This window comes from Myotis nattereri (assembly GCF_964212035.1).
Source record: "Myotis nattereri genome assembly, chromosome: 2".
NCBI classification, from domain to species: Eukaryota; Metazoa; Chordata; class Mammalia; order Chiroptera; family Vespertilionidae; genus Myotis; species Myotis nattereri.
Genome location: NC_138076.1, coordinates 124027768 through 124158520, shown reverse-complemented (window position 1 = coordinate 124158520; position 130753 = coordinate 124027768). Strand labels below are relative to the sequence as shown.

The 130753-nt window shown below is 43.0% G+C and overlaps 2 protein-coding genes across 2 annotated transcripts; both read left to right on the top strand.

The window, feature by feature from the left end:
* Positions 1-9094: 9094 nt before the first annotated feature.
* LOC308513854 (maestro heat-like repeat-containing protein family member 1) lies at positions 9095-26347 on the top strand (the record flags this gene model as incomplete). Its single annotated transcript, XM_081083954.1, has 9 exons — positions 9095-9193; positions 9539-9661; positions 10687-10849; positions 12183-12275; positions 12722-12870; positions 13224-13370; positions 24537-24635; positions 25189-25267; positions 25813-26347. The coding sequence occupies 9 exons, from the start codon at positions 9095-9097 to the stop codon at positions 25929-25931; spliced, it is 1071 nt and encodes a 356-aa protein (XP_080940080.1). The 3' UTR covers positions 25932-26347.
* A 720-nt stretch (positions 26348-27067) lies between these two features.
* LOC308513853 (maestro heat-like repeat-containing protein family member 1) lies at positions 27068-79629 on the top strand (the record flags this gene model as incomplete). Its single annotated transcript, XM_081083953.1, has 31 exons — positions 27068-27160; positions 29928-30044; positions 30272-30316; positions 31149-31293; positions 31973-32016; positions 34609-34768; positions 35258-35310; positions 36133-36240; positions 39697-39813; positions 42868-42990; positions 43301-43453; positions 44171-44296; positions 44668-44747; positions 45338-45473; positions 46958-47047; positions 50415-50519; positions 51491-51626; positions 52085-52182; positions 52745-52894; positions 53961-54115; positions 54370-54502; positions 55144-55328; positions 56143-56280; positions 56489-56606; positions 57255-57395; positions 57724-57897; positions 68936-69094; positions 69673-69795; positions 70672-70777; positions 72959-73024; positions 79006-79629. The coding sequence occupies 31 exons, from the start codon at positions 27068-27070 to the stop codon at positions 79275-79277; spliced, it is 3849 nt and encodes a 1282-aa protein (XP_080940079.1). The 3' UTR covers positions 79278-79629.
* Positions 79630-130753: the final 51124 nt, after the last annotated feature.

Genomic DNA, 130753 nt, shown 5'->3' with positions numbered 1-130753 from the left:
CTTGCGCATTGGTGTTGGTGAGAGAATAGAAATAGGCTTAGGCCTAGAGTGGAGGTGAGTTCGAACATGAGAAATAAAGTTGGACAGTGGCTGTGTCAGAATAGCAAAGGGATGGATTCAAGGGGTATTTCCTAAGTACAATTTTCTGTTCTTGAAGGGCTGTGGGTGGTTTGAGAGAGAAGGAGTAAGACTCAAGCACTGCCTAGCCACAGAAATTAAGTTTGAATGGAGAGCAGATACTAAGTTCAATGTGAGATGTACTCAGTTTGAAGAACTGTAACAAATAAGGAATTCTAAAATATAGAGAGAAGGGTTTGCAACTCAAATAAGACTGGAGATATATATATTTTGTAACTCTAAAAAATTTTTAAACATTCATTCTGACTATATTTTTCTAGCAAAGGTTAAATTTCACTAATTCTCTATATTCATTCTGAACAAGCTAAGGGTCTCCAACCCCTTAATTGCCCTGTAATTCACCTTTCTCATCTTTTCTGTTGTGTTGGCTAATGTTTTAGTTCTATCACGACTTAAATTCTCTCAAATTAGGTGATTATTACTACATCATAATAGTTAATAACTTATTTAAATTTGCCAGCTTCTTAGTCAGTGTCCTAATAGAAAACAGATTACATACTCAAATTAGGACAATTCCAGGAGAGTTTAACAAAGAAATTAATTAAAGCAGCTTTATCTAATGGGTATGTATGGGTAGAGAAGAAGAAACCCACAAGAGGCAGTTTAATGTGCCAGAGCTTGTAACAACCAGAGTTTTAGCACTGCTAGGCCTGAAGGGATTTGGGAAAGGAGCAGTTGTAGAAACCTGAAAGAAGAGATGTATGTACGGGGTTATCTTGAGAGAAGCAGTGGCCTCAGAGAATTAACATAGTGCATTTCATCAACATCATGAAATCGTAGTGATATAATAACTCAGGGAAGGTTCCTCATATGTTTCTCTTTCAGATATTTTCAGCAATTTATATGCATTTATGGGGGCATCAGTGTTACTCCATCTGTCGTCCTCTTTGTTTCTTTTTCCCAAGCCAAGGATCATCATGCCAGGAGGAACCATGAGACCATACTCTCTGACATGACCATCCTCCCTTTCTGCAGTGTCCTATTGGGGCTACTCATTGGCAAAACTCAATTGCAAGCAAGAGAATAAGGGAACTTAGTTGATGTAGTCCATACTGGGCAGCCTCCACGACACTTAGAGTGGAGCAGGGTGTAGGGAAGATTTGGAGAGCCAACAGAAGATATTCAGGGTGCCATGTGTTTTTACTAATTCCTAGTACATAATTTCTCACATCCCACTACTCCTTTCCAGGTTTATTTTATTTCTTGGTGAAGAAAATATATTAGAATTTTTTCAGTGAGGGCTTATGAGTAATACATGTCTTCGTATATCTGAAAATGTATTCATTTTGCCTTTCACTCTTGAATGTTATAGCTGAGGATAAGTTTCTAGATTGACAGATATTTTCCTTCAAAACTTGGAGGCTATTATTGCATTGTCTCATCTACTATTGCTGACAAGAAGTCTGCCGTTGGTCTGTTATCTCCTCTGTAGTTCATCTTTTTTCTCTGAACTTTTTATGATTCTCTCACTTTCCTTGATCTTTTATCTTATTCCAATGTATCTAGGTATGAATTTATTTTTATCCTGTGAAATTCTTGGTGTGCTTTTTCAATCTGAGGATTCATATCTTTAATTCTGAAAGATTCTCAGCCGTTATTACTATTACCTTCTGCCCATTCACTCTATTATTTTTGAATTCCCATTAAGCATCTATTGGAGTTTTTCATGCTATCTTTCATCTCTCTCAACATTTTTCTTCATCTCTCTCTCTATCTGTACCATGTTCTGAGTCACTTTAGTCTACTTTCCAATTCACGAATTCACTTTCAGCTGTGTCTAGTCTACTATGAAATCTTTCTACTGAGGTGTTTAATTCATCTCGATGTTTTTCTTTTCTGTATCTGTCATGTAAAAAAGTAACTGCTGCCCTGGCTGGGTGGCTCAGTTGGTTGGAGCATCATCCTGTACACCAGAAGGTGTGGGTTTGATTCCCATTTAGGGCACATACCTAGGTTGGGGATTCACTCCTAGGTTGGGGTTTATATACAGGAGGCACCTGATGGATGTTTCTCTCTCACATTGATGTTTCTATCGCTCCCTTCTTTTTCTCTAAATAAACATATATTCAGAGGAGGATAAAAATTAAAAATATATATTTTTGTTGTTAAATAAACATTGAAAAACATACATGAGCCAATTGTGTAGACCTCAATGATTTATCACAAAGAAGGTATCAGTGTTACCACCATCTAGGTCAGGGGTCCTCAAACTACGGCCCGCGGGCCACATGCGGCCCACCGAAAACATTTATCCGGCCCGCCGGGTGTTTTTGCCGCCGCTGTGTGCATAGGAATTTGTCCATAGTTTTTTTTAAAACTATAGTCCGGCCCTCCAACGGTCTGAGGGACAGTGAACTGGCCCCCTGTTTAAAAAGTTTGAGGACCCCTGATCTAGGTAAAAAATTGACATCACCAGAACCCTGGAATTCCCTATTGTGATCCTTCCTAGTCACAATTCCCTCCCAGCATAGCCCATGAAAACTTTATAACAATCACTCCCTTGCCTTTCTTGAAAGTTTTACTACCTAAGTTTACATCCCTAAACACAGTAGTCTATATATGCCTGCTGTGAGCTTTTTATAGATGCAGTAATGAAGTTTGTGTTATTTTGTGTATGGCTTTTTTTTCATTCATTTTACATTTGTTAGATTTATACATATTATTACATAAGATTGTCATTTGTTCATTTTCATTGCTGTAGACGATTCCATCAGATGAATGATATATAAATATATCACAACTTATTTATCTGTTATGATGATGATGGAAATTTGACTCACAGTTTGGGGCTATTATGATAATGGCACTATGAACAGGCATGTGTGTCTGCTGCTGCAAGTGAACATGCATTTTTGGTAGGCGCATAGCTAGGAAAGGATCATAAAGTAGATAATACCAAATTGTTTTCCAAAGTGGCTGTTTTGTTTTACACTCCCACTAGTAGTATAAGAAAACTTCTATTGTTCCACACCCTTGCCACATTTTTCATTGTAAACCTTTTAAATTTCAGCCATTATGGTGAGTGTAGGATACATTTTTGTGGCTCTCATTTCCACTTCCCTAATCCCTAGTGAGGCTGAGCCACACTTTTTAAGTGTTTATGCACCATTAGTATATCCTCTTTTATGAATTCTTCACAAGTGTCTTATCCAATTTTTCTATTTGTCTTTTTTCTTGATATGCAGGAAAGTGTTATATATTTTAGATGTGAAGCCTTTGTTGATTTTATGGTGACATTGCCCTTTTTTCATGCTGTAGTTTACCAGTTTTTACTCACCTATTGATGTCTTTTGATGACTAGTAGATTTTAATTTCTCTCCCAAATTTGATTTGAGAAAATGCCAAACCTATAGAAAAGTTGAAAGAACGGTACAATGAGCACCTATTATTCTTCAACTTACATTCACCAAATTGCTAAAGTATTTTGCCATATTGGTGTTCTCTAGTTCTTTTCCAGTCTCTCTCTCTCTCTCTCTCTCTCTCTCTCTCTCTCTCTCTCTCTCTCTCTCACACACACACACACACACACACAGGTCTGAATCATTTTGGAGTAAACTCAGATTTATATTATGATACTATTAGTATTCTGGCATGCATCCCCTTTGAAAAAAGCAAATTCTAATAAAATTATTATACTCCAGGAACTTACTGATACAATAACATTGTCAATATAATATAGCCTATGGTCAAATTTCCCAAATCTCCTCAAAATTTTCTTTATAGCTGTGTTTCCCCCACATAAGTTCCAACGAAGATCATGGATTACATTCCCCTTTTAGCAAAACATTCCACCAATAATTTGTATCTTTAGTTGCCTTGTAGACTGTCCCATAATCTGGATTTCAGTGATTGTTTCCTCATTAGAGATTCAGGTTAAATGTATTGAGCCAAAATGCTGCATAGGTGATGTCATCAATTTTCTTTTGCATCATCAGAAGGCACATGATATCAGCTAGTTCCATTATTGGTGATGCCTAGTTTGATCCCTTCGTGAAAGTGGTTTCCATCAGGTCTTCCCATTGTAAAGTACCTTTTGTCCTTTTGCAGTTTGTAAGTAATATGAATGGTGATACCTTGAGGCCATGGTTATCTCTTGTTTCATTGATGCTTCTTGTCTGCATCAACTATTTCATCTGTAGTTGCAATTCTGTCATTTCTTCTATATTTATTAGCTGGCATATTTTGGAATGGAACCCCCTCTTCCAGCCATCGTGCATTTTTGGTTCCAATTTGGACTCATGGGTTGGTATTTCTTTTAATATATTTTATTGATTTTATACAGAGAGGAACGGAGAGGGATAGAGCATTAGAAATATCAATGAGAGAGAAAAACATCAATCAGGTGCCTCCTGCATACCCCCTATTGGGGATGTGCCCGCAATCAAGGTTCATGACCTTGACTGGAGTTGAATGCTCTGTCCACTGAGCCAAACCAGTTAGGGCCATGAGTTGGTATTTTATTCAATGGGCTTTAATCTATTCCCATCATTATTTGTTTTGATGTTCAAATTGTTTCTCATTTCGCCAATGGGAGAACCCTTTAATCGGAAACTTCTGTCCTTTTCATGTGTACCCATTAGTTGTTGAGCACTTCCTTAGTTCTGGCATAAAAAGATACTCAGATTGCACTTTTCCTCCTCCCAACCAGTAGTCAGCTCCTTCTCCAAGGAGCCGTTCTTGTTACAGAGTGCTGTGGGGACGACGTGTGGGAAGCAGCATTTGGGCAGTAGATGTGCTTTTGCTGCTGGAGTGTCATTGCTTCTAGGCTTTTCCAGTGAACAGCGATAACGATGAGTGGTGGATGTTTATTCACACTTCCAATTACAACGGGAACATCGTAAGGCTCTCATTACACATTACATCTCACATTTTCCATGGCAAGAATCCTGTTTCCTGAAAAGCATCACTACCTTTAGCACAATATGCACAATAGGTGCAGCATTCCCACCATAATAACACTACCAATAACAAACTCATTAAGCTGGTTTCAGGGCTTCTTTGCAAGTATTTTTATCCTTAGATTATATCACACTAAGGATGTCCAGTTAGAGCAGTGTTTAAAGTTACTTGAATTATTTTTTTTCTGCATTGCTATTTAATCAGTTTTGTATGCAGTTAGATTCATTTTTTTCTGTTGTATTGAGTTTTTGATCCAACTGGATTTAGTTTATTTTTGAATATGTACAGCATTTACATGGTTTAAAAGTAAAAACTTTATGGAAAGGTAAAGCCAGAGGAGTTTCTTTTTTTTTAAAATTAAATCTTTATTGTTCAGATTATTACATTTGTTCCTCTTTTCTTCCCCCCCATAACTCCCCTCCTCCCAGTTCCCGCCCCACCCGCTGCCCTCACTCCCCACCCACTGTCCTTATCCATAGGTGCACGATTTTTGTCCAGTCTCTTCCCGAATCTCCCACAACCCTCTCCCCCCCCCCAAGAATAGTCAGTCCATTCCCTTTCTATGTCCCTGATTCTATTATAATCACCAGTTCATTCTGTTCATCAGATTATTTATTCACTTGATTTCATGATTCACTTGTTGATAGATGCATATTTGTTGTTCATAATTTGTATCTTTACCTTTTTCTTCCTCTTCCTCTTCTTAAAGGATACCTTTCAGCATTTCATATAATCCTGGTTTGGTGGTGATGAACTCCTTTAGCTTTTCCTTATCTGTGAAGCTCTTTATCTGACCTTCAATTCTGAATGATAGCTTTGCTGGATAAAGTAATCTTGGTTGTAGGTTCTTGGTATTCATCACTTTGAATATTTCTTGCCACTCCCTTCTGGCCTGCAAAGTTTCTGTTGAGAAATCAGCTGACAGTCGTATGGGTATTCCCTTGTAGTTAACTGAGTTTCTTTCTCTTGCTGTTTTTAAGATTCTCTCTTTATCTTTTGCTCTTGGCATTTTAATTATGATGTGTCTTGGTGTGGTCCTCTTTGGATTCCTTTTGTTTGGGGTTCTCCGCGCTTCTTGGACCTGTAAGTCCATTTCTTTCACCAGGTGGGGGAAGTTTTCTGTCATTATTTCTTCAAATAGGTTTTCAATATCTTGCTCTCTCTCATCTTCTGGCACCCCTATAATTCTGATGTTGGTACGCCTGAAGCTGTTCCAGAGGCTCCTTACACTATCCTCGCATTTTTGGATTCTTTTTTCATTTTGTTTTTCCGGTTGGGTGTTTTTTGCTTCCTCGCATTTCAAATCATTGACTTGATTCTTGCGCTCCTCTTGTCTGCTGTCGGGAGTCTGTATAATATTCGTTATTTCAGTCCGTGTATGCTTAATTTCTAGTTGGTTCCCCAATATAACATCGAGGGTCTCATTAGTTTTCTTGTAGATCTCATTAAGTTTATCGGCGGCTTCTAAACAGTTCTTGAGGGACCTTAAAAGTGTGGTTCTGAACTCTATATCTTCCATTGACAATTTTGTCCTGTTTCTTTGTCTCCGCATTTTGTTATGCTTCCTTGGTGCACCCCCTAGTGGTCTTTGTGCGCAGTCTTATAGTTAAACCTTGATTGTTGTAGTTAATACCAGGGAGGGTTTGACCTCCAGGCCAAGTGGCTATGAGAATCAGCTGTGTCTGCAGTGAGAGAACTTCTGTCCTCTAGGGAGGTGCTAATCTAGCCTTTGCCTGAGGCTATCCGGCAAATGCCTCTGTGCAGGGCTTGGGCGGGGCGGGTCACACAGGATCAATAGGGTGGGCCAGAGAGAGCAGTTATGGCGGCTCTCAGTCCTGTCCCCAGGGGCTCTGCCTCTCTGAGTCCCAGCAATGGCTGCAATCCTCGGAGAGAAAGCTGCACTCGCTCTGACCAAAGCCAGACAGTTCCGCTTCTCCCGTTTGAGTCTGGGTCCCTAAAGACTCGCCTGTATCTGGAGCTCAGAGTCTGCGACTCCCTCCCGATTGAAAACGCCAACCGCGCCCTCCGCCGCCAGCCGGCTCCTCGCACTCCGCACCTCAGATATTGACTTCAGCACTGCGCCTCCTCTGAGTGTCCGTATGCGTTTCTCTTTCCTCCTATTTGTAGGACTTCCACTCAGCCAGCGTTCCTGTGGTTCTGGGTGACGTCCCTTCCGTTTTTTGGTCTCACTTTTGAAGTAGTTGTTCAAAGCAGCAAACTCCGGCGTTAACCTATGCCGCCATCTTGGTTTTCCCCCCCAGAGGAGTTTTAATGCCATCCTTAGCCCTTCCGTTCTCCTCTTACGCACCCCAATAGTAATCATTTTCATTAATTTCTGGGTTTTATTTCTCTGTGGTCCTCTCCCCTCCTAATAAATAAAACTATACACATTAATAGGAATATATATGTGCACACAAATGTACACTTATCCTTATTTTTTTTATTACTCTAAAGGTAGCATAATTGCACATTGTTCCATAGAGATCTTACTTACACTTTGATTGCATAATACCCCACTGGGGAATATGCCGTAGTATATTCCTCCAGTCTCCAACTCATAGGCAGTTACATTGTTTTCAATATTTTGCTGTTACAAATATGAAACGATATGTGGACAAAGTTACTCATTATAGTGACATAATATAGTTTCATATTAATGGCAGGGGATTTTTCAGGGTAAATTCTACAAGTGAGAGTTTGCTGAGGGGAGAGTGAATAAAATGTGATGTTAGATGTTATGATACTTCACTCCAGGGGGTCGTGCTGGTGTGGGTTCTCACCAGTCCTGTGTGGCAGAGCTTGTTTCCCAGCATTGCATGCTTTAAAAATTGTGTCAATCTGATATGAGAGGAAATGGAACCTTGGTGTGGTTTCAGTTGTTTCTTTTTTATAGAACTTGTAATGAATTCTTTCTCCTGCCCCCATTGATTTTCAGAGAGAATGGAAGGGAGGGAGGAGTGGACGAGTGAGTGAGAGAGAGAGAGAGAGAGAGAGAGAGAGAGAGAGAGAGAGACATTGTTGTGAGAGAGACACATAGATGGTTGCCTCCCACACGTGCCCTGACCAGGACCAGGGAAGAACCTGCAACTGAGGTATCTGGCCTTGACTGGAAATCGAAGCTGAGATACTTTGGTCTGAGGGCCAATGCTCAAATTGGCCAGCGAGATTATAATTCTTTAAATAGATGTTTCTTGATCTGCAGGCCAATGCTCTTACCACTGATCCAAACCCGCCAGGTGTGGCTCAAGTGTTGAGTGTTGACCCAGGAACCAAGAGGTTACTGGTTCAATTCCCAGTCAGGGTACATGCCTGGGTTTTATGCTCAATTCCAAGTAGGGGGTGTGCAGGATGTCTGAGAGGCATCTCAGACATTCATCTCAGACCGATGAATGATTCTCTCTCTCTTTTTTTAAAAAAAATATATTTTATTGCTTTTTTACAGAGAGAAAGGCAGAGGGATAGAGAGTTAGAAACATCGATGAGAGAGAAACATCGATCAGCTGCCTCCTGCACACTCCCTACAGGGTATGTGCCGCAACCAAGGTACATGCCCCTGACCGGAGTCTAACCTGGCACCCTTCAGTCCGCAGGTCGACGCTCTATCCACTGAGCCAAACGGCTTAGGGCTGAATGATTCTCTCTTATCATTGATGCTTCTAGCTCTCTCTCCCTCTCCCTTCATCTCTGAACTCAATAAAATATATATTTAAATTTAAAAAAAGATGTGATCCAAAGGGCAGGCTGAGATCCTAAAAGTTGGTACCTAATAACACATATCCAATCTCTTAGGATTCTCATATTGATTTTTATTACAGTAAGTTTTCACATGATGAATAGAGTCTCCAGGATTTAATGAATTGCCAAAGGATATATTGCTAGTGAAGGGCAAAGTCATAATCAGCAACCACACTGGTCTCTTCTGGTTTTTCATTATTTTTTGTATGATTTCATCATACTATGTTACCCACTTTTGAAGAAAAACATACCCAATTCCAGCAAGAGAGAAACAGTTCCCCTCTACCAACCCTCTTTATTCCTTACAGAGATATTTAGAGCTATGGCAGCTTCCTCAGCTAACTCGAAAGGGGAGTTGAGCCAGTATATCTCAAAAGAAGACATCGAGAAATTTATGATGGCACTCAAAGTTGGAGGTCAGGTGAGGACATCTCAGACATCTTCCTGGCACTGGCCCCAGGGTGGAACCACCTCCATAAAGGTAGCTGGTTGGATGCATACCCATTCTGTCAGGAGGGGGGCAAGTATTTCCAGTCAGCAGAGCACTACTCGGCTCAGTCCCTTCACAGCTCCAGGTCAGGTTCCCATGTCCCTAGGTTAACCCATAAACTTCTCCACCTACTTCCCCCCAAACCTGGGTCCAGCTTTAATCTTCTCTCTAGACCCAGTCCTCCTCTTCCTTTCTCTACCATGGATCATTATTCTCTTTCTTTTAACCCTCCATCCTTCAACCTTCCTTTCTTCTTGAATCCCTTCTCTCCTCTAGATGTCAGAAGATGATATCATAAAGACCCTCAAATTACTGGAAGTCAAAATTCTAAATACTAAGATGCCTAATACATTCTGCCGGAAAATTACAGGTGTCCTTATCAACTACCTGAGGAGAATGGTGAGGAGCTCATGCCTGTGGGTTGGGGGCTATGGGGAAAGAAAGGATTCCAGATCTAAAGCCAGGAGTTCCTTTCTGGTGGGTGATGACATTTTGAAGTTAAGTAGTATTTGGGAGATGAGTACCTCAAGTTTCTAAAAAATTTCCTAGAGCCTATGTCTTATACCCTGAACATGTCTCAAGAACTGTGACCTAAAAGTTAAAGTAATGAAGTAAGGCGGTAAGGTGAAAGAAGTGAGATGGAAAGAGGGAAACGGATTTAGGCTTTGGGCCTCAAAATCTAAGCTGTCCTAATCCTCCTCCTGGGATATTTTAGGCAGTCACACCTTTGCTGTTGCAACTCAGCTAATCACCTCAATTTATTTATTTATTTATTTATTTATTTATTTATTTATTGCTTAAAGTATTACAAAGGGTATTACATATGTGTCCCTTTTTTCCCCACGCCCTAGACATCCCCTATCAATTTATTTACTAACCTATTTAAATCCACCCACTTGCCTGCTAGCCCAACTTTGGACTGAACATTCATGACCACTACCTATCATCTATCCAGATACTTTTATACTTAATTTTCCTGGTACTGGGTAAATCTGGTTTCTGATTTTCTTGGTTAACTATCTACATACAAGGTGTCTTCCAGTTTACCTGCCTTCTTTGGCACACCTGTTTACTGATCAAGACCTGACCCTTCAAGAAATTTTCAAAGTTACCTCCATAATGTACCCACACCTGTGATGACGGTTCAGGGAAAGCTCTGTGCTCTGGAAATGCCAAGCCCCATTCCCACCCCAACACAAGCCCGGAGACTTTGCAGTTTTTCATTTCCTGCCCTCTTGCATACTCTAGGAAGCTCTTGCCCTCTATCATGGGAAAGGTGTATGTTGAGTGTGGTTGTAGGATGAGATAGGATAGTTACTGCCCTCTAGATAGAGGAGAACACTTACTGAGCAAAGCCAATTCTCAGAAGCTGAGGGACTCATCTTGGAGATTAGTCTTGGAACACTGAGTCTTTCTTTTTCCAGGAGACAAAGGGAGAACTGGAAAAGGCCTTCACTGTGGTCCTAATGGCTCTGGGGTCACATTTTCCAGAAGTGATCATTGTCAAGCTATGGGACAGACCAAATATATACTGTCTGCCCCCAAGGAGCCTCATGGTTGCAGTGGGGAAGATCATCCTTTCCCAAGGTATTGGTCCCCGTGGTGGAAGAGTTTGTCTGAGAAAGGAACAGGGGCTACAGGCCGTGGGGGTGCTGTATGGAATTTAGAATATAGCTTTATTCTCCTGACTCCTTTCACTGTACTAGTATATCTCCACTTAGTTTAGTCAAGGGTGTGTGTGTAGGGGTGAGGGGGGAAAACTAGCATCCCTGTGGGACCAATGGGAACTCAGGAGGGAGTTCCTGGAGACTAGGAGTGGCACAGGAGAGCATATTAAAGCTCAGGAAACTGTGGGGCTGGAGGTAAGACTAGGAGAACTAGAGGGAAGGCTGAATAGAAAGCCCCCATTCAACAGAGGTGGGGAGGGGCAAAAGAGAAGTGAGGAGTGCTTTGCTTAGGGCAGGGGTGGGCAAACTTTTTGACTGGAGGGCCACAATGGGTTCTTAAACTGGACCGGAGGGCTGGAAAAAAAGCATGGATGGAGTGTTTGTGTGAACTAATATAAATTCAAAGTAAACATCATTACATAAAAGGATACGGTCTTTTTTTTTTTTAGTTTTATTCATTTCAAACTGGTGGGATCCGGCCCATGGGCCGTAGTTTGCCCACGGCTGGCTTAGGAGAACCTGACGTTTTGAATTTGATTAGAGGTTTGGAAGGTAATAGTGTAGTAGGATGAGGCAGAGAATCACCATACAATCTCCATCTTGGTGGCTGTTGGTGACAACATTAGTTCTCTTACCCATTGTATTCCCCTCCCTCAATCAAAAAGTGTTAAGGAAAAAATCAGGTCATCAGGCAAATGCCAGACCCTGCCCTTTCTTTGCCACTTGGACCTTGGGCCAGAGAGATATTGGGGGAAGTCAGCTGGCCTTCTGGGCATTAGGTTCAAAATGACAAGGCTTATGGTTTGGGCTGCATAGCAAACTCAGAGGACACAGCACAGAAGCTGGAAATGTGTCTCTTGATCTAATCAGGGCAAATGTTCTCACTTTAGAAGAGTGAGAGAGCCTCAGGCTGCACAGATCTTTGCTCCATAAGGGTCCTTGGAAGGGAGTGTGCATGTGTAGGGTGTGGCGGTACCATGCATCTGCATGCTATGCTAGAATCCATTATGGAGCTTCATTATCCCAACAGCCCTGTGAGGTGGGCACATTAGGAACTGTAGTCCTATTTAACAGCTCAGGACATGGAAACTAGCATAAATTAAGTATCTTACTCTGGGTTGCCCAGACTCTTTGGAGGCAGAGCTAGGAGCAGAACCCAAACCTCCTGGTCCCTAATCATAAGATTTTGTACACTAAGGCGGGAGGCTCCTTTCCTTGGGATAGGGATGTTTTTCTTTTACTCTCCCTCCCAGATACAGTTTCCTATGTTGGTTCTATATGGAGATCTATCCAGCCTCTTCTGAAGTTGGCCCAAGAGGAGAATGACATGTTGGCGATATGTCATGGTAAGGGTCAGGAGGGTCTGGGGAAAGGCTTAATTGGAATCCGGGAGGGAGGAAAGAAGGTCAGGAAGAGACTGGGTCCCTCTGAATTTGGATCTCTTCAGTCTATGGAAGGGGAAGATGATGGCTGAGAGCAGGCCAGGTATGAGTAGATGCTGTTCTCCATCTGACCTTTCTTGGCCTGGTTTGGGGCAAGGAGCAAACTTGATAGGGAGGCTGTAGGTGTTGACCGCCTTTCTCTTTCACTTTCCCTGCCTATCCTGGAACTAGGTGAGGTCAGAAAGGAACGATAGTTGGGGAGGTGGTGGGCAGGTGGGTCCTTCCCAGAACAGGACCCCCAAAGCCCTTTTTGGGTTGGGGAGGAGAGGACTGTACATATAGGTGTGCATGCTTTACTTTGTGGAATGGGAAAGGTGATGGGCAGCTCTAACTCCCTTCCCTCCGTACAGTATTCTATGGATTGGCCATCAGTGCCCAGAAACACCTGGATTCCTGGGATGATAAGGTGACGGGCTTTAGTCAAAGGGAAATGTCCATGAAGGCCTACATCACCTTCCGCATCTTCCTCAACCGTTGGTCTTTGAAGAGCAAGGACAAGGTGGGAGTGGGAGATAACAGGGGTTGGGTGGATGGGCTGAAGGGGTAAGGCTTGAGCCACAGGTGGGCTCAAGTTTGTCCACTTGCTGGTAGAAGGCTGACTCACGAGGGTCTTCTGGGAGAGCAGGTGTTCCTCCTCAGGCTCCTCTTACCATGCTCCAGAAAAACATAGAGTAAAAAAACACCGCACTGTCCATTCACTTATTTGTTAAGTGTTCAATTTACATTTATTGATTAGTCTCATTTGCCAGGTATGATGCTGGACCCTGGTCATACAAATATGAATAAAGCACAACCCCTGAGGACTTTTCTTCCTTCATTCTATTGCTGATGCAAGTTTCTATATCTCCGTAGGCACAGGTGACAGTGCAGGTTCTGCAGATAATGGGCCACCTTTTCTTCCTTATGCCATCATCCAAACTCAAGAACCAAGTAAACCGGTTAACACGATGGTTAATGATTTTGATGTCCACGAAAGTGACACCTTTCTACATTTCCCAGGTGATTGGGTTGTGCGTGAGAGGGAAATTTGACTCGTTCATGTATTTCATATTTATTGAGTAGTTAATGTTGGAGTGGGCAAAGCTTGGCCCATAGGTCAAATCCATTCTGAAGCTTATTTTTGTAAGGAATGTTTTACTGGAACTCAGCCATGTCCATTTGTTGAATTCACCTCATGCTTTGAAACTCTCTGACTTCCTTGTCTCTGACCTTTAGACCCAGCTTTAAAGGGCCTATGAGATAAGATCAAGCCTACCTGGAATACCTCCCTATGTTAAAGTCAACTGGTATGGTACCTTACTTATAAATGGTGTCCCAAAATTGATGCAAGAAGTAATTTTGATAGAAAACACAGGTTTATAATTAAAAATTGTAATCTTTTTATTGCTTCATGAAGTATACAGTATAGGGTTATGTATAGAATAGCATATTGGGTAAATGGCTTCTCGAAATGTCCAATTCTTGACCACAGTGCCGAATTCATGTCCTTGGACTCTCAGCTACACTCTCATGAACTGCTTTGATGTTTTGTGTTGAACGACTTGTTGAAGGACGGCCAGAGTGTTTAAGATCACTAATTGATCCAGTCTGTCTAAATTTTTTAATTAATCTCTTCACAGTTGATGAAGTAAAATCACTATTCCGACCATATTTTGCATGAAAATTGCTAACTGTAGCTGCGAAAGCTTCATTATTTTTAAAATATTGCTCAACAATGAAAACGTGTTGTTCTTTCTTGCAGTTTCTCCATTTTTAATAACCCTGAACTGTCAGCTGTCACGCTATCTTTTTTCTTTTTCCATTGGCAACACTTGACGGCACCAATGGTGTAAAATTCAAATCTCGGGTGAATTTTGGGACACCCTTTATCTGCAAAATCCTTTCACATCAACACCAAGCTTAGTGCTTGATTGAAAAACCAGTAGAAGGTGTGTGTACACCAGGGACCTGGGATTTTAAGGCCATTTCAGAATTATGCCTGTGATAGAAATGTTATACACATATTAGGTATTTTTATGAACAGAGTTTCAAGAACCAGAACACAAATGTTCTGATTGTTGTTTCAGTTTTCCTTCTAATTCAATGGCATTTCTCAAACCGAGTTCACCCAACTTCTCATGAGTATTCCACAAAAAGAAGGCGTGTTATTTAGTAAACTGGGTGAGAAATGTTGAGTTTAAAATTAAACAAATTTCTTACCTGTAGGACTTCTCTGAGTGTTCAATATGTGGGTTAGTCTGGTCCTCTAAGAAGCAGATACAAACCTGGACTAGAGGTGCAAGAGAGTTATTGGAGGGACACCTGTGAGGAAAAAACAGGGAAGGAGCCAGAGGAGGCTGGGAGAGCCATCAGACTGAGTAGTAGTTCTGACCATTGATAAGGAGAAGGAGAAGGGGGGAAGAAGGGGGAGAAGGGAAGAAGGAAGGAAAGTTTTACATTAGAGTGTCGTTCTAAGAAAGCTCAATGCCAACAGGGAGTCAATGCCAACAGAGTCATCAAGCCAATGTCCTACATCTTGCATATGTAGGCCTGCTTTAGTGGGCCTGCCATACTCAGTCATTGGCTGGAAGAAACCTTTGGGAATCTAGCCGCACTTTTAAACAGTGACGGATTTTAAAGTAAAGAAGTTGGAGATGTCGTTCAATTATGCCCTCCAGAATAGGCATCTGAGAGGCACATTTTTCATGGTTGCTCAACATGTTAGTATGCACTTGTAAATTTCCAACAGGAGATTTTTTTTCTTTTTAGTGCAACCCCCATTAGCATCAAGTTTTCAGGGATCACCATTTGTGGTCTACCATTGCACTACCACCTCACATGCACTTTCTTTGGTGTGGGAAGATTTACCTTCCTCATGTATGTGCTCTGAGCTTTCTCCTTTAGTGGAGCAGCCAGTCTCTCATTTACTAGTACCTACCCTCCTGTCATGTGTCTGCATGTTGCCTCAGGTAAGGTCTGTGAACCTGGAGCAGAGGTTTGCTCTTTGAGGTCAGTTAGCCAGTTAGAGGATGAAATTTGTAACCTACCCGCTAGTCTGCAGATTGTGCAGGTAGAGATTGTACCCTACATTTTACGGACAGTGGAAATGTTTTGGCTACTTCCTCCTTCTCTCTCCTTCTCTATCACTCCAGGGGATAGTGATTAAGAATCGAGATATTTGTCAATCTGTAGTACAATTTGTTTGGAAATTAACTAGCACTAGCCAGCTCTACTTAGGGAGGCAGGCCCAATGTGGGGGTCTATCGGCAAACCAAAGGGGAAGAAATGTTAAATATTTAAAATCCAGTGGAGGGATTTCTGCTCTGGCAAAGATGGAGTAACCGAGGCCACAAATACTCTCCTCTCTGAAACAACTAAAACACTACGCAAATATATGAAGTAATGGTTCTCAAACTATTGAACAGCAGGCAACAAAGAACAGTGTCCCTGAGAGACAGTGGAGACATTGCATAAGCTCTATTGTTGCCCCTATTTACTTCTCTGTGAAAATTTCCAGTCAGTGGCAGAGGAAAAGAAACCCCAGGAAGAGTTGATGGACTTTCTGAGTTGAGAAGATAGGACTGAGAGGCCAGGGAGACCAGCATAGCTAGAGTTTACAGGGTGGAGTACTAAATAGTCCGTGTGTGAGGAAATGGTTCCAGGTGAGGAAAACGCCCAAGCCTGAAAGAACAGTAGCCAGAACTCACACAGGGCCAATTCTTATACCTGTTCCCATGAACCAGTCTTAAAACCTTATAATTCATAGGTCGTTAGGTAGATGGGTGCGTTGGGGACCAAAATTAATGGTAGGCTGAATGCTTTTCTGTTCCTGCCTAACTAATTTTAAAAGCAAGACCCAAAGGATCAAATTATTTTCAAGTGACTTTAACTGTGTTCCAGGGAAAACTCAAGAATATTTATAGGAATACTAAAATGTCCAATACCCAATAAGGGAAGTTTACAATGAGTCACATTAATTTTTTTAAAAATAACCAGGCATGCTTAGCAGCAGGACAATATGACCTATAATAAGGAGAAAAATATATAAAAAACTGACCCAGATCTCACACAGATGTTAGAAGTAGCACACAAGGACATTTAAACATGTTTTATAACTGGTTCTATTGGATTAAAAACTAGAAGAAAGTTTAAGTAAATAAGTAAAAACCAGGAAAATATATTTTAAAAGTACCCAAGTTGAACTTCTAGAGTTAAAGACTAGAATATCTGTGATGAAAAACACTGGATACTATTAATGACAGATTAGACATTGCAAAAGACAGTACTTGTTTATTGAAGACTGCAATTGAAATTACACAAAATGAAACAGAAAAAATGAAAAAAATAAATAAAGAAGAAAGCATGAGCCTGGCCAGAGTGGCTCACTGGTTGAGCGTCGACCTATAAGGCAGGAGGTCATGGTTTGATTCCGGGTCAGGGCATATGAGCACGTTACAGGCTTGAACCCCAGTGGGGGGCATGCAGGAGCCAGCCAATCAATGATTCTCTCTCATGGTTGATGTTTCTATCTCTCCCCCTCCTTTTCTTTCTAAAATCAATAACACAATAAATTAGGAAAAAAAGCATCAGTGAGGCATGCAACAACATTAAGCAGCTTAATTTATGTGCAATGTGAGTCCCCTCATAAAGGAAGAGACAGAAAATGTATTTGAAGAAATAGTGGTTGAACAATTCCCAAATCTGAAGAATAGAATAAACCTTCAGATCCAACACAGTCAATGAACCCAACACAAGAAATAAAAAAAAGTACTCCAAATCATGTTACAATCAAATTTCTCAAAACCAGTGGTAACGAAAAAAGGATTTTTAAAAATTAACTTTATTGGAGTGACATTAGTTAGCATGAACATGGAGGTTTCAGGTGTGGGCTTCTGTATTATAAGATCTGTATATTGCTCCATGTGTTCACTACCCAGTTAGATCTTCTCATGTCACCATATATTAGTTCCCTCTGCTCTCCCCACCCCTATTGATCCAGTTTGAATTCATTTTTGTACGTGGGACCAAACTGTAACCCACTTTCATTCATTTACATGTGACTTTCCAGTTTTCTCAGCACCATTTATTAAAGAGACTATCTTTATGGTGTGTTTCTGGCTCCTTTGTTGACAATTATCTGTCCATATACATGTGGTTTTATAGCCTGGCTCTCTATTCTGTTCCATTGACCTGTATGTCTGTTTCTATGTCCGTACCATGCAGTTCTGATGATCATAGCTCTGTCGTATAATTTGAAGTCAGATAGTTTGATACCTCCAACTTCATTCTTTTTTGTCAGTATTGTCTTGGCTATTTGGGGTCTTCTGTGGTTCCATACAAATCTGACGATTTCTGATTCTATTTCTTTAAAAAATGACATTGGAATCTGTATATTGCTTTGGGTAATATGGCCATTTTAACTCTTTTGATTCTTCCAATCAATGAACATGAAATATTTTTCCATTTTGTTGTGTCTTTTTCAATCTTTTTAAATATTTCTTGATAATTTTCAGTAGATAGATCTTCCACATTCTTTGTGAAGTTTCTTCCTAGGTACTTTATTCTTTTGATTGCAATTGCAAAAGGAATTATTTTTTTCATTTCCTTTTCTGAAGTTTTGTTGTTAGTATTCAGAAAGGCAATGGATTTATTTTTTCTTGGTGCATGGGGGGAGGCTCCACCAATTGCGCCACAGCCTCCAGGCAGTTTATTAATGAGATATTGTACATTCTTTTTTAAAAGTGTTTTTAAGTCCTCAGAACCTGTTGTGTATTTTGCACTTATGGCATGTCTCAGCTCACACTGGCTGTTTTCAGTGCTCAGTGGCCACACATGGGTAGTGGCTGCCTGATTGGCTGGTGCACATGGTCATCCCCATGTCATTGGCTGTGAGGCAGTGGATTTTTGCACATTGATTTTTGTATCCTGCAACTTTACAGTATTTGTTTATTGTTCCTAATAGTTTTGCTTTTTTGGTGGAGTCTTTAGTGTTTTCTATATACACTAGGAAAATGTCAACTGCAAAAACTAATAGTTTTATTTCTTCCTTCCCTATTTGGATGTCTTTTCTTTCTTTCTCTTGCCTTTTTGCTCTGGTTAAGATTTCTAGTACTATGTTGAATAAGAGGTGTGAAAGTGGACATCCTTGTTTTGTTCCTGTTCTTAGAGGAAAAGTTTCAGGTTTTCACCATTGAGTACGATATTAGCTGAGGATTTATCATAGATGGCCTTTATTATGTTGAGGTACTTTGCTTCTATTCCTATTTTATTGAGTGTTTTAATCCTACATGGATGTTGTATCTTATCCAATGCTTTTTCTGCATCTATTGATAAGATCATAGGATTTTTATCTTTTCTTTTGCTGATGTGGTGTATTACATTGATTGATTGGTGTATGTTGAACCATACTTGTGACTCTGGAATGAACCCCACTTGACCGTGATGTATTTTTTTTTTTTTTTGGATATACTGTAGTATTTGATTTGCTAGTATTTTGTTTAGGACTTTTCATCAGAGATATTGAACACAATATCTCTGTGTTCATCAGAGATATTGGTCTGTAATGTTCTTTCTTGGTGTTATTTTTGCCAGGTTTTGGTATCAGGGTTATATTAGCGTCATAGAATGTGTTAGGAAGTATTGCCTTTTCTTCAATGTTTTGGTAGAATTTGAGAAGGATATGTTTTGAAAAAGAGAAAATCTTAAATACACAAAAGGATGTTTCATATGGAGGAATAATGATAACAATAATAGATTTCTCAATGGAAACAATGGAACTGAGAAGATCTATAATAAAAGAGTAATATGCTAATTAGACTGGACATCCTTCAGGACATCATTCTGGACATCCTTCCGGACAAAGCGAGGGCCAGAAGGAAGCCAGCTCACATCCGGGGTGCCTACAGGCGGCCAGAGGGAAGCCAGCCTGGCCTGTAGAAAAACACTGTCAATGATAAAAAAGAATGAAATCTTAACATCTGCAACAACATGGATGTGCCTAGAGCAGTGATGGCAAACCTATGACATGCGTGTCAGAGGTGACACGCCAACTCATTTTTTTAGTTGATTTTTCTTTGCTAAATGGCATTTAAATATAAAAAAAATATATCAAAAATATAAATCTTGGAGAAACTAAGATGGCGGCATAGATAAACACCGGGAAATAGTCGCCTCACACAACAATTGAAAAATATCCCAAAGGACAGAGCAAACATCGTCCAGAACAACAGGAAGGCTGGCTGAGTGTAATTTCTACAACTAGAAGAAAAGAAAAGCACGCTGAGAACCAGAGGAGCTGCGGAGGCTGAGTGCAGAGGTACGGCGGCGGCTCACACGCGCGCGCGCGCGGAAAGGGGGTGGCACCTGAGGACGCGGCTGTCTTTTTGAATCACAAGCTCCCGACTGCTCTGAACTCCGGTTCCGGGAAGTCTCTGGGGACCCAGGACTCATACAGGGAGAGGCTGGTCTGTCAGGCGGCAGCGGGCGAACTTGAGGGCAGATTTCCCTCAGAGGTGCTTGCAGCCGTTACAGGGACACTGAGATGCGCGACTCCGGCACAGAGAATCACCATAGCTGCTTTCTCCGTCCTTTTGACTCCCTGAGACCCCGCCCCACCCAGGCTGTGGCAGAGGCTTTTGCATGTGAATGTGCCTAACTACAGCCCAGCCAGGCAGACCTGGAACTTCCAAGAGAAGGCCCAAGGCCCCGCAGCGGCTTGCATTGCTTCACAGCTGAGCCTCTTCGTGGCTCCGGCTGTGTGGCCTCAGGCAGGGGCTGAATTAGCACCTCCTTAGATCCAGGAGCCACTGTACCCAGTGGTCAGAGGGGGACCATTCTCCCACTTCAGACACAGCTGCTTCCCACAGCCAATTGGCCTGGAGGTCAATTCCTCCCAGTGATCCTACAACAACCAAGGCACCAAGAGTGCACCAAGAGTGTCCACCCCAGGTAACTGGGGAGGCTGAGCCACTGGGCCCTACAGGACACCTGGCGTGCAGGGCCACTCTGTCAACACAGGGAAGCAGCCAAAATGCGGAGACAAAGAAACAGGTCACAATTGGCAGAAACGGAGGAGGGCAGACGACTGGATATAGAGTTCAAGGCCACGTTTATAAGGTTTGTCAAGAATTTTATGGAAACCGCCGATAAATTTAATGAATCCCTCAAGGAGTATAGTGAGACCATGGAGGACATGAAAAAGGACCAACTAGAAATTAAGCATACACTGACTGAAATAAAGAATAATTTACAGAGATCCAACAGCAGACAAGAGGATCCCAAGAATCAAGTCAAAGATTTGAAATACAAAGAAACAAAAAATACCCAACCGAAAAAGAAAAAAGAAAAGAGATTCAAAAAATATGAAGATAGTGTAAGGAACCTCTGGGACAACTTCAAGCGTACCAACATCAGAATTATAGGGGTACCAGAAGGAGAGAGAGGGCAAGATATTGAAAACCTTTTTGAAGAAATAATGACAGAAAACTTCCCCCACCTGGTGAAAGAAATGGACTTACAAGTCCAGGAAGCGCAGAGAACCCCAAACAAAAGGAATCCAAAGAGGACCACACCAAGACACATCATCATTAAAATGCCAAGAGCAAAAGATAAAGAGAGAATCTTAAAAGCAGCAAGAGAAAGAAACTCAGTTACCTACAAGGGAGTACCCATCCGACTGTCAGCTGATTTCTCAACAGAAACCATGCAGGCCAGAAGAGAGTGGCAAGAAATATTCAAAGAGATGAATAGCAAGAACCTGCAACCAAGATTACTTTATCCAGCAAAGCTATCATTCAGAATGGAAGGTCAGATAAAGAGCTTCACGGATAAGAAAAAGCTAAAGGAGTTCATCTCCACCAAACCAGCATTATATGAAATGCTGAAAGGTATTCTTTAAGAAGAGGAAGAAGAAAAAGGAACTCTTACCATTTGCCACAGCATGGATGGAACTGGAGAGCGGATAAATACCACAAGATCTCACTTATTTGTGGAATATAATGAACAACATAAACTGATGAACAAGGACTGATCCAGAGACGGAGAGGTTTTGATTGGACTGTCGGGCCTTGGAGGGAAGGTAGGGGAGGGTGGGGCCAAGGGGGAAAGATCAACGAAAGGATTTATATGCAAGCATATAGGCCTAACCAATGGACACGGACAACGGGGGGGTGAGGGGATGAGCGGGGGGGGGGGGGGGGGGCGGGGGTAGAGGGTACACATATGTAATATCTTAATCAATAAAAAATATTTAAAAAAAATATAAATCTTTGTTTTACTATGGTTGCAAAAATCAAAAAATTTCTATATGTGACACGGCACCAGAGTTAAGTTAGGGTTTTTCAAAATGCTGATACGCTGAGCTCAAAAGGTTCTCCATCACTGGTCTAGAGGGTGTTGTGCTGAGTGAAATAAGTCAGTCACAGAAAGACAAATGCCATATGATTTCACTTATTTGTGGAATCTAAGAAACAAAATAAACAATCAGAATTGTAACAGACTCATAGATACAGAGAACATTTTGATGATTGCTAGATAGGAGGCAGGTGAATGATGGGTGAAAAAGATGAAGGCATTAAGAAGTACAAATTGGCAGTTACAGAATAGACATGGGATGTAAAGTACAGTATAGGGAATATAGTCAGTAATACTGTGACAACTCTGTAGGGTGTCAGATGGCTACTAGATTTATCGAGGTGACCACTTTGTAAGTTATTAAATGTCTGGTGACTGGGTTGTGAATTGTAAATGAAAAATAAAACATGATTTTATTTATTTATTTTAAAAAGATTTAAAATAATAAATAGGAAGGGAGAGGGAGAAAGAGAAACATCAATGGGAGCAAAGCATTGATCCTTTGATGGGCTGCCTCATGCAACCCCCATCAGGATACAAGACCGAAACCTGGGTATGTGCCTGACCAGGAATCAAACCTGCAACCTTTCAGTGCCTGGGACAATGCCACATTGGCCAGGGTGAAAAATAAAACATGATTTTTAAAACCTGGATTAATAAATTGGACTTCATCAAAGTGAATACTTTATTTTTAAATTTTATTTTAAATTTTTTCCATTTTTATTGAATGTATGGGATGACATTGGGTAACAAAATTATACAGGTTTCAGGTGCACAATTCTACAACACATCACCTGTACACTGTATTGTGTGTTCACCATCCCAAGTCAAGTCTCCATCCATCACCACTTATCATCTCTATACCCTCCTCAACTTTTCTGTCCCACATCCCTCAGCAATCCTCACACTGCTGTCCCTGTCCATGAGTTTTTTTTCTCGTTTTAAAATATTTTGCTCAATTCCTCCACCCCCTTCACTCTCTCCACCCTCCAAAAGTGAGTAAATTCTGTTCTTTGAAAGTTGTTAAGAGAATGAAAAGACAAGTCTCAGACTGGAATAAAACATTTGCAAATCATATATATATGTATCCAGAAAATATAAAGAACTCTCAAAATGCAATTTAAAAAATTAAAAAACTGCCTAGGCCAGTGTGGCTCAATTGGTTGGAGCGCTGTCCTGTACACCAAAAGGTTGTGGGTTTGATTTCCATTCAGGGTACATATCCAGGTTTTGGTTTGATCCTAGGTTCGGTCAGAGCACATGTGGAAGACAACTGATTGATATTTCTCTCACATTGATGTCTGTCTCTCTCTCTCTCTCTCTCTCTCTCTCTCTCTCTCTCTCTCCCCCTTTCCCCCTCCCACCCGCCATCCTCTCTAAAATAAATTTAAAAGTGTTTTAAAAATTGGCACAAAAATTGAATGGATATGGGGATAGCAAATTAGCACAGGAGAAGTTGCTAAACATCATTTAGGAAATTAAAAATTACAATGAGATGCCACTATACATCTGATAGAATGTAAATTGGCACAATCATTTAGGAAAACAGTTTGGCAATTTTTTAAAAAGTAAGTGAGAGATTTATAATGACAGAGAACAGATCAGTGGTTGTCTGAGGAAAGAACGGTGTTGGGAGGGCAGGGCAAGAGGAGTTAGAAAGTGACCAGAGGAAACTTTTGGGGATGATGAGTATGCTTATTATCTTAATTGTGGAGATGGTTTCAAGGGTGTTAACATTTATTAAATAGTATATTTTCAATATGTGCAGTGTATTATATATCAACTATAGGCCCAGTGCAGGAGATTCATGCCCTCGGTGGGGGAGAGGTGTGGTCCGTCAGCCTGGCATTCACCCTATTGCAGTCCAGGAGCCCTTGGGGGATGTCCCGTGCCATGGAGGCAAGAGAGGCTCCTGCAAATACAGCTGCAACTGCATGAGCCCTGCCTCTGGCTGAGCAGCACTTCCCCTGTGGAAGCGCACTGACTTCCAGGGAGCAGCTCCTGCATTGAGCGGCTGCCCCTGGTGGTCAGTGCACATCATAGTGACCAGATGTTCTTCCATTCAATCAATTTGCATATTCCCCTTTTATTATATAGGATTAGACATCAATACAGCCTGTTTTAAAAAAAATAAAATGGCCCTAGCCGGTTTGGCTCAGTGGATAGAGCATCGGCCTGCGGACTGAAGGGTCCCGGGTTCGATTCCGCTCAAGGGCATGTACCTTGGTTGCGGGCATGTCCCCGGTAGGGGGTGTGCAGGAGGAAGCTGATAGATGTTTCTTTCTCATCGATGTTTCTGGCTCTCTATCCCTCTCCCTTCCTCTCTGTAAGAAATCAATAAAATATTAAAAAAATAAAATGGACTGCTTACACATGTGAAAAGTAAGGCTATTTGTAGCCTCTCATACAAGTGAGAAGAATAACCCATAAAACAGTACAGTTCACTAGGTGAAGGGTAGATATTTAGGCTTTAAAACGTGGTTTTCTGAATTTTGAAAGTCGGAAAATAGAAGCAGTTCTTTCTTTGACCATGATTTCTTTATCCTATTTCTTTGAAATCAGCCAACACCTGCCATGTTGAGTTGCTCTAAAAGTTACCGTGAAATAATGAGGTTATTTGAAAGTAAGTGTAGCTTCTTGGGTGAGGTGAAAGAACAGGTCATGGCTGTATTTGTCTGTGGAAAAACTAGCCCCTGGGCCTCCTTGCAAAGGTCCCAGAGGGCATGTGAACTGTGATACTGGGCCACCTCTAAGAGGAGATCTGAGGACAGAGGCTCTCCGTTGAGGCCGTGGCAAGGGCTGGCTGAGTGGCTGACTCTGGCCTTACACACACAGTGTATCTACCAACTCGTGGAGGCTCTGGCGCTCAGCGGCTGTGGAGGTGTAAACTTGGAATCCCAGCTGGAAAACATTACAGGCATGCTGTTCCAGCAGGTGAGTGCTGGAGGCTGCAGGTATCCTGGGCTTGGTCTTCCCCTCTTGTTTGGAGGTGATGGTTCCCCCAGGGCAGGTCACTACCTCCACACGGCCCTGGGCTTTTTTCACGGTGACTGTAACTGCACACACCTCAGGCTTCCCTCCCGGGATTCTAGTCACAGAGTGGATATTCTCTATGAGGTAAATTGGATACAGTTCTGTATGTTTCTGGGGGTGGAGGCCATTGTTGCTCCCTCTAAACTGGTTAAGGGCAGAGAGTCCAAACCGACCCATTATGCCTGTGGGAAATGGCAGGCCTTCTGTGTTGTAGCCTAGAGGAGGAAGAGGACAATTGAACATTTTGCTAAAAGGTGTTACCGTCCATATATTTGCTGGCCACTGTCTTCTTTTCTTTGGGGCTGTGTAGGTGTATTCCTGGGTCCTATTTTCACGTTCTCCTTATGGGCAAATGCCGCACTTTTTCTGGCTGCATACCTCAGTTTCTCCATCCATGCCCAGAGCCCCAGATTTTTCAGTGCTCCCAGGTCTGATGCCCTTGGTCTCCCCACAGCTCTGTGAGCGAGTGAACCCAGCAGACCCTCACTCTGTGGAGAACCGCAGCCTCGCCCTGAGGGCTATCTTCATCCTGGGTAAGTCCACACATTTTCCTAACCCCAGGTATGGGCCCGGGGACCTTGTACTCCATGGGAGGCTAGGTTCCCAAGACAGCCTTCTTTCCTTCAGACAAGATGCAAAGTAATCCATGTAAAGTTATCCTGAAATTCAATGAATCTCCAAGGGCACAGACATTCTCCCTTCTCTATCCCTTTTGTTACCACTCCCTTCCCCTATGGTTGGCTTCCCGTTCTCCTTTGGTGATCCTGAGCTCAGAAAGGTGATACTGTGTAGAGAGCACTGATGGTCGCGAAGGAGGTTCTGACCTAATTGGTGTGCACATGGCGGGGCAGGGGAAGGACAGGCCTAGGTTAGGAAAAGCATCTGCCCCCAAGCCTGGCACATGGTAAATGCTGGACAAACCCTGGCTCTCTTTCTTCCTGCTTCTTTTCTCCAGCCTAATAGACCCTAATTTATCCAGCCCATGGCATCAGTGGTTTGCTGTGAGCATGATTTACTTCTACATACCACCTCCCACTTAAACATACCCCTGACTCCCTTTATTCATGCCCTCTAATAGCCAAGTTATACCAGGATCAGATGGTATCCCTATTACTAACCGCCATGGAATCCAGTGATCCAGCCAAGATGGAATCAGCCCTTCAGGCGTTCACAGATGTGTTCCAGGATTGTGAGTAGGAAACAAGCCTGGTCCTAGGGATCTTCTTGCGCAGGAAATCTCCTTGCTCTGGCAGATAGTCCCATTGAGTAGTTAAACGTGCAGCTTTAAACTCAACATAAACTCAATGGGTTCAAATCCTGATTTTGACTCTTAATAGCTGTGCAAACTGGGGCAGATTACTTTTAGTCTGAAGCTCTATTTCCTCATTTGAAAAATGGAGTTGCCTTGGCTGGGTGGCTCAGTTTGGTGGAGTGTCATCCTATACACCCCAAGACTGTCAGATCAATTCCCCGTCAGGGCACATACCTATGTCACTGGTGTGTTTCCTGATCAGGGGCATATGGGAGGTGATTAATCAATGTTTCTCTCTCTCTCTCTCTCTCTCTCTCTCTCTCTCTCTCTCTCTCTCTCTCTTCCCCCCCCCAACCCATTCAATAAAATAAAAAAAAAAACATATCCTTTGGGTGAGGATTATAAAAACTAAAAATGTAGGTAACAAATCCTACCTTTAGCCATTTTTAGTGAGAATTAAAAGACAAAACATATCTTGGATTGTAGGTTTTAACTTCAATCAAGTGTCCATCAAAACATTGCTGTGTGACTTACAGTACGAAGCACAGAAAGTACACACTTAAATAAGATATGGTCCTTGTTCTGAGGAACTCAGTCAAGGAGGGAAGATGAGACTGTTCACACAGCAAAAGGATACAGGATAATATGTGATAAATTACTTAAATGCGATGGCAATGGGCAACAGGAATGCAGAGAAGGCGTCAGTCAGGAGATAGGGTAGACTCTGTGTAGGAGCAGAAAGGAGACTGTGAGTGAGTAGAAGGAATTCACACAGAAGAGCAGTGCTGGCAGTTCTAAAGGTTGAGATAGGCAAAGGGTGAGCAGAAGAGCTCCGCCAATGAGGTAGACTTGTGTGGTCAGCTGTGGGAGCCTGGCAAGCGCTGAGGCGCAAGCGCTAGCTTGCTGAAATACTGTTTTAGGTCACTTTCTAGTCTGGTTTGAAGCAGGGGGTGGGGGAGATAGCCTTTCGGGTTTGATCTGGCCTTGAAGAGCAGGACTGTATCTAAAATTTCTCCTGCCTCTCTGTCTTCTCATGCCTCCCAAAGCAACAAAGGGAGAGGGAGGAGACTGACCCCTCTGCATGTCTGTCTTTCCTCTAGTGCCTCAGACCAAGAAGCTGCAGCGTATGGTACTGAATTCTACCATTCTGGTGATTCAGGAGGACCTCAAACCAGTGAGCAGAATGGCAGAATGTTGGGGCTGGGAGGGCAATTGCTGTTTTGAGAACTTGAGGTGTGGTAAGATGGAGAGGGGAAGGTTTGGGTGAATGAAGAGAGAGGTAAGGCCCCCTTGCCAAACTAGTTCTGGCCTCAGACTTCTGCCCTTGGGTTACATTTGGGCTTGTCAAAACCTGAGAAAGGTTTGAGAAGTGGAAAGGTGGTTGCTTCCTATTTTCTGAGCTTTTTCTGTGGGCAATACTGTGGTGAGCCCAGTAGGGACATGGAGCTCTGAAAGATATTAATTTTGCTCCCAGAGAATCCACAGTTTGGTTAGGGAGAGAAGTCCTGAAACATCACATCTTGCATGAGAAGATATATATATATTATCAATATATGCCTATCTTTTCTTTATATACATATATATGTAAATTCTTTAAAATTTTTATTCAATTACAGTTGATATACAATATTATATTAGTTTCATGTGTACATCCTAGGGATTAGACATTTATTTATATAACTTATGAAGTGATCACCCCAATAAATCTAGTGTACACCCAGCACAGTTATTACAAAATTATTGACTATGTTCCCTGTGCTGTACTTTACATCCCATGACTATTGTATAATTGCCAATTTGTACTTCTTAATTCCTTCACCTTTTCATCCATCCACCCACTCCCCTCCCATCTGCCAACTATCAAAATGTTTTCTCATTCTGTGAGTCTGGCTCAGTTCTGCTTGTTCATTTATTTTGTTTTTTAGATTCCACAACTAAGTGAAATCATATTGCATTTGTCTTTCTCTGTTTGACTTATTTCACTCAGTACAACACCCTCTAGCTCTATCCATGCTGCCAATGGCCAGATTTCATTCTTTTTAAGGGTTGAGTCATATTCCATTGTATATATGCACCACTTCTTCTTTACCCATTCCTCTATTGATGGACACGTAGGTTGCTTCCAGATCTTGGCTATTATAAATAATGCTGCAAGAAACATGTGGATGTATATGTCTTTTCAATTTAGCGTTTTGGGTTTCTTGAGATAAATATCCAAAAGTGAAATTGCTGGGTCCTCCTTTGGCTCTCCGTATAGTCTTTGTTTTAAAGTCTATTTAGTCTGATGTGAGTATTGGTACTCCAGCTATTTTTGTTTTGTTACCATTTTCATGAAATACCTTTGCCATCGCTTTATTTTCAGTCCGTGTATGTGTCTTTTGACCTGAAGTGACTCTTGCAAATGGAAGCATCTTGTGTTCTTATCCATTCAATCATTCTATGTCTTTTGATTGGAGCACTTTATTTTTTTTTTAAAATATATTTTATTGATTTTTTACAGAGAGAAAGGGAGAGAGATAGAGAGTTAGAAACATCGATGAGAGAGAAACATCGATCAGCTGCCTCCTGCACACCCCCACTGGGGATGTGCCCGCAACCCAGGTACATGCCCTTGACCGGAATCGAACCTGGGACCTTTCAGTCCGCAGGCCGACGCTCTATCCACTGAGCCAAACCGGTTTCGGCTGATTGGAGCACTTTATTCATTTGCATTTAAAGTACTTGTTGATAGATATGTACTTATTGCCATTTAATGATTCATATTTTTGATATTCCTTTCTTCTTCTCCTTAAAGAAGTCCCTTTAACATTTCTTGTAATATTGGTTTGGTGTTGATGAACTCCTTTAGCTTTTTCTTGTCTTGGAAGCCTTATCTCTCCTTGAATTCTAAAGGACAGCCTTGCAGGTTAGAGTGATTTTGGCTGTAGGTCTTTGCTTTTCATCACTTTGAATATATCTAGCCAGCAAAGTTCCTGTTGAGAAATCAGCTGGGAGCTCCCTTGTAGGTAACGAACTGTTTTTCTCTTGCTGCCTTTAAAATTCTTTCTTTGTCTTGAACTTTCTGCATTTAATTATGATGTGTTTTAGTGTGGGCCTCTTTGGGTTCATCGTGTTTGGGACTCTGCACTTCCTAAACTTGTATGTCTATTTCCTTTACCAGGTGAAGGAAGATTTCTGTCATTATTTTTTCAAATAAGTTTTCAATTCCTTCCTATTTCTCTTATCCTTCTGGCATCTGATGATACGAATATTTGTATGTGTGCTATTGTCCCAGATGCCCCCAAACTATCCTCATTTTTTTTTTGCTGTTCTAATTAGGTGTTTTCTGCTACCTTACCTTTCAAATTGATGACTCAATATTTTTTGAGAAACCTTATTTTTTAAAAAGCTCTTCAGACAGGGCTGGAGACAGCAGAGACTGTTTCAGTTCTGGATCACACAGAATAGGGGAACAGAAGAGGAGGGGAGCAGTGGTTTGGGGTACCAAATGCATGACAATAGCATCATCCCTAAAAATACATTCCAGAAGGTCCATGGAAAGCTTGGAATCTTGAGGGATTTGTTCCTGGCTTTCACTAGAAAGGCCAGACCATGGGACTTTCCTGGACTCAGATTCTCCCCCAATCCCACACTCCTGCTAATTTTCATATCTCTGGGGAAATAAGGTGAGGGCAAGGTAAGTACTTAGAGTTCTCCAGGGAGGTGGTGGGAGGGGAAGCAGTTAGAACTTCAGGGCAAAGTACAGAAGTGGTCAGGGTTAGTGGCTTGTGGTCTGTCATTATTGAGAGCCCACTGTAGAGTCTCACTGGGTTTAGTGTCAGGAGATCTGATCCCCTCACCTGCCTTGGTCCTCTGTGTCCTCACCTGGATTATGAAGGGTCACACTGGTAGTCCCTGACATTCCTTTCTGTCTTGTCATGTGATGGTCTGTGACTCCACAGGTGCCGAAGGTCCTTGTGCACTTCATTGAGATGCTGGGTCAGCATAACTACTTGGCTTTGCCCCAGGGGAACACTCTAATCAGCTTTGTCATCAAGCTTGTGGAGTCGGAGTCATCAGTGAGCAAGGGGCTGGGCAGGGAGGGGACCGAGGATGGGAGCACACCTCAGGGGATGGAACAAGAGGAAGGCAGGGTTGGGAGCAGGAGGGAAACAAGAGGGTATGCCTGGCACATGTGAAGGGTCTTTGGCCTGTAAAACCCTAAGCAGTGAGCCAGGGAAGGCCCTGAACCCAAGACTTAGGTAGCATTGGTTTTAGATTTAAATCTTTCCCTTTCTCATTCTAGAATGAAGAGGACATCCGAATAATGTGTTCCAGAATCCTGCAGATGGTATAAACAGCTAGGGCCAAACAGACCTCTCGTTTACTCCTCCCCTGGCTCCCCAGATCACTACCCTGACCCCGGCCCCACCCCCAACTACCTCACACCTTCCCCCTGCATCAGATGCCTTGTGGTGTCTCTGTCACCTCAGCCCACCTACATTTCATTCCATACAAGTGCCTGGGGTTCCACTGAGAAGTGCTCAGTGCAGCAAAGGAGGGTCACGGGGTGTGGATCTGGAAGCCAGAGTCTGAGTCCTGATCAGCCAGTTTTCTAGCTGTAAAATCTTGAATAACTTGTTCTCCCAGCCGCAGTGTCTTCTTTTATAAAAAAGGGGGTGATTATATTTCCTGACTGTTCTCAGCAACCTCCAGGGATTCTGGGAGGCTCATATGAACTGATTTGCATCAGCACTGAGGAAAGGGCTGTGTTGTGGGAGGAAAAGGACTTTAGATTTATTCTCCCTCCCTGTGAGCTCTGCCTCCTGACCTTCAGCATGTCTCTGACTCTGGAAGGTTCCTCAATGAAGGTGATTACAAGTCACACATTCCAAATTTCAAGAAGTCCTCATCTATCAAGTCAACTTATGCCTGCTATAATTTTAATCAGGACCTTGGTTATACTTTTCCAACCTGAAGTGAGGGGTTGGGGGTGGGGGTGGTGGGGAGAGAGAGAAAGAAGAGGAAGAGGAGGGAGAGAATGAATATGAATGGGTTAAGGGGGCTCTGTATACAGGCCTCAAATACTCAGTCTGGAAAGGGAGACAAGGTCTTGGGGTTGGAGACTGATGACGGGCTGACTTGGGGCTTGGCATTGAAATTCTTGCCACCTCTCCTGCCAGGTATCTTTGCCCAAACTGGTCACATTGGTGTGTGAGCCCAACAACATCTTGGCCTTTGTGCCTCTGTGTAAGGCAGCCACACAAATGGCTCTGAAGGTCCGTTCCCTGGGCCAGGTTCCTTTCCTCAGCACCTTTCACCAGGATCGTAAGTACAAGGGTGGGCAGCCTGTGGAGAGGTGCTCACTGTGAAATTAAGTCTGTTTGTGGGCATGGAGTGTTGGAGTTGGGGGCTGACTGAGACACTGTAGGGGTGATGGGTGTGGGGAAGAGGATGAAGAGGATGCTGGAGGTGGGGTTGTAGGTCCCATGCTTGGGCCATGATGGGAAGAGTAAGGCAACTACTTAAGGCCATTTGGCCTCATGAATGTAAAGGGGGTGCCTCTCAAAGTCACAGTTCCTTCTTGCCTTCACTCCTCATTATAAAACACTTGATTCAAGATGTACAAACATTGTTAATTACAAAGTAATGAATACACACACTCCTGACCCTTAGTTCTTCCTTTGCCCTAATTCTGAGCCTCACTCTGTGCTCACCCCATCCCTGACCTCTAACCCCAGTGGGACTTAGGGTTAGAGTTAGGATGTCTGTTCAGCATATCATTGATGTGTGTGTGTTTTTTAAAGGCTGAAGTTGTAATGGTTTGTGTTTTAGTCTGAATCAAAATGTCACAGCCCCCGTGGCATTGACACTGATGTTCCCTCTCCTCTTTGCTCTTTCTCCTCCTCTGAAGTACTGATGGGGAGCTGCCAGTGGAGGCTGGGGGTTGAGCATCCTGAAGTGTGCACTGACTCTGCCCTCTTCTTTTATCCTCTCTCTAACTTAGCTACCGAGTACGTTTCCCCTCAGAGACTCCTGACCCATCTTGTGGTAAGTGATGCCAGAATGAGTTCCACAGTCATATATTCTTCCATCCACTCATCAACCCACCCATCCATCCACTTATTTCACAAAGAGCTGGTTACTACTTTGTCTCAGGCATTATGCTGGGTATGGAATAATGAGATAGGGGCCAAAGAGCGTGGAGGAGGGACCTGGGAGTATAGTGGTGAGGCCTCGAGATGAGGATGTGGGCAATGGGAAAGGCCTGCCTTTCTCCTATGTGGCCTTATTGTAAGCTGCTCTCTGTTGACAGTGGACAAGCCCACATACCTTTCTGGATCTCTGTGTTGAGTTTCTCTGTTAGCCCAGACATTATGTGCTAGACATTATGCACACTTGGAATGACAGAGGTAGACCTCCCCTTGAGGTGTTCACAGACTTAGTGGGGAAGACAAGTGTGGGAATAGCTATCTATAGTCTAGTGTGACAGATGTACTAATAGATGAATACATAAGGTGCAACGGGACTTAGAAGAGCACCAGGCTGACATGGTCAGCAGGAGGCAGGAAGGCATCACAGAAGAGGTGATGTTTCCAGAGCATCTGGGAGGATGTAGGAGTTCAACAGGTGGCAAAGAATGGGCAGGGCCTAAGCTCCAGCTCTACCATTCTATGGATTTGCTTTCATTTTCTTTGTTCTCTTCTTTTTTTTTTTTTTAATTAAATCTTTATTGTTCAGATTATTACATTTGTTCCTCTTTTCTTCCCCCCCATAACTCCCCTCCTCCCAGTTCCCGCCCCACCCTCCGCCCTCACTCCCCACCCACTGTCCTCATCCATAGGTGCACGATTTTTGTCCAGTCTCTTCCCGCATCTCCCACACCCCTTTCCCTCCCAAGAATAGTCAGTCCATTCCCTTTCTATGTCCCTGATTCTATTATAATCAACAGTTCATTCTGTTCATCGGATTATTTATTCACTTGATTCTTAGATTCACTTGTTGGTAGATGCATATTTGTTGTTCATAATTTGTATCTTTACCTTTTTCTTCCTCTTCCTCTTCTTAAAGGATACCTTTCAGCATTTCATATAATCCTGGTTTGGTGGTGATGAACTCCTTTAGCTTTTCCTTATCTGTGAAGCTCTTTATCTGACCTTCAATTCTGAATGATAGCTTTGCTGGATAAAGTAATCTTGGTTGTAGGTTCTTGGTATTCATCACTTTGAATATTTCTTGCCACTCCCTTCTGGCCTGCAAAGTTTCTGTTGAGAAATCAGCTGACAGTCGTATGGGTATTCCCTTGTAGGTAACTGAGTTTCTTTCTCTTGCTGTTTTTAAGATTCTCTCTTTGTCTTTTGCTCTTGGCATTTTAATTATGATGTGTCTTGGTGTGGTCCTCTTTGGATTCCTTTTGTTTGGGGTTCTCCGCGCTTCTTGGACCTGTAAGTCCATTTCTTTCACCAGGTGAGGGAAGTTTTCTGTCATTATTTCTTCAAATAGGTTTTCAATATCTTGCTCTCTCTCATCTTCTGGCACCCCTATAATTCTGATGTTGGTACGCTTGAAGCTGTCCCAGAGGCTCCTTACACTATCCTCGCATTTTTGGATTCTTTTTTCATTTTGCTTTTCCGGTTGGGTGTTTTTTGCTTCCTCGCATTTCAAATCATTGACTTGATTCTTGCGCTCCTCTGTTCTGCTGCCGGGAGTCTGTATAATATTCTTTATTTCAGTCAGTGTATGCTTAATTTCTAGTTGGTTCCCCAATATAACATCGAGGGTCTCATTAGTTTTCTTGTAGATCTCATTAAGTTTATCAGCGGCTTCTAAACAGTTCTTGAGAGACCTTAAAAGTGTGGTTCTGAACTCTAGATCTTCCATTGACAATTTTGTCCTGTTTCTTTGTCTCTGCATTTTGTTATGCTTCCTTGGTGCACCCCCTAGTGGCCTTTGTGTGCAGTCTTGTAGCTAATTCCAGGGAGGGTTTGCCCTCCAGGCCAAGTGGCTATGAGAATCAGCTGTGTCTGCAGTGAGAGAACTTCTGTCCTCTAGGGAAGTGCTAATCTAGCCTTTGCCTGAGGCTATCCTGCAAATGCCTCTGTGCAGGGCTTGGGCGGGGCTGGTCGCACAGGATCAACAGGGTGGGCCAGAGAGAGCAGTTATGGCCGCTCTCAGTCCTGTCCCCAGGGGCTCTGCCTCTCTGAGTCCCAGCAATGGCTGCAAAGCTCGGAGGGAAAGCTGCACTCGCTCTGACCAAAGCCAGGCAGTCCCGCTTCTCCCGTTTGAGTCTGGGTCCCTAAAGACTCGCCCGGATCTGGAGCTCAGAGTCTGCGACTCCCTCCCGATTGAAAACGCCAACCGCACCCTCCGCCGCCAGCCCGCTCCGCGCACTCCGCACCTCAGAATTTGACTTCAGCACTGCGCCTCCTCTGAGTGTCCGTGTGCGTTTCTCTTTACTCCTAGTTGTAGGACTTCCACTCAGCCAGCGTTCCAGTGGTTCTGGGTGATGTCCCTCTGTCTTTTAGTTTCACTTTTGAAGTAGTTGTTCAAAGCAGCAAACTCCAGCGTTAACCTATGCCGCCATCTTGGTTCTCTCTGTTCTCTTCTTTTAAATATTTTCTCTGCCTTCTGCTTGCTTCTCAGATGTGCTCCCGGAAGCCCTACAGGGAAAAGGAGTTTGGTAGAAGCTCTCTGAGGCTATTATCTGCCCTGCATCCTATCACTTCTCTGCATCCTGTTAGAAACCATAGTGTTGGCCAGCTGTGGAGGAAGGAGATCCCACAGATGTTGGAGATACTAGATGGTAAGGGCTTGGTTAGCAGGGAGAGGAATGAAGCTGGGACAGTGGCCAGACTCAAAAAGAGATGGCGTCCCGAGGTGCAGGATGGACCTTCCTTGGGGTGAGGAGAACTGGAACCAGTCTCTCTGTCCCTTTGAGGTGCTATTGGATGGGTCTGCTTTTGGGGGCAATGTTGTGAACTGTGCAGAAACACAGTCCAAAGTTCTGTGGCTCCAGGGTTCCCAGAATGACTCATGCACTTTCTTATGGGATGGGCAGAAGATCAACGAAGAGTGTGGGCTTTGGAAACAGACAGACCAGTTTTGTATCCTTGCTCTGACACTGGTCAGCTGTGTGTTTTTGACCTTTGGAAAGTCATTCATCTTCTGGAGCCTCTGTAAAGTGGGAGAGCAGTTTCCTTGTAGGCTGAGAGCCGCATAGTACTTAAATGTTTTCTTCTCCCTGGCTGGGACCTTCCGGTTGAGTCGGTACCCATGCTCTCTCCTTTCCTAGATCATACTGAGAAGAGCCTGAATCAGGAGGAGTGGGAGGACAGGCTGTTTTGCGTAAGCACTCCCCAAGACCTTTCTCCCTCCACACTTGCCTTCTTTCCCATCTTCAGGAACCTGAGGGAGGATAGCCCCAAGCCCCCCAGAGACTGAGGCCATGATGAAGGGCCTAACTGCTCAAGCAAACCTCTTTCTGTGGTCCCCTTGCCGCCTGGCCTCTGCCTCAGAGTATCTGACTCTGTGCTAAGTCTTGAGCCCCCTTCCATAACCTTACGACCCTATATCAAGAGGGAGTAAGGGAAAGGGCCCTAGCTGTATGTCCTTGGGCAAGGTATTTAACCTTTGCATGTCTCAGGGTCTTCATAGGTTAAATGGAAGTAACTCCTGCCTTCTAGAATTAAAAATGATGATATCGGAGAAAACGTTGTAAATTGGAAAGGGCTTCACACATGTAATTGGCATTACCATCATTGTCACTGTATTATCATTCTTCAGTCCTAACTCCCACCATGTGTTTCACTTCTTTATCCATATTTACAAGCCATAACCCCTGTCTCTTGCTTCTTCTTCTTTTTTTAACAAAAAATATATTTTATTGATTTTTTACAGAGAGGAAGGGATAGAGATAGAGAGTTAGAAACATCGATGAGAGAGAAACATCTATCAGCTGCCTCCTGCACACCCGCACTGGGGATGTGCCTGCAACCAACGTACATGCCCTTGTCTGGAATCGAACCTGGGACCCTTCAGTCCGCAGGCTGACGCTCCATTCACTGAGCCAACGGGCTACGGCTCTTGCTCCTTCCTGACCCCACTTTTGTGGGGCAGAACAGCCTACCACTGACCTTTGTGGTCCTCTTCTCCCTTCTTCTTCCTCAGTTTTTGAGTCACTCTTTAGTGGCTATTGATGATGACCGCTGGCAGGAGCAACTCATCAGAGCCATCTTGGAGAGGATGTGTTATTTCGGCGATGATGGTGATGAGAAGGTTTGTCTGAGTTTGTGGTGGTTGCAATCGGGGGGGGCGGAGGGGTGCGTTGAAGGTGGAGGATGGTGCTGAAGAAACCTGGTGCTCACACAGGTGGCTGAGGAAATGTGAATGAGTACAGGCCTTGGGGAAAGAACAAACCAGTGTTCCTGCATCCTGGGAATCAAGGGGTGGAGAGGACCACAAACTGGTCGTCACACTGGCATGACAAAAATATCAAAGTGTCTTACTTTTGCTTAGCCTTTTAGGCTTTATCAAGAAGTTTGCCATCGATTGTCTTCATTGAAATCTCCTAATATTCTTAATAGAATGGAGCTTGTACTTGGTGCAGTGGAAAGATTGTTGATTTTAGAGTCCTATTTAAGCAGTCAATTCAAGTAATATTTGAGGGCATCCCATACACTGTGCTTCATGTTGGGAATACAGAGTTGAGGAAGAAATATGGGCTCCTTTCCTCACAGAGTGCAAGGTTGGTGGTGGTGATGGCCTGGGGTCCTGCCCTGGCTTTTCAATGTGCTCCCAATTTAGTCTTAATAAAGTGTCAACAATAAAGATTTTTAAAATATTAGCCTAAATAACCTATAGCTGTGGTCATCCCTACCTTGAAGTTGAAGAAACACAAGCCAGGAGGATTTAAAATCTTAAGAAAATTATTGGTAAAACTGACACCTGAATCCAAGTTTTTTTCTTCCTTCCTTCCTTCCTTCCTTCCTTCCTTCCTTCCTTCCTTCCTTCCTTCCTTCTTTCCTTCCTTCCTTCCTTCCTTCTTTCCTTCCTTCCTTCCTTCCTTCTTTCCTTTCTTCCTTCCTTCCTTCCTTCCTTCCTTCCTTCCTTCCTTCCTTCCTTCCTCTCCTGAGGATATTTTCCCATTGATTTTTTAGGGAGAGTGGAAGAGAGACAGAAACACAGAAATATCTAAGTGAGAGAAACACGTCAGTTGGTTGCCTCCTGCATATGCCCTGACTAGTGACCAGGCCAGGGAGGAGCCTGCAACCGAGATACATGCCCTTAACTGGAATCAAACCCAGAACCCTTCGGTCCGCAGGCCAACACTCTATCCCCTGAGCCAAACTGGCTAGGGCCTGAATCCAGGTTTCTTGATTTCGATTCCTATTTTCCTGTCACCAAGAAATACTTTATTTTAGCTCTGGAGGTTTCCAGGAAAGAGGCCTTATTTCCAAGACGGTTTGCTCTCTCATTATTAACAGTACTTATGAAGCACCTAGTGTATGCACATCTTTGTGGTTGGTAGATTAGGGGTACAAAATGAAGCAAGCGAGAATTCTGATCTTTTTAATTCAGTTATTTAAAAGGTGCACTAGCCCTAGCCGGTTTGGCTCAGTGAATAGAGCGTTGGCCTGTAGACCGAAGGGTTCCCAGGTTCGATTCCAGTCAAGGCCACATACCTTGGTGGCAGACTCCACCCTTTCTTGGGCCCTGGTCAGCGCGTGTGCAGGAGGCAACAATTAAGGTGTCTCTCTCACATGGATATTTCTCTCTGTCTTTCCCTCTCTCTTCCACTGTCTCTAAAAAAAATCAATGGAAAAATATCCTTGGGTGAGGATTAAAAACAAAGTGCACTAAATGCCTAGAGCAGAGCAGACACTGAGCTGGGCCCAAGGTATTCATGTGAAACCAGCCTCTGCCTTCAGGAAAGCATCATCTGCTTGAGTGAATAGACAAGAAAGTGGGCAATTATTCTAAGCCTGTAGCTATCAGGGTGGAAATATGCACTGTGTGCTTGGGAGCAGGGAGGAGGCCTGAGGGGCCTGGGCAGAGCAGCTTTGTCAGAGGCGATGCACTGTTTAGGTTTGCTCAAGACTGTTTTGATGTTAGTGCTGTAAGTTCAGTGTCCGGGGAAGCCCTCAGTGCTGGGCAAAATGGGAAGATGAGTCTCCTGCGGAGGAGGGGATAAGTCTGGGAAGATGAGTAGTCTTTGCCAGTGAAGCAGAAAAGTAGGTGCCATAGGCCAGGTTTAATTGATGCAGAGCCTAAGGTGAGGATTCTTATCAAGTGACTTGGCGAGGAAATGCTCTCAGGAGACCTTGTGATAGAGTGAAGGACACAGGATAGGGGAGAGGAGAAGCCAAGCCAGGATGTGGCCTGATCCCATGGGGGCCCTGGATGGAAACTGCCCAGTCTATCCTGCCTGGAGACAAGTGAGGGGGCTTTTGTACCCTCTGCCCCCCAGGTTGTTTGTCATTGGCTCCAGGTTTCCAAGGTTGGTCCTGTGCAGGGAGGGGAGAGAGAACAATGCAGCGCCTGAGCATCTGGGGTAAGGAGGCCCCAGTCACCTCAGGACAGTTCTCCCCCAAGGCTGCAGGGAGTAGCTGTTCAGAAAAGTTCCTGCAGCCAGTTGAAGGGAAGGAACCCTGAGGTCTGGGCAAGGCACCATGAGCATCTGCTAGAGGGGAAAGGATACCCATAAGAGGGGGAGCTAAGGCATTCATTGAACAGCAGGAATGTCCTGTTTGCCTACTGCCTCAGGCACTGATAGCAATGGGACAGAGTAATGAACTGGGTAGACACTGCTCTTGAGCTCCAGTCTCACCTGAGATGTGGGGTTGGTGCAAGTTGGGAAGTAACGAAACAAATCCACAGACAAGATGAGTGATCATGATGAAGTCCTGAAAGGAGGAAACAGGGTGATGAGCTGGAGAGGGACTTCGGAGGTCAGAGCAGGCTCCCTGAGGTGATATCTGAAAGATGAGAATGAGACATTTTTAAAAATATATATTTTATTGATTTTTTACAGAGAGGAAGGGAGAGGGATAGAGCGTTAGAAACATCGATGAGAGAGAAACATCAATCAGGTGCCTCCTGCACACTCCCTGCTGGGGATGTGCCTGCAACCAAGGTACATGCCCTTGACCGGTATCGAACCTGGGACCCTTGAGTCCACAGGCTGAGGCTCTATCCACTGAGCCAAACCGGTTTGGGGAAGAGAATGAGACATTTTGAAGAGCCTGGGGAAGAGGGTTCTACACAGAGAAAATGGGGAGTGCAGAGACCCTGAAGAAGGGAGTGGTGAGTCCACACAGTCTGGTATTACAAGGTGGGCAGGATGGTGTGCAGTAAGCAAGGATAAAGGCCACTGACATTCAGAGGAGGGGGAAAGAATTACATAAAAGTACTTCTTCAATTATACAATTTTGGTTTTAAAATTATGCAAGTTTAAGGAACTTTTTAATTTCCTAGCTGTAAGTGGGAGGTATGGGGGTCAGAGCAAGTTCCCAAAGGATGATGCCTAAGAGGCTGAGACATTTGAAAGGCAGCTTTCTCTTCCCTGTAACTTGAACCCCTGCTCTATAGGATCACTGCCTTATCCAGATGCCTCTAGAGAGCAAGGGCCAGGGTGGAGGATGGGGCTGTGGGCAAAGGTGGTGGCTAGTATAGGAAATGCTGCCCTCCCCTCATTTCAAGCTCTGGGTGACCCTGCTCTCCTTCCTTTCCTAGGCTTTTCTCTATAAATTCTTTGGCTTTGCCCTGTGGACCTCAAGAAGTGAGAAACTGGTGAAGATGATGCTCTCCGCCATCCTTCAAACTTCCCATGAAAACGTGCAGGAGAGGGAGGTGAGGCAGAGTGCATTGGCAAAGCATTTTCACGTTGAGTCAGGATGGCAAGGTGGCTAAAACTTGGGCCTGGCAAACCAGAGCACCTGGGTGAGAGTTCCAGCTCTGCCACCTACTAGCTATGTGCCCTTGAGCAAGTTACCGAACCTCTCTGTGCCTCAGTTTCCTCCTCTTTAAGACAAGGCTATGGTACCTTCCTGATAGGATATTTCTTTAAAAGATTTATTGAATTTTAAATAATTTTATATTTAGAGGAAAGTTGCGAAAAAATCCCAAAGAATTCCTATTTATTCTTCTCCCAGATTCCCAAAATATAAATGTTTTTCCATGTTTGCTTTATCATTCTCTTTCTCATACATTACATAATTTATTTCCTAGCATTATTACTGTATTTTTTGAATCTGAAATGAAAGCTGCAGTCATGAAGCTCATTTACCCCTAAATACTTTACTGTCTACTAGCTAAAACTAAAGATATTCTCTTACATAAGCACAGTACAGTGATCAAAATCAGGAAATTAACATTGCTACACCACTGATATCTAAATTATAGACCCAGTTTGAAAATCATCAATTGTCCCATCAATGTGTTTTAGAGCAAAAGAAAATTTTTTTTTTTTTATTCCAGGGTCTAATTCAGAATCAAGCCGTGCATTCAGTTGTCATTTCTCTTTATTCTTCTTTAATCTGGAACAAATTCCTCATCTTTATCTTTCATGGCCTGGACATTTTAAAAATGCACAGACCACTTATTTTGTACAATGTCTCTCGGTTTTGGTTTCTGTCATATTTCATCGTGATTAGATTCAGAGTGTGCATTGTTGGTGGAATACCACAGAAGTGATGTGTGTTATAGGATGGTTTTTGAGGATTAAAATGTAAAACCACTAAGAGCAATGCTGGTACATAAGCACTCTCTACTTGCTGATTACTGGTAGTGCTGGTGTTCATGCCCTAGGACCTCCCTCTCCAGGGCCCTTCTCCTGCCAGATTCTCAGAGCATCCATCAGCTCCACGATCAGCAACAGGTATTTACTAAGCCTGAGTTGCAAACAGTATCAATGAGGAGAAAGACATATACAGGAAGGAAACGGCTAACTATACTCAATGGCCTTCTAAAGGCTACATGAGCAGTCATTGTGGCATTGAGGCTGGCTGGGACTTGGGTTGGTTGGGGCGAGTTTAGGAGAAGGAGGGAGGCAGGTATTCCCGGTTGACATAACATTCTGAGTCAAGATTCAGGATCAAGACTTTGGGGACCACATCTAGAGAACAGTCAATGGTCTAGTCGGAATGGAGTGCAGAGTTCTTTGATAAGGAAGTAAAAGTGACCTCTTGCTAGCACTTGGGGACAGATTGAATACAGAAGATAAAGTTGCCGAGACCGGTTTGGCTCAGTGGATAGAGCGTCGGCTTGCGGACTGAAAGGTCCCAGTTTCGATTCCGGTCGGGGGCATGTACCTGGGTTGCGGGCACATCCCCAGTGGGAGATGTGCAGGAGGCAGCTGATCGATGTTTCTCTCTCATCGATGTTTCTAACTCTCTATCTCTCTCCCTTCCTCTCTGTAAAAAATCAATAAAATATATTAAAAAAAAAAAAAGATAAAGTTAAGAGGGGAAAGGGCCTCTGGGATGATTCTTGGGTTTCTGGTCCAGTGGGAGGAGAATGGTATCCTTCCCTAAGGCCAGGAACCCAGGACAAAGGGGGAGGAAGTACATGTACTTAGTTTTTGACTGGGAGGGGTTGGAGTGTCAGGTGGTCATGTACAGAAGCATGTAGACCAGGAACTCAAACCTGGGCTTCGTGTCTAGATTTGGGAAACATATTTTCCCTGACTGTTAAATGGGGACAACAATATTTACCACAATGTATTTGTGAGGATTAATCAAGTAACATGTATAAGGCTGGTAAACATTAAGCACTGATGTTCTGATGATGTCAGTTATGATGATGATGTCATATGATGATGATGACCAGAAGGAGTGGTAGCCATGGCTAAGGGAGGACATAAGAAGAGGGACAGAATAGAACCCCCTTCTGATGCTCCACTAGTCCCTCTTTTCTAAAGAGGTAAAATTTTCCCTTTATCTACCTGATATCCAATGGTCTACAAGTCCCACTAAAATTTCCTCCCTCTCCAGGATCTGTGTCCTGGAGCCTGTCACTGTCCTGAGGCTCCCTCCATCTGTCTGCTCTTGCTGCAAAGTCGAATGGTGGCCCTTCCAGCACAAATGAGCCCATTTGCTAACAGCTGGCACCTGAATGTCTGCTTGAGCATTTTGTTAGCTCTGTGCCCAGTCATCCTTGTTCAATAAGCTCTAGGGAGAGACTCAGCTGACACTGAAGTCAAAAGGACCTGCTATGAGGCTGAGGGGTTAAGTTAAAGACTGTTCCTGGCAGGAACCACAGAATCCCCAAGTCTTCATGCTTTTGACTCTCTCTAGGTTGTGATTCCCAAACCTACTGGCACTGACAACATTACCACTGAGTTGTTTTGCCATGATCTCCCACACAACACATTCAGAAACTCACTCTTTTCTCTCTTTCTTCAACGTAGACAATCCTCTGTTTCACCTGCCCGTTTTGGTCAGAGTTACTGATGTTTCCTGTTCTCCTAATCTAGAAATATTGGCATTCTCTGCAAGTCTTCCTGTCTTCCATCTCCTCTCTGACTAGCTATCCAATCCTGTCAGCAAGGTGCCTGGGATTTGTTCTTCCTTCTGTTCCCTCCTCAGAGTAACCATTCTCTGAATTCCTAGTGCCTATAAAAGCATTCTGAAATGTACAGGGTTAGGTTTGACAATACCAAGAGTTTGTAAATCTGTGACTATGATTTTTCTTAATAATTTACTTCTTCAATTACTTCTCGCAAAGATATTTGGTTTTCCACCTGGATGTTCAGTACTTCAAACGTGGAGAACCAAGTCTCCTTTCCATTTCTTTCCTCTCCTTCCCCTTCCCCTTCCTCTATGTATATCCTGCTTGTGGGGGAACATAGCATGTGTCTGGCTCACCCCGAACTGTGGCATGGGGTTGAGGCTCTCTTTGTTACAGGGCATTGCTGTGGCATTCAGCATCGTGTCCAAGAAACATCTGAAGACAGTCCTGGAGCAACTGAAAGTGTATAGTGCTGTCCTCACTGACAAGGAGTCATCGTCCATCCTCACACTGGCAAAGGTGATGTCATTCCCAGGGTGCTCTACCAGCCTCCCATACAAATCCTTCCAAGGCATCCCCATCACTCCAGCCTCCCATTTCTCTGAGGCCTTGTGACTCATCTATAAATGCTTCTCTTTCCCTGGAAACAACTGTGGGAACATTTCATCCTTGATCCTTTTCTCTTGCTCTGCATTTCAGGCCCTGGTATCACCAGCTACATGCCCACCCTGTCCCCCAAGCTGCTCGCCATCCCACAGTCCCATCTTCTTTCCCAAATCGTCTGAGCAACCTTTTCCTCTCTGAACCTGTTTCCCCCTCCCCCCTACAGGAACATCAGCGAAAGGAATGGGTGCTTGTCTGTAACACCATCTACTTAAGCTATAGCAAGATTATTTTAGAGAGCAAGGGAGATATTTTCATGCATTTCGATGCCGTGCTGGCTTTGATCCTGCAACACTACCACAACTGCATTTTGGAAAAGGTATTTCCTGCTTACTCTACTTCTCCAGCTTTGCATTTCTGCCATGTCCTCTCTTACCGCCCAAGAAAAGATGCTTGGCCTTAAATGGGAGTCAGGGGCTAGTACAGTGACTTCTCCCACATTTTAATCCTTTCACTTAATCCTGCTACTTGGAGACTCTAATTGGCCCAAGGAGGAGACCACAGTAACTTTAGGTCTGTTTCACAGTGTGTCCTTCCTACTGACAGAGCTTCGTAACCTGCCATTGAGCTCTTCACTGCCCTCTCTGATGAAGGGATGAGTAAAACCTAAATTCCCTAGTGTTTGTAGGAAGAAGCATTCAGGAGAGGCAGCGGAGTGGCCATACTGCTCTCCTGCCTTTGCTATGTGTCCAAAGCATGGGTCCCAGGGTTGGAGAAGAATCCCTTTCCATTCCCAAGTCAGTTATCTTTTGGTAAAACTTGTTCAAGGGAAAGACAATACCTTGAGAGACCAGGAAGCTTGATGTGTCCTAGTTACAGAGTAACATGAGGGTGGCTTCAGAAGGGGGTTGGTGAGAGGACTGGCTCTGTCCACCACAGGGATGCACTGGTCTACCCTCAGAGGGAAGGTGCAGAGCATCAGCCTAAGGAAGGCTAAAGAAGGCTTAGGTCCTCACCCCGCAGACTGTGTAGGTAGTGTGCCCTGGCACAGATCCATTGCCACCTTGGAGAACCCTGAGCATACTGGTTCATTCAGGATAAGGCCCTGAAGCTGGATTACCTGAATGCCCTCATCATACTGACAAAAGCCCTGGGCAGGCAGCAGCACGTGGCCTTTCAATTCAAGTTCCCCCACAAGCTGGCAATTGTTTCCATCATGCTGGTAAGTGTCTTGCAGGAGGATGGAGGCCGGAATGCAGAGAGGAGGGAGGATGGGTCCACAGGGAAACCATTGGTGGCACTCCTAGGCTGGAGCTGAAGGTAAAAGCCCAGATTTTCTAGTTTCCTTTTCCCGCCTTAGTGTTCCCTTTGCCATCCTCAAGGCTGGGGTGAGTACTGTAGGGAAGGTGTGGTGGGGAGTAGGAGAGAGGTGCTGTCCTCAGAGCCTTTGCAAGTCACTAAACATTCTAAATTCCACCTTGTTATGAACACAGCCTGGAGTGGGAGGAGGCAGAGGCAAACAGGAAAAATATGTTCACCATCCTTTTGGTGTGTGTGTGTGTGTGTGTGTGTGTGTGTGTGTGTGTGTGTTAGGACCTAATCAAGGAGGAGCCATTGAACTCCATTTCCAGCTCTATTAGACAGAAGGCAATGAACATCATCAATAACTTCAGGTAACAACACACCATCCACTCTGTCTTCCTTGACCCAGTTCTATTGCAGCTCTTTATTCCCTAGTTGATCCCCCCTCTTAGTTTCTGCTTCTGCTTCTAGCATAAGGGAATAGTAGAAATTTACTGGCCAATATCTGCCACTTCTTTTGGCCAAGAGTTTTTGAATTGGATTTTCAAAGGACCTAGTAGAGATGGCCTTCTATCTCTATAGGCACTTGCTGTTAATTCTGCCTTAGGCATCCTTTTGCTTTCAGCCCTGTCCCTGATAGGCACCTCCATCTCCATCAGTGATGTCCCGTTCTCTCAAAAGCTCTGGGGAACTAACAAGTAATAATATATCATCCCAAATTAGCAGTACCCTTTCCTGTAATAGTCATTCCTCCTCTCTTTCCCTAGTTCCTTTCTTTCCATCTTCCTGGCTCTTTTCACCCTTTCTTACTGTTACTCCCTTTCTTCTTTTAATACCCTTTCTTCTGATATCTTCCTCTTTCTTGCTCCGACTTATTCCTCTGTCTGCATCACTCTGTCTATACCCTTTTCAGTTGTTATTCCTGAGCACACTGGTTACACTTCTTCTCCCTGGATCGTAGGATGCTCAGGCCCCTCTTAGAGATAGAAGAAAGAGTAGAGCTCCTGGGAACATGCTTCAAGAGTGTGTTCTGCCTGCCATCCAGAGAAGTGTTACGAAAGGAGGCATCTAGTCCCAAGAAGGGCCAGGCCAATGTGGTAAGTAACTCTTTGATGTTTGTCTCTCTGGTCTCATTTTTTATTTTTTTTAAGAGGTTAGGAACTATAGGTTTGGCAGTTTTATGTAATAGTCTTCTGCCTTCTTTAATAAAAACACAAAATCATTGGAAGGAAGCCCTCCTGTGAAGAAGAGGTTGTAGGTCATGTAGTCTGAACACTACTCCTGAGATCTAACTTCCTCCTTCTACCCGCTGATTACCACTGCCACCACTTTAACACTCTGGCCCAAAGGCAGACACTTGATCCTTCCCTTTATAACTGCTGTGTGATTGAAACGAGACTAGAAGGTTCAAATATGATTTTACTAACGGTTGACAGGTAAGTAAAGCCAGGAAATCCCAGGAGCAAGCAATCAGAGTCTATTTCTTATAGTGCCTGCAGTGTTTCCTTAAGGAAGGAAAGAGAGATTCAGTTTTTAATTTATATTCACATATTTAATTCCTAGGAATTCTTTCATGTGTTCTGATTACACCTTTATCTTGCCTGGTCGTTCTTGTTTTATTGATGCCATAGTCTCTTGAAATGTTTTTGAAGCTATTAAAAAGAATTTAAAAATACAGGTTTCTATTATTTACCAAATTAGCTTGATTTTCTTTACGGTCAGTTGGTTTGTTCATCTTGGGCCTCCTTTTATCCGATTTCTGGTAATCCTTATTTTTTAGTTCACAGTTATGTCATGAAGGAAAGACTGGTACATATAGAAAAGGCGGAGGTGGGTTTTCTCTGGCCTCCCTCAGTGTGAATCTGCTTTGGATGAGGAAGTTATTTTGACAGGATTTCCCTGTGTTTGGAGCAAGCTGGGAGTTCCAGCTGCCCTGTACAAATAGCTTTACACCTAGGTAGGTTTCTTCCGAGTATTTTATTCCAGGGAGAGCTGCCTTTCTTTTTCTCCCCCCTGATTTTCAGTTTTTGTGGCTGGGATCTATCACAATGTTGCTCTGGTTCTCCCAGCAGGCCCTACGTTTAGAAGTCCTCCTTGGCAGATCACCTACTCTCTTTATAAGGCTTTGGGCAAGGCCACTTGGTTCATTCAAGGATAAGAGGGAGAAACCCACTGTCCTAGATTTTGTGAATCAGTTACTCTGCAGACAGCCAGGCCAGTCCTCCTCCCACCTGGAGCCAGTCAGCCTGTCAGTCCTGGCTGCTTACTGAAGCTGTATCCCTGGGACCAGAGTCCCAGCTGAGCTCAAGTTAGGGAGTGGGGATGGAGGAGGGGGGTAGCTATGTTGCAGGGGAACTCCCAGTCCACCAGGACAAACTACACACCAGGCAGACATTTGTGCTCTGGTGAAACAACAGAAGGATTAATTCAAGTGAATGATGGGCCAGTAGTGCTTGAATGTAGGGAAGTTTTTGGAGCAGGCTTTCTCAAGGAAGGCTGGGATAGCCAGAATGCTGAGCAGTTTAGAAGGAGGGTTGGGGCTGATAGGTCGGTAATTTTTTGAGTTTCTTTTCCCCCTCAGGATCTGTTGGAGGGAACCATGCAATCCCTCCTAGGACTAATGGAGACACTTATTGTTGAGATGCCCACCCGGATCCAGAACTGCTTGCAGGTTCGTGGGAGGAAGCCCCTGAACGTCAGTTTATTCATTTCCTAGAACTGCCATAAATAACACACGAAGTGACGTCAAACAACAGAAATACATTCTCTCAAGTTGTAAAGGACAGAAGTCCCAAATCAAAGTATTGGCTGGTTTGGTTCCTACTGGAGGCTCCGAAGGAGAATCTGTTCAGTGCATCTCTCCTAGCTTCTGGGAACTCCTGGCAACCCATGGTATCTCTTGGCTTGTAGACATATCATTCCAATCTGAGCCTCCATTTATTTTCACAGGGCATTTGTGTGTGTTTGTGTGTGTGTGTGTGTGTTTCTCTTCTTTTTTTTAAAAAAAATGTTTTTATTGATTTCAGAGATGGAGGGAGATGGAGAGAGAGAGAGAAACATCAATGACAAGAGAGAATCATCGATGGGATGCCTCCTGCACAACCCCACTGTGGATTGAGCTCACAACCCGGACATGTGTCCTTGACTGGAATCCAACCCAGGACCCTTCGGTCTGCAGGCCACCCTCTATCCACTGAGCCAAACCAGCTAGGGCTCTTAATAAGGACAGCAGTCATTGGGTTAGGACCCACAAATCCAGTATGAGCTCACCTTAATTTGAATCATCTGCAAAGACCCTATTTTCAAACAAGGTCACATTCTGAGTTTCTGACTGGACATGAATTTTGGGGGGACACTATCGACCTGGTGTAGTTGGGAACAGACCAGGAGAACTGTCTAGGAACTGCTTATTTTCCCAGTCAGAAAAACTAAGAAGTAGAACTGCTGATGAAATTTGGGTGCAAAGCTTTTAGGGAAATGATAATAAGGGCTAAGATCAAATAACTAATATTGGTCTTGCCTTTAGAGGAGAAAGCTTCCTCCTTCTTCCCCTTCAGCCATAGCTGTGGCCAGCTTCTCTCTCAGCTGCCCACTGCTCCCACATAGCAGTTAACAGTTCAAAACACAGGCTGGGGACTGCCATACACTATGGTTCCAGATGGTGGCTCTGCTGTTTGCTGTATGGTCTTGGGAAGTTGTTTAATGTCTGTTTGCCTCAGTTTTCTCTTGGAAACTGGAATGACATAGAGCACCTAGTTAATACAGTCATTTGGTAATGAGTGAGGTGTTTACAAAGTGCTTGGCTCAAAGACGTGAGGTGCAGGTACAACTGATTTGCCCATTTTAAAATTGTCTTTTTATTGACTTGATGTACTCTATGCTACTGTCATTGGGATACTTGGCTTTCTCCTGAAATTGCTATTCCCCAGTTACCACAGGGAGTTCAAGACTTCTTTGCAGTTCCTGTTGTTATTAAAATATAGGTCACTGAGGACTATATTCAGAGTATTGCGTTTAAAAGTTACTTGAAATATTTTTTTCTGTATGATTATATTGTCAATTGATATAATTTTGACTTGTTTGTCTTAAATTTTAGGGCTTTTCTTTTACTTAACTGAAGGGCTTGATGATATAAAGATTTACATAGTTAAAAACTTGCTAGTAAAACCATGTAAAGCTTTACTCAGAGGATTTTTGCTCCCAAGCTGATCCTCTTAACCTTATTCGCACTCACCCTCTATAGATAACCGTTTTCATTAACTTCTGGTTTGTCCTGCCTGTTTTTCTTATTGTGAAAATAAGCAAATCTCTGTTTATGGTGTATTCTTATTTCCCTTTCTGTTTTACACAGTCGTTAGCACATTCTGTTCAGTGCTCTTGGCCTTGCTTTTTTCATTTATCCTCATCAGTTCACAGATATATTCCTTTTTTTTTTTTTTAATATATTTTATTGATTTTTTACAGAGAGGAAGGGAGAGAGATAGAGAGTTAGAAACATCGATGAGAGAGAAACATCGATCAGCTGCCTCCTGCACATCTCCTACTGGGGATATGCCCGCAACCCAGGTACATGCCCTTGACCGGAATCGAACCTGGGACCTTTCAGTCCGCAGGCCGACGTTCTATCCACTCAGCCAAACCGGTTTCGGCGATATATTCCTTTTTTTATGGTTTTATATATTGTGTGCATGTAATATAGTTTATTAAATCAGTCCTCTATGGATGGATGTTGGACTGCTTGTAATTATTTTGCTACTGGTTTTCTTCTTAACTTTTAAATTTGAAAGGATTGTAGATTCACTGGGAGTTGCACAAATATTACATAAAGCGTCTATTAAAACCATGGAATTTCCTTGCCAGTATTGCTCAGTGGTTGAGCATTGGGCCATGCAGCAAGAGGTCACTGGTTCAATTAACGGCCAGGGCGCATGCCTGGGTGGCAGGCTTGATCCCCATTGAGGGGGTTTGAGGGTGTGTGCAGGAGGCAGACAATAAATGTTTCCCTCTGATCAATGTTTCTCTCTCTCTCTTTCTCCCTCTCCTTTACTCTCTCTCTAAAATCAATACAAACATATTTAAAAACACACAAAAAACAGCGAATTGGTGTTGACACGCCATTTTAAGACATAGACTTTATTCAATTTTCAGCAATTTTTAAAAATTGATTTCAGAGGGGAAGGGTGAAGGATAGAGGGAGAGAAACATCAATGATGGGAGAGAATCATTGATTGGCTGCCTCCTGCACACACCCTAATGGGGATGGATCCTGCAACCCGGCCATGTGTCCTTGACCAGAATCAAATCCAGGACCCACCGCAGACCGATGCTCTATCCACTGAGCCAAACTGACTAGGGCAGGACGTGTTTCTTCTGGTCAGTGTAGCATCAGTGTTCTTTTGAGTTGGTTGTGGATTTTTCACCTGCTACTCTTCTTCTTTTTCAATTATATATCATGGTCTGTGTGGTTGCATCATTGTCAGATTGATGACTGTAGATTGACAAGTAGCAGTGGTATTTAGTACCCATAATTAACCAAAGGTGAGACACTTTTCCATTGTGTTTCATGTGAAACCATTTATAGTGATATTTTTCAAATAGATTTACACACACTTTACTCTGGAATCTGTGAATACAGTGACTGTTATTTTTTATCACCAAGTTCTTTTTCTACTGAAGAATGGGAGGCGGAGGGTAGGAGAACTCAGAGGTATGTTGAATCACTGAAGTGAATAGAGTGGATATATTTTGAGAGCCACTGTTGAACCTGAAGGAAGGGGGTTGGAATTGAGGAGATTTCTATCACCTAGACGAAGGGAAAATATGGGGCTGGAGGATTTAATACCGCGTCTACTTGATAGGAAAGAGGAGAGAATGAAACCTCTGGTGCCAGACCCACATATAATCTGCCTCTTGGCAAAAGAGGTCCTGCTGTCAGAACTCTTGTCCTAAAACTTTGTAAAAGCCAGGTTCAAGAATATCTTTCTCTTCTCTGGGACACAGATGAATGGGCATCTCCTTTCATTATCTTCTTCCTCCAGCTTATGGATCCTTGGCTCAATTCCCAGAAGGATAACGAGCGGGAACGGGCCATGTGGTGTGCTGCACGTATTTTGGAGTTTACAGCAAAAATGGAGGACTTCAATGTGAGTGGGAGGCGGCCGTGGAGTCTGAATTATCATACCCTGTCTGGTTGCCCTTATCCCTACCTTCATCATATATATTACCCAGCCTCAGTCACTCATTCTCATCCTCATTCTCCCTGGCCCATACTATTTTCTCTTGTGGATCCCATCCTGTTCTCTCCTTTATCCCTTCTGTCATCTTCTACTTGGTGTTTTTCTCCATCCATCAGTTTTATTTCATCCCACTTGGTTCAGTCTGATGTTATTTGTCTGAACAAGCAATGACTAAACACTCGCCTTGTGCCAGGCGCTGTGGTAGGTGCTATAGCGAATACACAGATGACCAAGATAGTTTCTGACTTCATGAACCTTACAGTCCACTGGGGAGAGAGGCATGCATAGAACAAACTTAAAGAGAAGGTGATAATGAATAGATAAAGTGAATATAGTGGGACTAAAAGATCAAAACAAACAATTACAAGTTGAGGGGGCAGGGAATGCGTCATAGAGAAGAAGGCATTGAACTAGACTTGACAGATGAGTGGGGTGTCAAGGGGCAAAGATGGGGGATAGAGTAAGGTAATTATAAAACGATGACCTCTGATGTCCTTTATGGCCACAACTCATCTATCGAATTCCATTCCCATTAACCTCACATAGTCTCACCTTTCATGTCTCTGGTATATGCATTTCCTCCTCTGAGTTCTTCCTGTGATTGCTCAGCCTAAGGCAGGGGTGGGCAAACTTTTTGACTCGAGGACCACAATGGGTTCTAAACTGGACCGGAGGGCCGGAACAAAAGCATGGATGGAGTGTTTGTGTGATCTAATATAAATTCAAAGTAAACATCATTACACAAAGGGTACGGACTTTTTTTTTTTCAGTTTTATTCTTTTCAAACGGGCTGGATCCTGCCTGCGGGCCATAGTTTGCCCATGGCTGGCCTAAGGGAATGGCTGGGATAACTTGTGACTTCCAGCTTCCTTCCCCAGATGGCAATTGAATTCACCCGGCTGGGGCGCCTGGTAAAGCTGCTGGCCATGCGCTGCCAGGACCCAGTGGACAGCATCTGCTTCCTGTCTTCCAAGGCTGTGTATCACCTCTACTGTATCCTCTTGAAGAAAAAGCGTATGAGGAGCCTGCTCTTACCCCTCCCCCTCCAACCACACACTTAGGCCTGGCCATCCCCACACACTCATCCCAAGACAGTGAGGGCCAAGAAGCTGCCTGAGTACCTCATTTCCATTGAGGAACCTACCCCCAAACATCTACAGATAATCTCTTGGGAAAAAATACCTACATAGGAAATACTTCTTTTGAATTAGTTTCTTCTTTTTTGGCTCAACCCCATCCTTTTATCTAATTCTATCTCTGCTCGGAGGCAGGCAAGATAGTTTGTTTGTCTTTTACCTCAGCTCCCACCATTTCTTATCTTAATGCCCATTCCTCTACTCCCAGCCCCAAAGGACATACATAGCCCCAAGCTGACTGAGTTCAGTAGGAGCTTTGGGCTAGAAGGTGGGAAAGGGGGAGTTTCACATGCCTTCTGAGTGTCTGAGAGGTGGGGTCGGGTGTCTCTGTTTCAGAGATGAAGAAGAAAATAGAAGGCTTGTGGATAGAAGAGGACATGAATGAAGTCTATAGTGCCAACTTGTTCTATAACAACACCTTTAAAATTGCCGAGGTGAGGGAGCAGGACCAGAGACAAAGTGAGGGAAGCCTGGGCGTCTCATTTACAGGCTGTAATAGACTCCTGGGGTGGGACTCCTACCCTGTCTCTCTTCCCATTCTGTTACTGGATGTGAACTTTTCCTTTGGGGGAAATTTTCCTATCACATGCTACTATTTGTCCCCCCTTGAGCATCAATGGTCCTGATCCTTGTCTTCCCCTGTCCCCCCAGAAGCATTTGCTTCATGCTAATGCTGCTTTGTGAGCAATGTGTAGACTCAGAGATGTCACTGAGGATCTTAGCCCCAGCCCTCCTCTCCTGGGGTTCTGCTCTGCACCCCCTGACCTCTGAGCCCCACATTGCACTTGAGACCAGTGTTTCCTCCCTTCCATCCCCAGGACTCTGTCCCCAGGAAAGGGTCTTCTAGGAGTTAGGCAGACAGCACAAGCCTAGGACAGAAGCACAGAAGCTCCCAAGAGAAGCCCTCCCTCACCAGGAGGAATGGCACAGGCTGTCTCGGGCAGGGGGAGCCCTGCATCCAGACTCATCGCACCATGTGATCCCACCCTGTTGCAGGCCTTTGCAGAGTACTTCACCCAGAGGCAGCTCACCAACCTGGTGCTGACATCCATGGAGGAGCTGACGGGCAGCAGGGCTAACGTGTCTCTGGCTGCAGCCCAGTTGATGAGCGCTGTCATGAAAAAGCGGGGCTCAGATTTGATAAAGGTAGTATGGTGCTGGGTGGGAGCTCTGGCCTGAATGTCAGGAGCACTGGCTCATGTCCTGGCTCTGTTACCAAGCAGCCAAAGGGCTGTAGCCAAGTCCCTCTCCTCTACTGGCTTTAATTCATTCACTTCTAAAATGTAGGCTTGCACTACATTTCCTCTGTGGTCCCACTGAGCTCCGACATTTGTAATCCTGAGCTTGTAACTGCAGTGCCTCCTATCTGGGCGGCCGATTCCTCAGTAATGACAGCCATGTGCAGGGGTGTAGGCATTGTTGGGGGACTCACCCCAACCTGCTGGGGTGTCTGGAGCTTAGACTTCTGTGAAGGGGTAAGGCTGTGGATTGGAAACAAGGAAGTTCACAGAATGACTGACCTATGCATAAATGTTCTTTTAAGCTAGCATAAATATGGGAAGGCCTAGCATTTAGAAATCTGTTCCTCACATCACTAAGAAAAAAACAACTTTAAAATCGGGTCACATAGTACTGAGTGGCCATCATCCCCTGTCATGGGCTGTCCACCCCCTTCTCTCTATGAATCCCCAGACACCGGTTGCCTTCACTCATTTATGTGACTGCCGTGGCCTAGGTACCAGAAATGGGCGGGCACCATGACAGTCCTTGAGATATTACAATGAAAAGGACTTCCCAGAGGTCCATAGTTTAGAGCTCTGAGCACCAGATGAGAACCCTGTGGTCTTTCCACATCCAGTGCCACTGTCCCTGCAGTTTCAGGACTGGAAGTTGACCTTAGCTGGGGGGAAAGGCCTGAGTGCCTCCAGGGCTTTGGCTTTCTTTCTGGAGGGTCTTCTGTCTCCTGAGCAACCTCAGACCACCTCTCTGGACATTGGGGCTCTGGACAGGCATTTGCTCTAGTGGGCCTTGGCCCGAGCTCCCTTTTTGGGCCCTGCTGCTCTGGCCTTTGGCACCCCGCAACTCTTCCTTGAGAAGAGAGTCAGGGACAGGATTGCAACTATGCCTCTTGAGTTTGAGGACTCAGTAGAGAGGGAGGAGGAAGGAAGGAAGTAAAGAAGGACTGACGGGGTGTTCTGGCTCTCCCCTGCAGGTGGAGGAAATTGTGGCGGGCATCCTGGAAAGGCTCAAATTGCAGCTGGATCCCAACACAAAGGAGGAGACCCTTCGGGCCCTGTGCTTGCTGGCAGGCAACAGCACCCACAGCGTTGTGCCCCTGCTGCTCAACAGGCCCCTCCCTTGGGATAGGTACCTCTCCCACACCCAGGAGCACACTCCATCCCAGTAAACCCTCCCCTGCTCCAAGCCAAGCCCATGTTAAAAATCACTGCACAACGATGCATTCTTCTTGATGCCAATCAAACTTCATATTCTTTGGCCAAGTCCTCTTGGGCCTCACTCCCTCTAGAACCGGAGAACTGGCCTTTCATAGGCTCAAGACCAGATTGGTACTAGAATATGATTACCAGGGCCCATGACATAGCTGTCCCTGGCTCCTGCAGAACCATTCTGGCCGTGTGGAAGGTGTTCGGCACCGAGCGAGAGACCACAATCAACGTCCTGCAGCTGCTGATAGGCATCCTGGAAAACCACTCCACAGAGGGCACGACGGAGCAAGCCCTGCAGCCCGTGGAGGTCAGCATGGGGAGGGCGGGCGGGGGGCGGAGGACTTATGTCTGGGACTTGCGTGCAGAGGCGAAGATTAAAGGGCACCTGTCAGGTGCGAGCAGTTGTTAGGGAGCAGTGAAGAGGAGACTGTTAACACTGGACTCATGAATACTGCACATACGTTTAGTACTTTAACTTTGTACATCCAAGAACTGCATGATGTAGAAAGTGCAGGAATCAATCCCATTTCATAGACAAGGAAACTGATGTTCAGTGTTAATCAGCTTTTCTATCTCCTGAGTTTGTGTCTGGCGCCCATATTTCTGGGGCCTGGCCAGGGGCATGCGGTGCTGGGGCAGAGGATGAAGTTTGGTTGTCTGAAATTGGGTGGCCCAATTTATTTTCTGCTGAAAAATTAGAGTTGGTTCCCTTTTTGTTTTTAATGTTTGTCAATAAAGAGAGAGCAGATTACATGTGTGTGGCCCCTCATTTCCCCAGGATTGAGCTGTGGGCATTCAGTCTTTGAGTGCTTCTTAGAAACCTCAGTCAGAGTGCACTGTGACCTATGGGCAGTGACAGGGAGGGGCAGTGTGTGGGATTGTGGGACCATTTCTGTCTTTACCAGACCTAGTCAATTCTGCTTCCTCCTTTCCACGTGTCCTCCCCAGGCGGCGTGTGCCTTGTGTGAGATGCTATCCGGGACTCTGTGCCGGGAGGCCATCCTGGAACTCTACCCCCGGCTATTGCTGGCTGTGCTATGTCATCTCTTCTGGGTGATTGAACAAAATACCCCCCAGAAGGTGGTGGTCTACAGGAAGGATGGGGGCTTAGGCAAGGCCTTTGACTCCAGTAGGTAAGCTTAACCCTGGTGTGATGGAGAAATGAGACTAGTCAACTCCAGAGGGCCCTGGACAACTGGATGCCAATCCCCTAGGGAAGCTGAAGAAGAGACTGACAGCAGCACAGAGCTGGAATGTCGGTGTGGGTGCCCCAACATCACGTGCTGGAATGTTCCCACGTGTTTTGAAGTTTCTCGTTATCCTTTTCCTTGCATGCACTCCTCTGCTTCACCCAGCGGTTCAGGTCTCTGTTCATGACTCGGCCCATGAAAGATTCAATTCTCTCCATGCAGCTGTGGCCATTCGAATCTGGATCACCTCTGGCTTAGCTTTGTCACTAACTGCGCCATCTCATGGAAGTTACTACTGCAGTTTAGGGTGTTGAACTCCTAAGTAAGCGGTTGTCAGACCTTTTTAAAAAACCTCAGGGTATTCTATTCAAGTGAAATCTTACAGTAAAAAAATAAAACCAGTAACCAGAGACATTCTGGTTAGGTGGGTGTGGAGGTGAAGAGGTATCCTAACCCTGCTACACTCTGGAGAGCTGAATTTGAAAGCTGTGGCACTAGCACATCTCTATAGTCTCTTTTACAAGACTCTGTGGTTGGATGAGCACCAAGGTTGAAGGGGTGAGCAGACACAATTGGAGATGGGTTTCAGAGAGCCATGGGTTTTCATCAGCTGGAAAGCAGGATCCAGCTATGCACCAGATCCAGATTAGAGAACTGTCTCCTGGCTTGCCAGGACAAGGATGCAAACTAGGGCATAACACCTTGTCCATCCTTCTGTTCCTTTCTTTTCACAAACCTCGTGACGACGGGCCTTCAGTTGTGCCCTGGAGGTGGTGAAGCTTGTGTTGTTCGCAGCCGCATATGATGGAGTGGTGGTCTATGCAGATGAGCATAAGTGCTGGGATCATCTGTCCTCCTCTAAATTTTACTACATAGGCATCATGGACCTGACAAGGTGGGACCATTTCCCCAGCATGCCCTATACCACTCTAGCCCCCAATCCCAATTTTCAAATACAGCAGACTTTAACCCTCCCTTGCTCATCTCCCAGACCTCAGCCTTCACATTTTCCCTGTTCTGTGCATACTGTTCCCTTGCCACCTCCCCTCCACCACTGCCCACTCCCCACCCAGCAACTCTTGGCTTCCTCTGCCCCACCCCAGTGGCATTGTGAAGAACTGTGAAGTAGTCATGCTGCACCGAATTATGAAGCTTGCCAAGACCTTCCTTGACAGCGGAGATAATCATCGGAAGATCTTGGCCAGGGCCGTCTATGCACAGGTGAAAGCCTGGAGGGAGGACCACAGCCCTAGCCATTCATTTCCTGTAGCTGAGGAACATTTAACAGAAATGTTAAATAACTTGCCCCAGAAAGTGGAAAGAATAGAATTGAGTGGGATTGCTTCCCTGCCACTTCAGAGCCTGGTTTAAAAAAGACAGGTGAAGCCCTAACCAGTTTGTCTCAATGGATAGAGCGTTGGCCTGTGGACTAAAGGGTTCCCTGTTCGATTCCAATCAAGGGCATGTACCTTGGTTGCGGGCACATCCCCAGTAGGGCATGTGAAGGAGGCAGCTGATCAATGTTTCTCTCTCATCGATATTTCTAACTCTCCATCCCTCACCCTTCCTCTCTGTAAAAAATCAATAAAATATATTTTTTAAAAAATAAAAAAGGCAGGGAAAGCCTGGGGAGGGGATCAGCGGCATTAGTCCTCCCAGAATGATTTTAGGATCCCAGGATCTGGCCCAAAATGCTAACGTTATCAGCGCTATCCACCATTGCCGTAGACTCTACCCCATGTGCATAGATCTACTGCTCTCAACTGGTCACAGTTCTTACCTGAGTATGGGGCCTGAGGGGAGCTAGGGAAGCACCAGGTACCCATGACCTTTTCTCCATCCATGGTTATAGTCACCTTGTTTCCACAGCTCCTCTGGCATCAATCAGTGGCTCAGACTCTGGGACAAGACTTTGTGGGCAATCTAATCAAGTGGACCAAGGAGCCCAACCTCATCATGAAAGAAATTGGACTCCGTGGAATCAGTAACCTGGCACTGCATGAAAGTCAAGTAAAAGTGGGGGGGCCCAATGGGAATCAAATGTTAGTCTCTGGACCACTTAATTTATTTCCCTTGGGGTCTCTTAATTACTCAGAGCTTAGTAAATTTCCCAACCCCTCATCCTAGGGCAGTACAACATCCAGTTTATAGACTTACATAGCCTGGCCATCTGGCCTCCCAAACACCCTGAGCACCAGCCTTCCACTTCCTCTGCACATCCAGCCCCTAGATTCCCTACGTCTGTTTCTTTTAGGCACCACTTGTTTTCTCAAAACCCTATCCCTAAAGTGTTGCATGATGCCCAGGTGGAAAGTGATCTCTGCCTTCTTTCAAACAGTCAGAGTCTGTGAAGAACGTGTTTCCATCCTTGCGAGACTTCCTGAAGAGTGAGGCACGAGTGACAGTTCAGGCAGTGAAGGCCCTACGGAACATCGTTGTACATGGGTATGGAGAAGAGGTCAAGGTGATGTTCTGCAGCATCTCCAAGCATCTGCGTCCACTCATCAATGATGTATGGGCCTAAGTCCCTAGGATTAGTTGGGAACAGTATGGGCTGGGGCTGAAGGTGAACCCTGGAAGCTGAATTTAGGGCCCTGGGGCAGAGCTATGGGACTGGTGGAAGGCTAAAATCACTGAGGGGCAGAAAAAAGGAGACTTGGCTACTTGAAGCAGTGCATTAGACAGGTGCAAAATTCATTCCCTATTCCATACAGATGTAGCACTCATCCACTTACTCTCTTACCACAACTTTCCTGAAGGAGCCACTGAAGGGGAAAATGTGACATACTGATGTAAAATTGGTTCTGACTCCAACGATCTTCTCCTGCAAACTTAAAGAGTGGGGGAAGAACTCATAACTTCTACCCTCCTTCCCAACAGCACAGGGACCCTAGAATGCTAGGAGCCTTGTTACAATACCCAAAGGATCAGAAATCTGAACTTCCCAGGCCAGTAACAGCCCACTCCATGTCTCAGCCTCTTTACAGATCAGAGCCATTTTGAGTTGAAGGGACTTCACATTTGAGTGTATGCTTACTTAACAGTATTCCTGTTCTGGGATCTATCAATTTTTAATATTTGAACCTTGGATTTCAATTATTTTTGTATCGGCCTCATAATCTCGAAGAGCCTGGACACTCACTCCATGATTCATCCATTTTTCAGTTACTTTTAAAACCCAACATGTATATTTGACTTGACAAAGCCTAAAAATAATCTTTACCCTTCATCCAAACAATATAAGAACCTTCGAAGCTTGATTACACCGCCCCCGTTTTATTAATTAATATTGTCTAGTAGTTTAGTTTCACATTCTTTTAAAATCCCCAAATGTGGTCTTTAACATAATCACCACCATTGCTGTTATGTTATACAGTCAATACTCATTTAGATTTTCCCATATGTTGCTTACACATTTCTTCATTTACCTTTCCTTCTTATAGCTCTCTCCTCCCTTCTAGATTCATTTTCTTCTTTTTTCTTTGTGGCTTCATCAGTGAGGGGCTGTTAATAGCAAATGTTTTCAGTCCGGGTCTGAAAATGTCTTTATTTTGTCTCACATTTGTCTTTAGTTTTTAACAGTTTAGGATGTGTTGGCATGAATTTCTTGAGATTTAGCCTGAATTTTTGGAAATCTCTATGTTTATGTCTTTTACCATACTTTAAAAGTTTGTAGCCATTATTTCTCCAAAACATTTTCGGCACATTCGTGTTCCTCTCCTTTTAGAAATCTGATGACAGAAATGTTGGACCTTTTCCTCTTGTCCCTCGGTCCCAAGATTCAGTTCATTTTCAATAATTTTTCTCTTTTTTGTTCAGATTGGAAAATTTTTATTGATCTGTCTTCAAGTTCACTGTGTCTTTCCTCTGACACCTGTGTTTTGCTAATTTGTATTTATCAGTTTAAATATTTCCCATTTTTCTTTATCTTGTCTTCTTCTTTGCTGAGGCTTTTATTTCTGAATTGATTACAAGGTTATTCAGTGTTGTTTTTGGAGTATTTTGTATCATAACTCCTTGAAGGTTTACATCAGATAATTCCAACATTTGTTTCATCTTAACTGGTATCCGTTTCATCTTAACTGTTTCATCTCAATTGGCTTTTCCCATGTGAGTCAAGATTTTCTGGGCTCTTCATATACAGAGTGATTTTTTTTTAATCTTCACCTGAGGATAATTTTTCTATTGATTTTTTTTATAAAAGAGAGTGGAAGGGGGAGAGAGGAGAAAGAGAGAGAGAGAGAGAGAAACATGGATATGAGAAAGACACGTAGATTGGTTGCCTCCTGCTCCTGCAGAGGACCGAACCTGTAATGGAGGTACATGCCCTTGACCAGGAATTGATCCTGTGACCCTTTGGTCCACAGGCTGATGCTCTAATCATTGAGAAAAACTGGCCAGAGTGATTTTTGATCGTATCTTTATAAATATTAAGTTATGTGACTCTGAGTCTCATTGAAATCCTATGGAGGATGTTTATAGTTTTGCTTTAGAAGGCAACTGGCCTATTTAACTTCAGGCTGCAAGTTCTGACTAGCCTTCTGTGTGCACAGTGTGATTTCCATGTCAGTCTGAATTGCCAGCCATTGCCCCCTTGAATGTTCACTTTCCCTAGGTCCTCCCTCTCTGTGACCTCCCTGATTTTACAGTTCCCTGGGGTTCCCCGGCCACAAAGCTGAGGCTTTAGTTAGCCTGCAATGCCAGGGACTTCTGTGACTGTGCCTATGTTTGGGCCAAGTGGCATGAAGGCAGAGAGAGGAAATAAAGAAATGGTGGGTTGCCCATCCTCTTGGGGCCTCAGCTCCTTCAAAAGGAAAGTAAGGTTTCCCTCCCTCAGAGTGTTGGCTCCTATAGGTTCCCCCAGGTTTGTGTGGGGGCTGTGGCATGAGAGAACAGTAGGAGAAAAAGAACTGAGGGGTTTCCCCTCTCTTTGAGCAGTGTGAGTTCCCTTTCTGGCTCTTTGAGGTTAACTAGAGGACTTCTCTTGGAGCATTCTGTCAGCCTATGGTGTTTCCTTCCCAGTTTCTGGTTGCCTTCTGGGCAGGTTGGGGAGACCAATCGACAGGAAAAGCCAGGCCCCTAGGTCATAGAAACCAGTGATATCCCTCTACCCCATGGGCGCTGGAGTGTCAGCAGCCTCTTTATCTTTGGCCCTGGGAATTTCCCTTTCTTGAAATTGTAATTATTTAAATATTTCTTAGTATATTTTCTTTTGCATTTTAAGATGTCTATAATGGGAAGGTTCTCAGGTTATCTTACTTATTGCTGGAGTGGGAAGTCAAGATTTATGGCCTAACTGAAAAATAGTAAATGGCCCTTATCTACACAATGGCAACCTAGAAACTGAAAGGCAAGGGCTGTGAAATTTGGGTTCTAGGTGCTCCTTTAACATTGACCTAGTCATATACATTTACTTGGTTAAGACTCTGTAGTTTTCGCTCCCAGTCAAGATGGCAGCATCGGTAAACACTGTACTCCCCTTTTCCCATGACCACAACAACTAAACTTCCCAGCAACCATCATTGATACCTGCCTGAACTCTAGCTGAACAAAAGCCCTATAGCTAAGGATATACAGAAGAAGCCACATCAAGGCTAGTAGGAGGGGCAGAGGCCTGGAATGAGCTGGTCCCACACCCACATGTACTGGTTAAAATTGGGAGAGAGATCTCAGCTGTGAAGTCTCCCAGTGTGGAGTAGGAGTCCCAGCCCCACACCAGGCTCTCCAGTTCCAGTGCTGGCAAGAGAAGTCCCTAACTTCTGACTAAGAAAAACAGTAGAGATGGTGGCTCAGTGAGGCGGGGGTTAGGGGGTTGGCAGGTGGAGGGGGTGAGGCTCCTGGAATCCCAAGCATTCCTCTTAAAGGGCTTTTGCATGGAATTACTCGCTGATGGGTTTACTTGCTCTGATCTCCAGCCCTGGGGCAGTACCTCAAAGGATGCCAGAGGTAGAACTGACTTATCTGGCTTCAAGGAAAGGCTGGAAGGGCAGCTGTCTCCCAGAGGAAGTGCTAGCAGAAGCTACTGTTCCTTTGCTAAGCCCTCCCCATGCATGTATAGGCAAGCATCAAATCTGAGTCTCCACTAACCTCGATAACACTGTTCCATACAAAAAGCTTGTCTTGGCATATGCCAATATTCCTAGAAATATCTCAAAGGTTCACAAACCCCAAAAAAGCAGCATCTGGCCCTGGCATGCCTTGCCCCACTTCCCAAGCAGCTCCAAGCCTGGCACTAGCAGCATCTGGCTTCAGTTTGCATCTTAGCCTCTCCCCGGCACCTCCCAGTCCACCACAAGCGGCAAACTTTGTAACTAATACAAGGTGGCCCCAGGCAGGTCACAAGCCACAGATAACCTTCACCTGCACCTCTCAATAGGCCCCAGAACCAACACGCCCAGTAGTCAGATGCAGACTACACCAGAGCAGCACCCAACTCCATCCATAATGACACACTCAAAGGGCAGACTCACATGGTACCAGAGTCCTGCTAAAGCAAATTCTGCTCTGTAGGTTCACTCCTGCACAATAGCTCCTCCACTGGAGTCATGACCAGTCCTCACACCCAATCTGCCTGAAGGTCAATCTCTGCCATTGATGTGGCAACAGCAATCAAGGCTCAACTACAATAAGAAGGCACACAAACATACAGAAGGGACATACCTAGAGCACCCAGCTCAGGTGAACAGGGAGACTGTGTCACTGGGCCCCATAGGACACCTACTACATAAGACGACTCTACCAGAGTGAGGGATGTAGCAGCTCTCCCTAATACATAGAAATAAACACAAGGAGACAGCCAAAATAAGGAGACAAAGAATCATGTTCCAATGAAAGAACAGAACAAAATTCCAGAAAAGTTACTAAATAAAATGGAGACAAGCAATCTACCAGATGCAGAATTCCAAACACAGGTTATTAGGATGCTAAATGGTCTCAGTGAGAACTTTAATGCAGAAGAAATCTAAAATCAAAGGTAGAGCCTGACCCCCATGACTCAGTGGTTGAGCATTGACCTATGAACTAGGAGGTCACAGTTCAATTACTGGTCAGGGCACATGCCCCATTTGTGAGCTCCATCCCCATTGGGGGACATTCAGGAGGCAGCCAATCAATGATTGTCTCTGACATTGATGTTTCTATCTTTCTCCCCCTCTTCCTTTCTCTCTGAAATCAATAAAAATATATTTTCAAAAACCATGAAGATAGAAAATATAAAAAAAGAACTATTTGGAAATGAACATACAATAACAAAGAAATACATTAGAGCCCTGACTGGTGTTGCTCAGTTGATTGGATGGTGTCCTGTACACCTAAAGGTTGTAGGTTCAATTCCTACTCAGGGCACATGCCCGGTTTGCAGGATTGATACCCGGTAGAGAGCATGCAGGAGGCAGCCAATCAATGCCTCGCTCTCACATGAATGCTTCTCTCTCCCTCTCCCTTCCTCTCTGTCTAAAAATAAATTTAAAAATCTTTGAAAAATAAAGAAATACATTAGAAGTAGTTAGCAGTAGATTGAATGAAGTAGTGGATCAAATCAGTGATTTCGCAGATAAGGGAGCAGACCACACCCCCTCAACACAGCAAAAAGAAAAAAGAATCCACAGAAAGTTGAGGATAGTTTAAGGGGCCTCTGTGATATCAAGTGTACCAACCTTTGTATCATTCAGGTACTAGAAGAAAGAGAGCAAAGAATTGAAAATCTATTTGAAAAAACCAGAAAACTTCCTTGACCTAGGAAGGAAACAGACATACAAGTCCTGAAAATGCAGAGAGGCCCAAATAAGATGAACCCAAAGAAGCCCACACCAAAATACATAATTAAAATGCAAAAGATTAAAAATGGAGAATCTTTAAAAAAAGAGAAGCATTGGTGAGAGAGAGAGAGAGAGAGAGAGAGAGAGAGAGAGAAGGGAGAGAGGGAAAAACCGTTTTGTTGTTCCCCTTCTTCATGGATTCATTGGTTGGTTCTTGTAGGTGCCCTGACTAGAGATCAGTCCACAACCTTGCCATAGTCAGCAACACTCTATCCAACTGGGCTACCCAGTCAGGGCCAAAGAGAGAATCTCCATACTCTTTTCCACTCCCATGCACCAATCTACATTCCCACCAACAGTGCGTGAAAATTCTTTTTTCTCCACGCCAATAATTGTTACTTATTGATGATAGTCATTCTGACTGTGTGAGGTGATATTTCAGTGTGGTTTTAATTTGCATTTCCCTGATGATTAGTGACGAGCATTTTTTCATGTCTATTTTCCATCTGTATGCCCTCTTTGGAGAAGTGTTTAAATCAGTTTTCCCCCCTGGTGTTGAGCTGTATAAATTCTTTATAAATTTTGTATATTAACCCTTTATCAGAATATGTTAACCCATTGGCGAACATGTTCTCCTATTCAGTAGGTTGTCTTTTTAAAAAATATTTTCTTATTGATTTAAGAGTGGAAGCAAGAGGGAGAGAGAAATAGAAACATCAGTCATTGTTAAGCTGCCTCCTGCATGTCTACATGCCTGCAACCCACGCATGTGCCCTGAATGGGAATCGAACTATGACTACCTGGTTCATAGGTTGATGCTCAACCACTGAGCCATGCCGGCTGGACTGACTTTTCACTTTGTTGATGGTTTTCTTTGCTGTACAGAAACTTTTTAGATTGATGTAGTCACATTTGTTTATTTTTTCTTGATTCCTTTGTCCAAAGAGATATATCAGAAAGGAAAATATTGCTAAGAGAAGTGTCAGAGATTTTACTCTATTGTCATCTAGAAGTTTTATGGGTTTAAGTCTTTAGTCCATTTTCAGTTTATTCTTGTGTATGGTGTAAGAAGGTGGTCTAGTTTCTTTCTCTTTTTTTGCATGTGTCCAATTTTTTCAACACCATTTATTGAATGGACTGTCTTTACCCCATTGTATGTTCTTGCCTCCTTTGACCATATAGGCGAGGGTTTATTTCTGGACTCTCCATTTTGTTCTGTTGATTTTTTTTTTGTTTTTTTTTTTTTGGGGGGGGGGCGGGGAGGGGTTTTGCCAGTACCATGCTGTTTTGATTACTATGGCCTTTGATATCAGGTAACATGATACCTCCAACTTTGTATTTCTTTCTCAAGATTGTTATTGGCTATTTGGGGTCTTTTGTGGTTCTAGATAAATTTGTGGATTATTTGTTCTAGTTCTGGGAAATAAAACATTGATATTTTGATAGGAATTATATTAAATGTATAGATTGTTTTAGGTAGTATGGATATTTTGACTATGTTAATTTTTCCTATCCAGTATAATCTTCCATTTATTTGTATCTTCTTCAGTGTATTTCTTTAATGTCTTCCATAGTTTTCTGAGAATGGTTCTTCTATCTCCTTGGTTAAATTTATTCCTAGGTATTTTATTTTATATATATTTTTTTCATATATTCTATTGATTTTTTACAGAGAGGAAGGGAGAGAGATAGAGAGTTAGAAACATCGATGCGAGAGAAACATCGATCAGCTGCCTCCTGCACATCTCCTACTGGGGATGTGCCTGCAACCCTGGTACATGCCCTTGACGGGAATCGAACCTGGGACCCTTCAGTCCACAGGCCGACGCTCTATCCACTGAGCCAAACTGGTTTCGGCTATTTTATATCATTTTTGATGCAGTTGTAAATGAGATTGTTCTCTTAGGTTTACTTTCTGGTAGTTTATTATTGGTTTTTACAAATGCAACTGCAAAGGAAAAAAAGGAAAAAAATGCAATGGATTTCTGAATATTTATTTTGTATCCTGATACTTTACTGAATTAATTTATCAATTCTAGTAGTCTATTTTGTTGGAATCTTTAGTGTTCTCAATATACAGTATCATGTCATATGCAAATAATGACAGTTTTATTTCTTTCCAGTTTTGATGCCTTTTATTTCTTCTTCTTGTCTCATTGCAGAACTATGTTGCCTAAGAGTGGTGGAAATGGACATCTCTGTCTTGTTTCTGATCTTTTAGTTTTTCCCTGTTGAGTTTGATGTTAGTTGCATGTTTGTGATAGATGGCCTTTATTATGTTACGGTATGTTCTCTCTATTTCTTCTTTGCTGAGAGTTTTTTTAAAATCATAATTTTGATGTGTCTTGGCGTGGTTCTCTTTGGGATTATCTTGTAGAGGACTCTCTGCACTTCCTGGACATGTGTGTCTTTTTCCTTCATAAAGTTAGGAAAGTTTTCCATCATTATTTCTTCAAATAGGTTTTTAATCCCTTGCTTGCTTTCTGGTCCTTGTGGTGCCCCCGATAATGCAGACATTGGTATACTTGATGTTGTCCCAGAGGCCCCTTATGGCATTATCATTTTTTAAAATTCTCTTTTAGCCCTGGCTCGTTCACTGAGTGTTTAGAGCATAGGCCCATGGACAGAAGGGTCACAGGGTCAATTCTGGTCAAAGGTTCAATACCTGGCCCTGGTTGGGGAGTGTGCGGGACGCAACCAATCCATGTGTCTCTCTCACATCAATGTATCTCTCCCTCTGTCTCTCCCAGTCCCTTCCAACTCTCTCTAAAAATTACTAGATAAAATATCCTCGGATGAAGATTAACAACAAGAAGAATTCTCTCTCTCTCTTTTTTTTTCACTGCTCTGATTTGCTATTCTATGCTACCTTATCTTCCAAATTGCAAATTCAATCCTTTGCTTCATTTAGTCTATAGTTGGTTCCTTCTAGTGTATTCTGTATTTTTCACTGGTTCTTTTTTATAGTTTCTGTGTTCTATTACTATCTTTTCTTGTTTTCACTGAGTTCATCCGTTCTTCCCTACGTTTATGGAGCATCCTTTTAACCATTGTTTTGAACTCTGTATTTAGTAGATTGCTTGCCTTAATTGTTTTTAGTTCTTTTCCTGGGGATTTCTTCTGTTATTTTATTTGGGGCGTGTTTCCTTGTATTCTCACGTTGGCTACCTCTCTGTATTTGCTTTATTGTATTAGGTAGATCTGCTATGTCTCCCCATCTTGGTATTTATTTCGTAGGTGTCCAGCGGGGCTTGGTAGTGCTGTCTCCCTGATCACTAGAGCAAGGTATTCTGGGAGTGTGTTATGTGAGCCCTCTTGTTGTAGTAGGGTCTTTTTGAAAAAGAATATTTATTTATTTTTAGAGAGAAAAGAAGGGAGAAAGAGAGAGAGAAACATCAGTATGAGAGCAACATTGATCAGCTGCCTTCTGCACTCTCCCTTAATAGGGATAGAGCCCACAATCTGGGCATGTGGCCTGACCAAGAATTGAACTGGCAATCTTTCAGTGCACAGGAAGACAACCAACCTACTGAAGCACACTAGCCAGGGCTGTAGTTGACCCTTATTGATGTTGGTGCATCCATGGGTGGGGTTTACCTTCAGGCTGGCTGAATATGAGGATTGACCCTGATCTCACTGTATGAGCTGCTGGGCAGGGACTAACCCCATGAAGTAGAATTCACCCCAGCAGGGTCTGGTATCTGCCAAAATCTTCCTTTCAATGTGCCACTTGTGGGGCTAATTGCGTTGTGCTCTAATGTGGTCTGAAGCCTGCCACCAGGTCCTGAGGCCTCTTGGGAGGGACTCTGGTGCTGGTGAATATCAGATGCTGCCTGTGACTGGCCCTGGGCTACCTGTCAGGAGCTACAAAAGATCCACATTTTGTGGAAGCCTCTGCAAGACAGGGGTGCATATGGGAGGAGCCAAAGTGCATGCCAAGGCCAGGCTCCACTAGCACCAAACCCATGGGAGGGGTCAGCAGAAGTCCCAAGGCACTCCAAGATATGCCTTTCCTGCTGGCTTCCTGTTAGACCAAATCACTGGAATTGCCTCTGGCAATATGCAAATTGAAGTAGGTTCTCATGTTAGGGCCAGTGGTATTCACCAGGTTGATACATATACAAACCTGAAGCCAGTACTACTTCTGAGGCCGTTCAGCAAATGTCTCATTGTACACCAGGCCCAGCTGCCAGCTGCCACCTGCATTGGGCCTACAGACATTTGTGGTGGGGTGGGTTTTTAAGGGAGTCATCAGGGTGAGGCCAGCAGAGTTTATAGGGCTAAAACAGACCAATATTTGGTCATGTGGATAGAGAGCTTTGCACAGCAATGGTGGCTCCAGTCAGCATGTGAGGGGGAAAATGACCCTCACCCTAAAGCCACAGAACTCAGTATCTGACATCCCGTTTGTCTGCCTACACATCCTAAAGATCCCTCCAAGAAAGTCTGCACTGCCAGCTCAGGCTGGCTGGTGGGAGCTTGGCAGGGCAGGGAAACAGGTATTTGGGAGAGAGTACTAATACATTCCACCAGGCTGATGCCCTGTGGAGGGGAATGCTCAACCCAAGAAATATGGCATCTGTGGACTGTGGTGGGAGAGGGATTCAACACAAGGACCTTGCTGGCTGTCCCTTTAGCTCTCTCCCTGAAGCCACACAACCCAGTCTCTCCCTGTATGACTCCAGTCTGCCCTGAGCCACCTTCCCTGTGCTGGAGTCCATGGCGAGAGGCTGCAAACAACATTTTCTGCACTGACTTTTTAAGGGGGCTCCTGGGATTCCAGCAGACTCCCTTCTCTCCCTAATAGATGGAATCTCTGATGACTTTCACAGCCAGGAATTAGGTGGGTTTCTCTTCCTTTTGTGGTGCTCCAGGCTGAGGAGCCTGTGTTGCGTTGAGCCCATTGCTCCTGACAGAGGACTTCGTAGGTGAAATATCTCTCCAGATTCTCTACTGCTGCACATGTGGGGCCACCTCTTTTTGAGCCTCAGTCCATCCTACCAGTCTCCATGTGGCTGCTTCTGTAAATCCTTGGTCATAAGACTTCTGTTCAGCTGGACTTCAATTGGTTACTTAGGTTGATTGTTCTAAAATTTAGTTGTACTTCTGGTTTGATCCTGGGAGGAGGTGAGTGTAACTTCCACCTACTCCACCACTGTATTGGATCCTGTTGGTTTTTTTTTTAATTAAAATACTAACATTGAATCATCCCTCTGTATAGCCATTATGTGCTTTGTGCAAAATATAATTCAACTTGTTAAAATATCTGTTTTCCATATCCTACAAATTGAGGAACTGTCTTGTCCCATCATGTCTGCTATTTAGTAAGTGCCTAGCTCATAATAGGTGCTTAAAAAATATTTGTACAGTTAATATATACTATACTCTTGAAAGTGTATAAAGTTTAGCTGTTTGTGATCCTTGCTAATTAACACAAGCTAATATAGATTTAAACAATTACAGCATAACCGGGACAATTAAATTTTTTTTAAATTTGGCATTCTTGAGCTAAATCCCCAGAAGAGAATAAAGTGATAGGTTGTAGATATGATCCAGAGCAGAACTGAAATTATAATCTTAGTTTCCCTAGCACAGTGCCATAACCCTAGGAGGCTTATTAGCTCTAGGGGGCTAAGAGATTTACTCAGCTACACAAATCATGCTGCCTTTCCAGTATGTAAAAGCAGCGTCCTTTGGACATGAAAAATGAAATGTGGGTGTATGAAAGCCAAGCCAGGCAGGGTCAGAGGGAAACCATAGCTTCCTCATTCTCCGTTTTGCTCTTCATGGCAGGAGAGGGACCAGGTGAGGATCACAGCCACCTCTGCCTTTGGGCACATGCTACATCGAGTCAACAAATTCAGGCCTGGATATGGCATCAAGAAACATCTGTACAGTTTTTTAGTCCCGCTGCTGCTTAGCTTAGAGAACGACAACACAGAGGTGGTCAAGGTATGGGTGATCTCTGTCCTGCCAAACTCAGCCTGATACAACCCCTATCTGCTAGAGCACAGCCCCTTCCCTTTAGTCCTCTTTCATGAGCCTGGTCTGGGATCTACATTCACTCTACACCAGTGGTTCTCAACCTTCTGGCCATTTAAATACAGTTCCTCATGTTGTGACCCAACCATAAAATTATTTTCGTTGCTGCTACATAACTGTAATGTTGCTACTGTTATGAATCGTAATATAAATATCTGATATGAAGGATGGTCTTCGGCGACTCCTGTGAAAGGGTCGTTCGACAGCCAAAGGGGTCACGACCCACAGGTTGAGAACCGCTGCTCTACACCTCTTTGGTATCATCTTCTGGGCTGAATCTGAGCACTTTTACCCTCTACTGGGTGCCATCAGTCTTAGACAGATATGGTACTCCTCCCTGAAGTTATTTACATCTTTTCACACGATCAAGGCCCCTGATCCCAGCAACTAATCCCAACCAAACCCCTTGTGGGCTAGTTTCATGGTCAGGCCTGGCTCTCTAGAATTATAGGAGTGAGACTTAGGATTTCCTTGTCTCCATCCCATAGGCCTGTGGAGCAGCCCTGACTGAGTGGACTAAGGTGATTGGCTGGTCGTCCTTCACACAGATGTTTCAGCATACCACCCTCAGTGATCACATGCAGGTGTTGGAAGAAACATGCAACCATTTGGTGAGTGAGAGTCTCTGAGGAAGCCGGTTGCAATATGCATGCTATGGACTCACTGGCAGGCTTGGTGGGCAAAGAGGAGAAGGCTGACAGAAGATGTATTCTTTCCTTTCCTTGATTCTCATTCTTTCTCATCAGCAAACTCTGAGAACCCACATTTGGGATGCCAGTCCCTGGATCTCCATATTTGATCCTCTTAGCATCCCAAACTGCCTCAGAGGCTAGGGACATCATGCAAGGTGAATAGATGCCAATGGGATAGAAGCCTTCTGGTTAGAGGAAGAAGTATAGACAGGATTCCTCAGGGCTTGAGATCACCAATCATGGTGGTAACGGTCTGTAGCTTCAGTGACTTCAGTGAAGTCAAGAACAGGCCATAGAGCAGGAATCCTTGTTGAAAAGTAAACATTTAAGGGCTACGCAAGTAGGTTAGGAACTAAATGATTAATTCTAATATTATGAATTTGAATGTTTTACATAGATAGAGCACTTTACCCTGTACACTTTAACATCCATTATCCCATTGGAGCCACTGGTAGGTTCGGCAGGTTTTATTTCAACACTTCAGATGAAAAAGCTGAGGCCAGTGTCAGGACCAGTATTCAAACATGCGTCTCCTGGCTCTACATCAGTTGTTTTCTCCCTTATCATGTTGGTTCCTAGGGGCAAAATTCTCTTTTTGAACTTCCTGCTGAGTCTGCACTGTTGCTGGGGTGGGGGTGTCTGAGTGTCTAGGTTCACATCGTTTAAGCGAACTGAAGACAGAAAATGCTGCTGCTTGTGGACAAGATGAGAGGGCCAAGGCTGCAAGACGGTCTTCAGTAGAGTTCCCAGCAGCCCCCCTCTCCTTGTCAGCATTACACCTCTTTGACTTCACAGGTGAATACATGCAAAAGACAATTAGTGGGGGAGTTACTGTTTCAGAGCTTCAGCTTCCTGAAGAGCTCCGAGTCCTTCCTACGGACAGCTGCACTCCATTTCATAGGTAAGGGGTCCCTCCTGTCAATTCCTCCCTTCTCTCCAGCAGGAAAGCCCTCCTTGACCTTTCACTAAAGGGCTAAGCCAGAACCATGGCATGAAGAAGTTGGTTACATCCTTTCCTAGCTTTGACCTGATTTGAGATATGCTGTCAGAATCCAAAATTTGTGTTAGAAAAGCCTGGGGAGGAGTAGTAAGCTATCTGCCTTTGTCCTGGCTCTGTGTGCATCTACACACTTTGTCAGCATGCTGCTTTGTGAGGAAGAGAAATGTATGCATTTGGAAGGAAAAAACTGTTGCTTCAACTGGAACCCCATGGATTTCTCAAAATATTTTTTGTTTTAAACTATAACTGTATGTGTTTATGTTAGAAAGCATAAAATATTCAGACTGGCTGAAAGAAGACAATGAGTAATGCCAGAACTTACATCATTTGGATTTAACCACTACTAACACCATAGAATTATTTTTCTTAAAAATATGCTACACACACACACACACAGACACACACACATGCACATGCACACACACATATATATAGCACTTTAAAAAATATATGTTTTTAATTGATTTTAGAGAGAGAAGAAGGGAGAGAGAGAATCATTGATTGGCTGCCCCCTGCATTCCCCCTACTGGATATTGAGCCCACAAGCCAGGTAGGTGCCTTGACTGGAAATTGAACCATAATATCTTGGGTCCTTGACCGATGCTCAATCACTGACCCACTGGAGCAGAACTATAGAACTTCCATTTATTTGATTATTTTAAATATTTTTATTGATTTTTTACAGAGAAGAAGGGAGAGGGATAGAGATTTAGAAAAAAAATGAGAGAGAAACATTGATCAGCTGCCTCCTGCACACTCCCTACTGGGGATGTGCCCACAACCAAGGTACATGCCCTTGACCAGAATGGAACCTGGGAGCAAAAAGTTAGGGCAAACTTTTTAAAAGTAAACTTTGGTACATAGCTCTATCACAAATACATGCATTACATACTCATCAACATTTTATTTAATGACTACATGATATTAATTTTATTGTATAGATGGATTTATGAAACCAGTCCTTATTTTTGAATATTGAGACTGTGTTATCTTTTGTTTTTATAGACAGGGACATAGTGGTTAAATCTCTGCATGTCATCATGATTATTTTGTTAAGATACATTGCTTAAAAGTAGAGTTCCTGACTCTTCCCATTTGCAACGTCATGGATGGAACTGGAGAGCATTATGCTAAGTGAAATAAGCCAGTCAGTGAAGGAAAAACAGCACATGATCTCACTCATTCATGGATAATAGAGACCATTATAAACTTTTGAACAATAATAGATACAGAGGCAGAGCTGCCTCAAACAGATTGTCAAACTGCATTGGGAAGGCCGGGGAGGGTTGGGGGGCAGGAGGTAGGGGGGTAAGAGATCAACTAAAGGACTTGTATGCATGCATATAAGCATAACCAATGGACATAAGACACTGGGGAATAGGGGAGGCTAGGGGACTGTCTAGGGCGGGGGGATAAAATGGACACATATGTAATACCCTTTGTAATACTTGAAGCAATAAAAAAGAAGAAAAAAAAAGAAAAAACAAAACAAAACAAACACACACACACACACACACACACACACACAAGTAGAGTTCCTGGACCCAAAGGGTATGCGGAATTTTAAGGATTTGGAACTGGCCTCTAAAAAGTTAGATTCATTTTCTCTTGTCACCAGTATGTATATGAGTATCCATTTCGCCAAACATTTGGCAACACTAGGTAATAAGTTTTTAAAATCATTACCAATTTGCTAGGTGAAAACAAAGAAGCTTGTTGTTTTGGTTATTATTATTTTTTTTTAATCAACAGCTAGGTTATGTATTTTGTCCTGTTTATTGCCCATCCATATTTTATTTTTGCAAATTATTGCCTAGTGCCCCCTGTCCATCCTTCTGTTGGAGTAGGAGCCCCATGAAGTTTAACATCCTTGGTGCAGGCTCCACTTATCAGCTGGGTCACAGCTGCTCTGAGGGCTGTTCTTTCACTAGGTCACTGACATGTAGCCAGCAAGGCATCTCTTACATACATTCCTTGCTAAAATCATTTTATAAATTTCCTTGTTCACTACCGAGCCTGGGGAAAGGGATGGCCCAAAGGCTCAGGAATTCTGGATAGACTTTACATCTGTTCTGTCTTTAGCATTAATAGCTAAGAAGATAAACCTGCATTCCATACATGAGGATGATGTGCAGCTGTTACGAAATGGTGAGTCTGGGCCTCGCACCTGGGTTCTGGGTTACATAAGGGGATGGGTCAAGATAGAAATTAGGAAGGGGCAATTCCTGATGCACATATGCCATTATTTTAAAAGTTTACTCTTACCAGTATGAATGTTATATCTAAAAGTTTAAGTGAAGAGAAGTAAGAGAAAGATAAGATTATTTATCATCATACCAGTTAGATAAAAGCTCTGCTAACAACACGTTCTTGTCACTGCTCCTCTGTCCTGTGCTCTGGGCTGACCCTGCAGAGGTGTGTAAGGCAGACATGGTTCCTTTTCCCCCGAAGAACATGCAGTTTTGTGTTCTTTTTTACTGCCTTAAAATATTTTAAAATTAATTTATACTTATAGAGCCCTTGATATATTAATATTTAAGTTATTTCAATTTTTTTGCTATTCAAACAATGCTACCATGAACATTCTTATATATGCCTCCTTATATGCAAGTGTAATTCTTACTCCAGACTAGGTACTAAAAGGTAGACTTTTATTATGCATGTTGAACTTAACCGAGTTTAAAGTACAACATTTTAATCTTTCCTACTATGTTGACATGAATTTCAATCACCGCCTTTCCCAATTACAGACTTTTATTAACCAATATTTTAGTTCCTTTTGTAAAATCATAATTTATATGCTATGATTATTGTTATTGTATACAAACTATAGATTTACAAAGTGTTATATGCTCACCATTCCTTTTTATATCTCTGACCATCCCTCAGGGGTCATTTTTCTCCATCCTTTTAGAAGTTTCTTTAGTACTGGTATCTTTTTCAAAAATCCTCACTGGAAGATATGTTTATTGCCTTGAGAAGGGAGAGTAGGAGAGAGAGAAAGAGAGAGAGAGAGAGAGAGAGAGAGAGAGAGAGATCAATCGGTTGCCTCCTGTACGTGCCCTATAGGGGATGGAACCTGCAACCTTTTGGTGTAGGGAATGACACTCCAACCAACTGAGCCACCTGGCCAGGGCTAGTGCTGGTATCTTTTTTTTGCACACTTTTTATTAATATTTTTATTGATTAAGTTATTGCATTTTAGTGCTGGTATCTTGATAATATACTGTCTTAGATTTTGTTTGTAAGAATTTCTTCTTACCCTCATCCTTGCAAGATAGCTTTACTAGTTTTAAAATTCTACACCAACAATTAATTTCTCTCAGCATTTTGAAGACATTGTGCTATTATTTCCTGGCTTTCTTTGTTGCTAACTAGAAGCCTACTATTCTAGTTTTTTTTTTCCATTGTAGGTAATCTCTCCTTTTCCTGTGGCTGTTTTAAGATTTTTTAAAATGTTATTTAAAAATATAGAGAATCTATCTAATAAAGAGGAAATATGCTAATTGACCCTTATTCCAGCGCAAATATGGCAGTGTCCACAGCCAATAAGGAGGGAATATGCTAATTGACTGCCCCGCCCTCAAAGATGGCGGCACCAACAGCCACAAGATGGCGGTGCCCAGTCCCCTCAGCCCCCCCCCCAGGGCGGCAGGTACGCAGCAAGGCCGAGCCTGCCCCCAGTGGGCACAGCTGCTCCACTTGCCTGCTTCCGGAGACTCCCACTCCACTCAGCCCCCCAGCTGCCCAGGTCCAGCCTGAGACTAAGAATTAGGGCTAGCCGATGCTTATGCTGCTGGCAGGGGCAGCAGCAGAGGTGTGATGGGGTGTTGCCTGCCCCTGATTGCCGGGTCACCTCCCACACCTGAGGGCTCCTGGACTGTGAGAGGAGCCTCATCCAGTGCATGAATTTTCTTTCACTGGGCCTCTAGTAATATAGTAACCAGGTTCCCATACTCCAATTTCAGCAAGTAGCAATTCATGGTCACCTTTTCTTTTTTAAAAGATATGTGGTTTGCTGTTGTTGTTGTTTTTTATTTCAGAAAGAGGAAGAGAGAGGGAGAGAGAGAGAGGGAGAGGGAGATAGAAGCATCAATGATGAGAATTATCAATTGGCTGCCTCCTGCACGCCCCCTACTGAGGATTGAGCTCACAACCAGGCATGTGGCCTGACCAGGAATCGAACAGTAACCCCCTGGTTCATGAGTCTATGCTGAACTACTGAGCCATGATGGCCAGGTCTCCATTATTTTTAATCTTACCAAAGTCCTAAAAAAGAGGTAGGAATGGAAGTTGGTAGTGTGGAGAAAGAGGAGCTGCTATTCCCAATGTCCATCAGAAGAGAAAGTTTTACCTCACCTTTCAAAACCCTTTGCTCCCTTCAGTCCCTGAAGAGCCACACCTATGTTTTATATAGGATGTACTTCTGCTGACTCCCTGCCATTGTTCTCTAGTAATTACATTTGTTAATTATTGAAAACCTACTGTATACTATGTACTATTCTAAGCATGAGATACTGCAGTGAACAAAACTGATAACCTATCCTTCATGCAGTTTACATTCTAGTCGGGAAGGGAGGAATACCCCCTCAACAAATACGTAGATGTTAGATAAGCACTGTGGAGGTCACTATCTCCATAAGGCAAGGGGTAAGAAGGGCCGGAGTGGGGTCCGGGGTACCCCTCCGCTATGGGACATTTAAGAAGACAGCCGGAGGAAATGAGGGAGTGAACCCTATGACTCTTTGAGGGATAAGCACTTGGCATGTTCAAGGAAGAACAAGAAGAGCAATGTGATGGCATGGAGTGAGCAAAAGGACGGGCAGGAGGTGATGAGATCAGAGAACAGCAGTGGGGCCATGTTGATGCGGCCTTTAGCCATGGTAAAGATTTAGGGTTTTACTTGAGTGTAGGGTGCAGCATGGAACACAGTTCTTAACTCTGCTAATGGACACTGGGAAGAGTTTAGGTTGCTTGTGATCAATGGTGAGTGGTATAATTCATTCCAGGACCAAATGGAAAGGATTTTTGAATTACTTATTCTTCACTATTTTTCATACCACAGTTTCCTTCCTTGATGTAGAGACAAGATGAAGAGAATGTTTGCTTTTCTAGCTCCTGTTTCTATGTCTCAGCCCTTTTGTAGTTGAGAGTGTTATGTGTTTGTCTGAAAGTCCTGGCATGAATGCCACAGGCTTGCTGTTCTGGTGTTGCAGATGCCTATCCTCAGGGGCTTTGCCCTCTACTTTGAGCCCAGTTAAAGTTTCTTGGTGCCTGCTGTGAGGTAATATTTGAGGGATGCTGTTTGTGAGGTAGTGGTGGAATCGTGTCTAAGAGGAAATACCTAGCAGACAACTGGAGAGAGACAAGTCCTTGTCTTTACAGCTCTTTGTCCAGAGAGTAAAATGGTAAATGACTTCTAAGGGTACTTTCTTCCACAAAGTCTGCATTACTCAGACCACTGTCACATACTAGATCTCTTGATAATGAGCCATGTGAACTTGGGGTGCCTCAGTTTCTCCATTGGCATCATGAGGATAATAGTGCTGATCTTGAACATTGTTTTGAAGATTGAACACAAAACATGGGAAGCACTGAGCTTTGCTGGGCACATAGATGTCCCACAAAACATCTGTGTTGAACTGACTCAGGCTTCTGGACCAGGGGAGGGGTGGTAGTGGGAGGGCAGGTAGGGAGTATATTTGTAGCTAAGGGAGTATATTTGTTGCTTCCCAGAGAGAAGCCATTCTACTGCTAGCACATTAACCATTAGCTGGTAGCATCTGCCCTCTGAGGGCTTGACCCTGGCTTTATTTCTGGCTCTGACATTTTGTATGCTGGCTGCCTTCTCTTACGTTTTACAGTTGAGGTCTCTACTAAATAGTAGACACCTATTCCAGCTACCATAGTTCAATTTCAGGGAAAGTATATCCAGAATGGAAATGTTGGACTCCTATGTCTATCATTGAATTCCCCTTGCCTTCCTCTTCCCACCCAGCCTCCTAGAAAGATGCCCAAATACCTAGATAGGAGGACATTTTTCCAAAGGAAAATACTTGTCGTGTTTCCCTCCACGTCCTGCGTGGTTCAGGGTTCGGGTCTGGAAGAGGAGCCGCACAACAAATGAAATAGAAAAGACAAGAGATAATTTGGGAATATTGGGGGCCAGGCGAGCAAGTCCAACTCAAGGAGAAGGACTTCCACTGTGCTCAGGTCTCACCAAGCTTTTTATAGTGAGAGGTAAACAAGGTAGTGGTTACCATAGTTACACAGTTCTTGTGAGTTTCACTTGTTTTGACCATGGTTACACTTCCTGCACTTCCTCAGCCCCTTAGCTTCCCAGATAAGATCTAGGGAGTGTTATAAGGTCAAGCCTAATTATGCTAAGAGGACTGTGCCCTCTAAGCTGGGAATTGTTTGTGACTTTACCCACAGGTCAGTCCGAGGCTTAACCCTATATCAGCTTCCCACAAATACTTCTAATTACACTTCCACCCATGTCTAGTGCTGAGCAAACCTGTGGTTGAGAAGTGGTTCTTTAAAGGATTGTATATTTTTCTATATAGTGCAAGCCCAACTCTCTTTTTTTCTATTCTAAATGAGATCAACGTGAAGCTGTAGACTTTGATGGCCTGGTTGGCTTTTAGATTTGTTGAGCCCACATTCTTCCTGTCCCTTTTCTCCTTTGCAATACTAGTAAGTAATTTCCTGTCTCCATCCCTCTGTTCCCACTCAACTCTGAGCTATGCACCCCTATTCCTTAACTGGACCACTTTGTCAGCTCCTGACATGCGGTTCCTCTCTCTACACTACTCTCCATGCAGCAGCCAGGATCTCCTTGAAACGTGTACACTGGATATGGCACGCCTTTGCTTAAACCCCTTCAGTGGCTCTCCACTGCTCTTTGCGTCAAAGTTTGGTCCCTTACCCTGGGTCACAGGATCTGAAAAATCTGGCTTCTGACTTCTCTCCACCCTTAGCCTACATCATGTCCCCCTCACTAGAAGGGGCAGCCACTCTGGCTATTTTCTGCAGGATGACGCAATCCCTGCCTCCACTGAGACACTTTCTGCCCTTGATCTTCATGGGGCTGCCTTGGAGGCTGGCTCCCATTCTTTGCATCCCAGCTCAAATGTCACCTTCTCAGAGAGGCATTCCCTGACTGGCCTATCTAAAGGGGTCCTTCCCAGGTAGGTGTTCTCATCATACTGTTAAATTTCCTTCTTTGCACTTAATTTATGTTTACTTTTTTTTCTCCACTAGAATATTAAGTTCTATTTTTAAAAATATCTATTTGTATTGATTTCAGAGAGGAAGGGGAAGGGAGAGGGAGAGAGAGATAGAAACATCAATGATGAGAATCATTGATCGGCTGCCTCCTGCATGCCCCACACTGGGGATTGAACCTGAAACCCGGGTAGGTGCCCTGACCAGGAATCGAACCGTGACCTCCAGATTCATAAGTTGATGCTAAACTACTGAGCTGCACCAGCTGGGCTAGAATTTTCTTGACTGTGGGGAATCTGTCTTTCTTATTCACTACTATATCTCTAGGAAGTTGCATATGCCACTTTCCCTTACACCCACTTGCTAAAAACTTAGTTATATGACCACACCTAGCTGCAAGGGAGGATGGGATATATAGTCTTTGTTTATAGCACAGTGCATGATGATAGTACTGTAAATCTCAATTAAGAGTTGTTGATCATTGTTTTTAACAGTGAAAAATTGCAAGCAGCCTTATTGTTTACTAATAAGGTGTTCATCAAAGAAATTATGATAGAATCATGTGATTGGATATTAAGTTATATGGGGAAATATTTTATGGGAAGAAAATGTTAATCCTATTTTTGTAAAACAAAGTGTCTGTGTTCGATATTAAAGAAATACTGCAAGGACAGGTATGAAAATATCATATTTTTTTTTGCGGAGTTGAGTGCTTTTTCTTTCCTTTTTAAAAAACAATTTGTATTTAAACATTTTCTATAATCAAAAAATATCACTTTTACAATGACAAAAAAGTATTCTAAATGAAGTTATAATGTGACATGTGGGGTGGAAAACAATGGAGTTTGGGTAAACAGTTTTTGGAGATTGAGAATCTGAGTTGACTTCCTTTCTGGTTTCAGCTCTAGAAAGTATGAGGAATGATCCTGTGGAATCTATCCAGATTCTGGTGACTACTCTTCTTCAAAATATTGAGGAATATGTTAATCCCGAGGACAGCTCCACTTCCATTATAAGTACTCGCTTCTTCGGATTGTGTGCCAGGAAAGCCCAAAAAAGAAAGAGGCACCTATTTAAGACTTTCAGACGGGAAGGAGATAATGATACTGATCGGCCCAGGAATTGGCTCCTAGGCCCTCTAAATTTACTGTGCAGCTGGTGCAAGGGAGGGTAAAAAATTCTCCGTTCTAGTAGGCAACTTAGAAAAGTCAACACAGTCACAAGCACCAGAGTCTGAAAGTCCCCCTGAGGAAACTCCATTGATCCCGAAACAAGTTGCTCCTGAGCCACTGTGAACATTTAGAGCCGGTGGCTGAAGCCTTTTCCATTTGTTTATTCAGAGTCAGTGCTGGACTCTGCCGTGGTCTCTCCCACCTTTTCTCCAACTGGATGGGCGACTTTGGTTTAACCCCAAATAGGTAGTTTTGATCTTAGAAGAGATAGTATAGTCCTTGTTCTTTATCTCCCCTAGGGTACTGTGAGCTATCAGTATATACATTTGTAAATAAACGTTATTTTTTCATCCTAAACAAAATGGCTTCCATCCTAGTTTGGGGGTTAGGGGGTAAACCTGAGTGGCAGCAACAGCTCTGGAAGCAGTTCCTTCTACCTTCAGGTAAAGTTTCAAATGGCAAAAGGGAGGAGCAGGGTGGTAGAATCACAGGGCACCTAGTTTTCAGTCTTTCCCCCACCTCTGTACAGGTTGCAGGAAATTCACATGTTTGACACATTTCCACGGGTGTATTCAGATTTCAGGTTAAAGCATAAAAGGCGTGCTTCGGGTTACATACAGTGGAGCAGCAATAACTCTAACTCTCACTCAAAAAGCACATCAAAAAGCTTTTAGGAGGGGAGTTAATGATTACTGAGTTATGTATCAATAATAGTTGCTTAGCACTTTTTATTGAATTCATTTGGCACTTGAAATACATTCAATCAGTCAAGGGTCCACTATGTTAATATTTGCACCCTCAGAACCTACTCATGATAAATGACTGAAAAATAATGATTTAATGATCTCAAATATTTCTACAAGGTGATAAGAAGACAATCCTATTTACTAGAAGTGGTAGGGAGGCTTTTGAAATTGTTGATTGTTGTTGCATGATAGGTTGGCATTTCCTAATTCTAAACTTGAAGTTTTAATAAATTTCTACTAGGTAGACAAAGTCATGTGGGCCATGGCTCACGGTCTAAATAATGTACTTCCTCTAGGTGTGATTAATTGAAAGAAAATCTATAATAATAAAAGTGTCATATGCCAGTTAGACCAGATGTCCTTCCAGGTGACCTTCTGGACAAAGCCGCAGTGGCAGGGGCTGAGGCAGAGGCAGCCACAGTGGCAGCAGGGACGAGCCCCTTGCATGGATTTTGTGAATCAGGCCTCTAGTATAACAATAGAAAACAATGGGGACTGTAAGCCATGGTGATAAACATTCTATTCATTTTCTTATAATACTCATTACAAACCTATGAAGTACATTTTTAGGAAAATTTTCTTTTGTGGAAAATTTTACACATATGCAGAAGTCAAGAGAATAGCATAGTAAGCCTTTTGTATTCATCACCAAATTTCACCGTTTATTAACTCAGGATCAATCATGTGTCACACATACTCCATCCTGTTCCCCCCTTTCTTACTATTTTGAAGCAAATCCTAGGTCTCATATAATTTCATTCATAAACACTTCAGTATATATCTGTAAAAGATAAAGTTGCTTCAAAAAAACCTAACAGAGTATCATGATCACACATTCATTCTTTAAGTAGAGGCCCGGTGCAAGAAATTCTTGCATGCGTGCGGTCCTTAGACCTGGCCAGAGATTGAAGCACAAGTGTCTGGCATGGAAGGACGGGTCCCAGGTGACCTGTGGGCCATGGGCTGCACCTGGGCCTCCTGGGCCCTCACGCGTCCCCCTCTGCTGAGTCACAGTGCCCGAGTCCCCACGTGGAGATGCGCTGAGTGCAGCTGGACACCGCAGGCCAGGGCACAGCGTGGGCCTCTAGGCTGCCAGCGGTGCCACACAGAAGCTGGGAAGGCAGCACACGCTCTCCTGGCCGGCCTCACAGACCAGCTCCTGCATGAACCCACAGGGAGCCCGACGGGCCCCAGTGGTCCCGGCGCTTGAGTCCCGGCTCACCCAGAAGAGGCCTCACGGGTGTGGAGCAGGCACCAGGCACCTTAGTGCAGGGGCTTCCCCAGTGCGTGAACCCTGGCATCCTGGGGAGGGTAGCAAAGGGAGTGAGAGCAAGTTTGGCCTACACCCCGCATTCTCACCACACCTCTGTCCCTCTCACCCTGCCTGTGAGAGGTCGAAGCCCCCAGCTCAGGTACCTTGGGAAGTTGGTTGCTGCCACCCACCCCCAATTTCCCATGTCAGCCTACAGCCCAGACCTGATTGGGTGATCAGGACCTGCGGGCTGCTGGTTGCTGTCTGTTTAACAATAGGTTGGGCCAGTAGTGTCCTGGGGGAAAGGTGATGGTGGTGGGGGGGGGGGAGAGGAAGGGGAGGGCCCCCCCTCCTCCTGGCTCCTGGTTGGGTATCTCAGTTGTTTAGAGCATTGCCCTAATAAGCCACAGGTTGTGGCTTCGATTCCTCATCAGGACACATACAAGAATCAATCAATGAATGCATAAATAAATGGAACAACAATTTGATATTTCTCTCCTTCTCAAATAAATAAATTAAAAAAATTTGAACCTTATATTTATGTTACAGTTAAGCCCCTCTTGTAGTGGGGAAATGGAACCAACTGTGGTCGAGGGTCTAGGGTACAGGACAAGTTAATATTAGTAGTTGGGGCAACAGGGCAAGTTAATATTAGTAGTCGGGGCAACGGGGCAAGTTGATATTAGTAGCTAGAGAAACGGGGCAAGTTGATATTAGTAGCTAGAGCAACTGGGCAAGTTGATTAATGAATACCTTGGTAACGGGGCAGTGTTGATTAATGTATCCCAGGTAACTTTGTGTGTGTTTAGCCAACCGTTGTATGGTTTTGGGGAATAAAAGGCTGGCCCAGAACCAGGGTAGGCGCAGTCGTAGGAAAACACTCCTACGGCAGTCGCTGGCCAGCTTTCAATAAATCCTCACTTGCTGCTTAAGACTTAATTGGAGTTGGTGGTCTTACAATCACGAACATTGGTCCATAACATTTATAGTCAATTGATTTTTTATAGAAGTGCCAAGAATTGTATTAAATATTCATAGAAGCGCTAACCCCAAGAGCCAAACTGTGGCAACAACCAAAACCACATCAAGTGATGAAAGAGTAACCTAAGTGTAGTATGTATATATAATGAAATACTATTCAACCATAATAAGGAAGTACTAATACATACTACAATAATGATGGACCTTGAAAATGTGTGTTCCATGAAAGAAGCCAGAAACAAAAGAACACATAATGCAAACTTTCATTTATATGAAATGTCCAGAATAGTATATGTACTACTAGGTGTGAATACTGCACCATGTGGATATGTTACCATGTTGATGTATATCCTTCCAGTTTTTTCTTGCATAATTCTGAATGATGATTGTCTTGTAGTTTAGTTATAATTTTGATGTGGTTGTGGGAGGATGCGAGTACCGTGTTTCCTGTGCTGCCATCTCAATTATAAGCCCCTCTAACCTCTTTTATTTATTTATTTATTTATTTATTTATTTATTTATTTTTTGGTTAATCCTCACCCGAGGATATTATTTTCACATTGATTTTTTTAAAAAGTAAATATATACATATTTTTGAATATGAACCCCAGACATGTGCCTTTTACCACAATCAAATCTGAGACGCTTCAGTCCACAGGCCAACCCTCTATGCACTGAGCCAAACCAGCTAGGGCTAAATAAATATATTTTTATTGATTTCAGAGAGGCAGGGAGAGGGAAAGAGAGAGAGAAACAGCAATGATGAGAGAGGATCATTGATTGGCTGCCTCCTGCATGCCTCCCACAACCCACACCCACAACCTGGGCAAGTGCCCTGACCCAGAATCAAATCTGGGACCCTTAGGTCTACAGGCCAATGCTCTATCCAAAGAGCCAAAATGGCTAGCTCCCCATTGATTTTTAGATAGTGTAGAAGGGAGGGAGGGGGCACAAGAGAGAAACATTGATATGAGAGATACATGGACCAGTTGCCTGCTGCACAGGTCCCAACTTAGGTTGGTGACGCCTGAAACCCAAATATATGTCCTTGACCGGGAATCAAACTCGGACCCTTCTGGTCCATGGGCCAAGGCTCTAACCATTAAGAAAAATATGGGCCCTTTTTTGCTTCTTTTTTAAATAAATATTTATTGTTCAGATTATTACAGATGTTCCTCTTTTTTCCCCTCATAGCTCCCCTCCACCTGTTTCCCACCCCACCCCATGCTTTTGCCCCCCACCACTGTACTCATCCATAGGTGTATGATTTCTGTCCGATCTCTTCCTCCACCCCTCAAACCCCATTCCCCCCGAGAATTGTCAGTCCACTCCTTTTCTGTGCCCCTGCTTCTATTATATTCACCAGTTTATTCTGTTCATCATCTTCTTCCTACTCTTCATAAAGAATACACTTCAGCATTTCATATAATCCTGGTTTGGTGGTGGTGAAGTTCTTTAGTTTTTTCTTGTCTGTGAGGCTCTTTATCTGACCTTCAATTCTACATGATAGCTTTGCTGGGTAGAGTAATCTTGGTTGTAGATTCTTCCTTTTCATCACTTTGAATATTTCTTTTTATTAAAATTGTTTTATTGCTTAAAGTATTACAAAGAGTATTATATATGTCTCCTTTTTTTTTTCTCCCCATGACCTTCCTCTAGACTCCCATACCCCCCAGTGTCTTGTGTCCATTGGTTATGCTTATGTGCTTGCATACAAGTCCTTCGGTTGATCTCTTACCCACCCACCCCAACCCTCCCCGGACTTCCCGCTGTAGTTTGACAGTCTGCTCGATGTTGCTCTGCCTCTGTATTTATTTTTGCTCATCAGTTTATAATGGTCTTAATTATCCATAAATGAGTGATATCATGTGGTATTTTTCTTTCATTGACTGGCTTATTTCAATTAGCATAATGCTCTCCAGTTCCATCCATGCTGTTGCAAATGGTAAGAGTTCCTTCTTTTTTACAGCAGCATAGTATTCCATAGTGTAGATGTACCACAGTTTTCTAATCCATTCATCTGCTGATGGGCACTTAGGCTATTTCCAGAGCTTAGCTATGGTGAATTGTGCTGCTATGAACATAGGGGTGCATATATCTTTTCTGATTGGTATTTCTGGTTTCTTGGGATATATTCCTAGAAGTGGGATCATTGGGTCAAATGGGAGTTCCATTTTTAACTTTTTGAGGACACTCCATACTGTCTTCCACAGTGGCTGCACCAGTCTGCATTCCCACCAGCAGTGCACAAGTGTTCCTTTTTCTCCACATCCTCTCCAGCACTTGTCATTTGTTGATTTGTTGATGATAGCCAGTCTGACAGGTATGAGATGGTACCTCACTGTTGTTTTGATTTGCATCTCTCAGATAAGTAGTGACTTTGAGCCTATTGTCATATGTCTCTTGGCTTTCTAAATGTCCTCTTTTGAAAAGTGTCTATTTAGGTCCTTTGCCCATTTTCTGATTGGATTTTTTGTCTTCCTTTTGTTAAGTTGTATGAGTTGCTTATAAATGTTGGAGATTAAACCCTTATCAGTGATAACATTGGCCAATATGTTCTCCCATGCAGGGGCTGTCTTATTGTTTTGTTGATGGTTTCTTTTGCCGTGCAAAAGCTTTTTATTTTGATGTAGTCCCATTTGTTTATTTTCTCTTTAGTTTCCAATGCCCTAGGAGCTGTATTGGTGAAGAAATTGCTTTGGCATATGTCTGAGATTTTGTTGCCTTTGGATTCCTCTAGTATTTTTATGGTTTCCCGTCTTACATTTAAGTCCTTTATCCATTTTGAGTTTATTTTTGTGTATGGTGTAAGTTGGTGGTCTAGTTTCATTTTTCTGCATGTATCTGTCCAATTTTCCCAACACCATTTACTGAAGAGAGTGTCTTGACTCCCTTGTATGTTCTTGCCTCCTTTGTCAAATATTAATTGAGCATATTGGTTTGGGTCGATTTCTGGGCTCTCTATTCTATTCCATTGATCTATATGTCTGTTCTTGTGCCAATCAATACCAGGCAGTTTTGAGAACAGTGGCGTTGTAGTACAGCTTGCTATCAGGTATTGAGATCCCACCTACTTTGTTCTTCTTTCTCAAAATCGCTGCAGCTATCAGGGTCTTTTTTTATTCCAGTTGAATTTTTGGAGAGTTCCTTCTAGGTCTGTGAAATATGCCATTGGTATTTTAATGGGAAGTGCGTTGAATTTATAGATTGCTTTGGGTAGTATGGACATTTTAATGATGTTGATTCTACCAATCCATGAACATGGTATGTTCTTCCATCTGTTTATGTCTTCCTCTACCTCTGTTTTCAACATCCTGTAGTTTTCTGAGTGGAGGTCTTTTACCTCTTTAGTAAAGTTTATTACTAGGTACCTTAATTTTTTTGGTGCGATGGTAAATGGGATTGCTTTTTTAGTCTCTCTTTCTGTGAGTTCACTATTGGTGTATAGAAGTGCCATAGATTTCTTGGCGTTAATTTTGTATCCTGCTACATTGCCGAGTTCATTTATTAAGTCTAATAGGTTTTTGATGGAGTCCTTAGGTTTTTTATGTATAATATCATGTCATCTGCGAATAAGGACAGTTTTACTTCTTCTTTTCCAATTTGGATGCCTTTTATTTCTTCTTGTCTAATTGCAATGGCTAATACTTCCAGTACAATGTCGGACAGGAGTGGTGAGAGTTGGCATCCCTGTTTTGTTCCTATTCTTAGGGGAAATGGTTTTAGTTTTTGCCCATTGATTATGATGTTGGCTGTGGTCTGTCATATATGGCTTTTACTATGTTGAGGTATGATCCTTCTATTCCCACCTTGATGAGAGTTTTTATCAAAAATGGGTGTTGGATTTTGTCAAATGCTTTTTCTGCATGAATTGATATGACTATGTGGTTTTTATCACTCAATTTGTTTATGTGATATATCACGTTTATCGATTTGCAAATATTGTACCATCCTTGTCTCCCTGGGATAAATCCTACTTGGTCATGGTGTATGATCTTTCTGATGTACTGCTGGGTCTGATTTGCTAAGATTCTGTTGAGGTTTTTGGCGTCTATATTCATGAGGGATTTTGGCCTGTAATTCTCTTTCATTGTGTTGTCTTTGTCTGGTTTTGGTATTAGGGTGATGCTGGCTTCATAGAATGAGCTTGGAAGTGTTCTTTCCTCTTGAATTCTTTGGAATAGTCTGAGGAGGATAGGTTTTATTTCTTCCTTGAATGTTTGGTAAAACTCCCCTGTGAAGGCGTCTGGCCCTGGGCTTTTGTTTGCTGGAAGCTTTTTGATGACTCCTTCAATTACTTCCATAGTTATTGGCCTGTTGAGATTTTTAGATTCTTCCTGATTGAGTTTTGGAATGTTGTATTTTTCTAGGAATATGTCTATTTCTTCCAGGTAGTCTTGTTTGTTGGAGTAGCGTTGTCCATAGTAATTTTTAACAATCATTTATATTTCTGTGGGGTCTCTTGTATTTCACCTCTATAATTTCTGATTTTGTTTATTTGGGTTCTCTCTCTTTGCTTCTTGATGAGCCTGGCTAGAGGTTCATTAATCTTGTGTATCCTTTCAAAGAACCAGCTCTTTGTTTCATTGATTTTCTGTATTGTTTTTTTGTTCTCTATGTCATTTATTTCTGCTCTAATGTTTATTATTTCCTCCCTTCTGCTCACTCTGGGCTTTTCTTGTTGTTCTCTTTCCAATTCTTTGAGATGTAGAGTTAGATGATTACTACCATTTTTTCTTTCTTTCTTTCTTTCTTTCTTTTTTTTTTTTTTTTCAGTTTGGCCTGTAGAGCTATAAACTTTTCTCTCAGGACTGCTTTCATTGTGTCCCAAAGGTTTTGGATTGTTGTGTTTTCATTGTCATTAGTTTCCAGGATGTTTTTAATTTCTTCTTTGATCTCATTGGTAACCCAATCAATATTTAATAACATGCTATTCAGCTTCCAAGTGTTTGAGTGTTTTGGAATGTTTTTATTGTAGTTTTTTTCTAATATTATGCCATTGTGGTCTGAGAAGATGCTTGGTATGATTTCAATCTTCTTGAATTTGGGAAGACTTTTCTTGTGACCCAGTATGTGGTCTATTTTTGAAAATGTCCCATGTGCACTTGAGAAGAACGTATATTCTGTGGCTTTGGTGTGAAATGTTCTGAAGATGTCAATTAAGTCCATCTGATTTAGTGAGTCATTTAGGATTGCTGTGTCTTTGCTGATTTTTGTCTAGAGGATTTATCCAGTGATGTCAGTGGTGTATTAAAGTCCCCTACTATGGTTGTTTTGTTGTCGGTGTCTCCCTTGATATCTTCCAGGAGGTTTTTTTTTATGTATTTGAGTGCTCCTGCATTGCGTGTATATGTGTTTATCAGGGTTATATCTTCTTGTTGTATCAATCCCTTTAGTATTATGAAGTGGCCTTCCTTATCTCGTGTTACGGCCTTCACTTTGAGGTCTATTTTGTCCAATATAAGTATTGCTACCCCAGCTATTTTTTTTTTAATTTCCATTTGCTTGAAAGATATTTTTTCATCCCTTCACTTTTAGTCTGTGTGAGTCCCTTATTCTGAGGTGTGTCTGTTGTAGACAGCAAATATATGGGTCATGTTTTTTTTTATCCATTCAGCCGCTCGATGTCTTTTGATTGGAGCATTTAGTCCATTTACATTTAAAGGTATTATTGAAATGTACTTGTTTGTAGCCATTTCTATTTTTTGTGCCTGTGTTCTTTCTTACCTTTTTATTTCTTCTTTTTACACCAGTCCCTTTAGCATTTCTTGCATTGCTGACTTGGTGATGAACTCCCTTAGCCTATTTTGTCTGTGAGGCTTCTTATTTCCCCTTCAATTTTGAATGATAGCCTTGCTGGATAGAGTATTCTTGGATTCAGTCGTTTGCTTTGCATCACTTTGTAAATTTCCGTCCATTCTTTTCTGGCCTGATGTGTTTCTGTTGAGAAATCATTTCATAATCTAATGGGAGATCCCTGTATGTAACTTTCCGTTTCTCTCTTGCAGCCTTTAAGATTCTCTCTTTGTCCTGAACATTGGCCATGGTAATTATGCTGTGTCTTGGCGTGGGTCTTTTCGGGTTCATCTTGTTTGGGACTCTCTGTGCTTGTATGACTTTTTTCTTTCCCATCTCAGGGACGTTTTCTGATATTATTTCTTCAAATAGGTTGTCTAACTCTTGTTCCTCTTTCTGTTGTTCTGGCACCCCTATTATTTGTATGTTGTTTCGTTTCATGTTGTCCCATCGCTCCCTTAGGATCTCCTCCTGTCTTTTAATTTTTTTCTCCAATTGCAGTTCAGTTTGTGTGTGTTTTGCTTCCCTGTCTTCTAATTCGCTAATTTGGTCCTCTGCTTCTCCTAGTCTACTGTTGAAACTTTCAATGGTGTTTTTTTATTGCAGCTATATCACTCTTCATTTCTTCTTGCTTCTTACATAAGTTATTGATTTTTTTCATCCATTTCTTTTTGATTCTTACATAAGTTGTTGATTTTTTTTTCATCCGTTTCTTCTTGATTCTTGCATAAGTTGTTGATTTTTTCCTCCATCCGGTTAATGCACTCTAGGACCCTTAATCTGAATTCTTTTTCTGACATGTTGCATCCCTTGTTTCACTTAGCTGCTTTTCTGGTGAGTCCTCCTTTTCTTTCCTTTTGGGGGTTTCTTTGTCTACCCATGTTTGATCTCACCAACAAATTTTAATGTTGAGTCCTTCAGGGGCTGCTCCTTGGGTGGCAGTGGCTCCTCAGTCTGCGGTTGCTCCTCAGGCAGGTGTGGTAGCAGCTGCTCCTCAGTTGGCAGCAGCTTCTCTGGTGGGTGCTGTTCACAGCTGTGGTGGCTCCTCTGGCTGTTGGGGAGAGGCTTCTCACACACCTGCTGTTCCTCAGACAGAGGGTGTGCTGATCACGAGGCTGCTGATCCTTGGATGGGGGCGGGCTACACACCTAACTGCTACTCCTTGAAGTGGGGCGGACTGCTCATGTGGCTGCTGTTCCTTGAATGGGGGCTGGCTGCACACTGCTGTTGTTCCTCTGATGTGGTGGGATGCTTGTGGTGCTACTGCTCCTTGGAGTTGGACTGGTTGATTGCAAGTCTGCTGCTCCTCGGATCGGGGTGGGCTACTTGCTCGGCTGCTGCTCTTTGGATGGGAGTGAGCTGCATGCGTGGCTGCTCCTCGTTGGACAGGAACGGGCTACTCACCCAGCTGCAGCTCATCGGACAGGTGCAGGCTGTGTGTGGCTCCGTTCCTCGGACCAGTGTGTGCTGCGCAGGGCTGCCGCTCCTCGAACGTGGGCAGTCTGATCGTGTGGCTGCTGCTCCTCAGACCGAGGTGGGATGCTGCTGCACCTCGAGTGGGGACAGGGTGCTCGCAGAACTGCTGCTCCTTGAATGGGGACGGGCTGCTCACACAGCTGCTGTTCCTCAGATTGGAAAGGCTGCTCGTGCGGCTGCTGCCCCTTGGACAGGTCAGCTGCTCGCGTGGTTGCTGCTCCATGGACAGGGGAGCGGTCCACTCACACAGCTGCTGCTCCTTGGACAGGGGCAGGCCACAGGAAGCTGATGCTCTTAGACCTGAGCAGGTTGCTCACGGGGCTGATGCTCCTTGGACAGGAGCGTGCTGCTCACGTGTCTGCTGCTCACGTGGTTGCAGTGCCCTGGACTAAAGCGTTGGGCTGGTCAGTGGGGACCGTGTTCAGAACTCACAGGAACCTGTGCCAGGGGTGGCTGGAGACTTGGTGACTGTGGGACCACAGCCAGAGTATCAGGTCCCTGGCAGGGGTGGCTGTAGAGTCCCAGGTGTTACCTGAGGGGACCCTGGGTGGAGGTGAGGCTGGACTCCCAGTTACATCAGCTCTCCCCTTTGAAAAGGTGAGGCCTCTGAGGAAGAGCTGGCCTCCTGGTCCTGTTTGCAATGGTAGCAGCGGCTACCTAGTTAGGCGAGCCCGGTTAGCCTGCCCCCAAAGGTCCTGCGGGGTCTAACTGTGCCTCAGTCACACACACACACACACACACACACACACACACACACACACACTCCTCTTTTGCACCCTCACTGCCGCCTTCTTCCTGCGGCTGTAGCTGGGTCTAGGGTGTAATTGACCCCTTTGTTACTAAAGTTTCCTCTCCACGTGTCTGATTATGTGGCTTGCTCTCTAGCACTTTAGCCAGACAGGATAAAATTCACCTTAACAAGGTATGACCAATAGGGGACAAAGCATGAATGTACTCATGACACCGATAACCCCAATATAAGTGACCACCTGAGAGAAGAGAATTAGGGGAGAGAAAAAAAGAGCACAAATGATATAAGAGAGAGAGAGAGAGAGAGAGAGAGAGAGAGAGAGAGAGAAGATAGGAGAGAAAAGAAAAAGGAGAAAAAATATATATACACACATACATACATGTATATATGTATATATATATGTATATATGGAGAAAACACCAGAGGACCAATAGAAAAACCAAACAAATACAAACACCAAACACCCAGTAAAGAGGGTGTGGGCAGAATCTGTAGAGGCTAAGCTAATATACAGGAAATAAGGTTAAGAATTGGATAAATATGGGGAGGACCTCACTTCAGTATAGAGGAAGTAGAAAAGGGATGAGTGGATAAGAAGAGACAGAAGGGGAATAAAATAATATATTTACAAAAAAAGATTTTAAAAAATGGTATAAAAATAGAAAATAACAAGTAAAAATAAAATAATATTGAATGATGAAAAAATAATGTGAAAAGAAGTAGAAAATAAAGCACCAAAAAAAGGAGAACAAAGGCCGAAACCGGTTTGGCTCAGTGGATAGAGCGTCGGCCTGCGGACTGAAAGGTCCCAGGTTCGATTCTGGTCAAGGGCATGTACCTGGGTTGCGGGCACATCCCCAGTAGATGTGCAGGAGGCAGCTGATCGATGTTTCTCTCTCATCGATGTTTCTAACTCTCTATCTCTCTCCCTTCCTCTCTGTAAAAAAATCAATAAAATATATTTTAAAAAATAAAAAGGAGAACAAAAAAAAAGCAAAAAAAAAAGCTAACAAAACAATAATAATAAAATAAAAATTAAAAATTGAAATGTCAAGGAGGGAAAATGGCGGAGGTATAAGCGGACGTGTCCTGTGCCTTGTCCTGGAGCAGATAAGGGTGAGCAGCTGAAACGGGTAACATTCAGCCTGAATAGGTAGAGGATTTTCAGCTGAGAGATTGTCTGCAGCTAGGAAAGACTGAGAACCCCCCAGGGAAAAAAAAGGACGCTTGGAGACTGCGGCTGAAGCCTCTCCTGGTGCGCCAGCTAAGCAGCGGAGACTGCGCCATCTTGGGTGGTTGTTGCTGGCATCCAGAGACCAGCTACTAACCTGGAAACAAGGGATCTCAAGCAGCGTGACTGAGTGAACTCAGAGGAACACTGCTTCTTCTCACGGAAAGGTTGGACATCCCCTAAAGGTGCGGTTTGCAGTTCGGGTTGGAGGGAGGACCAAGCTCGAGCACGCGCGTGGGGCGGAATCTCCGCCCCACAGAGTCCGCAGCCATTGGGACCAGCGTGACCCGCGAGTGGGGAAGGGGCCCCACAGGGCTGCTGGCAGAAGGGAACGCGAAAAATGAGCCCATAGCTGGACTGGATGTAAAGGAGCAGCCTTGGACTTTGCCAATCTGCTGGCTGCTTGGTGCCAGGGGCGAGTGGGTGCGCGGAGACTGCGCGCGGAGACTGTGCGCAGACCTGGAAGGTGGAGGCTTGCGAATTCGCACAACTATCAGGCTCTTGTTACAGTTCCCCTTAGATTCGTGCATTTGATTATTAAACTCAGAGCATGGGATTCCCCAGTTGGGGTCATTCGCAGAGCCTGTAGGGGAAAGTTCTTTTTGGGGAGCCTGGGAAACAGCGAACAGTGGCAAGGAACCAGCTCTGGGCAGTGGTCTTTCCCGAATCAGTTCCAAATACCATAGAGGACAAAACCCTACTGATAGAGAGGACTTAGAGCCTCGGGGGTAAATCCAGACACACTGCCACCCAGAGGCAGAGCCACAAACTGTCTCTTTTGCGATCACAAATAAAGGCAGTCTGGTAAAAAAATACAACCTGCCTTAAAATCAGGTCTGTGGTTTACTGCACGGAGGGACAGTGTATCGCAGGGAAGTTCAACACTCCCCTGAATGCCTGGCAGGACTGAGGCGTGCCAAAAAGAAGAGTGGAAGATCTGAAGCACCTTCACTTCCGAATATTTTTATATATTTTTTTAAATTCTTTTTTCACCATTTCAATAAGAACCTATTTTATCTATTTTTTTATTTTTTATTTTTTTCATCACCTGATTTTACCTTTTTAATTACTACATTTTTTAACCAGTATTATTGCTATCCTTTTACCATTTTTTCAAGGGTCATTTTATTTTTTATTATTTTTTATTATTTTTCTTTATTTTATTTTGGGATTAGTGTTCTACACTCTATTTTCATCGTTCCTTTAGCATCATTTCTCTCTATCTCACATTTACCCTTAAGCCAAAACTCTCTTCCTCACTTTCCCCCTTTTGTTGTCCTGTTTCTCTTACCCTATTCCTGCTTTGGATTTTACCTATTCCTTCTTTCTACCCACTGTCTAAATTTCACCCTACTTATATATCTAATTTCCAATCCCTCACTCTCCCCATACAAATAGCCTCTTCCCCACCTCTATTTCATTCTCTTAATTTTTTTTTGTTTTTGTTGTTGTTGTGTTTTTTTGTGGGTTTTTTTGGTCTTTTTGAGTTTTTTTTTTCTCTCCCTTTTCCCAATCTCATTTCGGCACTCCTTTTTGTTTTTTATTTTTCTCTCTAATATTTTTCTCTTTTTTCTTCTTTATCCCCTAATTCTCTTCGCTCGGGGGCGGGGGGGGGGTCACTTTTATTTGGGGTTATTAATATCGTGAATGCATTTAGTTTGGTGCCTTGTACGTTGTGCCTTGTTGTGTTGTATTTTGTGCCTTTGAATCAGCGCAACAGAGAGAGATCTACATAACCAAACACCTTGAGAAGAGAAATCATGGTGAAACAAAGAACCAACCCAAATATGAAAGAAAGACAGGCATCATCAGAAAAGAAAGTAAATGAAATAGAGGCAATGGAGGCAAGCAACCTGTCAGAGAAAGAATTCAGAGTAATGGTCATAAGGTGGATGAAAAGAATGGAAGACCAATTCAACAATATGTGTAGGAACCAAGAGGAAATGAAGAAGAACCAAGAGGAAATGAAGAGAAACCAAGAAGAAATGAAAAACGACATCACTGCCATAAAGAACTCAATAGAAAGCATCAACAGTAGACTAGAAGAAGCAGAGGACCGTATCAGCGAGCTAGAAGACAAGGTAGAAAAAAATACCCAAACAGAACAGCTTCTAGAAAAAAAATTAAAAAGCAGGAAGAGAGCCTAAGAGAACTCTGGGACAATGCTAAACGAAACAACATCCGAATAATAGGGGTGCCAGAAGGAGAGGAAACTGAGCAAGGAATAGAAAACCTGTTTGAAAAAATAGTAACAGAAAATTTCCCTGATATAGGGAGGAAAAAACTCACACAAATCCAAGAAGCTCACAGAGTCCCAAACAAAATGAACCCGAAAAGACCGACACCAAGGCACATAATAATTAAATTGGCAAACACCAACGACAAAGCAAGAATCTTAAAAGCAGCCAGAGAGAGACAGAAAGTTACCTACAAAGGATCCCCCATCAGACTAGCGACCGATTTCTCAACAGAAACACATCAGGCAAGAAGGGAATGGAATGAAATATACAAAGTCATGCAAAGGAAGGGTCTGAATCCAAGAATACTATACCCAGCGAGGCTATCAATCAAAATTGAGGGTCAAATCAGGAGCTTCACAGACAAAAATGGTCTACGGGAGTTTATTACAGCCAAACCAGCAATGCAAGAAATGCTAAAGGGTCTGCTGTAAATAGAAAAAACAGGAAACAAAGAAGGAACGCAGCGGTAAAGAACAAAAATGGCGACTAACAAGTTTCTATCAATAATAACTTTAAATGTAAATGGATTAAATTCCCCAGTCAAAAGGCATAGGGTAAATGAGTGGATAAGAAAACATGACCCATATATCTGCTGTCTACAGGAAACCCACCTCAGAAAAAAAGACGCACACAGACTGATGGTGAAGGGATGGAAAAAGGTTTTTCAGGCCAATGGAAGTGAAAAAAAGCCGGGGTAGCAATACTTATATCTGACAAATTAGATCTAAAAGTGAAGGACATAAAAAGAGATCAAGAAGGCCACTTCATAATACTAAAGGGAGCAGTCCAACAAGAAGAAATAACTCTGGTAAATATATATGCACCCAATATAGGAGCACCCAAATACGTAAGAAATCTTCTGGAGAAGATCAAGGGAGAGATTGACAGCAATACAATCATAGTAGGGGACCTTAACACCCCATTATCGCCACTGGACAAATCCTCTAAACAGAAACTCAGCAAAGAAACATCAATCCTAAATGACTCACTAGATCAGATGGAATTAATTGTCATGTTCAGAACATTTCACCCCAAAGCCACAGAATATACATTCTCCTCAGGTGCACATTTGTCATCTTCAAAGATAGACCATATATTGGGTCACAGACAAAGTCTCTTCAAATTCAAGAAAATTGAAATCATATCAAGCATCTTCTCAGACCACAAAGGCATAAAACTGGAAATCAACTACAACAAAAACAATCCAAAAAAATCAAACACATGGAGACTAAATAGCATGCTATTAAACAACGACTGGGTCACCAGTGAGATCAAAGAAGAAATAAAAAACATCATGGCAACGAATGACAATGAAAACACGACAATCCAAAACCTATGGGACACAGCAAAAGCAGTCTTGAGAGGGAAGTTCATAGCTCTACAAGCCTACTGCAAGAAACAAGAAACAATGAGAATAAATGACCTAACTCTACAACTCGAAGAATTAGAAAGAGAGCAACAAAAAAAGCCCACTGTAAGCAGAAGGAAGGAAATAACAAAGATCAGAGCGGAGATAAACGACATAGAGACCAAAAAAACAATACAAAAGATCAACAAAACCAAGAGCTGGTTCTTTGAAAGGATAAACAAGATTGATACACCTCTAGCCAGGCTCACCAAGAAACAAAGAGAGAGGACCCAAATAAACAAAATCAGAAATGAAAGAGGAGAAATAACAACGGACCCCATAGAAATACAAAGGATTGTTAGAAAATACTATGAACAACTCTACTCCAACACACTAGACAACCTGGAGGAAATGGACATATTCCTAGATAAATACAACCTTCCAAAACTTAACCAGGAAGAATCTAAAAATCTCAATAGGCCAATAACTATGGAGGAAATCGAAGCAGTAATCAAAAAGCTTCCAGCAAACAAAAGCCCGGGGCCAGATGGCTTCACAGGGGAGTTTTACCAAACATTCAAGGAAGACCTAAAACCTATCCTCCTCAGACTATGTCGAAAGATCCAAGAGGAAGGAACACTTCCCAGCTCATTCTATGAAGCCAACATCACCCTAATCCCAAAACCAGATAAAGACAATACAATGAAAGAGAATTATAGGCCAATATCCCTCATGAACATAGATGCCAAAATCCTCAACAAAATCCTAGCAAATCGGATCCAGCAGTACATCAAAAAGATCATACACCATGACCAAGTAGGATTTATCCCAGGGATGCAAGGATGGTACAATATCCGCAAATCAATAAACGTGATACATCACATAAACAAATTGAGAGAAAAAAACCACATAGTCATATCAATTGATGCGGAAAAAGCATTTGACAAAATCCAACACCCTTTCTTGATAAAAACTCTCAGCAAGATAGGAATTGAGGGGTCATACCTCAACATAATAAAAGCCATATATGACAAACCCACAGCCAACATCATAATCAATGGGCAAAAACTAAAACCATTCCCCCTAAAAACAGGAACAAGACAGGGATGCCCCCTCTCACCACTCCTGTTCAACATAGTACTGGAAGTACTAGCCATTGCGATCAGACACGAAGAAGAAATAAAAGGCATCCAGATTGGAAAAGAAGAAGTAAAACTGTCCTTATTTGCAGATGACATGATACTGTACATACAGAACCCTAAAGACTCCATCAAAAAATTATTAGACTTGCCGAAACCGGTTTGGCTCAGTGGATGGAGCGTCGGCCTGCGGACTGAGGGGTCCCAGGTTCGATTCCGGTCAAGGGCATGTACCTGGGTTGCGGGCACTTCCCCAGTGGGAGATGTGCAGGAGGCAGCTGATCGATGTTTCTCTCTCATCGATGTTTCTAACTATCTCTCTCCCTTCTCTCTGTAAAAAAATCAATAAAATATATTAAAAAAAATTATTAGACTTAATAAATGAATTCGGCAATGTAGCAGGATACAAAATTAATGCTAAGAAATCCATCGCATTTCTTTACACCAATAGTGAACTTACAGAAAGTGAAACTACAGAAGCAATCCCATTTACCATTGCACCAAAAAAATTAAAATACCTAGGAATAAACTTAACTAAGGAGGTAAAAGACTTATATGCTGAAAACTACAGGACACTGAAAAAAGAGAAAGAGGAAGACATAAACAGATGGAAGAATATACCGTGTTCATGGATTGGTAGAATCAACATCATCAAAATGTCCATACTACCCAAAGCAATTTATAGATTCAATGCAATCCCCATTAAATTACCAACGGCATATTTCACAAATCTAGAACGAACATTCCAAAAATTCATCTGGAATAAAAAAAGACCCCGAATAGCTGCAGCAATCCTGAGAAAACACAAAGTAGGTGGGATCTCAATACCAGATATCAAACTGTATTACAAAGCCACTGTTCTTAAAACAGCTTGGTACTGGCACAAGAACAGACATATAGATCAATGGAATAGAATAGAGAGCCCAGAAATCGACCCAAACCACTATGCCCAATTAATATTCGACAAAGGAGGCAAGAGCATTCAATGGAGTCAAGACAGTCTTTTCAATAAATGGTGTTGGGAAAATTGGACAGATACATGCAAAAGGATGAAACTAGATCACCAACTCACACCATACACAAAAATAAACTCAAAATGGATAAAAGACTTAAACGTAAGACGGGAAACCATAAAAATACTAGAGGAATCCACAGGCAGCGAAATCGCAAACATATGTCGAAGAAATTCCTTCTCTGATAATGCTCCTAGGGCAATGGAAACTCAAGAGAAAATAAACAAATGGGACTACATCAAAATAAAAAGCTTTTGCACAGCAAAGGAAACCATCAAAAAAACAAGAAGGCCCACTACATGGGAGAACATATTTACCAATGATACCACCGATAAGGGTTTAATTTCCAACATATACAGGGATCTCATGAAACTTAACAAAAGGAAGATAAACAATCCAATAAAAAAATGGGCAACGGACCTAGATAGACACTTTTCGAAAGAGGACATACAGAAGGCAGAAAGACATATGAAAACCTGCTCAAAGTCACTAATTATACGAGAGATGCAAATCAAAACGACAATGCGTTATCATCTCACACCTGTCAGAATGGCTATCATCAACAAATCAACAAACAACAAGTGTTGGAGAGGATGTGGAGAAAAAGGAACCCTTCTGCACTGCTGGTGGGAATGCAGACTGGTGCAGCCACTGTGGAGAACAGTATGGAGCTACCTCAGAAGACTAAAAATGGAACTCCCATTTGACCCTGTGATCCCACTCCTAGGAATATATCCCAAGAAACCAGAAACGCCAATTAGAAAGGATATATGCATCCCTATGTTCATAGCAGCACAATTCACCATAGCTAAGATTTGGAAACAGCCTAAGTGCCCATCAGCAGATGAGTGGATTAGAAAACTGTGGTACATATACACAATGGAATACTATGCTGCGGTTAAAAAAAAGGAACTCTTGCCTTTTGCAACAGCATGGATGGAACTGGAGAGCATTATGCTAAGTGAAATAAGCCAGTCAGAGAAAGATAAATACCACATGATCTCACTCATTTGTGGATTATAGAGAACAACATAGACTGATGAAAAAGGACAGACCCAAAGACTGAGAAACAGCGATCAGGCTATCAATCCCCAGAAGGAAAGTAGGGGAGGGCGGGGGTAAGGGGAAGAGATCAACAGAAGGACTTGTATACATGTATATAAGCCAAACCAATGGACATGGATAACGGGGGGATGGGAGCATGAGTTTGTGTGTGGGGGGGGGGAGGTTGGGGGTTAAAGGGGGGGATGAGGACACATTTGTAATACCTTAACTAATAATAAAAAAAAATTAAAAAAAAAAGAAAAAAAGTCTGTCATAGTGCCTTAAATAAAAATTCAAATAATTCAAAAAAAAATTGAAATGTCATTCCTTTGGCTGGCTTACGATCCCAGTTTTCTGGAATGCCTGTGATTTTCTTTTTCTGTTGCTGGGACTGAAGGCCCCTCTACAGGCCAGACCCTGTTAACTCCCAGGGACTAATCAGATTTGTTTAATCCATGGTACCATTCAGGGTGGAATGTGGGTGTAGCTGTATTCCTTGCCTGGGGGCTGGAGGGAGGAGTTATATCTTCAGGAGAAAATGGCTGCCCCAGTTTTGGGCTCAGATGTGACTCAGCACTCAATCTGCTGCCACCTCTCCTGGACCCGCTTCTCTCCCCAGCCTCTCCCCAGATTCCACTGGTCTGCACCTTCTCCTGCTCCTCAGCACGGCTGAGTGTCTGTATCCAAAATGTCCTATGAAGAGGGTTCAGTGAAAACAAACAAAGAAATGAAGGGACAGAACGGAACTGATAGCTGTGTCTCTAACTCCTCTCCCAGGAAAGCCACAGAATGTATCAGTTACTCAGCCTGCCCTTATCTCAGCCAATGGGAAAGCGGGGGAAACTAGCCCAAGGCCAAGAGTATGTTAGCCACCCCCCTGTCTTTGTGTAACCAGACCCTAGCTGCACCCTGCCCTTGCATCACTAGCCCCCGGCCCTCACTCAACCAACCAGAATCGGCCAAATCAGTGGTCAGAGTGTGCCCCCACCCCCGACCCCAAGCCCTATAAATTCTTTGTTCCCTTGGGACTCGGGGCTCTCTCTTGCATCCAGCAATGGAAGCGGGGGGAGGGGGGGGACCAAGTCCCGGGCTTGAATAAAAGACTCTATGCTTTTGCATCGGACTCCGCTCCCTGGTGGTCTGTCTTGGGGGATCTTGAAATCTGGGCATAACATTTGGGGGCTCGTGCGGGACCCCCAAGACTCACGATTGACCCCAATGCGGAGAGTCTGACTGACCGTGGTAAGTGTCTGTGTTGTCTATTCTATTCTGAGTGTTCTGTCCTGTGTGAGCTCACTTCTGAAATCTGTATTGCCTGTAAAGGCCTAGGTGGATGCACTGGGGAGCCACAGGTGGGAGGAGGCGGGGGACATCCCGATCCTCCATCTGGAGGGGCCGAGAAACCCCTCAATCTGAGACGAGTGGTTCATGGCCATCGTCTAATCTGTAGTTTTGCTTCTGCGGAGTCGGAAGGTTGTTTTGGTTTTGCTTCCCTAGAGTTGGAAGACTGTATTTGTCTGGGTTTTTGTTTTTTTTTCCTGTTTTCTGTGGACTTACTGGACGGACGTTATGGGACAGACTCAAACTACTCCTTTAAGCATTATGGTTGTTTTAAAGTCAAGGGCTGGGCCAAATCTGCTTGCCAGCCTCAGGTGTGGTTTTCCAGAACTGCTGGGAACTTGGGACCTTGAAGTTTACTGAATTCAAATGATAAAAAACTTATGTCTTGCATTTTTGAAGTTTATTCTTAAAAATGTTACTGATTGAAAAATGCTGAATATTTGACTTGCCAGCTAAAAGTTTAAGATTTGGATTTAATTGAGAAAAACTGTGTGTTGTGGTAGCTAAATGCCTTTGCTGAATGAATGCTGAAACATTGAGGAAGCCTGAGTGAACAGCTGTTTGTTTGTGTGGGACTAGCCAATTTGCTACCGAGAGGGGGGACTGGATGCAGTCTTAACTCCTCCAGTAGGTTCTCACCAAAACGTTGGTCGAGAATTCTGTTCTGGGATATGGGTGCCAGGAGTGCCCCCACGCCCGTCTGGGAAGTTGGGCATTGTTTTGTTTATCTGCTCAGCTCCAGTCTGGGCTAGTCTACTGAGAGAGAGTGAATACGAATGTTTTGTCTATTTTGGCTGCTCATTACTAGTCTGTGTGAAGTGAAAGTTACTTTGATTTATTTTGCATTTCTGTTAATTCATCTGGCTGAACGTTTGGACTGGATCCGCGATGGGCTGCAAGAATCTCTAGCAGTTCTCAGAGTCTTTTGCTCACCATTACAGAAGGAATCAGCCCACTTAGTTAATATAAATTTCTATCAGTTGTAAATCGCTGTAATTCCAAGATTGCTTAGTTCTGAGATTGCTTACAAAAGAGTAAAAGAGAAAAAAAAATCTGTGAGGAAAAGCAGCCTGGGCTGAGAGAAGGGTGGCAGTGGGGGGAGGGGTTGGCAGTTATGCTGCTGGCTGCAAACCTAACAGGTCTTATCAATGAACTTCAAGGTTACAAAAAATAACTGTAAACACAGTCTTTCTCTGCCCTGGTTTATTCTTTTAACCCCTCCAATGCTGAATCAGACCGATACCTGTTCTTAGTTTTATCACAAAAGGTCTAGATATATCTTAAGAGTAAAAGTACATTTAAAATATGTTCATAAATATTAATCTAAAATTGCTGAATGTTCACTTTTGGTAATCATTAAAGGATTAAGGTTTCTAAGAATAAAAAAACCAAAAAACTAAACTCCCGCTAGAAAAGTGGAGGAGGAACAAAGCTGGAATCCTCAGCCCCCCTGGTGATTTAGAACTGTTTGCCAGGCAGACTCAGCCCCTGAGAGCCAGATCAAAGAAGGCGGGGGGGGGGGGGGTGGCTGAATGCCTGAGCTGCCCGCAAGGCCCGGAAGCCCCTGGTGGAGAAGAGGCGTGTGCGCAGTCAAGAAGAGCCTACAGGAGCTGCAGCAGCTGCTGGCGGGCACCGAGGTGCAGGCTAAGCTGGAGAACGCGGAGGTGCTGGAGCTGACGGTGCGGTGCGTGCTGCGGGGCAGGGCTTGCGGGCGCGAGCAGCTGCAGGCAGAAGCCAGCGAGCGCTTCGCTGCTGGCTACATCCAGTGAACTCCTGCTTGAGTCCATACCACTGCAAAAGGGCAGTGGCTTCTGGGATTTGCTGGGGGACGCTCTCTCGCTGGGCCCCTGGGAGACCCTAGGCGAAGCAGCTGGCTCACAGGAGGGGCTGATATCCCCCTCTAGTGCACTCCCTTGAAAGAGGCCTGGTTGCTGCTCTGCCACAAAGGGAACTGGTAAAAAGGCAAAAAGCGGGGGCCCTAAGGGTTCACAAAAAGGCACTCTCCCTGGACCTGGGAGCCATCAGGACTTTGAAATTCTCCAAGAGAGGAGGAGTCTGACTCAGAGACTGGCCAAAACCTCCTTGGGTTAGAAAAACCGGAGGCTGCATATTGAACTTACAGACTGCAGTTTGCTGGGCAGAGGTCCAAGCCCAGTTATATAGGGGTTAAGCTACCTGTGTACAGCAAAACAACTTTCTCCTGTGCCAGAATACATTTTAAGAAAATTAAATGCATGATAGACCAGTAAGCTGGGACAAGTAAAATAGGGAAACTGAGCAGAAATCCTATCTTCCCTAAACCAATGACACTTGGGAGTAAATGCTTTGCATTTGCCTCCCTAAACAAAGGTTAAATCGTTTATGTCAATCTGATTAGTGTCATTTGTTGTCCACACACAGGGACAAATGAAGTTAGAAAATAAGCCTTATTTTGATTAGTTCCTTTATTCAGGAGGAGCCAACCTGGTCCCTCCCTGCAACATGAATGATAAAATGTATGTTAAGGAATTTTAAAATTGCTCAAACCTTGCTGCCTTGGGTCCAGTTCTGCATGTGTAAGAAGGGACAGAGTAAAGGCCAGAAGAAGCTGGCAAGGCCATCCAAACCACCCAGCCGCTATTGGCCAGAGCCGCTTGAGGCGGACCTCCTCGGACTGGCAACAGCTGACTCTGACTAGGACAGATTGGGCTTTTTCCAACTGGGCCCCCATGAGCCGATGGTCAAAATGAAGATCGGGGGCCAGACTGGGAACTTTATGATTGATACAGCAGCAGAGCACTCAGAAGGTAGCTCCCCTCTCAGGACAGGAAGTCACCATTATTGGAGCTACCGGTATGGTACCACAGCTGCAGACTGTTCTGCCACCCCCGCCGATGTCAGTTAGGCGGCCATCAGGTGGTTCATGAATTCCTATATTTACCAGTTGACCTGGTCCCTCTAATGGACAGAGACCTTTTAGCCAAAACGGAAGCAGAAACCACTTTTGCCCCAGATGGCTCAGCACAGCCTTGCCTAGGTGAAGAGACCTCTCCAATGATCCTGTCCTTAGCAGTGCCGAGAGAGGAAGAATGGAGACTTTATACCCCCCAGCCAAAGGCCCCCACATCTGTTCTTGTCAGGCCCCCATCAGGGGACTTGGGCAGTGTTCCTGTTATCTGCCAAAATTCCCAAGACTGTAAAAGTACTTGTTCACTGAAAAGGTGTAAATGTGGATGTTTATATGTCTACTTAGGTATAAATATTTGTAGATAAATAGGACCCCCGGTTAGTTTCCTGGTGTATTCTGGAGCAGCCTATTCAGTCTTGACAGAGCCAATGGGACCAGTAACATCTAAGAAGACACCAGTTCCAAGAGCCACCGGACAAACTGCCTTTTTCCTTGGACATCAAAGAAGACTGTGGACCTCAGAAAGAACATGGTAACTCATTCGTTTTTGGTCATGCCAGAATGCCTGTACCCCTTACTTAGACGTGATCTCTTACAGAAATTACAAGCTACCCATAATCTTGTTCGAAATGCCCTGCCAGAGCCACCTCGGACTCTGCACATCCTTTCCAGCCTAGGGACTCGGTGTGGGTAAAGAAGTTCACAACCCCAGGACTCACCCCAACTTGAAAAGGACTATACCTGCAGAAAATTGTATAATAGACTCAGATGATGCCTGCATCTTCATACACATGGCTTCAGAAAGACAAGGACGATTTTACCGTATATAGAAAGGTCAAAGAGTGGACTTTAGTCACCTCCCTAAAATGTTTGTATAGCCCTGCCATATCTCATGTTTAGTAGCGGAGGATTTAGCTGCCTGAAGCAGCCATGGTGCCAATATTATGTTTCATTGTATTAATATGTTGTATTAACCCTCAATTCTCTTACAGGTTTAAATGTAGCTGTAACTGGCAAATGTCCAGTCTCCCACACTGAGGAACATTGCTATAGCTATGTGTTAGCTGTCCTGGAAGGGGACTATGTGGGGTGAACTCCAAAAGTAAAGGGTGTCTAGCTGCCAAGAGGGCAGGTGCCCAACTGGGCAAAGGAGAATACCCATCAGGTTTTAGTCTCTATCAAAAGACAGTTGACAGTTGGCAGCCTGTATACTATCTTGTAGGCCTGTGTGACCATGCCCATGTCAGAGGTGGCACAAAACCTCAACTGTAGAAAACTGGGGAAAACCTGTTTGGAATAGAAGGTCTGAGGCATGGTTATGCATTTCTAAAGAACATAGAAAGAAGGTTTAAAGGCTGGTTTGAAAGTATAAAATTTATAAAAGTTGGGTACATGATAAGAAAAAAAAAAAGAAATGTTAAAAGAAGTGAATCAAATGGTACAGGCCAGTAAGTCAGAAAGAGTAAATAACTTACATTCTGCCTCACTAGACAGAGGGTAAATAGTTATGCCAAAGTACTTAGAAAGAACTGATAAAAGAAATCCAGCAGTTACTGTTTTGTTATAACTCTGAAGAGTCCATGAAAAGGACTGACGAGAAAAATCAAAAGATCTTAGAGCATATCAGTATGTTTTTCTCCTTATATAATTCCTCTGAAATTTGGCAATGCTTAATAAGTCATGGCAATACATTTCTTTGCATGAAATCAATAAGACCGATTTTATTAACCGGAAACTTTGACTGGAGTATCATGTTTTAAAGAAACCTGTCTGAGCTCTGAAGACTTGAAGCCAATAAAAGTGCCACAGGAAAAGCCTGGTATCCTGCTTGGGAGCCCTGAAGATGGCTGGCGCTGGAGCGTCAGGCCCATGCCCTACCATCACTGGCAGTTGGTCAGAGTAGAAGGGGAGCAATAAGGATGCCTCTGCATCCCTGCGGAACCCCCACACACTCTGGGCCGCAAGTAGGAGGGCTACTGAGATGGGCCTTAAAGCCTAGAGCGTGGGCTCAGGTGGAGTTGCTACAGGTGAGGGATTCACCTAACGCAGCAGATACTGCAGGCAGGCCTGATGGCAGCTGGATGGCTTGGCTTCCTGGCCCTACGGGGCACATTAAGATTCAATCATGAAATTCCAGCAAAGGTAGTCAGTTACCATTCTTGTTGTGTTTATGCAAACATCAGGCCAAATTGAATACAGTAGATAAATTGGTCTTGATTTGGCTTTTTGATAGCCATAGAGGAATTTTAAGAAGAAAAATCCTATTTCAATAGAAGTTGTTAAAGCTTCTTTCCCTTCCACCAAACCATTTGTTATAGTTTGTCTCTGCCAGGTCACAAGCCCAGCTCCTTCTGTGCCCAGGACAGCAGGGAGCCTGAGTGGAAGGTGATCTCTAACCAGACACACCCGCTGCAGATCACCCTCAAGAAGACAGCGGACCTCGGCAGACCCCTTGTAATCCTCCTGATGCTGTTGACTTTCGGCCCTTGCATTATTAACAGACTAGTCCAGTTTGTCAAGAAGTATATAAAAGTAATTCAGTTGATAGTTCAGTCCGTCTCATGATTGAGCCGGAAGTTCCAAGACAAGGGGGGAATTGAGGGACAGAACGGAACTGATAGCTGTGTCTCTAACTCCTCTCCCAGGAAAGCCACAGAATGTATCAGTTACTCAGCCTGCCCTTATCTCAGCCAATGGGAAAGCGGGGGAAACTAGCCCAAGGCCAAGAGTATGTTAGCCACCCCCCTGTCTTTGTGTAACCAGACCCTAGCTGCACCCTGCCCTTGCATCACTAGCCCCCGGCCCTCACTCAACCAACCAGAATCGGCCAAATCAGTGGTCAGAGTGTGCCCCCACCCCCGACCCCAAGCCCTATAAATTCTTTGTTCCCTTGGGACTCGGGGCTCTCTCTTGCATCCAGCAATGGAAGCGGGGGGAGGGGGGGGGACCAAGTCCCGGGCTTGAATAAAAGACTCTATGCTTTTGCATCGGACTCAGCTCCCTGGTGGTCTGTCTTGGGGGATCTTGAAATCTGGGCATAACAAACACCGGCCGCAGAAACGGGGAAGACTGAGTCTCTGTAAGCTGCTCTCTTACCGGCACTGCATGGTCTGGTCAGTGCTTCAGGCTGCTCCCTTTAGGCTCAGTCCTCCGTAATTATGGAACCCAGATCTCAAATCCCCCAGCCCCAACAGTCCTGAGGATTTCCTTTCCCCAGTCAGGGGCTGTGCCTGTCCCAAGGGATGCGGCTGGGTGCCGCGAGGTCTCCCTCTGACCCCCTGGGCTCAGAGATCTGGCAAACTTTCCTGACCAGATCCCTGGTTTTTACCTTTCCAGGGGAACTCTGCCCTTCCCGGCTGCAAACTGTCTCACCAGCTGAGTATACTTTGCCAATTTGGGGTAGATGTTATTTGTTTCAGCTGCTCATTCTATTTGCTCTGGGACAAGCCTTGGGATGCATCTGCCTATTCTGCCACCATCTTGTCTCCTCTCGTGTAACCTCTTTTTAAAAAATATTTTTTTATTGATTTATGAGAGAGAGGAAGGGAGGGAGAGAAGGAAGGAGGGAGGCAGGAGGGAGATATGGAGGAAGGAAGGGAGGGAGGGGGAGAGAGAGAGAGAAACATGAATGTGAGAGAGAAACACCAATCAGCTGCCTCCTGCACGCCCACCCCGACTGGGGATCGAGCCTGGAACCTGACCATGTGCCCTGACTGGGAATCAAACCAGTAACCTTAAGTGCCTGGGACAACACTCAAGCCAATGAGCCACATCAGCCAGGGCATGAAACCTCTTTTTTAAAACTTAATGTAGTATGAACATTTCCTTATGTCATTAAAAAGTATTTAAAAATTATTTTAATGAATTGCATCATGTATTTGAACTGAAATGTATCTATATACCATGAAATGTCGAGTATTTTGAAGTTTACTTATTGATAAACTAGAGGCCAGGCACACAAAATTTATGCATGGGTACGTTCCCGAGGCCTGGCCTGTAGTCAACACCATCTTCTCAGCTGCCCGCAGCCAGCCCCACCACACACCCCCGGTTCCCAGTTCGCCATCAGGTGATCAGTGCCTGATGGCTAGGGGATGGGACTGAGAGGTAGGCTGTTCCCGCTGGCTCTTTATCCCTGCCCCTGCCACAGGTGGCCATCGGGCGATGGGAGCTGGCTGGCCAGGGAAAGGGACCAAGAGGTGGTCAGTGCGCCTCATAGTGACTGGTCCAGCGGTTATTCTGGTCATTCTGCCCTTAGAGTCAATTTGCATATTACCCTATTATTATATAGGACAATGTCATAATGAACATGTATTTGTATATATATCCTTGTGCATAATTTAGATTAAAAATAAGATTAAAAAATAGTTCATTTACTCATTTTTTCTCTCAACAGATATTTATTGATTAACTGTTTTGTGCCATTTCTCTCAGGAGTCAACATTGTGGGGAGGGGCTTTTCATTTCACCTTAAGTTCTTTAGATATGAGCTGATTGGTCAGTTACAAGTTGGGCATTCTAGGCTTGGTTGCTAAGATACGAATATTTCTCAACAGTTTAACAGTCATTTCAGGAGACATTTCTGTGTTGTCTGACTGCTTTCTCATAGTGCTACTTGCGCATTTGGTGTTGGTGAGAGAATAGAAATAGGCTCAGCCCTGGAGCAGAGGTGAGTTTGAACGTGAGAAATAAAGTTGGACAGTGGCTGTGTCAGAAGAGCAAAGGGATGGATTCAAGGGGTATTTCCTAAGTACAATTTTCTGTTCTTGAAGGGCTGTGGATGATTCGAGAGAGAAGGAGTAAGACTCAAGCACTGCCTAGCCACAGAAATTAAGTTTGAATGGAGAGCAGATACTAAGTTCAATGTGGGATGTACTCAGTTTGAAGAACTGTAAGAAATTAGGAATTCTAAAATATAGAGATAAAGGTTTGCAATTCAAACAAGTCTGGATATATATATATTCAAAAATTTTAAACATTCATTCTGACTATATTTTTCTAGCAATGGTTAAATTTCATTAATTCTCCATATTTATTCTGAACAAGCTAAGGGTCTCCAACCCCTTAATTGCCCTGTAATTCACCTTGCTCCCCTTTTCTGTTGTGTTGGCTAATGTTTTAGTTCTATCACAACTTAAATTCTCTCAAATTAGGTGATTATTACTATATTTTGACAGTTAATAACTTATTTAAATTTGCCAACTTCCTAGTCAGGGTCCTAATAGAAAACAGATTACATACTCAAATTAGGACAATTCCAGGAGAGTTTAACAAATAAATTAATTAAAGCAGCTTTATCTAATGGGTATGTATGGGTAGAGATGAAGAAACCCACAAGAGGCAGTTTAATGTGCCAGAGCTTGTAACAACCAGACTTTTAGCACTGCTAGGCCTGAAGGGATTTGGGAAAGGAGCAGTCGTCGAAACCTGAAAGAAGAGATGTATGTACGGGGTTATCTTGAGAGAAGCAGTGGCCTCAGAGAATTAACATAGTGCATTTCATCAACATCATGAAATCGTAGTGATATAGTAACTCAGGGAAAGTTCCTCATATGTTTCTCATTCAGATAGTTTCAGCAATTTATATGCATTATGGGGGCATCAGTGTTACTCCATCTGTCGTCCTCACTCTCTGTTTCTTTTTCCCAAGCCAAGGATCATCATGCCAGGAGGAACCATGAGACCATACTCTCTGACATGACCATCCTCCCTCTCTGCAGTGTCCTATTGGGGCTATTCATTGGCAAAACTCAATTGCAAGCAAGAGAATAAGGGAACTTACTTGATGTAGTCCATACTGGGCAGCCTCCACGACACTGAGTGGAGCAGGGTGTAGGGAAGATTTGGAGAGCCAAGAGAAGATATTCAGGGTGCCATGTGTTTTTACTAATTCTTTGTCCATAATTTCTCACATCCCAGTACTCCTTTCCAGGTTTATTTTATTCCTTGGTGAAGAAAATATATTAGAATTTTTTCAATGAGGACTTATGAGTAATACATGTCTTAGTATATCTGAAAATGTATTCATTTTGCCTTCACTCTTGAATGTTATAGCTGAGGATAAGTTTCTAGACTGATATTTTCCTTCAAAACTTGGAGGCTATTATTGCATTGTTTCATCTACTATTGCTGATGAGAAATCTGCCATTGGTCTGTTATCTCCTCTGGGGTTCTTTTTTTTTCCTCTGAACTTTTTATGATTCTCTCACTTTCCTTGATCTTTTATCTTATTCCAATGTCTCCAGGTATGAATTTATTTTTATCCTGTGAAAGACTTGGTGTGCTTTTTCAATCTGAGGATTCATATCTTTAATTGTGAAAGATTCTCAGCCATTATTGCTATTACCTTCTGGCCATTCACTCTATTTTTTTGAATTCCCATTACGCATCTATTGGAGTTTTTCATGCTATCTTTCATCTCTCTCAACATTTTTCTTCATCTCTCTATATCTGTGCTATGTTATGAGTCACTTTAGTCTACTTTCCAATTCATGAATTCACTCCTCTGCTGTGTCTAGTGTACTATGAAATCTTTCTACTGAGGTGTTTAATTCATCTCGATGTTTTTCTTTTCTGTATCTGTCATGTAAAAATGTAACTGCTGACCTGGCTGGGTGGCTCAGTTGGTTGGAGCATTGTCCTGTACACCAAAAGGTGTGGGTTTGATTCCCATTTAGGGCACATAACTAGGTTGGGGATTCACTCCTAGGTTGGGGTTTATGTACAGGAGGCAACTGATTGATGTTTCTCTCTCACATTGATGTTTCTCTCTCTCACTTCTTTTTCTCTAAATCAATAAACATATACTCAGAGGAGGATAAAAATTAAAAATATATATTTTTGTTGTTAAATAAACATTGAAAAACATACATGAGCCAATTGTGTAGACCTCAATTATTTATCACAAAGAAGATATCAGTGTTACCACCATCTAGGTCAGGGGTCCTCAAACTACGGCCCGCGGGCCACATGCGGCCCACCGAAAACATTTATCTGACGCTCTATCCACTGAGCCAAACTGCTTAGGGCTGAATTATTCTCTCTTATCATTGATGTTTCTAGCTCTCCCTCCCTCTCCCTTCATCTCTGAACTCAATAAAATATATATTTAAATTTAAAAAAAGATGTGATCCAAAGGGCAGGCTGAGATCCTAAAAGGTGATACCTAATAACACGTATCCAATCTCTTAGGATTCTCATATTGATTTTTATTGTACTAAGTTTTCACGTGAAGAATAGAGTCTCCAGGATTTAATGAATTGCCAACGGATATATTGCTAGTGAAGGGCAAAGTCATAATCAGCAACCACACTGGTCTCTTCTGGTTTTTCATTATTTCTTGCATGATTTCATCATACTATGTTACCCACTTTTGAAGAAAAACATACCCAATTCCAGCAAGAGAGAAACAGTTCCCCTCTACTAACCCTCTTTATTCCTTAGAGAGATATTTAGAGCTATGGCAGTTTCCTCAGCTAACTCGAAAGGGGAGTTGAGCCAGTATATCTCAAAAGAAGACATCGAGAAATTTATGATGGCACTCAAAGTTGGAGGTCAGGTGAGGACATCTCAGACATCTTCCTGGCACTGGCCCCAGGGTGGAACCACCTCCATAAAGGTAGCTGGTTGGGTGCATACCCATTCTGTCAGGAGAGGGGCAAGTATTTCCAGTCAGCAGAGCACTACTCGGCTCAGTCCCTTCACAGCTCCAGGTCAGGTTCCCATGTCCCTAGGTTAACCCATAAACTTCTCCACCTACTTCCCCCCAAACCTGGGTCCAGCTTTAATCTTCTCTCTAGACTCAGTCCTCCTCTTCCTTTCTCTACCATGGATCATTATTCTCTTTCTTTTAACCCTCCATCCTTCAACCTTCCTTTCTTCTTGAATCCCTTCTCTCCTCTAGATGTCAGAAGATGATATCATAAAAACCCTCAAATTACTGGAAGTCAAAATTCTAAATACTAAGATGCCTAATACATTCTGCCGGAAAATTACAGGTGTCCTTATCAACTACCTGAGGAGAATGGTGAGGAGCTCATGCCTGTGGGTTGGGGGCTATGGGGAAAGAAAGGATTCCAGATCTAAAGCCAGGAGTTCCTTTCTGGTGGGTGATGACATTTTGAAGTTAAGTAGTATTTGGGAGATGAGTACCTCAAGTTTCTAAACAGTTTCCTAGAGCGTATGTTTTATACCCTGAACATGTCTCAAGAACTGTGACCTAAAAGTTAAAGTAATGAAGTAAGGAGGTAACGTGAAAGAAGTGAGATGGAAAGAGGGAAACGGATTTAGGCTTTGGGCCTCAAAATCTAAGCTGTCCTAATCCTCCTCCTGGGATATCTTAGGCAGTCACACCTTTGCTGTTGCAACTCAGCTAATCACCTCAATTTATTTACTAACCTATTTAAATCCACCCACTTGCCTGCTAGCCCAACTTTGGACTGAACATTCATGACCACTACCTATTCATCTATTCAGATACTTTTATACTTAATTTTCCTGGTACTGGGTAAATCTGGTTTCTGATTTTCTTGGTTAACTGTCTACATGCAAGGTGTCTTCCAGTTTACCTGCCTTCTTTGGCACACCTGTTTACTGATCAAGACCTGACCCTTCAAGAAATTTTCAAAGTTACCTCCATAATGTACCCAACTCTGTTATGACGGTTCACTTGTTGCTTCAGGGAAGGCTCTGTGCTCTGGAAATGCCAAGCCCCATTCCCACCCCAACACAAGCCCAGAGACTTTGCAGAGTGTTTCATTTCCTGCACTCTTGCACACTCTAGGAAGCTCTTGCCTTCTATCATGGGAAAGGTGTATGTTGAATGGGGTAGTAGGATGAGATAGGATAGTTACTGCCCTCTAGATAGAGGAGAACCACTTACTGAGCAAAGCCAATTCTCAGAAGCTGAGGGACTCATCTTGGAGATTAGTCTTGGAACACTGAGTCTTTCTTTTTCCAGGAGACAAAGGAAGAAATGGAAAAGGCATTCACTGCGGTCCTAATGGCTCTGGGGTCACATTTTCCAGAAGTGATCATTGTCAAGCTATGGGACAGACCAAATACACACTGTCTGCCCCCAAGGAGCCTCATGGTTGCAGTGGGGAAGATCATCCTTTCCAAAGGTATTGCTCCCCCGGATGGAAGAATTTGTCTGAGAAAGGAACAGGGGCAACAGGCCTTGGGGTGCTGTATGGAATTTAGAGTATAGCTTTATTCTCCTTACTCCTTTCAGTGTACTAGTATATCTCTACTTAGTTTAGTCAAGGGTGTGTGTGTACGGATGAGCGGGGCAAACTAGCTTCCCTGTGGGACCGATGGGAACTCAGGAGGGAGTTCCTGGAGACTAGGAGTGGCACAGGAGAGCATATTAAAAAGCACAGGAAACTGTGGGGCTGGAGGTGAGGCTTGGAGAACTAGTGGGAAGGCTGAATAGAAAGCCCCCATTTAACACAGGTGAGAAAGGGCAAAAGAGAAGTGAGGAGTGCTTTGCTTAGGGGAAGCTGAAGTTTTGAATTTGATTAGAGGTTTGGAAGGTAATAATGTAGTAGGATGAGGCAGAGAATCACCACACAATCTCCATCCTGGTGGCTGTTGGTGACAGCATTAGTTCTCTTACCCATTGTATTCCCCTCCCTCAATCAAAAAGTGTTAAGGAAAAAATCAGGTCATCAGGCAAATGCCAGACCCTGCCCTTTCTTTGCCACTTGGACCTTGGGCCAGAGAGATATTGGGGGAAGTCAGCTGGCCTTCTGGGCATTAGGTTCAAAATGACAAGGCTTATGGTTTGGGCTGCATAGCAAACTCAGAGGACACAGCACAGAAGCTGGAAATGTGTCTCTTGATCTAATCAGGGCAAATGTTCTCACTTTACAATACTGAGAAGGCCTCCAGCAGCATAGCTCTTTGCTTCATAAAGGTCCTTGGAAGGGAGTGTGCATGTGTAGGGTGTGGTAATACCTTGCATCTGCATGCTGTGCTAGCATCCATTATGGAGCTTCATTTTCCCAACAGCCCTCTGAGGTGGGCTCATTAGGAACTGTAGTCCTATTTAACACCTCAGGACATGGAAACTAGCATAAATTAAGTATCTTACTCTGGGTTACCCAGACACTTTGGAGGCAGAGCTAGGATCTGAACCCAAACATCCTGGTCTCTTATTAGATTCTGTACACTAAGGCGGGAGGCTCCTTTCCTTGGGATAGGGATGTTTTTCTTTTACTCTCCCTCCCAGATACAGTTTCCTATGTTGGTTCTATATGGAGATCTATCCAGCCTCTTCTGAAGTTGGCCCAAGAGGAGAATGACATGTTGGCGATATGTCATGGTAAGGGTCAGGAGGGTCTGGGGAAAGGCTTAATTGGAATCCGGGAGGGAGGAAAGAAGGCCAGGAAGAGACTGGGTCTCTCTGAAGTTGGACCCCATAAGTCTATGGAAAGTGCAGATGATTGCTGAGAGCAGGCCAGGTATGAGTAGATGCTGTTCTCCATCTGACCTTTCTTGGCCTGGTTTGGGGCAAGGAGCAAACTTGATAGGGAGGCTGTAGGTGTTGACCGCCTTTCTCTTTCACTTTCCCTGCCTATCCTGGAACTAGGTGAGGTCAGAAAGGAACGATAGTTGGGGAGGTGGTGGGCAGGTGGGTCCTTCCCAGAACAGGACCCCCAAAGCCCTTTTTGGGTTGGGGAGGAGAGGACTGTACATATAGGTGTGCATGCTTTACTTTGTGGAATGGGAAAGGTGATGGGCAGCTCTAACTCCCTTCCCTCCGTACAGTATTCTACGGATTGGTTGTCAGTGCCCAGAAACACCTGGATCCCTGGGATGATAAGGTGATGGACTTTAGTCAAAGGGAAATGTCCATGAAGGCCTACATCACCTTCCGCATCTTCCTCAACCGTTGGTCTTTGAACAGCACGGACAAGGTGGGAGTGGGAAATTACAGGGGATGGGTGGATGGGCTGAAGGAGTAAGGCTTGAGCCAAAGTTAGGCTCAAGTTTGTCCACTTGCTGGTAGAAGGGTCTTCTGGGAGAGCAGGTGTTCCTCCTCAGGCTCCTCTTACCATGCTCCAGAAAAACATAGAGTAAAAAAACACGGCACTGTCCATTCACTTATTTGTTAAGTGTGCAATTTACATTTATTGATTAGTCTCATTTGCCAGGCATGATGCTAGGACCTGGTCATACAAAGATGAATAAAGCCCAACCCCTGAGTGTTTGTCTTCCTCATCCTATTGCTGATGCAAGTTTGTATATCTCTGTAGGCACAGGTGACAGAGCAGGTTCTGCAGATAATGGGCCACCTTTTCTTCCTTATGTCACCAACCAAACTCAAGGACCAAGTGAACCGGTTAACACAATGGTTAATGATTTTGATGTCCACGAAAGTGACACCTTTCTACATTTCCCAGGTGATTGGGTTGTGCGTGAGAGGGAAATTTGACTCGTTCATGTATTTCATATTTATTGCGTAGTTAATGTTGGAGTGGGCAAAGCTTGGCCCATAGGTCAAATCCATTCTGAAACTTATTTTTGTAAGGAATGTTTTACTGGAACTCAGCCATGTCCATTTGTTGAATTCACCTCATGCTTTGAAACTCTCTGACTTCCTTGTCTCTGACCTTTAGAGCCAGCTTGAAAGGGCCTATGAGATAAGATCAAGCCTACCTGGAGTACCTCCCTATGTTAAAGTTAACCAGTGTGGGACCTTACTTATAAAGGGTGTCCCAAAATTCACGCAAGAAGTAATTTTGATAGAAAACACAGGTTTATAATTAAAAATTTTAATCTTTTTATTGATTCATAAAGTATACAGTATAAGGTTATGTATAGAATAGCATATTGGGTAAATGGCTTCTCGAAATGTCCAATTCTTGACTACAGTGCCGAATTGATGTCCTTGGACTCTCAGCTACACTCTCACAAAGTGCTTTGATGTTTTGTGTTGAACGACTTGTTGAAGGATGGCCAGAGTGTTTAAGATCACTAATTGATCCAGTCTGTCTAAATTTTTTAATTAATCTCTTCACAGTTGATGAAGTAAAATCACTATTCCGACCATATTTTGCACAAAAATTGCTAACTGTAGCTGCCAAAGCTTCATTATTTTTATAATATTCTCAACAATGAAAACGTGTTGTTCTTTCTTGCAGTGCTCCATTTTTAATAACCCTGAACTGTCAGCTGTCACGCTATCTTTTTTTTTTCATTGGCAACACTTGACGGCACAAATGGCGTAAAATTCAAATCTTGGGTGAATTTTGGGACACCCTTTATCTGCAAAATCCTTTCACATCAACACCCAGCTTAGTGCTTGATTGAAAAACCAGGAGAAGTTGTGTGTACACCAGGGACCTGGGATTTTAAGGGCCATTTCAGAATTATGCCTGTGATAGAAATGTTATACACATATTAGGTATTTTTATGAACAGAGTTTCAAGAACCAGAACACATATGTTCTGATTGTTGTTTCAGTTTTCCTTCTAATTCAATGGCATTTCTCAAACCGAGTTCCCCCAACTTCTAATGAGTATTTCACAAAAAGAAGGCGTGTTATTTAGTAAACTGGGTGAGAAATGTTGAGTTTAAAATTAAACAAATTTCTTACCTGTAGGACTTCTCTGAGTGTTCAATATGTGGGTTAGTCTGGTCCTCTAAGAAGCACATACCAACTTGGACTAGAGGTGCAAGAGAGTTATTGGAGGGACACCTGTGAGGAAAAAATAGGGAAGGAGCCAGAGGAGGCTGGGAGAGCCATCAGACTGAGGAGATGTTCTGACCATTGATAAGGAGAAGGAGAAGGGGGAAAGATGGGAGAGAAGGGAAGAAGAAAAAGTTTTACATTAGAGTGTCGTTCTAAGAAAGTTCAATGCTAACAGGGAATCAATGCCAACAGGGAGTCATTGAGCCAATGTTACCCATCAGAAAGTCCTACATCTTGCATATGTAGGCCTGCTTTAGTGGGCCTGCCATACTCAGTCATTGGCTGGAAGAAACCTTTGGGAATCTAGCCTCACTTTTAAACAGTGATGGATTTTAAAATAAAGAAGTTGGAGATGTCGTTCAATTATGCCCTCCAGAATAGGCATCTGAGAGGCCCATTTTTCATGGTTGCTCAACATGGTAGTATGCACTTGTAAATTTCCAACAGGAGATTTTTTTTCTTTTTAGTGCAACCCCCATTAGCATCAAGTTTTCAGGGATCACCATTTGTGGTCTACCATTGCACTACCACCTCACATGCACTTTCTTTGGTGTGTGAAGATTTGACCTTCCTCATGTATGTGCTCTGAGCTTTCTCCTTTAGTAGAGCAGCCAGTCTCTCATTTACTAGTACCTACCCTCCTGTCATGTGTCTGCATGTTGCCTCAGGTAAGGTCTGTGAACCTGGAGCAGAGGTTTGCTCTTTGAGGTCAGTTAGCCAGTTAGAGGATGAAATTTGTAACCTACCCGCTAGTCTGCAGATTGTGCAGTTAGAGATTGTACCCTACATTTTACGGACAGTGGAAATGTTTTGGCTACTTCCTCCTTCTCTCTCCTTCTCTATCACTCCAGGGGCTAGTGATTAAGAATCTGCTGGGGGCCAGCCCCAGCGGGTCCAGGGGTTCCCAAAGGTGTGGACGGAGTCGGCGAAGAATGTTTTACACGGAGACAGCGTTCAAAACTCTCTAGCTTTCCTTAGTCTCCGTGGATCTTCCCTGTGCCTGGCTGAGGCCACAGAGAGATCCCAAGGCAAGCTGAGCCTTTATTTTATAGTGAGAGGTAAACAAGGTAGTGGTTTCCATTAGTTACACAGTTCTTGTGAGTTTCACTTGTTTACACAGTTCTTGTGAGTTTCACTTGTTTTTGTTCTTGTGAGTTTCACTTGTTTACACCATGGTTATACTTCCTGCACTTCCTCAGCCCATTAGCTTCCCAGATAAGATCTAGGGAGTGTCACAAAGTCAAGCCTAATTATGCTAAGAGGACTGTGCCCTCTAAGCTGGGAATTGTTTGTGACTTTGCCTACAGGTCAGTCTGAGGCTTAACCCTATATCAGCTCCCTACATCTCACCCTTCCTTTATTTTTTAAGCTACTATAATGAGAGTTTTTAAGCTACCATAATGACAGTAAAACTTAAGCATCAAACTTAAACATCAAGAACAAAACTCTGGCTATTAAAGCAACAACAAAACAATGCCAATGCAAAACCCAAAACATTTTAAAACTTGAACATAACATTTTTAAAACTAGTAATAATAATAAAACAATGGCAATGCAAAACAGCAATAAGTGAGAAATCAAAGCACAGTAACATTTTTCTACCAAATGAAAGTTTCTTTTGCCAATTTACTCAAGAGTACTCTGACTTGGCTGAGAGAGTAGCTTCCATTTCTTGCTTTTCTACCATCTGCAGGGCCTCAGTTGTTAACTTCTTCAGCTGACCCCAAGTCAGTGATTTGGTTGTCCTTGTTGATCTGGCTAGCGGGCGATGTCACTGGTGACGGGCTTCCCGAAGTGTCACCATGTTGTACGGCTGGATCAAACGGTCCATCAGGGCCGTGTTTGATGATGGTGTCGGTGTCTGGGGAGGAGTCAACTGTGCCCTCTGGGTCGGCTGAAATGGATGATACTGGGGAGGAGGAGGATGAGGTGGAAATGGAGGGTAGTAGAGAGAAAAAGAAGAGAAAGCAAAAGAACTACAAGGCATGGAAGTGTTTTTAAAAAAGAGGAAGAAGAAAGTGAAGAAGGCAGCATCCTGACATAGCCCTTTCCTTCAGCTGCACCTTTCCCTGTGGTCCAAGGTAGAAATGGGAAACAAGTCCTGTTGCAGTGAGAGGGCAGCTGCTGTCAGCCAGTCTCTGTCTTTACCTGGGTCCCGATCTGAGCTGGGCCAAGTCTCTTTCTGTTCCCAATCTGAGCTGGGCCAAGTCTCTTTCTGTTATCTGGGTCCCGATCTGGGCTGGACATGGGAAGCGAGAAGCAGCCATGGGGGCAGGAGACCTTCCTCAGAAGGGGCGAGTGTTCAAGCCCCTGCACAATTGGGGGGGTGAGGATCTGTGCCCCACCTCTGTTGAACCCCAAGTTCTCTCCTACTGGCCCCCGGCTGTGCCTGTCTTAGGTTGCCCCACCCTGTGGAGTCTTACCCGTCGTTGACTACCAGCCATCTCTGGGCCAAGTAGGGTGATGTGAGGTTTAGTTCTGTCTCCTTGGTAGCCTATGCCCCTGTGGCCTCCATGCCCAGCAACTGCCTTGGGATCCCCTCGCCTGCTGGCGGGGCCCCGGCATTGATCACATATCTTGGGAAACCCAGGTTTCTTCTCCAGAGAGGGCCCAGCTTACACCATTGGGCGAGAGACAGATCCATGGTACCAGCCACCGTGACCTCAGCAAGAACAGAGAACTCAGGCAACAGCTGTGGGCCCGGGACAGGGATTTCTCAGCCCAGGATGTCGGGCTCTTGGTACAAGACAACTCCACATATGGGGCATATACCAGACACTCCCAGTCACAGCAGAAAAGGGAGGTGCCCTTCCTGGATCAGTAGGGTAGGGAGATTCTAGAAAAGGCTGTGTTCAGGAGAGCAGGAGAAAGGCCAAAGAACCAGCAAACAAGTAGTCAGATTTTTAAAAAAAGAAAAAGGAAAGGAGATGTGGGGCAAAGCTGGGACATAAGGACAGACAAATAGGAGGCACATGCGATCCTTCCAATGGACAGGTGGTTCCAGCTCAGGGCTGCTTGTTGTCTGACTCGTCCTCCTCCTGCTGGGTTAGACTTGGAAAACTTCAATTTAAAAAGAAATCTTTTTCTTTTACACTAAGTAATCTACAGGGTTACTTCCTGGATGTTGACTGATAGTGCCGCAAGGCCATGTATTACAAGTCAAAATCATTAAACATTTATTGTGACTGTACTTTCAGATTTGGTATTTTAACAGCAAATCATTAGAGTATCCTATAAATATTAGTGGAAAATATTTCAAAATTTTAAAATTTCTCCTTTTCATTAAATTTAAGATAATATGTTTAAACAGCATTCCCTTTCGGCTTATTCGCATATACAGAAGGATCATGGGAAGCCTTCGGTAACCTTTTTTAGAAGAATTTTACTTTACTAGGATTCAATTGCTTACAAAGATACTGGCTTCTTATAGTAGGTACAGTTAGTAAATTTAGTAAAATTTTATGTCTGATTCACGAGGTGCAAATGCTGTCCCACCTGCAGCCTAATTTAAAATGCAGCGGCAAGGAGCTTTTGCTATTTTAAATTGCATCTTAAAATTCTGCTGCATTTTAAGAAATATCAAACAAAATAACTTGATTTGCCCTCTCTTAGAGGCAAAAACTTAAAATATATTTATTAATTTATATTTGATAAATCTTTCCATGTGATTTCAAGTATATTAAATTGGCTTTATTAATAAATCTTTTAAGAAGAGAAAATAAACTTTTGAAAACATTCCAGGGCCCATGAAATGTCCCAAAGTCATTCCTTGGTTATAGTTTTGAAATCCAACTTGAAAGACCATCAAATATATATGTGTATATATGATTTAAAGATTATATACCTTTTATAATTATTAAGAGATATCAATTAAATTGAAACTGATCTTAGCATATAAAAATTTTGGTTGGGATCACAGAATTTACCCTCTTTTTTCAATCAGACAAATGTTGAAATTTTACTATAATTATATGATTTCTCCCAATTTATTTAACCAGAACTTTAAATTCTTAGCTGGCAAGTTAAATATTTAGCATTTCTCAATCAATAACATTTTTAAGAATAAACTTCAAAAATGCAAGACATAATCAACCAACAGATTTAATTCTGTCCTCTAGATTTTTCATGAGGCAGATTTAGCAATTTAGCAAACTCCCAAAGTCCTAGGCTGCCATTGCTCCCAAGGATGGGAAACTGGGAAGCAAGCCTGTCTTTAGAAGTTGCCACTGGCAGGAAATTTTTGGTCTACCTGCTTGTTCTGTTGGGGGAAGGAAGGCTAGCCCTTCCTCCATTAGAAATTGCCTTGGGAAGCCAGCCTTAATTAAAGAGTGTAGCCGTCTTTTACCTGGGCTACTTAGATTTTTATAATTAATATAGTTCAATAATTCTTGAGATTCAAATCCAAATTATTATTTTAAGGCATACTCTTTAGCAAATTTTTGTAACAGACAATTTTACTGAATTTCCTTTTCGGCCTTGAAGTTAACTTTTCAACACCCTTCATTAGCATTTAAAAACTGTTCTTTATTATGGAAATATACCAATCTTGTTGCTAGAATCTAGCCAGCATCTTTTTTCCTTTGGGTAAAATTTGCCATTTTTCTTGGGAAATAATCAGTCTTGGGTTTTATTCTGTACATTTGGAAAGAGATTTCAGCTCAAAACTCTATCTAAATGTCCAAAATCGGACGATGCGCGCCTTAGTTCCAAGCCAGTTTCTCTTTACACATGCACAGAAATCCCAGACGCATTTTTAAATTTTGTAAAACTTTTCAATCATGAGAAGAGTTTAAATTAGAATACTTGGGGAGGAGGCATCCATATTGGATCGCCATGTGCTCCCTTCTTCGCTTTCCCCACATCATGCTTTGGGGGAAGTTTCAGCAAATGACTCAGATGGCATATTTTTCCCAAAGTCATGCTTAATAGAAAAAGACATTTTAAATTTTTTTTCCTTTTTCGCTTTCCAAAGTTATGGCTAGCACCCAAGGTTATCTTGGCCAAACTTTGCACTTCCCGACATGTTCTCCGGTAATTTTTAAACAATACATTAAGTAATCTCATTGCGGGAGAGCTTATAGCTCTGCCCTCTCCTGCCACCTTTGAATCTCTCCACACCAGAGGCGGACTCAGCAGCAGGGTTTCATTTCTTATTATAGATTTTAGATTCCAAATACAAACTAAGATATTAATTTGAACAAGAAACCACATTGAAGTGACCATGGCACTCTTTCTTTCTTTTTTTTATTTTTCAAGTTTTGATTAACTTTTTGGCAAACTTTTAATATCTAATGTACCTCTTTCAAAAAAAAAAGGGTTATGTTCTATAGTAACATGCAAAAACTGTAAGAGATTACCTTCTGAAACTTTAACTCCTTAAGCATGCACATCAATAGTTTATCATAAAGTTTCTTACTTTTTTTTAAAAGCCGAATATACTTTTTTAAAGCCAAATCCTGCCCCGTTAGCCTGGTTAAGAAAACGTTCCCAGCCTACTTACAGATCTGGAGAGCTAACTTTGATGTGTTAAAACTAAGTAAAATGCATTTACTCAATCCAAAGCAGGCATTAAAAAGAAAACCCCCAAATGCTCCCTTATATCCATTTTAAGAGTAGGATTGGCACTTTCCGCTATTACCTGAGTCCTTATCTATCACCCCAGGGAGAGCTTGCCAATCCTGGACTTTCCTGGGGTGGAAAGGCTGCAGTGGGGTTAAGGATAAGGCTCCTTGGGCCTACCTTCTCCCATGCCTTTACATTTACCTTTCCAGCACCTTTCCTTCCTCAGAAAAGCATGGACACACTTGTATAAAACGTTCCGTCTGACTAGGAGTAACCTTAACTCCTCTGCTAGCAAGCATATGTGTTTAAAGATCAATACAGAGTCTTTTTCCTTTAGACTAAGTATGGCAAATCTTCTCAATCTATGTTCTGTACTATCCACCTTCTTACCCTACTTATTGTCTATAGGGGGGTCTGCAGCACCCTATGGTGGAGTCCTATCCGTCCCGAGTGCGGGGGTTCTCAATGTGTGTGGGGGGGCTTACCTAGGGGAATCCTGTTCAGGCGCCATATGCTGGGGGCCAGCCCCAGCGGGTCCAGGGGTTCCCAAAGGTGTGGACGGAGTCGGCGAAGAATGTTTTACACGGAGACAGCGTTCAAAACTCTCTAGCTTTCCTTAGTCTCCGTGGATCTTCCCTGTGCCTGGCTGAGGCCACAGAGAGATCCCAAGGCAAGCTGAGCCTTTATTTTATAGTGAGAGGTAAACAAGGTAGTGGTTTCCATTAGTTACACAGTTCTTGTGAGTTTCACTTGTTTACACAGTTCTTGTGAGTTTCACTTGTTTTTGTTCTTGTGAGTTTCACTTGTTTACACCATGGTTATACTTCCTGCACTTCCTCAGCCCATTAGCTTCCCAGATAAGATCTAGGGAGTGTCACAAAGTCAAGCCTAATTATGCTAAGAGGACTGTGCCCTCTAAGCTGGGAATTGTTTGTGACTTTGCCTACAGGTCAGTCTGAGGCTTAACCCTATATCAGCTCCCTACAAGAATCGAGATATTTGTCAATCTGTAGTACAATTTGTTTGGAAATTAACTAGCACTAGCCAGCTCTACTTAGGGAGGCTGGCCCAATGTGGGGGTCTATCGGCAAACCAAAGGGGAAGAAATGTTAAATATTTAAAATCCAGTGGAGGGATTTCTGCTCTGGCAAAGATCGAGGCCAGAATTACTCTCTTCTCTGAAACAACTAAAACACTACGCAAATATATGAAGTAATGGTTCTCAAACTATTGAACTGCAGGCAACAAAGAACAGTGTCCCTGAGAGACAGTGGAGACATTGCAGAAGCTCTATTGTTGCCCCTATTTACTTCCTTGAGAAAATTTCCAGTCAGTGGCAGAGGAAAAGAAACCCCAGGAAGAGTTGATGGACTTTCTGAGTTGAGAAGATAGGACTGAGGGGCCAGGGAGACCAGCATAGCTAGAGTTTACAGGGTGGAGTACTAAATAGTCCGTGTGTGTGAGGAAATGGTTCCAGGTGAGGAAAACGCCCAAGCCTGAAAGAACAGTAGCCAGAACTCACACAGGGCCAAGAATTACACCTGTTCCCACCAACCAGTCTTAAAACCTTATAATTCATAGGTCGTTAGGTAGATGGGTGGGTTGGGGACCAAAATTAACAGTAGTCTGAATGCTTTTCTGTTCCTGCCTAACTAATTTTAAAAGCAAGACCCAAAGGATCAAATTATTTTCAAGTGACTTTAGCTGTGTTCCAGGGAAAACTCAAGAATATTTATAGGAATATTAAAATGTCCAATACCCAATAAGGGAAGTTTACAATGAGTCACATTAATTTTTTAAAAAATAACCAGGCATGCTTAGAAGCAGGACAATATGACCTATAATAAGGAGAAAAATATATAAAAAACTGACCCAGAACTCACACAAATGTTAGAAGTAGCACACAAGGACATTTAAACATGTTTTATAACTGGTTCTATTGGATTAAAAACTAGAAGAAAGTTTAAGTAAATAAGTAAAAACCAGGAAAATATATTTTAAAAGTACCCAAGTTGAACTTCTAGAGTTAAAGACTAGAATATCTGTGATGAAAAACACTGGATACTATTAATGACAGATTAGACATTGCAAAAGACAGTACTTGTTTATTGAAGACTGCAATTGAAATTACACAAAATGAAACAGAAAAAGTGAAAAAAATAAATAAAGAAGAAAGCATCAGCCTGGCCAGAGTGGCTCACTGGTTGAGCGTCGACCTATGAGGCAGGAGGTCATGGTTTGATTCCGGGTCAGGGCATATGAGCAGGTTACAGGCTTGAACCCCAGTGGGGGGCATGCAGGAGCCAGCCAATCAATGATTCTCTCTCATGGTTGATGTTTCTATCTCTCCCTCTCCTTTTCTTTCTAAAATCAATAACACAATAAATTAGGAAAAAAAGCATCAGTGAGGCATGCAACAACATTAAGCAGCTTAATTTATGTGCAATATGAGTCCCCTCATAAAGGAAGAGACAGAAAATGTATTTGAAGAAATAGTGGTTGAACAATTCCGAAATCTGAAGAATAGAATAAACCTACAGATCTAACACAGTCAATGAACCCAACACAAGAGATAAAAAAAACTATTCCAAATCATGTTACAATCAAATTTCTCAAAACCAGTGGTAAAGAAAAAAGGATTTTTAAAAATTAACTTTATTGGAGTGACATTAGTTAGCATGAACATGGAGGTTTCAGGTGTGGGCTTCTGTATTATAAGATCTGTATATTGCTCCATGTGTTCACTACCCAGTTAGATCTTCTCATGTCACCATATATTAGTTCCCTCTGCTCTCCCCACCCCTATTGATCCAGTTTGAATTCATTTTTGTACGTGGGACCAAACTGTAACCCACTTTCATTCATTTATATGTGACTTTCCAGTTTTCTCAGCACCATTTATTAAAGAGACTATCTTTATGGTGTGTTTCTGGCTCCTTTGTTGACAATTATCTGTCCATATACATGTGGTTTTATAGCCTGGCTCTCTATTCTGTTCCATTGACCTGTATGTCTGTTTCTATGTCCGTACCATGCAGTTCTGATGATCATAGCTCTGTAGAATAATTTGAAGTCAGATAGTTTGATACCTCCAACTTCATTCTTTTTTCTCAGTATTGTCTTGGCTATTTGGGGTCTTCTGTGGTTCCATACAAATCTGACGATTTCTGATTCTATTTCTTTAAAAAATGACACTGGAATCTGTATATTGCTTTGGGTAATATGGCCATTTTAACTCTTTTGATTCTTCCAATCAATGAACATGAAATATTTTCCATTTTGTTGTGTCTTTTTTAATCTTTTTAAATATTTCTTTATAATTTTCAGTAGATAGGTCTTCCACATTCTTTGTGAAGTTTCTTCCTAGGTACTTTATTCTTTTGATTGCAATTGCAAAAGGAATTATTTTTTCATTTTCTTTTCTGAAGTTTTGTTGTTAGTATTCAGAAAGGCAATGGATTTATTTTTTCTTGGTGCATGGGGGGAGGCTCCACCAATTGCGCCACAGCCTCCAGGCAGTTTATTAATGAGATATTGTACATTCTTTTTTTATTTCTTTTTAATTTTTTTTAATTTATTGCTTAAAGTATTACAAAGGGTATTACATATGTGTCCATTTTATCCCCCCGCCCTAGACAGTCCCCTAGCCTCCCCTATCCCCCAATGTCTTATGTCCACTGGTTATGCTTATATGCATGCATACAAGTCCTTTAGTTGGTCTCTTACCCCCCTGCCTCCTGCCCCCCAACCCTCCCCGTCCTTCCCACTGCAGTTTGACAATCTGTTTGAGGCAGCTCTGCCTCTGTATCTATTATTGTTCAAAAGTTTATAATGGTCTCTATTATCCATGAATGAGTGAGATCATGTGGTATTTTTCCTTCATTGACTGGCTTATTTCACTTAGCATAATGCTCTCCAGTTCCATCCATGACGCTGCAAATGGTAAGAGTTCCTTCCTTTTTAGAGCAGCATAGTATTCCATCGTGTAGATGTACCACAGTTTTCTAAGCCATTCATCTACTGATGGGCACTTAGGCTGTTTCCAGATCTTAGCTATGGTGAATTCTGCTGCTATGAACATAGGGGTGCATATATCCTTTCTGATTGGTGTTTCTGGTTTCTTGGGATATATTCCTAGAAGAGGGATCACAGGGTCAAATGGGAGTTCCATTTTCAATTTATTGAGGAAACTCCATACTGTCTTCCATAGTGGCTGCACCAGTCTGCATTCCCACCAGCAGTGCACAAGTGTTCCTTTTTCTCCACATCCTCTCCAGCACTTGTCATTTGTTGATTTGTTGATGATAGCCAGTCTGACAGGTGTGAGATGGTACCTCATTGTTGTTTTGATTTGCATCTCTCGGATGATTAGTGACTTTGAGCATGTTTTCATATGTCTCTTGGCTTTCTGAATGTCCTCTTTTGAAAGGTGTCTATTTAGGTCCTTTGCCCATTTTTTGATTGGATTGTTTATCTTCCTTTTGTTGAGTTGTATGAGTTCCCTATAAATTTTGGAGATTAGGCCCTCATCAGATATGACATTGGCAAATATGTTTTCCCACGCAGTGGGTTTTCTTGTTGTTTTTTTGATGGTTTCTTTTGCTGTGCAGAAGCGTTTTATTTTGGTGTAGTCCCATTTGTTTATTTTCTCTTTAGTTTCAAGTGCCCTAGGAGCTGTATCAGTGAAGAAATTGCTTCGGCATATGTCTGAGATTTTGTTGCCTTTGGATTCTTCTAGAATTTTTATGGTTTCCCGTCGTACATTTAAGTCCTTTATCCAGTTTGAGTTTATTTTTGTGTATGGTGTAAGTTGGTGGTCTAGTTTCATTTTCTTGCATATATCTGTCCAATTTTCCCAACACCATTTATTGAAAAGTCCATCTTGACTCCATTGTATGTTCTTGCCTCCTTTGTCAAATATTAATTGAGCATATTGGTTCAGGCCGATTTCTGGGCTTTCTATTCTATTCCATTGATCTATATGCCTATTCTTGTGCCAGTACCAGGCAGTTTTGAGAACAGTGGCTTTGTAATACAACTTGATATCTGGTATTGAGATCCCACCTACTTTGGTCTTTTTCAGGATTGCTGTAGCTATTCGGGGTCTTTTTCTATTCCAGATGAATTTTTGGAGAGTTCGTTCTAGATCTCTGAAGTATGCCGTTGGTATTTTAATGGGAAGTGCGTTGAATTTATAGATTGCTTTGGGTAGTATGGACATTTTAATGATGTTGATTCTACCAATCCATGAACACGGTATGTTCTTCCATCTGATTATGTCTTCCTCTATATCTTTTTTCAACGTCCTGTAGTTTTCTGAGTAGAGGTCTTTTAACTCTTTAGTTAAGTTTATTCCTAGGTAGCTTTATTTTTTTGGTGCGATGGTAAACGGGATTGTTTTTGTAATCTCTCTTTCTGAAAGTTCACTATTGGTGTACAGAAATGCCTCAGATTTCTTGGGGTTAATTTTGTATCCTGCTACATTGCCAAATTCATGTATTAAGTCTAGTAGCTTTATGATGGAGTCTCTAGGGTTTTGTATGTATAATATCATGTCGTCTGCAAATAAGGACAGTTTCACTTCCTCTTTTCCAATTTGGATGCCTTTTATTTCTTCTTCTTGCCGAATTGCAATGGCTAACACTTCCAGTACTATGTTGAACAGGAGTGGTGAGAGGGGGCATCCCTGTCTTGTTCCTGTTCTAGGGGAAATGGTGTTAGTTTTTGTCCATTGAGTATGATGTTGGCTGTGGGCCTGCCATATATGGCTTTTATTATGTTGAGGTATGATCCTTCTACTCCCACCTTGCTGAGAGCTTTTATCAAAAATGGGTGTTGAATTTTGTCAAATGCTTTTTCTGCATCAATTGATATGACCATGTGGTTTTTTTTCTTTCAATTTGTTTATGTGATGTATCACATTTATTGATTTGCGGATATTGTACCATCATTGCATCCCTGGGATAAATCCTACTTGGTCATGGTGTATGATCTTTCTGATGTACTGCTGGATCCGATTTGCTAAGATTTTGTTGAGGATTTTGGCATCTATGTTCATGAGGGATATTGGCCTGTAATTCTCTTTCATTGTGTTGTCTTTACCTGGTTTTGGTATTAGGGTGATGCTGGCTTCATAGAATGAGCTTGGAAGTGTTCCTTCCTCTTGAATTTTTTGTAGTAGTCTGAGGAGGATAGGTTTTAGTTCTTCCTTGAATGTTTGGTAAAACTCCCCTGTGAAGCCGTCTGGTCCTGGGCTTTTGTTTGCTGGAAGCTTTTTGATGACTGCTTCACTTTCTTCCATAGTTATTGGCCTGTTGAGATTTTTAGATTCTTCCTGATCAAGTTTTGGAATGTTGTATTTTTCTAGGAATTTGTCCATTTCCTCCAGGTTGTCTAGTTTGTTGGAGTAGAGCTGTCCATAGTATTTATTAACAATCATTTGTATTTCTGTGGGGTCTGTTGTTATTTCGCCTCTATCGTTTCTGATTTTGTTTATTTGGGTCCTCTCTCTTTGCTTCTTGGTGAGTCTGGCTAGAGGTTTGTCAATCTTGTTCATCCTTTCAAAGAACCAGCTCTTGGTTTCATTGATTTTCTGTATTGATTTTTTGGTCTCTATGGCATTTATTTCTGCTTTAATCTTTATTATCTCCTTCCTTCTGCTCACTCTGGGGTTTTCTTGTTGCTCTCTTTCTAATTCTTTGAGTTGTAGAGTTAGCTGATTTACTACCATTTTTTCTTGTTTTTTGAGATAGGCCTGTAGAGCTATAAACTTCCCTCTCAGGACTGCTTTCATTGTGTCCCATAGGTTTTGGATTGTTGTGTTTTCATTGTCATTAGTTTCCAGGATGTTTCGAATTTCTTCTTTGATTTCATTGGTAACCCAATCAATATTTAATAGCATGCTATTCAGCTTCCAGGTGTTTGAGTATTTTGGGTTGTTTTTATTGTAGTTTATTTCTAATATTATGCCATCGTGGTCTGCGAAGTTGCTTTTTATGATTTCAATCTAATTGAATTTGGGGATACTTTGCTTGTGAACCAATATATGGTCTATTTTTGAATATGTCTTATGAGCATTTGAGTAGAATGTATATTCCCTGGCTTTGGGGTGAATTGTTCTGAGGATGTCTATTAAGTCCATCTGATCTAGTGAGTCATTTAGGATTGCTGTATCTTTGCTGATTGTTTGTCTAGAGGGCTTATCCAGTGTTGTCAGTGGTGTATTAAGGTCCCCTACTATGTTTGTATTGTTGTCGATCTCTCCTTTGATATCGTCCAGGAGTTTTTTTATGAATTTGGGTGCTCCTGCATTGGGTGCATATATGTTTACCAGAGTTATATCTTCTTGTTGTATTGATCCCTTTAGTATTATGAAGTGGCCTTCCTTATCTCTTGTTATGGCCTTCACTTTGAGGTCTATTTTGTCCGATATAAGTATTGCTACCCCAGCTTTCTTTTCCTTTCCATTTGCCTGAAAGATATTTTTCCATCCTTTCACTTTCAGTCTGTGTGAGTCCCTTCTAATGAGGTGGGTTTCCTGTAGACAGCAGATGTATGGGTCATGATTTTTTATCCATTCAGCCAATCGATGTCTTTTGTTTGGAGCATTTAGTCCGTTTACGTTTAAAGTTATTATTGAAAGGTACTTGTTTGTAGCCATTTCTGTTTTTGTGTGGCTGTTTTCTTTCTGAGCTTTTTATTTCTTCTTTTTATACCAGTCCCTTTAGCATTCCTTGCATTGCTGGCTTGGTGGTGATAAACTCCCTTAGCCTTTTTTTTGTCTGTGAAGCTTCTTATTTCCCCTTCAAGTTTGAATGATAGCCTTGCTGGATAGAGTATTCTTGGATTGAGTCCTTTGCTTTGCATCACTTTGTAAATTTCTGTCCATTCTTTTCTGGCCTGATGTGTTTCTGTTGAGAAATCATTTGACAATCTAATGGGAGATCCCTTGTATGTAACTTTCCGTCTCTCTCTTGCAGCCTGTAAGATTCTCTCTTTGTCCTGAACATTTGCCATGGTAATTATGATGTGTCTTGTTGTGGGTCTTTTCGGGTTCACCTTGTTTGGGACTCTCTGGGCTTGTGTGACTTTTTTCTTCCCCACCTCAGGGAAGTTTTCTGATATTATTTCTTCTAATAGGTTTTCTAATCCTTGTTCATCCTTCCGTTGTTCTGGTACCCCTATTATTTGTATGTTGTTTCGTTTCATGTTGTCCCAAAGCTCCCTTAGACTCTCCTCCTGTCTTTTAATTTTTTTCTCCAATTGCAGTACATTTTGGGTGTGTTTTGCTTCCTTGTCTTCTAATTCACTAATTCGGTCCTCCGCTTCTCCTAGTCTACTGTTGATACTTTCAATGGAGTTTTTCATTGCAGCTATATCACTCTTCATTTCTTCTTGGGTCTTACTTAAGTTGTTGATTTTTTCATCTGTTTCTTCTAGCTTCTTGCAGAGGTTGTCGATTTTTTCCTCCATCCGGTTTATGCACTCTAGGACCCTTATTCTGAATTCTTTTTCTGTCATGTTGCATGCCTCTGTATTACTTAGCTGCTTTTCTGGAGAGTCCTCCTTCTCTTTCCTTTGGGGGTTTCTTTGTCTGCCCATGTTTGATCTCACTGACATATCTAGACGTTGAGTTGTTCAGTGGTTGCTCCCTTGGTGGCAGTGACTCCTTGGTCTGTGGTTGCTCTTCGGGCGGTTGTGGTAACAGCTGCTCTTCAGTTGGCAGCAGCTCCTCTGGTGGGTGCTGTTCACAGCTGTGGTGGCTCTTCTGGTTGGTGGGGCGAGGTTTCACGTACAGCTGCTGTTCCTCAGCAGAGGGTGTGGTGCTCAGGAGGTTGCTGTTGCTTGGATCTGCTGCGTTGATTTAAAGGCACAAAATACAACACAACAAGGCACCACGTACCAGGCACTATACACAAATATATTCACGATATTAATAACCCCAAATAAAGGTGACCACCTGAATTAAGAGAATTAGGGGATAAGGAAGAAGGAAGAGAAAAAGATAAAAGAGAAAAAAGAAAAGAAAAGTAGGGACCAAAAAAAGGAGTGCAAAAATGAAATTGGGAAAAGGAGGGGGGAAAATAAAAGCGAGAAAAGAAAAGAAAAGAAAAAAAAAGAGCGAAAAGAGAGAATGAAGTGGAAGAGAGGAAGAGACTTTTTTATATGAGGAGAATACGCCTATAGAACAGCCATTAATCCCAACAAATTCCAGCAACAGCTCCCTGGAGATGAATGCAAAGTAGAAACAACCAATAATATAACGATGGAAATAGAATGGAGAACACTAATCCCAAAATAAAATAAAGAGAAAATAAAATGGCACTTTAAAAAAAAAGATAAAATGGTAGCAGTAATAATACTGGTTAAAAATAAGAAGGTAGTAATTAAAAGGGTAAAATCAGGTGATGGAAAAAAGAAGAAAAAAAAAAGAAAAAAAAGAAGAAAAGAAAAAAAAAGAAAAAAAATTTGGTTTCTTAGTTAAAAGGTGAAAAAGAAAAAAAAAATTGCAGTAGTGAAGGTCCTTCGGTTCTTCTATTCTTCAGTGTGGCTCGCCTTAGACCTGCCAGGTATTCAGGAGAGTGCTGAGTTTCCCTGCGATACACTGTTCTTCTGTGTTGTAAACCACAGTCCTTATTTTAAAGTAAGCCGCATTTGTTTCCCAGACTGCCTTATTTTGTGTTTAGCAAAGAGTCAGTTTGTGGGTCAGCCTCTGGGTGGCAGTGTTCTGGGGTTGGCCTCTGAGGCTATAGGGCCTCTCTGTCCAGTGGAAGTTCACTGCCCAGAGCTGGCTGCGTAATATAGTTAGTTACCAGCGCTGTGTTGTTGCTGGGATTGAAAATCCCTCTATAGGCCAGACCCTGTTAACTCCCAGGGACTGATCAGGTTATTTTAATCCTTGATCTCATACAGGGTGGAATCTGGGTGTGGCTGTGCTCCTTGCCTGGGGGTTGGGGGGAGGAGTCTCACTCTCC